This window comes from Abramis brama (genome assembly GCF_963993115.1).
Source record: "Abramis brama genome assembly, chromosome: 17".
Classification (NCBI taxonomy): domain Eukaryota; kingdom Metazoa; phylum Chordata; class Actinopteri; order Cypriniformes; family Leuciscidae; genus Abramis; species Abramis brama.
In genome coordinates this window covers 10,893,440-11,037,618 of record NC_139979.1, presented here as the reverse complement: position 1 = coordinate 11,037,618, position 144,179 = coordinate 10,893,440, and the positions used below count along the sequence as shown (strand labels likewise).

At 37.4% G+C, this 144,179-nt stretch overlaps 4 protein-coding genes and 1 long non-coding RNA gene across 18 annotated transcripts; 3 read left to right on the top strand and 2 right to left on the bottom strand.

The window, feature by feature from the left end:
- Nucleotides 1-5,208: 5,208 nt before the first annotated feature.
- LOC311067662 lies at nucleotides 5,209-16,855 on the bottom strand. The gene is made up of 3 exons (XR_014603255.1): nucleotides 16,717-16,855; nucleotides 6,639-6,732; nucleotides 5,209-5,261 (listed from the first exon to the last, which is right to left on the bottom strand). It is a non-coding gene; the product is annotated as an uncharacterized lncRNA (long non-coding RNA).
- A 120-nt stretch (nucleotides 16,856-16,975) lies between these two features.
- cited4b (Cbp/p300-interacting transactivator, with Glu/Asp-rich carboxy-terminal domain, 4b) lies at nucleotides 16,976-19,352 on the top strand. Its single transcript, XM_084089674.1, has 2 exons — nucleotides 16,976-17,143; nucleotides 17,906-19,352. The coding sequence occupies exon 2, from the start codon at nucleotides 17,914-17,916 to the stop codon at nucleotides 18,682-18,684; it is 771 nt and encodes a 256-aa protein (XP_083945800.1). The 5' UTR covers nucleotides 16,976-17,143; nucleotides 17,906-17,913; the 3' UTR covers nucleotides 18,685-19,352.
- An 8,142-nt stretch (nucleotides 19,353-27,494) lies between these two features.
- LOC311067079 (polycomb protein SCMH1) lies at nucleotides 27,495-44,713 on the bottom strand. 3 transcript variants are annotated; one of them, XM_084088667.1, is made up of 16 exons: nucleotides 44,600-44,713; nucleotides 43,172-43,218; nucleotides 42,081-42,158; nucleotides 41,240-41,310; nucleotides 40,897-41,131; nucleotides 40,166-40,254; nucleotides 39,736-39,982; nucleotides 35,602-35,846; nucleotides 33,895-34,065; nucleotides 33,680-33,806; nucleotides 33,376-33,576; nucleotides 32,583-32,750; nucleotides 32,357-32,488; nucleotides 31,340-31,480; nucleotides 30,855-30,997; nucleotides 27,495-28,700 (listed from the first exon to the last, which is right to left on the bottom strand). In XM_084088667.1, exons 2-16 carry the CDS (start codon nucleotides 43,194-43,196, stop codon nucleotides 28,578-28,580), a joined length of 2,196 nt encoding a protein of 731 aa, XP_083944793.1. In that variant the 5' UTR covers nucleotides 43,197-43,218; nucleotides 44,600-44,713; the 3' UTR covers nucleotides 27,495-28,577. The 3 variants fall into 3 exon arrangements, with proteins under 3 accessions (XP_083944793.1, XP_083944794.1, XP_083944795.1); XM_084088668.1 differs by lacking the exon at nucleotides 44,600-44,713 and adding an exon at nucleotides 43,831-43,920; XM_084088669.1 differs by lacking the exon at nucleotides 42,081-42,158 and having other exon boundaries at nucleotides 44,600-44,663.
- A 1,921-nt stretch (nucleotides 44,714-46,634) lies between these two features.
- LOC311067004 (mitogen-activated protein kinase kinase kinase 5) lies at nucleotides 46,635-62,698 on the top strand. 2 transcript variants are annotated; one of them, XR_014603158.1, is made up of 28 exons: nucleotides 46,635-47,105; nucleotides 47,193-47,332; nucleotides 47,783-47,970; nucleotides 48,073-48,241; nucleotides 48,729-48,835; nucleotides 48,941-49,111; nucleotides 49,938-50,050; nucleotides 50,467-50,626; nucleotides 50,901-51,051; nucleotides 51,412-51,516; nucleotides 51,765-51,814; nucleotides 52,804-52,899; nucleotides 53,326-53,416; nucleotides 54,773-54,906; nucleotides 55,576-55,703; nucleotides 56,604-56,740; nucleotides 56,868-56,973; nucleotides 57,070-57,227; nucleotides 57,569-57,764; nucleotides 58,480-58,642; nucleotides 58,762-58,930; nucleotides 59,053-59,235; nucleotides 59,364-59,469; nucleotides 59,580-59,838; nucleotides 60,575-60,668; nucleotides 61,167-61,255; nucleotides 61,402-61,478; nucleotides 62,068-62,127. XR_014603158.1 is itself a non-coding variant. In XM_084088511.1 (28 exons), exons 1-28 carry the CDS (start codon nucleotides 46,775-46,777, stop codon nucleotides 62,162-62,164), a joined length of 3,993 nt encoding a protein of 1,330 aa, XP_083944637.1. In that variant the 5' UTR covers nucleotides 46,635-46,774; the 3' UTR covers nucleotides 62,165-62,698. The 2 variants fall into 2 exon arrangements, 1 of the variants encoding a protein (XP_083944637.1); XM_084088511.1 differs by having other exon boundaries at nucleotides 60,575-60,693; nucleotides 62,068-62,698.
- Nucleotides 62,699-71,224: 8,526 nt separating this feature from the next.
- Nucleotides 71,225-113,521, top strand: map7d1a (MAP7 domain containing 1a). Of its 11 annotated transcripts, none has more exons than XM_084089927.1 (19): nucleotides 71,457-71,652; nucleotides 88,607-88,819; nucleotides 93,876-93,944; nucleotides 94,778-94,798; nucleotides 97,299-97,462; nucleotides 97,772-97,883; nucleotides 99,634-99,738; nucleotides 101,838-101,960; nucleotides 102,164-102,300; nucleotides 102,751-102,872; nucleotides 103,442-103,680; nucleotides 103,855-104,137; nucleotides 105,240-105,420; nucleotides 106,687-106,791; nucleotides 108,684-108,734; nucleotides 108,861-108,921; nucleotides 110,722-110,773; nucleotides 110,872-111,095; nucleotides 112,991-113,521. In XM_084089927.1, the coding sequence occupies exons 1-19, from the start codon at nucleotides 71,592-71,594 to the stop codon at nucleotides 112,999-113,001; spliced, it is 2,334 nt and encodes a 777-aa protein (XP_083946053.1). In that variant the 5' UTR covers nucleotides 71,457-71,591; the 3' UTR covers nucleotides 113,002-113,521. The 11 variants fall into 11 exon arrangements, with proteins under 11 accessions (XP_083946054.1, XP_083946051.1, XP_083946048.1 ...); XM_084089926.1 differs by having other exon boundaries at nucleotides 110,719-110,773; XM_084089924.1 differs by having other exon boundaries at nucleotides 103,813-104,137.
- Nucleotides 113,522-144,179: the final 30,658 nt, after the last annotated feature.

Below are 144,179 nucleotides of genomic sequence, written 5' to 3'. Positions count from 1 at the left end.
TTGTGGAATTAACGGACACGCGCAGACGGCGGCCATTGTTAGTCCGCAAGAACGCAAGTGCACACAAAGTGTGCCATTTGGGACAGGGCCATCGTATGAATGTGTGCAGTATGAATGTAATTTGGATACTTCATTCATCATGTTGTCACTGCTATTCACCCTCTCCCGTGGCCTCATGGGATAGTAAAGTGTCCATTTGATGTAAACTTCAGAATTTCGCTGCAAGTATAGGTCATATATACTTCACATGCTGTTCACTATAACATGGTCTTCATATTCATATTAATAAAAACAATAACAACTTCATATTCATATTAATAATAACAAACATTTACCACTCAATTCGGGAGTTTTGAGTATGACAAATTAAACTTAATATTATATTTATTTACTGTCACCATACCTGAAAATCGCGCGACTCGCTTTGCGTCCATGTTTGATGACATTGCAGGTTGTTCAGGATGAACGCATTTGTGACCCTGGATCACAAAACCAGTCAACCAGACCAAGTCGCACGGGTATATTTGTGACAATAGCCAACAATACATTGTATGGGTCAAAATTATACATTTTTCTTTTATGCCGAAAATCATTAGGATATTAAGTAAAGATCATGTTCCATGAAGATATTTTATAAATTTCCTACTGTAAATATATAAACATTTATTTTTGTGAGTGAATGCAGCACAATCACGAACATAAATGTAGAACTTTAAAGGAGATTTTCTCAATGTTTCGATTTTTTTGCACCCTCAGATTCCAGATTTTCAAATAGTTGTATCTCGGCCAAATATTGTCCTATCATAACAAACCATACATTAATGGAAAGCTTATTTATTCAGTTTTCAGATACATCTCAATTGCAAAATTGACCCATGTGACTGTTTTTGTAGTCCAGGGTCACATTTGGTGAAGTGAACAGACGATGTGAAAAACCGCAAAACTGTGAATGGAAATAGTCACATATTGGAAATAAGTGGGTGAAAGTGTGAAAATGGTGGTGCATTCATACCACGTCAAAACAAATGAAAAAATATACATAAATTATGGTGATTTTGCACAAGTGTATCACAGATTACAGTAGCCTACCATTGCTTTTACCACTCCTCACACTCCGCATGCAAAAAAAATCAAAATAATAAAAACACACAGCACAACTTGTGTGGTGTACCGTTTCACAAACAAATTAATCTTATGACTGATTGGTTCTTGTATTGGACTATTCAGAATGACTCACGACGAACCAGTCCGATGAATCCTTCAGTGATTGAACTTCCTTACGTCTCGTGGACTCATATGTGCGTCATTACGTTGCACAAGTGCCCACTCGTGCATAAGTGCACTGGAAAGCACTAAGCCCTGATCACTTGGAATTCGCTGTGGAACTGATTTATTTAAACCCGTTTTTACTTATGAATTTGTTTTATTTACCAGTATAAGTTGTTGGAGAAAATATCTAAAGTCCTATGTTTATGAGCTGTTGGAGAAAAATAAAATTACACAAATGGAAAAAAATATCAGTAGTATAAACTTTGACTTTGAACATAAGGTAGCTACAAGTATTATGCGATTTAATTTCAACATAATTAATATATTATGCAATGTTATGCAATTAATCCTCAAAATAATTGATATATCATACACTAGCCTACAGTTAAGTGCGATCTGCTGTGACATCACAATCAAGTTGAATTGTGGAATATAGAGCTGCTTGAAGTGTACATCAGAGTAGATTCGCTCCCTCTGTCAAAATCGAAGATTAAATGGCCTATCCACATAAATTTCCCTTGCCCACTTAACAAAGTAAACTCATTTCAAAATGGTGGCAGGGATTCCACCAAGGAGAAGTGTTTAGGGAAGTTCGCAAGTGTATGTCTAAAAGTGAAGTGGAACACACCCCCGGGGTACGTTTCCCAAAAGCATCGTTGGCCAACTATGGTCGCAAGGTCCGTTGAATTGTGTGGGTAATGACGGAACCATATTTGGCTTTGGGAAACTCACCCCAGCATGACTCTCTGAACTACATTCCATGCCCCTGTGCCAAATGGCACCCTAAACACTTGCGGTCTTCCTACAAGTCCTACAAGATATTTGCTGCGGAGCTCGCTTCAGCGGTGCATCGAGGGTGCATATCGACCCCAGAGGGGGCGCTCACAAGCACCCTTCTGAAACCTAAAATGACATATCGGACACCCTACAGCCTCATGGACTTAATGGACACAGGCACGCGGCAGCCATTGTAAGTCCACAAGCCTGAAAGTGCATATGAAGTGTGCCATTTGGGACAGAGCCCATCATGTCAGTGAATCATTACTCTTTCAATAAGCTAAAATTGATAAGTAGGTTGACTTTGGTAAAGTGACGTGTTGTTTACTGTATGGTAGTTTAGGATGAAAAGTTGACTGTGGTAATGTGTAGTGTAGTTTATTGAGTATTCAAAGACATGCACATATTGATTGAGGGAGACCTTTACAGCAGAGAGACACAGACAAACAAATAGTGGAGTGTTTGTGAGGATTGACAAACATGTGTTTGTGCTGCAATCGGGAGGTATCACATGGGCCACGGCCTATGCATTACTGATTCTCCACACCATTCATCCAAACCGTGTGAAGGTCAACTGAGGAAATCATGTGACACTCAATTTATTGATTTCACCATCCAGTATTCTTCAGAAGGAGACTGGCTTGAGCACTCTAACAATGTACGGCTTAAGATCATTGACGCCATAAACCTCTGTGGTCTAACTTTTGGCGATGCCTTGCAATCAATTTGAGCAAATATTTTTGCATGCTTCCCTAATTGATTTTCTCGCCTGAATTATTGGTGATGGTATCGCTTGCGTAACAAATATGTGTGGAATGTAGCGTCAGATTAGTTTATTAGTAATCAGAGATGAACAACCCTTTAAGGAAGTCTCTCTCTCTCTTACGTCTCGCCTTGTTCAGCGAGAGGAAGTAACCGCCTCCTGTTTGTTTCCAAATCCTGTTGTGTGTGTGTGTGTTTATGAAAATCGAAACCTTGATATTTCAGCCCACCCCTTTTGACTCTATGTCAGAATTTAAACATTCTGCGTTTCTTCCCTGTGCTGTGCTAGAATGAATAATTGTGCAATATCACAGGAAATAATAACCATCAGGACAATGTAGGCCCTACACACGCTATAACAATACCAAAAAACAAACCGATGGCTTTGTCATGTAGCTGTGTCAATTTTTATGGCCAGACCAGAGGTTAAGTGAGCTACCAGCTACATCCTGTTCCCAAAAGCTCCAGGAAAGCCCAGCAGTACCAGCATGTCAACAAAGCTGCAGCTCATTTTGATGATAATGTCATCATTGTGCACATGGGGCTGAATGCTAATGAAGCATTATGCACTTTGATAGTGCTGAGGTAGATGTCTTTATCGGTTTCCATTGTCATATTCCACTGTCCATGCTGTCTTTGTCTTTTACTTTAGGCTCATGAACATAAAGACAATGTCTAGCACGTAAAAACCATTAGAGGTTTAATTGCAAAAAGTGCAATTAAAGAGGTGTTTTTCTTTTAACTTAATTGCTAGACAAATTTCTTTTCTTTGAATCAAGAACCGGTCAAGTTAGGCAAACAGTTTCTGTTGAATGTACTTAACAAGACGTACAAGAAACGCATGATGATAGTCATGCTTTGCAGTTGGTCACAGTGTTCGTATTCACTTCCTGTGATGCAAGAGCACAAACTCCAATGACGAAGCATGTGAGAACATGTGGGCATTTACATTAATGACTAAAGAGTCAGTCACACCATGGACGATAGCTAAAATTATAACTCAAACTATAACCTTTTAATAATCATTCTCATTCTGATAGGAAATCCACACTACAGCCATAACGATAATGACACAAAGGAACAATATTGTTGGAATTGTTGGATAAAAAGCACCCGACCTCAAAGAGCTCGAGCTTTTAAAGCAGGAGACGACATAACTGCAAACATAAACAGAACATTATTGTCTGTTGGTGTATCGATGCACTTTTGTTGTACAGTATTGCCATTATAGTTATCTTTACTTTTATTGTTGCTGGTGTAAACATGCATTAAGACCTGTCGTAAATGTGAACTCAAACATTTCTAGCAAAATCTAAATATATTTAAGGTTAATTTTGTACGTTGTTGCATTCCAAAATGTGTCGACGGCTATTCATAATGTAACGTAAGAGTGTGCTGCGCACGTTAGTTAAACTGTCAACATGTTTATAGTAAGCTGCCTGAATGATAACATATTTTTAAAGTTGGCATGAAATGAAAATTCTATTTTCTAAATGCATCTTATTGATCTTATAATGAACGAATCATCCCTTGATGTGTTTCCTTGACCTTGATGTGTTTTTTTTTTCCTTGTAATTCTTAATCAAAATGTCATAACTTGATCCTCTGGTGAAACGACAGTAGACTTCTCCAATTATTTAGTCTGCTTGAAGCCCAACCACAATCGACTACAACCCTGCATTCAGACCCGCCTTCATTGTTGAGTGCAACTCCCACTTCTCAAAATGCAATTAACAACTGATGGATGGAAGAATCTGCCCTACATTTTTTACCTTTTTCAATAAGCTGTTACAGATCTGTCGCTATTTCCGTTTCATCGTGAAGTTATGAAGTTAAGAACAGTTATGAGCTCAGTGAGATAAATCCATCAGATATGTTGACAAAATTCTTTAACAATACTGAACTGAATTTAACACTTGTTTTAAGAGAATAGCTTCTCCAAAAAGTATTCAAACATCTATGCCTTTAAAACTGTCTGCATGTCGTTGCTCTAGGTTCAAAATATCAAACCAATTTGCACCTGGAAAACAAAATCATTTCTCAGAACTAAATTGAGCTTTTTTCCATTAAACCAGTTGTTTCAGTTAACCGCCTGGTCCCAAGGTCATGCTTAGTGGATATATGAAGTCATTTTCCCTTCAAGTTCCCCACAGAGATGTCCTAGAAGAGTAACCACAGGTTAGTTGTGACCACAATGTTTGACATCTAGAAGTTGTCCAAATGCCATTAGTCTTAATTTGGAACAATATCTTTTATTTATTTTGAAACCTATTTTTGCAAAGAAAGTAAGTATATGTCATACACATGCTTGGTTTGATAATGACATTCATACACAACAAGACTAAAATTACTGCAGTATGCCCTTCAGAGCTGTTAGATTCTCCAGCCTCCTCACTCCACAGTACTGGAAGTGAAACCCTGCTGGTGGCACCGGCTATCTCCCCCATAGTTTCCTAGCAAAGGATGACAACAGTGGTGTGGGCGAGTAGAATAACAGGATACAAACTTTGCACTTGTGGGCAGCGGACAGGGTTGACTCGACATCCAACGTGAGCTTTGGCTCGCATTCAGCTAAGATTTGGGTAACTTGTGGCACAAACACTTGCATGTTTTTGCAATCACACATACAGTCACACTGAGGGATTTCTTAATACGTGTATGAGAGTGTGTAGGAGTGTATGTGCTTGTTTTTCATGAGGCTCAAGATCTTTGATTATTTTGTAGTTTTCTGATAACAACTGCTGTGACATCATCGGAACAGATTGAACTGGCCACTATGTCGTCATATCACGTTATATGACAGATATTTATCAAGAAACTATATTTTTTATACTTTTATGGTTATAATAATATAATCTTATGTCAGGCACAAAAAAAATCCCTTTAAAATAGACATAGCCAGGTTTTTTTACTCAATAAAACAACAATGGGTGCTCACATTTTCAGTGGCCTTGGATCCAGAAGTATTTTTTTCCATTTAAAAAAAAAATTGTATAATGTTAAAAAATGCCATTTCAGGTTGTTTGTTGGTCTGGTTGTTTGGTGTGTCTGTTTGGGTGTGTTTTGGTCTGCATGCATGTGCATGTATGAGGACTGATTGGCTCGTGGTCATGTGCTCATGCTCTGCAAACTCTGTTTGTGCGTTGGATTTATTTATAGCAGAAGAACTATGCCCTTGACATGGCCATAACAAATTTGTTTGCAGACCATTTTGACTGTACATTGACAGTTCACTAAAAGTTAATTTATGGCAGTTCAGATGACGTCACCCAATCTAACAATATGGCAGTATCATAAGTGTAGAATTACAAGAGAGAAAGACAGATACATCACATTTTAACAAAGTTAAGGGTCAGGGAAGGAGGAGGCGGGAATTGGTGAAGATTCAAGAAATTTTAATCATAAAATAAACAAACAACAAAACGAAAGTAAAGCAGCAGCCCCTCACAGGCGACTGCTACATATGAACATAACAAAACACAACATAAATAGTCCAGGTCTGGTCCTCCAGCCTGATCTCACGGCAATTCGTACGAATTCTACAAGGTGGCTAATTCGTATGAATTCATACGACCTCATTCGTACGAATTAGTAAGATTTTTGCTAAATCTGACATATTTTACGAATTGCCCAATTCGTATGAATTCATACGAATGACCTACCCCTGACCCCACCCCTAAACCTACCCATCACGTGGGTTTAGACAAATCGTACAAATTCGTACGAGTAAGGTCGTACGAATTCATACGAATTAGCCACCTTTTTATCACTCATACGAATTCGTACGAATTGGTCGTGAGATCATGTTGCGTCCTCTCTCGTCACCTCACCTTTATCCTCCCGGAGCTCCTCCATGAGACTCGAGGCCGCTGTGTCGCGCAGGTGACGCTTATTAGCATCCAAGTCAGATCTTAGATGATGATTCTACATAAAAGAAACAAATGACTCAAATAAAGTGAAATGAAGATCTTATAAACTGGTCAAGTGAAGTCCATGTTACACAAAATAATTATTTAAAAATCTGTAAAATTCACACAGTGAATTTGAATGGCTTAAAAATCATAAAAACAATCTGGGACAGTTCACATAAAACTGAAAATTCCGTAATTATTTACTCACCCAAATTAACCTTTTGTAAAACACACACACACAAAAAGCCCTGCTCACACTTGTCATTTAATGGCAAAGAATGATGACTTTCTTTAAAAGGGGATGCAAACGTGTCATAAAATAATCCCATGCAGCTCGTGCTGTATATTGTTGTGAAGGCAAATGGTAGGGTTTGGTGAGAAACAAACAGGAAATGTAATTTATTATTCTGTATTCCTTTATTTTATGTATTAATCAAAAATCTTGACCTCCTGTGTACATCCATGCGAGTGTGCAGCAGTTCGTGCTGGCGCAACCAGGAAGAGCACACAAGCTCTTCAAAACTCATTTTGAGATATCAATTATAATCGCTGCTAATAAAACATGAGACGAAACATGCGGCCTACAGTATAAACCTCAAAAGACTCTCTGGTGAGAGTTTCTTCTCTCTGGTGAATATGTTCTTCTCCTGTTGTCAGACAGTCAGAATGACAGTTTTTGTTTGAACGAGTTAGGCCAAATAATGTTGGTCTATATACTGTATACTTAACTTAACTGTTCTTTTCTTTTTGTTGCTATTTAATAAGATTTTTTTAATAACTAATTTAATCATTTGAATCTTGATGTCATTTTGTAATTCTTTAGCATTTACCGGGCAACCAAGGTATGGCAGGCGCGATACCCTGCCATGTGCAATTGAGGCCCCTGGTTGCACTGGCACCCCTCTGTCGGCTCATCCTGACATCTGTGAGTCAATTAGCTGTCTAAAGAGAAAACATCCCCCCTCTCCACCTTATACACACACACACACACACACACAGACATCGAGGGCAAGCATCGCTGTGAAGCCCGCCCCTGAGAGTCTGTGTGTGTGAACGAAGGCCGGTGTGCTCTCATGGGGGAGGGGTGTATATTGGTGGGGGAGGGTAATGGGGTTGGGTGTCAAGAATGTGGCTCTTGGCTTGTTCTTTTGTATGTTGTGTGTTTTTGTGTGTTTTAGTGAAACAGTACAGAGATCTTACATTCTTACAACTTGTGCATGAATAAGTACAAGTAATAAGGTGGCAGGTGCCATTTGAGCCTATATTTTAAATGCATTTTTTATTTTTCCACAAATCCTATGTACATTAGTTTCAGCTTTGAAAAGTGCACTAATGCAACATCATAGGGCCTATTTGATTACTGTGTGTGTCTTGATTGATCAAATTGATGTCTAGTTATGCATATTCCATATACTTACATAAATGTGATTGGATATAAATTCGTTCTACTTTTCCAACACTATGTGTATAACTGCATTCACTTCCGTGATGATGCTGCCGGATATTACATTTTCTGTTGATCACTCTCTTGGCTTCAATTAGTGTTTTAGTTTTGTGGTTTCTCCACCCATGTGTCTCATCCACATTTGGATTGTGTGGCTCCTAAACTTCCGAATGACATATTTCCATTTGGGGGGAGTAAAGTTTATATATGTGGCCTGAACCGAGACGTAATTGAAAATGCATCTGGTTTTGTCTCAAACTACCTCCTGAGGCATCTAGGATGGGTTTTATCCTGACCGAGTGTAAATACTCCCTAAGATCCTCTGGTTTTTCAAAATGAAGTGATCATTGCTCAAGCACACATACAACCTTCTGCACACGTACATCTGAAAACAAATGTATCTTTCTCTCGCAACTCTGTGTGTGGTTTCCAGCTAGTCTCTGATGCGTCCCACATTCTTCGCAGCGTCCCTGATGCCCTCTGCATCCTTAGGCTCTGCTATGGAAATACGCCTCAGTCTCCCCGCTAATTATTAAAGAAGCACCACCTCATTAACTGGGCTAGGGGATAATAAAAGATTCATGCAGCATTCTTAACGTCGCTGCACGCTCAACTCATCTCCCTCTCTCTCTCTCTCTCTATCTCACTCTCCCACCTCGTCTCGTCTCCAGTGGTTTCTCATGCAAGATACTTATCTGTTATCCATACAGGTTCCTCTCACTCTCTCAGTTTATTCAGGCTGCCAGCCATCTTTAATCGTGGCTTTATGCCAAATGCCTTCAGATCAGAGATTGAAGGAACGGTTGAGAAATAAAAGCGAAAAGTGAAAGTCAAAACGGCATAAAAATATCTTAAACGTCAGTCAATTCATTCATTTTCAATTCAGTTTAAGTTAATTCATAATAGCAACTATTTAATCGTTACTAACCAGTGTCAAAATAACTATTAAAAGGGTTTCCCAGTCGTGTGGTGGTTTTCAATGCGATTACACAAGGGGTAGATATGGCCGTTTTCAAATGTCAACAAACAATGGCTAAAGTAAAATGTCACCATTGTACTCCATTACATCTCATATGCAAATACCCTCCTTTACAGCTCAAAATTCCAGTAATGAAATTCCTGTGAAAAATACCCACAGTTTAATAATCCCTGAATGACACAAAAAATTGGATATCATCAAACATTTAAAGATCACATCCAGCTCCTGCAGATACGACCATTTCTTGTCATTTTTGGGGAAAAAAACATGACACTCACGAGATCGTGGCATTACTGAATGCGAATTGGAGTTTCCGAGGCAAGGAATCACTGCCTTGTTCCTCATAATGCACCATCTAAAGTCGCTCATATACTTTCTATTTCTTGTAATCATGGTTCTCTTTTATGACACATTGAGCCTAGTTTCAGTTTGTAATTAATATGACACGTTAAATCTGTTCCAAAAATTGTATTTTATTTTGTAATTGTTAGTATGACACAAACCCATTCCCTAACAATATTTAATACTTATTTATGAAACAAGTGTTATTTGTAAAGTCTATTAAAGGGGTTTGTTGATGAATAAATCAAAGTAATAACGGTTTCTGAAAGTTTATTTTATTTTATACCAAGTCAGTATTTGTGTACCCTGTGCCAAGAAAAAAAAGAAAAAAACAGTTTGCCTTTGCATACAATAATTTGTATGAATAATAATAAAGGATGTTTAATATGCAGTTACTTTAATGCTTGGATATTGTTTATGGCTTGCTGCTGAGCTTTTGAATATTTTGGAATAAAAACAAACCTATATGACAGCACAATGGCATGTCATTGATCTCCCGTACTGGCTTTTGCCCTGTATCCACAGAATGAGAACTGATGGATAGCCCTGTCTCCATAACCCATAAATAATCAAGACTGTCAGTACCTAGTAAACAGTGATTTACTAACCGTGGAAAGGGAATCTCAACACCATTTAACAGTTCACTGTATTTCTGAACAGATACAGTATAGACCACCATTCTAGATAATTAACAATATTTTATTAATTTGTGTTTTTATCCTGCACTAGTTTGTGATGATCATTCTAGTTTCATTTTCAGGGCTTCTTTCAACAGGATGTGGCACTCTCTAAAAGGGGTTTAGAGAAGTCAAAAGCTGCTCTTGCTCCCTGAAACAAGACCCTCCCGTGCAAAAGAGAAAGACTCTTCCTCCGAGGCTGTGTATCCACCCACTGTCCTCTCCCATGGCCCTGACTCACCATGTCCAGCAGCCTCCACTTCCCAGTGATGGGGCGTTTTGTTCACCAAGAGGAAGCACTGCGTGTATTTATAGACATTTCTCGTATGAGAAGTCTGAACAATAACAAACCCCCACCCCCACAGCCACTTCACCACCTCAACACAAAATAAGGCTCGCAAGTGAGATAGAATCAAAGTTTAGTTTCGCTGTTCGATGATGACAGGAAAATAAAACTGAGAGCACTGCACTCTAGTTTACAAGGTGGTTTTGACATCTAACATAGAATTGGGAGATTTCAGTGTGACAGTAATCAGGGAAAAAACTGGGTTACAATGCAATGGCTCAGTTACATATATCAACAACTAGTTTATATGTCTCTGAAGAACATTAATAATTAAGTCGTTCAAACCGATTATTATCTAACATAAAATTAACCTAGCATGAAAAAAAGCTAGTTTGAAACATTAAATATCTGTATCCTCCCTCATTTTGTCCTGTTACATCTCAATTTTTATTTACTCAACCAAAATATATTTATCTGTCTCACTCACACACAATAAATATACATATTAGAGGAACTTATTTTCACCACAATTACTTACTTGCTCTTTATTTATTCATTGATTCATTTATTTACTATTGAATTTTGTTGTCTCTGTTAATAGCTTTGTTATATATATATATATATATATATATATAAAACATATATATATACACAAACAACGTTAGGCAAACACAAGATTAGGCAACAAAAAAAACAACATGTTGTTTAATAGTTTCAAGGACCATCTGGTTGTTGTACATTCAAGGCCGTGGGCACCCACAATGCCTTCTGTCTAATCCCGCTCCACTGTATACAGTGAGAGTCATAAACACTGAGTCACACACCTTTAGAACAACAACAAAATGGGACGTGTATTTGCACAGGTTTAACAGCTGCTCCAGTCAGCTGTGCAGTTGAGAGGGTAAGATCATGCAAAAATGGTGCACACATCACAACTGAAACTTTGAAGATTGTTTTGCGTGAACAAAACTGGGTCTGCAGGTGCTGAAACCACCAGAACTGTGGTTCACGAATGCACTGATGTCTGCATGTAGCAAAATGTCAAGTAGGCTACAACTTCACTGCTGAAGCAGTCAACAAAATAAAACATATTTTCTTTAATTATCTGTAAATGCTCCAACAGGCAGCTTGGTGATTATGGGCCAACCACTAAGCTTTAGAAGGTTACGCCTTTGATAGAGCACTGAGATGAACTCCTTCAATGGCCCGTGTCTGGAGTGGGTGGTAACACTCTTTATTTTGTTAAGTGTGTGTGTTAAATCTTGGTGCTTCAGGAGAAGTTGATCTGTAGAATTAGACAAAGCATTATGGATATGCAGGGTCTTGGGGGAAGGGTGAGTGGGGGTGGGGAGAAGATTCTCTGAAGCCCAGCAGGTGTGTTTCTGTTTTGGTGAAACAGTAGAAGGTCCTGCTCCTGCTGTCATACAGTACAGTCTTGGGAAAATCTGAACTATGCCCTATAATTGTGGCGTTGCAAGTTATGGGGACAAGTCACAATCACAAGATAAAGGTTTTGTTAGATTACCTTATGATGAGTCTTGTGTAAGACCCATGTAAAAAAACACACAAAAAACATGTCATTGCGTATTTAATACTCTGACTCTGATTTAGCTGTTTTTAAAGACATTACCAAACATTCCATGGAAGTCAACAACAAATCGCACAGCTAAATTATATTCTATCTGTTGCAACTCATAATTGCGTCATGTATTTACTGGGAGTGCACTTGTAAGGCAGCCAGCACCCAAACCCTGACCTGATGTGACCTTGTTGACACATATTTCTTACAATTTGTAAAAACTTTATGCCGGGATACTGATGAAATTGAGTTCCCAGCCCTTACTAAGAAACCTATTGAAAACAAGGTTGAAAACAACAGCTTTGCACCAATATCCAGCTGCTCAACTCTTGTGAGAGAGAGAGCAAGGGGTCATTTTGGAGCTAAATAAACAAGGTAGGCTAGATAGTGAAGTGTTTCTGTAACTGGGTTGGAGGGGGTTGGGGTGGCTGTAACAGAGTCTGATCTTGCAACCCATTCTCATTCCCAGAATGGGTTGGATCTTCTCATATAGCAAAGAGGGGCAAAGTGTCTGAGTGACAAACAAAAAACTCTTCCATATGCTGTAGCATGCTGTAACATCTATGATTTATTCTTTTTACATCAACAATGTGATGTACACTATACTGTTCAAACATTGGGGTTGGTAAGATGTTTTGGGAAGACAAAAAAATAATAATTATGCTCACCAAGCCTGCATTTATTTGACAAAAATATAGTAAAAACTGTGAAATATTATTACAATTTAAAACTGTTTTCCATTTTATTATGTTTTAAAATTTTATTTATTACTGCGATGGACATGAATGTACACATAAATCTTTAGAAATCATTCTTATATCCTGATTTGGAACTCAAGAAACAGGTCTTATTATTATAAATGCTGAAAAACTGCTTAATATATTTTTATGGAAAACGTGAAACATTTTTTTCAGGATTCTTTGTCTGTGCTGAACATTTTCATTCATTCATTAAAAAAAGAAAAAAAAAATCTTACTGACTCCAAACTTTTGGATGGGTGTGTATTTCCAAATTAAACAAGCAATTCAATCCTGTAGGACAGGATTTCAGGAATTACCGTGAAAAGTTGTGGTGCATATCAGAATATTAGAGTGAGCTACAACAGATATTTGTCTATTGGTTAGCAATATTGGTTATCCAATGGGCCAAAAGTCCTAAAGTGACATCAGCATAAGGCAAAATCATTTCAGATGAAGAGTATGAAGTTATTATATACTGATTAAAAATTATGATGTTTGACAACAAACAATGATTATTTGGTGAACATGTAAATGGAACTAGTCTGATAAAGCTGTCAATTTTACATATACAATCTACAGTCTCATTATCAACTGTATTTAGCCTCTCTTGAGTCCTCTAGCAGTGGCTCTTGGTGGCAGTTGGCTGGCCCCTCCTCCAGCTTCTTGCCTTTGCTAATCAGGTGTGGGGGAGGACGAGCCCGCGGCTGGCTGGCCAGACACACACGCACTGTACGAACAACAAGCCAGCAAACTAGGTGTATAAGCTGGGAGATAAACCACTAACTGTAGGGCAAGTCTTTAGGGCTGTGGTGCTGATATCCACGGGCATGTCTAGGCTTAATCATATGTTTTGAATGGTTTGTGTGTCAATAGACATTAATCCATGTCTACATCTACACCCTTGCAGAGCTGTGGCATTGTAGGTAAATACGCCGCCACAGCTGAGTTCTCAATGGACTGTGCGTCTGCCCCGAGGAGCAGATGAGGTCTAATGCACAGGTAATTGTGAATATGTGGTGTGATTATTCTCACTAAAATATTGATTCTAACACAGCTGCTTTACTCTGTTGCAGAATCAGAACACCTGACTCCAGATAAATGATTATTAAAAACAGGATCTTACACTGTACAAACAAACAAGCTTGGTGAAAGTCTTTGTGTATTCTTTATTTGGATCCCATTAGCAAAGTTGCTGCTAATTTGACTGAGCTGCAACTCAGTTGCAAAAAAGATACAACAAAAATTTCAAAAAGGAGTAATTAACATTAAAAAGTTTAGAGAAGATAACATGCCATGCGGGTTGGGTGTGACATGCTGTTTTCGTGATTTTTATTACTTAAGGGTACGTTTGCCCAACAGTGATATATTAAAAAAAAGTGTTTTTCGTGTATAGATGACAACATTGTCAAAATGATCCCTGTTCACACAGATCTGCAAAAACAACTAAAATGCTGTGTTATGCTGCCAGACAAGTAGTTGGTGATGTCACTTTGTGAAGAAACACTACACGCCTAAAACACGACTGAACACGTAATATGCATGTGCATGACGTCACTTTTTCACAAATCTTGGTTTTATAGTTTACACGGAGAAGATAACAGTATCGTTTTCAAAAACTAGCACTTTGAAACCCGTTTTCAAAAGTTCGCATTTTCAGGCCTCCAAAACACGTTTCCCGTTTTTAGTTAAAAACGGTGTTGATTAACGACTTAAAGACCTGTATCAATTAATTAAATATTTATAATATATTGTCTTTTAAATTTCATTTTTCCAGTTTTGAGGAAAGTAATTTGTTCCTCCCTAAAAAAAAGTAACTAATTACATTAGTTAGCCTACTTAGTTACTTATTATGGAAAGCAATGCACTATACGTTATTTCATATTTTGCGTTACTTTTTCTTGCCTGGGCTGGACTTGGTTGTTTGTTTGTTTGTTTATAATAACAAAAGTTCTATTTTTGCAAATGTAAAGGCCCTTTCACATCAAAACTGAAATGACTCGGCAGAAGACTCTTACTTCAGGTCAACAGCACAGACATTAATAAAGTGAGATTAAATACATAAATTATGTATTAACATTTTAATTATTGCAGGATTGGGTTTCATTGTTTTTATTCATTTTGAGGAACACTGAATCTGTTTTTGTGGAAATGAGATGAGTAAATGCATGCTCACATTTAGTCTATAAACCATCATGTTCACACAGCGCACACAACGTCTGAACTTTCTCTCAACATGGGGACAAGAGAGCTGGCAGACAATAAATGGGAAAACTAAGTAACTTCAAAAAGTAACTCAGATATTTTGTAATTAATTTAAAAGTAATGTGTTACTTTATTAGTTAACTGGAAAAAGTAATCTGATTACGTAACTTGTAACACGTTTCCCCCAGCACTGCATTTATCGCACTACAGGACTATATAAAATGAATGAAGGAAAAGCATGGCGGGAAATTTCCAGATGAAATAAGTGATTAAAATACCAAGGACCATAACAATCGATATAAAACTACAAGAAAAATGAAAGAAATAATATATTTCTTTGAGCATGCCTCCTTAGTAACTGTTTGAAAAGGTATGTTCTTTATGCTTCAGGTTGCAGAAGCTCGATACAGAGCGGTTTTCTTCAAGGAGTTTGAATATGGTGATGTCAGATGATAATCACATGACTAGTATTATAATCATGAGCAAGCCCAATATACTATAAACACAGTTTTCAACTCTGCTTCAAGATGACCTTTCATTTCCAGATAAACATGGAAGGAACAATGAAGAACTAGCTGGTCTTGCTGAAGATAATCTTGCTCAGTTCTGTACAAGCTGAATATTTTAGTTGGGCTATAGGTGAAAAAAAAACAGTTGATTCTTATCATGATTACTTGTCTTGAGCTATGATGTAAAGCTGATGTGACTTCTGTCACATACCTCCTAACACCACAAAATGTGTCTTTAACACTTTAGAAGTGAAGCAAGCTATTGAAGGTGCTAACAGATTATCATACAAATTACACCCATGATCTTGGCAATAACACGAAACAAAGACACTGGAATTGAGATGTTAATTTGTCAAGAGATAATGCTCTTTAGAGGTGTGAGGTTCTGCTCTGACCAGTGTTGACCTCTGGGTAAACAGAGAGCTATTGTGACCAAACAGAGGATGTTGATTCCCTGTTCTCCCAAACAGACAAGCCCAGTGTTGTTGTGTTTGGAGCAAGTGACAGGGCCTAGTTTGGGTCTTGCTACATTACAGTATCTTCATTAAGATCCTCAGAACCGAACAGGTAGGAAGCGATCCCACCATTAACCTTGTGATCTGCAACTTCCAATAAATTACACATGCAGCCCAGGCCTGCATGCTCACCACCACCACCACTTCAGCCGGTGGCCCAGAATAGCACCAGCATTCCTTTCCCCTCCCCTCTCTCTCACCCAGCACACGGCACAGCAGAGCGCTGGGTCACATGGACTGCCACAGAGCCGCCAGATCACACACACTCACACTAATGTATAAGCACTCACACCGACCATAACAAAAACAGCTCTGGAGAACAACATGTAAGGACTTTTACAGATAAACAATAAGATTATTAGTTCAAAACTCATGTTTGCATGCCAGATATGTTTATCTAGATTCAGATGCAAGAAGCTTTAATTGCATTGCAACATTATGTATATAATATACATAAAATACACACACACACACACACACACACACACACACACACACACACACACACACTCATATATGTGTGAGTGTGTATATATTCAGCTTCAAGATTGACCACATATATATATATAAAACATTCTATCTATCTATCTATCTGTCTATCTGTCTATCTGTCTGTCTGTCTGTCTGTCTGTCTGTCTATCTATCTATCTATCTATCTATCTATCTATCTATCTATCTATCTATCTATCTATCTATCTATCTATCTATCTATCTATCTACATACCTCAAGTCCCCTCTCTCTAGCTTTACTTAACATCACAGATCAACTTCTTCTGAAGGGATTTCCTCTTCACTTTAAATCAGAAACAGAAAAACAACCCAAATCTGTGGACAGAAATTGGCCAGTGTTTGACAGAAACCGCTAGGGGTTTCTTTGCACACTGATATTAAGCAGCAGGGCCAATGGCAACAAAGGATAGAGAGTGAACGATAGCTCCACCTCTTCGCTTTTCTCATGTATATAAGCCCGTGGAGTTGACCCAGAAAACACACACTCGTTTGAAGATAGTGAGCAGCGTTCTTTTGTATGTAGGTCCGTTGGAGTATGAAGCTTCACCTTGTGGAATATAAAGTATAAATCTTCAGAGGCTTTTTAACAGATAAAGCTCAATTGTCCTGTCGCGGCGGAGTCACTGATCATAGAACACGGGGTAAGAGATTCAAAACGCTTGAGAAACTCACGGACTGTGTCTCAAAACACATGCTGCCTATCTAGAAAGCATTTTGGTCGTCAAAAGCGCGTGCAGCGTTTGCACGCGACCGTGGTGCCCAAAATGCTATCTAGGTAGGCAGCTCGCTAGATTTTGAGACGCCGCCAATGCTTTAGAGCTCAGGGTGGCAGATCCATTGTTTGCTTGACTGCACGGTGACTTTCTTTGGATTTATGCTTTGCTTCTTTGATTTTTCTTTGTGTAAAGTACAGGGTTGTAATATAGAATGGGGCGTTTATTTTTTTTCTTCTTCAAACAAAACTAATGGTTTTATTAAAATGCATTTTCAGTTATCCTCATTGTTTAGATCCAGTGTTTAAAAAAATACTTAGCATTTATTTAGATGGCAAATAGATAAGGCTATGTGTGTGGACGGTTTAGAACGGTCAATTTCACCTGTATTAGTATTCATTGACTAATACCCCAGTCAATTTCAAAAGTGTTGTTTGGACGTGCACCATTGGATCTTAAGAGGTTGTAGTGTGTTGAGTGGGTAGTCAGGTGGGCTGGAGGGTTAAAAAAAAGTCAAACACCTCTCCTACCTGTCCAATAAGAGGCTGAATAAGATTGCTAAATGTTAACAATTATGTGGCTAGTTAAACTGCATATATTCATTTGTATCGATTTGGCTGAGCGTAAAATTACTTCTTTCTGTTGTCACCAGTTCAATTCTAAGTCTTATCTCATCTGTTTTAATAAAAGGAAACTCTATGGCAGAGCACATGATGATGCCCATGAACCACGGCCAGGGAAATGGGGGTCTGCATGGCTACCGGATGGGCATGAATGGAGGCCTGCAGGCAGGCCCTCAGCAGCACGCGCCCCAGCCCGGCTTGAGAGCCATGCCCAACGGACAGATGATGCACTATGGAGCGGGGCCTCAGGGAAACATGGAGGCCGCCATGCGCCAAAGGGCCAACATGGTGGGGCCTATGAATGGACAGATGGGTCACCACCAAATGCAGTCGAACATGATGTACAACAACCAGGGGCAGCAGCAGCAACATCATGTTCAGCAGCAGCATCAACAACAGCAGCATCAGCAGCATCAACAGCAGCACCACCACATGCACCAGGCGCAGCAGCAACCGCCTCCACCACAGCAACAACAACAACAACAACAGTACATGACCGGGGGTCTCACTTCCCAACAGCTCATGGCCAGCATGCACCTTCAGAAACTCAACACGCAGTATCATGGACACCCGCTGGGACACATGAACGGCAACCACATGGGGAACGTGGCACAGTTCCGCATGGGTCAGGCCCAGCTGAGCAACATGCAGCATGTGGCCGGCCCAGCTCTTAGTCTCAACGGCATGGACGCAGATTTGATCGATGAAGAGGTTTTGACATCGCTGGTTATGGAGCTAGGATTGGACAGGGTGCAGGAACTCCCCGAACTCTTCCTGGGACAGAATGAGTTTGACTTTATCTCAGACTTTGTGAGTAAACAACAGCCAAGCACCGTTAGTTGCTGAGACCGGACCGTATGGACGCTTGGAGGCGAGAGAAAGTTGCTCTTTTGATTGATTTTCTTTTTTTTTGTGACTGCCATCACCAAGACAAGAGGTGATCAGATGCCGCTTTGTCCACAGAAACGGGTGGTAAAGTTCCTGTCAGGACTACAGTTCTGTTTCTGGCTGGAATGCTGGGCAGCGTTCCGTGGATGAATGTAACAACGCTTCAGAACTGTGAACTTGGTGCAATGTAAAGACACTCAAACCTTATTTGTCTTCAATGCAGTTTTACATTTAAAAATGTATTTATTTATTGCTTATCAGATGTATTAACATAGAACAAAAGAACAGCCATGACATTAAGAGCCTGTGGTTTATGGAAACTTCCAGAATGGGATTGCTGAATTGTTTATGATAATTTAGACCCAGAACTTTGTCCATCTGACTCAAACTGTAAGTCTAATGTTTTGTTGGACGGTAAAGTTTCAGTAAACCCAAACCACAGCTTGTTTACAATAGTGGTTAATGCCTGTCTTGATACAATGGTCTGTCTAAGCTTTAGAATTGCCTTAAATCAAGTTGCTTTTATTTATTTGTCTCCCACCCACCCCTAACAGTCCAGGAGGGCTCAAACCTATGTGTGACTTGTAATAAAGATGGCCATGTTTTAACTCTGGCCTAATTTTTCATCAATCTCTTATCTTATTTGTTGAAATGAAACGGGGCGAGTGAAAGATTCTAAGGAAGGTATATGTACAGCAAATGGTTACAGAATATAAAACTTGGATTAGCTTCATCTGGTTTAACATGTCATTTTTATGTTTTAATCTAAGATCTTTTCTAATTTTAAAGCCGTTCCTCTGCTAGTTATGTACCAATATCATTAAAGGGATCATTGTTCCAAAACTTTGGGGGTTTCCATCTCAAGTCAATAGGGTCCAAAGTTGTTTTGGACCCCATTGATTTTTTTTTTTTTTTGGTAAGGACAAAACATCCTTCAAACTGTCTTTTGTGTTCTGAAAGTTAAGGTTTGTAAAAGAATGAAGGTGAATTAACCATCCCTTTAACTGTTAAAACTGAAATCTGCAAAAATGAGAGAAACAGTGACTATGACTCGTCTAAGAGCTGTTGTCTAGGTTAGCGACAGTTCTAAGAATCGTTGGTGCACCACAGGTTCCACTTACCAACCTTTTTTGGTTTAAAACAACATAGTTTCATGCTTCAAGTGGTTGAACTGCACTCAAATAGGTACTTTGTCCATTTGTGCATATGCTCTTGTGCATGAAGATCTTTTCTTATCAGTCGTACTTTTAAAGCAAGAACTTTTTACCTACTTTCAGATGTAAAGGTGTGTATGGGGGAAGTAGTGGAAACTGTCCAGGTTAATCTGTGCTTACCTTGACATTACAAGGCTTTGTGTGAACCCTGGGTCTGTGCATTTTGTCCTGGGAACGGAGGGCAAAATGTTGTCCATTTACGGACATGCTGTGGTGAGGGGGTTCGGGCGGGGGGGAAGGGTGAAGATTGCAGTGACAAGCCGTTAACGCTCCACTGTCATTTCCTGTTCCTCCTCGGCGGAGGAAGGGCTTGAAGAAAGTCAATTGAGGTTATTTGGTAGTAGCACTTGTATTGGGTTCCTCTTTGATTACTGTCATATCAAAATAAGCCTTAATAATACAATCTACGAATGCCTGTGGAAGGTAAATTGCCAAGAATGAACTAACAGACACCATTGGAGTGCTTCAGTGTTGGCTCCACCCTGTTTATTTTCAAAAACTACACTGTTTTTTAGTCCCTGACTGTTCTTGAGTTGCCCTTTTCCCTTAGATGGTCTTTCCTTTTAGATGATCTTGATGTGAATCTATTGTGCTTACAGTCCTGGACCAGTAAGCAGCAAAATTAGATGCCTAATGTTGTGCTTGTGAATTAACCTGTAGTGTGTTCAGACTGAAAAAGTACAGATTCTCATTCAAGATGTCATTCTTGTCTGATTTCTCACCGATTGAGCCTTTAGTTCTGCATAACAGACTTCTTTCAAAAACAAAGAAAGCCGACCCTAAACTTTTGAATGGTACTGCACATGTATTAATATTTATGTTTCTCTCTTATTTTATTAAGACTTAAAAACATTTTCTATGTCGGAATGTTTAAGGCCTTTTTGAAACACTTAAAACGGGCACCTGTTTTGTAGAATGGCCTGTTTTGATGCTTGTACATGTACATGTACATGAGTACAATGTAAACAAGTTGTAAGGGTGACATGTGCCAAGTGACATTTAATCCAACATTTATAGACAGATACAGTTCAAAAGAAACTCTACTGCATGCTTTTGAACGGTGGGGGTTTTCAGTTCAAAGATGTTTCTGTAATCTCACCTCTTCTCTGGGGAATTCAGCTGTCTTCATGAACTTTACAGTTTAAAAAGATAAATATAGGTGTATGAGCACAAGAGGGAGAGGGAAGGGGTGTGTGGCTACTTTTTTAGGGAATGGAACATGCAACTATTGTGTGAAAGAGAACCGTATAGCAAAATCTCTGGGCGTCCTCGGCCAGGCCCAAGATGGCACCACTGATCCGTCTGTTAGGAACTGGGTGTGACCGATTATTACTTTCAGTTCTTAGCGGATTATTTTGCACAGAGAAAAACGCGACAGAACAGCAATTTATCATAATTAACTTATAATTTTTTGAAAAATACTTGGAATGCTAAAGCCTTTTAGTATTACGCCATCATATTTTGTCAAACACTTGGTGTAAATCCACCTCTGAGAAACCAGACTAGACATACGCTAAGCAGGGTGTGACAGGAGACATTTACTGTTGACTGTTTTTTGCTGTCTCTCTCTTTCTCTCTCTGAGGCCACCCACAATAATCTCTAAACACACACATGAACACACACCTACTGTTCTTTCTGAGTGAGCTCTCTGAACAACCTCAGATTCACTAGAATGAGCAAATGACAAGGTCGTAAAACAAGAAATGTCTTGTTTAAAATGAAATAAAAAAAACACTTACTGAAATTGAGATTGGTAGTGTGGGAAATTCTTTAGGGTTTTACCCAGTAGCCATGAGGGATCCTGAAGACCACCCCCTCTTACAGCATGTCACAGAGTCAGCAATCTCTCTTTCTTACACAGGGCTTTCCTGACAACAGTTTGTGGCTAAGGGGTTTACTAATTCAATTCTTTTTCTATGATATGTTGTTCCAAGAACAAAATATAGTGGGACATTTTATTAAAATATCTGCAAACAACATCTGACAGCACAGCAAGAGCAGCCTAATGGTTACATCAAACAGTAATTGAAGAAATGACGCTATACAACGCATTGCAGGTCAGTTAATGAGTAGTCAGCAGCCGAATGTGGGTATAGCAGCCGATCTGACGGATTCAGTTGATTCATCAGAACGATTCGAACTGGTAATTCTGTGTTCGTATTTGCGTTCGAAGCCTTGGAGACATCTAAATACAAGTTATGCCCACCAACGAACTAGTTAGTTGAAGTTTAGAACTTTTATTTTGAATATCTTCTTTGACGTGGCATGGGATTCATATGCACAAATTTATCCTTTGCGGTTCCACTTGGCGTTATCGCTTATAGCACACTTCCTTAAAGGCCCACTGAAGTGCCTTGGTACGCACAGCTTTGTATGATGCGTTGACGTAATTTCCTCTGAAACAGGAAGCTAAGGCGGGACATATTGAATGGCTCCACCCCCTTTTCAAATAGCCAATAGCATTTAGGCCGTGTGTCCACTAAAGCATTTTAAGCCAGCTGAAAATGATAGGCGCTCTTCTGAAAACGCTTGAGAGCGTTTTGGCAGCGCAGCATTTTTTTCAGTCGTTTTTCTTGTTATGGTACGGAATATCCGCGAAAGTGTTACTAGTATCTTATTTCACACATATTTTGTTTCTGTGTTGATTCTAAATTAAAATGTCGATACAATTATCTGGCTCTTGTTTTCAATTATTTTGTTGTTGTCATCTGTTGACACTGTACAAGCAGAATGTGGCGGTTGGTCGGTGTGGTATTAGTCCCACCTCTCCTCCACTGTGATTGGATGGTTGGGTAAAAAGTGACAGTGATGAGCGCTGCGTTTTACCCAAAGTTGAACATTCTTCAACTCTCGGTGACCGGTAAAAAACGCCAGGCGCTCAGCGCTTCAGCATGAAAAAAACGCTCAGCGCCTCGTTACGTTTAAAAAACGCGGCGCTCCCATTGAAAACAATTGGTAAAATACGCCAGCCGCCTGAAAAAATGCTTTGGTGGACACACGGCCTTAGTTTACCTCACAGACTGCAAGTCGTACTTGACAGCACCATGGAAGCGAATCCGAATGCTAATGATCCATTGGATTCAGTAATTGTAGAGGTGTGAATAAATTCTAGCCATTTCATTCTTAACCAATATACAGTTGGAAAATTGAATAAAACTCGAGCGTTTGAGCAACCGAACACACATCTCCAACCCATATTGCTCCGTGACATGTCAACGCTCACTTTGGCCAGGTGGTATTGCATAGGGAGAGGGACGCTTTAGATTCTAGAGCATTTGATTGGACAGAAGATGATGAGAAGCTGAAGTGATGTCATAAAAATCTGTGATCCATTTTAGCGGAAGTGAGAATCTGTAAGATTTAAATGCTTATATCTCCTAAATGTGAATTTTGTCATTGTTTTGGAACACACCAGCTTATTCATAACCTTAAGGCTAACATATTCATACTAAAAGCTACACTCTACAGAACACTACAGAAAAATGGTTCTAAACAGTAGCCTACCAAATTAGGGTTCTTCGGCTTGTAACAATAGCCAAAACCTTTTTGGTGCTAAATAGAACACTTTTTATAAGGTTCCATAAAGAACCATGCTTTGAAATGAGGTTTTATTTAACAAAGTTCGGGAGGAGCAGGTTCAGATAATTAACCAAATTATACAGGGCTGTTGATTAATCAGTAATCAACTCAATGACAGAGTATAAATTCACAGCAGACCTATCTCTGTTCATTGAAAGTTTGTCAGCATCCCTCCTCCACCCCATCTCCTCACTTCCAGTTCCATCTACACTTCCAGTTCCATCTACACTTACCAACTAGGGGGAGTACTTTGGGTTCGGGCCTAACTCCGAGCTCGGAGCCCTCCCCCCGGACAGCACGCCAAATACGCATAAACTTATTGTATTAATTATATGTAGATGTGAACTCGTGAAAGTGCTATATAGGACCTTAAATGGATAGTTCAAGTTGCGTTAGATAAAAGCGGCTGCTAAATGATTAAATGTAAATATAGTTCACCCAAAATTCTGTCATCATTTAGTACTCACCCTCCTGTACAACTGAAGGCCTATTCTTCCTTCCAGAAGATATGAAGAATGTAAACAATTTGGTTTTTAATTATCAAAATATCTTCCTTTGTGTCCCACAGAAGAAAGAAAAAAATACAGATTTGAAATGACATGAGTAAATGATGACAGACGTTTAATTTTTCTGTGAACTTTGTTTTTCTAGAGTTCCTAATTTTGCTATATGGTTCTTTGGATTTACAAAAAGTTCTCAAGGTTACGTTCAGCATATTAGTGCAAGTTATCATCTGTTAGAGATCTGTAAAGAACCACAGAACTTTAAAAGGTTATTTTATAGCACCAGGCTGCAAAAACCATTCAGATTATTTATATGCATGTGATCTAATGAGCCTAATAGCTTCAGGTCACCATATTACAAAGAGAAATACAGGAAAAGAGAGATGGGTGGGACACGCATCAACATGTTTTCTCTTCTGTCAACTGACTGTCTTTCAAATAATAACATGTTTTTCGTAGTTCAATTGGTTTTACCCCCCCACCCCCCACGTGCCATTCATGTGTGAACGTATGCAAGAAATTGATTGTGATGGACCACACTTCCTGCTCTTGTATCGCCTGACTGCCAGCTAGCAGTCCTAATTTGATAAAGCTGGATAAGCTTCAGCTAGACCTAGTTACTTAGAGAGCTACCATAACCACCTTTATGATCTGATCCATCACAGGTCTTTACACATATTAATATCTTAATTATGCATGTGCAAATGATGATGCCACACATGTTTAGGCAGGCCGTGGCACCGAGAATGTTTGACAGCTAAAATCGCTGGAGATTTCTCTCCTCTCTGCACCCATCGTTCCCCTCCCCTTCCACTGTTTATTGCCTTGGGCTTTTGAAGTTAAGGGCACTGTGTAAATTATTCATTTTCCTGTGTGAAGCGTACCTCTCAGCCAGGCCAGCTTCAACAAGCTGATGTAGGAGTGGTACTGTTTGTTGTTTGTTCAGTGTTGTGCGTGCATGTGTGTGTATGTAGGTGTGGCTTTAAGCTCTTGTGTGTTAATCTTATCGGCGAGTTCTCGACTACCGATATCCCCCAGCTCTGAGACCATCAGGCTTTAACATAAACGACCAATGGGCAGATGGACACCACTGAACACGAGCTATCCAGGTGAGGTCATCAAAGTGTGTGCTCCGAATGTTTCCAGAGCACTGTGGCAGAATCACAAGCACACTGTTTTGGCAGGTCGAGAAGGAGCAGACTGAGAAGGCCATGTGGGTTTTGATATTGCCCGCTAGAGATAACTATCACGCTGACAAATGACGTACAACCAAACAACATTTCCGAAACATCAGTGAGCAACATGGTTTCTAAGATGCGCAACAGCACTAGGCAAGCTATAAAGCTGTAAAAACAGAGTGGGGGCTGGAAGTGGTCAAACCCATATCACAGATGGTAGAAACTAACCCAGCACCCTCTGGCACACAACAGTGTGTCGGCGCTCTAAGCATTCAGAATATTCTAGGAGTCTGACAGACACATTTTTATATTTGTAGCATGTCTGGCTGAGAGAGCACCTGTCTGCTCTTCCGATTGAATACCACTGAGTTTGCTGGATGCTCTTGAATTCTAAATATACTTGCTGTGACCGCAAACACTGAAAATCAGTTTGAATTTACATGTTTCTTGACACACCTTTGTGGAGTTGATATGTGATGTTCAAGGAATGTGCTGGATTTAATACAAATTAAGATACCACAGAAAAGATTTTCAACTTGTCTGTAGGCTTGATTAAAAAAACAAAAAACATATTTGCAGTCAAGCACTTTCAATGGAAGTCTATGAGATAAACATTACAATTCATACCATTTCCAAAGTATAGCTACAAGAATTTATTGCACAAAGTGCAATTTTTTGGTTATGGAAGTTGAAATCAAATGGAAATTCTCTGACCAGCCCAACATAGCAACAGTGGCTCAACCAATGGTGTGAGTTTGGGTTAGGGCTACCTGTTTTGTCCGACCAATGAAGAATGGGGAGTGTTCAGGAAACCTGTTTGGGAAAAGTACAGGGTGTGAATGGCATAGAAATCACACCCTTTTCACATTTAAACATTGATCTGTTCAAAAACCTAGTAAGGTGGATTTTAAAGCATCTTAGACGCAAAGGCTAATTATGCTGCTTCCCAGATATCTCACATGGATCCTTCACAAAGAAAGCAATCCCAGAATGCAGTGAAATGGTGGATGAGGTGAGAGAAATGTAGATTACAATTAAATTAGTAGCCTACTGATAACAAATTAAATTTAAATTAATATTTCAGTCAATTTTGTATTGCTTAATAGAATGGCGCAGTTAGCAACATGCTAGTATCAGAGAGTCATGAACATGGAATATTATTTTTTTAAGATATTGATGATATATGAAATCAGTTTTGAAAGTAGACCATGTAAAACACTTAATGATTAATGACAAGGTGGGTGTTTGCTTACAGTTTTTTTTTTTGTGTGTGTGTGTGTTTTTGAGGGAACAGAACACTCCAGCACATTTAATCAAAGTACAGAGTTTTGAAGATATGATGCAAACACATAAGGTATGACTAAAATCTGGACCGGTTGTAATCACGCAGACAGCACACTGAAACTCAAAAATGTTTCTATATCATGTTGGTACAGCCAGTATGATAGAGAGGGGGTTTCCACACTACAAACTACAGAGGGATTTGTAAGTCACGACTCTGTTATTCGCGTATTGTACTGCACACACATACCGATTTTGACTGAGGGATTTGGTCAACGTATTGCACCCTGAAAGGCGCCTTCCTGTTTTTTTGATATTGTGGTAAGATTTACAGTATGTGACATCCCCTCCACTCGGCACGTATAGTGCACCCATGTCTGTCAGTGAAAACCGCCACAAGCACTTTCATTATGTGCTGTGGTATTCAGAAATGGAGTAATTCTTGACAACTATTGCTTTAATTTTGGTTTGTTATATTATAACTTTACCGACCAAACATGACGTTCACATGGTTAAAACAAAACATTGTATATTTTATATTAAATCTCTTTAAGACTGTTTAAGAACAGAAATAGTATCTTTCTAAAATTGTTCCAATTGGAGACTTTGGTCTATATGCTCTTCAGCCAGAATGCTTAAAAATAGAACAAAAGAAACAGAAAAGAGCTGTTCTGCCCCCCTGTGGCTGATAAAGGTGTTGATCATACATGACACTTTCCACATATACAGTTCAACAAACTCTTAAACAATTAAGTTTTTGATCTTTTTGAGCAAACAAACAAAAAAATCTAAGTGTAAGGTTCTAATAAAGCCACTTTTCTTTTGGGTTAAGATATGCAATGTGTGAACTAGCTACTTTTCATGCAAAGTTCCTTTTAGGTTATGTATACAAGTGTCACAGAATTAATTTGTACAGTGTCCTACAAAATATAATATAAACATAGCATGCACTCCATAGAAACTAACCACACATCATTACTCTGAGATCTGAGGCAAAAAAGACAAAAGAAACTGAGGAAAAGCTCCGTATTTTTATTTCAACTTACGGAGAATAACGCTGTCAACATATGCACTCTACCATATTGTATAAAAAGTACAAGAAAGACAATGTAAACATCAACACAATATAAAATACAGGCAGAGTGTATAATAGCAGTAAAGGTGCAGTCACACTAGACTTCCTTTCATACGCATCTGAACGCATGAATGCAAGTACATACTAAGAACTCTTGCGCTTTGTTTTGAACCGACAATTGGTATAGCAAAAACACATTTAACTAACGTATCTAAATGTCACAGATTGACCTTTTGGCTCAATGCAATGGAAAGAATAGAGACTTCAAAGCTGTACTGCTTGCAGGGTTCCCGCAAAGTGGACTAGATAATATAACAATTTTAATGTTTTGTTATCTGTCATTTACAATTGATTCAAACAGATGACATAGAGAGTGACATCATTTAATGTTGCCCATATTTGTTCTGAAGTAATTTGACATGCTCAAAAGTCTAGTGTGACCGCATCTTAATTCCTAAATGTGCTGTGTATAAAGTATGGAGGTTCAGTAATGGTCTCTGAGGTGTCAGTCCGGACGGATCCCTGGCATGATTGGGGATCTAGTGTTTATCTGGAGTTAATTTGAAGAAAATCTTGTCTTGTATAAAAAAAAGCCATACAAAACACCCTAATTGATGTAGGGTGAAAAAATATACAATTAAACGCATGTCATAAAAAATCAAGGCCTAAAAATGGCCTGTATACTGTCCACTTCACTGCTTCAGTCAAGTCTAAAAATGTGAAATGTTCCGGAACGGTACAAAATCAACCGCGAATGTAACGTGAGAACAACCGTGAGGATATCCGTCATAAAAACGGTCATGACAGTGCTATAATTCATAACAGAATGCATTTAAACCAGGAGAAAGGGAGTATCGAACAAAGGGGAGGGAAAAGAGATGGGCGGAGCTCGAAAGCTTGCCGACACCTGCGACAGTACTGGGGGACGTAAGGATCCCAGCATGCAGTGCATCTTGAAATGTGCTTGGAAGGGGTAAAGGGTTGAGGAACAGAAAGAAAACCGTTCAAGTGCCATTAAGGTCAGCGACCCTGTTTCAGTCTGTCAATGTGGAAGGTGAGTTTAAGAGCGGGACCCAACTTCAGCCCCATGTATTTCATCATGACGTCACTGCGGAGAAGGAGGAGAGCTTTGCCATCAATTTCCTGTAACAGAAGAGTATCACCCAGACAAGACAATGTTTAGAATTTTATTGCACAAACAATAAGACAGAATATCGTTCATGTGTAAAAGGATATCGGACACAAAGGCCACTGTTGCCTTGGCTTTTGGCTTGCTTAGTTGGGGACATTAATATTCAACAATATTATTGATCTGCCTTACTTAAGGTGGACGATGACGCAATTTTCTTCTAGAAACAAACTTTGTTGTATTATTTTCATGTTATCACTGTGAAGCTGCTTTGATACAATCTGTATTGTAAAAAGCGCTACATAAATAAAGGTGACTTCTATCTACAATAAAAATGTTACGTATTGTCAAAATGTTTTCTTGTGACACTGTCAGAACTTGAAATGATCAAATCGATCAGCATGCTACATATCAAACCAACACAAGACTGCATCCCTTCAACGGATTAAATCTTTTACGATCCCTGAAATGTGTTTTGGATGGTGAAATTACTGAAACTGGAAAAAATGTCAGTGTGCGCAGATTTTAAGACTCAAGCTTGAGACTGCGAGTCTTCAACTGTCTAAAAATGGCATCACAGGAGGTAAAAACTAAAACTAAAGACAAGAGACAGCACTTCAAGTAATCTCTTTATTCCAGGGTATCTGCAGAGTTTTTAAAATCATACTTAGATATTTTAAGACCTTTTTTGAGAACTGAACAAAAAATAATAATAATTACAAACCCATAAAATCTAAAAATAAATAATTTAAATCAAATTATTTTACTTAATTAAAAAGGCTGGGGCACACATTTAATGAGGACTTAATACTGCTTACCAGTAAAACAAGTTTAAAATACTTAAGACATGTTTTATTCAATCTAAATCCAAATTTTTATATAATCTTTGAGAGCCTGTTTATAAAAAAGTCTCACCATTAAAACAAGCCAAGCACTTCTACATAAATCAAACATATACAGTACAGTAGCCTTGTTTGAACCAGTTTTAAAATTAATTTTACACTCCTATGGCCAACTTTCTTTATCAAAAAAATAATAATCTATTGCCTTACAAATAAATAATACAATGCCTAAATAATGCAAATAAGTCACTGGACAAACATTTCTTGCATATAAAGAATGCTATGGTTAAATAAAATGGAATAGCCTCTGCACGGACAATAATGAAATTATTTGAATTAAACCATATTGTTTATGAAAATAATACGAGAAAAATAAAAGTGCTAGTTATTATAATTAATAATGCATTCATGTTTTTGAAAAGGAAACATGTTACAATTAATATTACTTTTTCAAATAAAATCATTGCTGTTTGAGCTGTGCGCTGAAGCTGAAGAGCTGAATGAACAACGGTAAACTGAAGCGCTTTGTTAGAGGGTTAATTAACTCAACGAAATGCATCATATATGAGAATAATCATATTTGTACAACATAAACATAATAATAAGTTAACTTAAACTAAGTTACGTGCTAGTCAGAATGTGTAACAGAATTCACAGCGTTTTATACAATACTGTTCTCTTTATAATGTTATGTAATATGAAAGTCCCAATCATAGTTATAAATGTCAATGTGCCAATAAACTGTGCCAATAAACAACGCGCTAAAACACGGACACGCAAAGAATTCAAAACCTACTTTTACACTAGTGTTCTCATTATAATTTTATGTAACCTATATGACAGACTTGTGCCACTTAACTGTATTTTCCTTTTCAAAGTGACTCCAATCATATTTCAAGCTATTCAAAACCATCATGGCGAACAGTGCTCATCTGAAGTGTCTCAGCTGAAGGAAATAATACATTATTTATCGTCTTTTATATATTGGCCAAATTTTCTTAACGGAAGATATATCGGCAGAGTGTCTGATATATCGTGCATCCCTAATCATAAGCAATCGCTTGGCTTAAATATGTGGTATTCATTGATTGCAAACTGCTCCGAACACGCAAAAGCACAGCATTTTGACTTTGAATGTGCAGCGGTCAAATTACTTGCCTTTTGAAGTTTAAGAAATCACATTAGGCTGTACAGTGATTTTTGTTTTTCTGTCCAAAAATGTAAAACCTCTTAAAATGATAAAAATGTGATATACCACTTAAGAAATTTAGGACTTTTGATGACCTTGAATTTGATCAAACTGAATTCAAGACTTGCTTCACTTACATGTTTGCGGAAGAGGTCTGCGTGTGGTCCGAGCTGAGGGTCGATGTCTCTGATGAACTGCATGACGTCCTCCACCGTCCACAGGTTGGGGTCCTGTCCACTGGGTCGCGGGCTTTCTCTCGAGCTCAGAAAGCGTTCGGAACCTGGGCAGCAGTCAGAAGACAAATCAGTGAAAAATCGAGATCTCCTGAGATTTTGAAGTCCATAATTTGTTCACATAATTGCATTCCCGAATAAGGTTTACAGTGGGGTCCAAAAGTCTGAAACCACGACTGGACTGAAATATTAATACTTGTCCTACTAACAGCAGCACTCAAGCTGCATGAACTACGTAAACCATCCAGAAAGTCTGACTTTTTGCACAGAGGAGTCAGTGTCACAAATCTGCTTACATTTGATTAGTAACCTAGAAATAGTGCAGAAATAAAACTTTCCGTGTTTAAATTAGATTTAAGTGGGCTTCAACGGTGGGCTAGTTTGTGTACCTGTTGAGCCCAGACGATGTAGTTTCCCCGGTGAGCTGCTATTCTGAGAGAGGGGACGAACTGACAAGCCATGTCCGGGAGACAAATGTGTTTTCTCCAAGACCTCCGAGCCGCCAACCCCATTCTCTATCAGGAAGGGTTCTGATCAAGCGCAAAAATGCACAAACACACACCATTTAACACTTAGAAAAGGCCATAACACAGTTTTTCTTGATCGCTTTGGATCAATTCTCAAATCAGAATTTTTTCTCTGAAAAAATAAGTTCAGATTTCTGAATAATTGGTTTCTTGTTCACATCAGATTTGAACTTCGGGCAAAGGGCATGTTTTGGCACGTGTTCGCAAAAGAGTAAGTATGATTGTCTACAATTTGCAACTGATGAGTTGATTCTCAGTAAAATTGTCGAACTCTTCAACTTCTAAACATTCTTTCATCGTGTGAGACATCACATGTTAGGACAAGACATAATAGTGTGTAAAAATGAACAAGCAACTGCAAGTTTACATGTTTACATTTAACACATTTTAACAAAAATAAATGCACTAATAAAGTATAAAGTATAAATGCTTAACTAAAAATGTTCCTTTTCTTTTTGTGTACTACAGTATTGACTTTTCCCTGTAAAGTTTTGCCTACTGTTGAAATCTGTAACTTAAAAATCTCAGTGTGATACACAAGAGCTAGACAAAACAGACATGCTTGTGTAGTATATAGAAAGCAGTCAGTGTCATGATGAAAAACTAAACACCAGTGTGGCTCACGTGATGAGAAAAACACTTTTTATTTTGGTGGCATATGCTAATTTATTGACAATAACTAGGTTTTGATAAACGAATAAAATGTTTTGGGTGAGTTACTACATTTTGTAGACATGCAATAGAGTTCTGATGTTCCAGCAAACAGTTTTGACAATTGCACTTAGAGTTTAGAGAATGTTAAGACCGTTTTGGAAAATGTTCCAAAGCGATGGAGAAAAACTGCAAACGCTGTTTTAGCAGTGGAACAGTGTGAAATACCTTCTGAGGAGATACGGTGGTTTTTAGCTATTTTGTGCGGTACAGGATTGCTATGGTAGGCGTCATGCTGAAGGAATCTCTTAGTGCCTCGACCAGGTCCAGAATTCAGACTTTCTGCAAAGTTTCTCCTCTCTACAACATATACAAGGCCCTCTTTTTATGTCTACACAACTGTAAGATCAAAAAGGCACAAAAGAGAGTAATGCTTGCACGCATGAGCGCTGACCTGTGTATGTCCGGCTGTCATAGTGAACTCCTCCCAGAGGGATGGGCTGATTGCCGAACAATGGGTCGCAGTGCAGGTTGTGACAGAGTTTCTCCAGGAAGCGCAGCAGATACGTCACACTGTTCACTGCCGGCAGTGTTAGAGTGTGGTGCTGCTGTTCAAAGTAGGCTGTAGAAGTCAAATGGGCAAAATTCTGTGGTTATTATTAGTCTATGATCTCTAAACTAAAAACAAGAAGTAGGGCTGCAAGATGGATTTAAATAAAACTGAAATCGCAATATGGCTTAGTGTGCTTATCGAATGCAAATGCTGCGATTTTATTAGATAAATATGTACTGCATGTTTCAGAGTTAAGTGCAGCACTATGGTTTTTTTCAGTGCGGCTCGGTTCGCAGTAAATGCTGTTCCACATCTCTGCATGTGCTCTGATTTTGGGTTGTTTATGTGCTTTTGGAAAAGCACATAATGCTTGATGATTTAACATTTGAAAATGAAGAAATTAGGAACCCAAAAATATTAGTACTGTAAAATAAAACATATTATTTTGTTTACCATTTTATTTAGTAACAATATAAATAATAAAATATTGCTATTATTGTCATATTCATATATAATCACAAATTGTGCAGCAAACCAGGAGCTTTATTTTATTGCATTTTAAATTGCAATCACAATTTTTATCAGAAAATTCACAATTAGAAATTGTCCCCAAAACATTCCGCCCTAACAAGAAGTAAAAATAGGACTTTAGAGGCTTTTAGTTAATTTCTTAGGTTTGTGGGTGTGTGCTTACCTGATATGAGCTCTCCGCCATGACCTGGTTTGAGGCAAGAGAAGACTATGCTCTGGTTATGTGCACAGTCAACACAGGCCTGAACACACTGCTGCAGCACAGAGGAAGCTCGGCCAGGCCCAAAGTGATCTGGCAGGGACTGCATACGCCGTGCATCCAGATGGGGACCTACTTTTCCATACTTATTCAAGTACACACATACTGAGACACAAGGAAGTTGTTAGTTAGACAGCATGCAACAAGGACTGAAAATTTCATTACCATGGCAAACTTTAAATTCAAATATTTAAGAAACTTGCGGTACCTGTAGGGGCCTGTAGGGCGGCGCTGGGAATGGTGGCGTTGTCCAGTGGAACTGAGCTGGTGTCTGGCTCTGGAGTGCTACTGCTTGGGGAGGTGGGCATTAAATTGGGTACCAATCGGGGCTTTCTCTGTATACAAAGAAATAAGCACAGTCAGGAGAAATTTGCATAAATAACACTGCCTTAGTTTTCGATTCTTCAGCAGACTAAGTCGCACCTTGCTGCCAGGTTTGGGGCCTCTCTTTTTTGGAATCTTGATGGGTTCTGTTGGGTTCTGCTGCACTTTCTGGGCCCAGCTGGCTGGCAGTTTGCCTCTGGGTTTGCTGATAGGTCTACCAGGACCTCCAATTGCTCCTTCAAGCCATGCTGTCCTTTTGGCCCAGCTTAGCTAGAAGACAACGTAAAAATACAACACATTCAAACTTTCATTTAAAATATTTTGGTAGCAATTCCATACATTGAAAACTGTAATAATACCAACTCAATCCTTTAATCCAAACAAGATACTCGACAAAGAGGGCATTTTGGCATAATTTTGTGTGTTTTTGTCCATTAAATTGCGAAAGAGAACTCAGTGTGGCCGGCGCGCTGTCTGAAGCGGCTTTCTGTGCGCATGAGTCGTGTGCGTCTGTCACAGACAGGAGATTCACAGACAGTGTGCCAGTACAGATTTTGAGTCTTATCACGCTTGAATGGTTTAATAGCACTTTAATGCATTAAACAGTGTAAATACATCTAAATGCCACTTCTATGACACTTCTGCATTGCAAAGGCGGATTTTGTTGATACTGATTTCATTTGATTGCTAACAACTCTATAGTGTCTTATTATTCTAACTAAATTTATGATTAAATGTAAGAATTTGACATAAAAGATGACATTTAATTAGGTTAGAAAAGCCCTTATAAAGGTAAAAATGCCTATAAAAGGTAAACATCTATTTAAACTTATAGCTTTTTTGCAGGACGAGAATGGACGAGATGGAGGAGATTCCATACTGTGCTGGTTTAGTCACTATTACAAGATAAATGTATATATATGTATATTATATCGTGCTGCCTTTCTGCTAGTGAGTTTAGGGCAGTATTTTGATTTTCTGTCGTGATTGTGAAAAATGTCACCATTGTAGGTCATTCATATTGTGTCGAGAATTGCCATAGGAACAGAAATGGATTGACTTCTGTCAGCTTGTTGAACACATTTTTATTTGGACATTTCTACCGAATGACGGCTGAAGCAGCAGCGAGTGCCCAGGGTGTGACACTGTTTTCACGGTAACCACATCAACATTGTGAAAGGAATTTTACAAAACTTCAGTGAAAACATAATCATGTCATGATCAAATGATCATGCAATGTGATAAAATAGCTTCTCTTCCCTGCAAACAATACCATGAAAAATGTGAATATTTAACTTTAAGTCAAAAACAAAAAAGGTAATCCATATTAATTTCAGTATAAGCAGACGCAAAACGCCACTAAAGACGACAACTTTTGGTAAACGGTAAAAGCTCCTTGTAGTTTCCCGGTTTGATCGATTTGAGCAACCATAAACGACGCAAAACATAGGCATTTTGAGTTTGTGATAGTGCTTCCCATGTAGAAAATTGCTTCCTGCCCTCCATCTACATTTTGCGCCGTCATGTGCAAACAAGATATTGGAAAATTTAATTCCTGTCACTGCTGCGAACTGTCCACTGGACAGAATATGAGAGAATATCAAAAGCTTTGGGAGTCAGCTGTTCATGGCAGTCCTATTAACCTGCCAAGGTATTAGAACAATAACACACTCAGCAAAACATCGTCTAATTGTCATTATCGACAAAATCCCAAAAGATATCTATATATATTTATTTTTTTTGTCAATACCACAGACCTCTACTTTTGACTACTTTTCATATCATGATGACTAAATACTTTTATACCTTGCTTCCTGGTTTGGGGCCTCGTTTTTTGGGGATTTTAATAGATTCCAGTTCCTTTCCAGGCTGACTTGTCTGGGAACCAAGTGTTCCTTTCTGACCCCAGGGCCCGGATAATTTGGTTTTCTTGCGGCCAGGCTTACGTTTCTTCTGGGGTGGAGGTCGGCCTGGCGTAGGAGGCATGCCTGTCCCCTCTATGCCACTATCTGGTAGGGCACCAAGTGCACCTAGCGTCTTCGGTAACCCAACTGCAAAAAATAAAAAATAGAGAAAAGAAAAGAAAAGAGAAAAAGAAAATACTGATCATACTGGACAATGCAACACATCATGCAGCAACAAACAGAGGCAGAAGATGAAGAGAGACCGGCTTTGTGTGCAGAGCTGACCCATTTTTCTTTGAGCCATTTTAACAAAGAAACGAGTTGTGTTACACATTTTTGGTGCTGGTGGCCTCTGAGTGCTACATAGATGAAAAAAAAAAAATGCGAGAGTGCGCACAACATGAAAAGAGGAAGGGAGAGAGATTTTAAGAAATATGATGAGAGAAAGATTCAAACATCTGAATTAAGATTCTTGAAAACAAAAAAAGCAAAACAGATTGAAAAGTCTATAAACTACCCGCATTAAAAATTGATCAGACTTAAATTGAGGGGAAAAAAACAAACAAAAAAACACCAGAAAAATCAAATTATCAAATTCAACTAAAAGAGAGCAAACACACACAAAACACTTCAGAGCTTTACAGACCTGTTACTGAGGCCATGATTGCAGTTTGCACTCATCCAACTCAGGGAAATGAAGACTACACGACCTCACAGAACTAGGGTCTGCTCTTGATCTTGCAGTGTGTGTCAATTTGTGGCATCACGTTCTCTCAGTCAATTCACTTCCTTCCTGCCCCTTAGTTTCGATCTTCACTCTAAAGCTTTAAAGTCTGCTCATAGTGACACGAGGACCATCTTTCTAGTACTGTTAACCCTGAAAGTCATTTATACACAAAAACGGTGGAGTTTGTTTTGGCTCTATCCCAGACTGATAAGTTTACACATTTTCCAAGTTTCCTTCAAGCATCAAGACATTCACAAATGAAAAACCGTAACAACTTGCTTACCACGAATAGCTGTGAAGTTTAGTTTGTATTTAGAGGCCTGACAAGGTTTTTCCTCCTCTGCTAAACTCACTGGCCTTGCGTTGTCTCTTTAACCCTCTTCGCTCATCCCACTCAAACAGTCACACCAGCTCTTCAATGCGAGGCCAGCTATTGGGCACAGGGTTTGCAGCCGTTCCAGCTGGGTGGATGCCAACCCCTTGTAAACCAAAACTCTCAAGTTCTCTCTGATTTTCTCTCTATCAAATGCCTTTATTACTTAAAGGAACACGTCACCCAAAAATTTTAATCCAGACATAATTTCCTCACATTCATGTAGTTCCAAAGGAGGAGTGACGACAGTGGAGAATGACAGAGGACCAGACCTGGACTTTATGTTGTTGTTTTGTTTTAGTTTATGCGGTAGTCGTAAGTGAGGGGCTGCCACTTTACTTGCGGTTTATGTTTATTTTGTGATTTAAGTTTTAATTTGAACGTTTGCCGGTTACCACATTTGCTACAAACATAAATGTACATAATGTAAATTGCATAAAGTTCTTTTCCAATATGTCACTGATTCAACTCACTAAAACCACTCTCATTTACAAGACAATAATAGGTAAGAGTCCCAAACTCATAGGTAAGACTGTAAAAGTTTTTTAAACTTTTGTAAAAAATTTTTTTTTAACATTGTAAAAGAAGTCTAAACCATAATATTGTGAAATATTTGTACAATTAATATTTTAATATATTTTAAAATATAATTTATTTCTGTGATGGCAGAAATACAGATTACTCCACTCTTCGGTGTCACATGATCCTCCAGAAATCATGCTCCAGAAACATTTCTTATTATTATCAATGTTGAAACAGTTGTGCTACTTAATTTTTTGGGGGAAACTTTTGTGATACATTTTATTTCAGTGTTCTTTGATTAATAGAAAGTAAAAAAAAAAAAAAAAAAAAAATTTTGTTTGAAATAGAATATGTACAATGTAAAAGGTTTTACAGTGACTTTTGATCATTTTAATGCATCCTTGCTGAATAAAAGTATTACATTTCTTTTTTAAATAAAAAAACTGACCCCAAAAAGTTTAGAATGGTAAACTTTAGTGTAAATTGCATAAATGTGCTGTTACATTACATCACTAATTCAATCTCTAAAACAATAGGTAATACTCTCACAAATGTGAGAGTGTATTTAGCACTGGCCTCTTTAAATTAGGTCTTTTGTTCCTCAACATCTTAATTCCATCCTTCTCTGTGCATGGGGCATGCAGACTAACTTTTTTTTTTGCTACATGCCATGGGATTAATCAATGCATGCTGATGAATAGTGGTCTTAATCTGCATACCCTAGTTTTGCACTGATGTAAAAAGACTGACAGTGACACAATAAGACCTCATGTTAGCAAAATGTTTTAATCTTTTAACTCTAAAAAAAAAAAACTATTAAAAAACATTTATGTTCTTTAATGTTTGATTATAATTTTACTGTCTTCACATAGGGATGGGAATTTATAAGATTTTATCAATAATAATGCCACTGACGATTCTGATTATCGATCCGATTCTTTAACGATTCTCTTATCGATTCTTGATAACACTGTGTGGAAAAATGTAGTCATATGCTTTTCAAAAAAAACAAGTGGTTTTATTTATTTTAAAGTTTAAGCTTGAGTTAGCAAACTGTACTTTTTATATAATTTATGTAATAAATAGAACCTTATTGTAAAGTGTTACTGATTAGTTATACACCGATTCAGACGTCTCCTGAGTTCACTGCTGGAAAGATCAGTTGTTTTAACCATTCATTAAAATGAATCGGTTCAAATGAGTCATTAGTTCGCGAATTGGACGTGTCGTGCGCGTTGTAATTATCCCAGCAGTTAGGACATGGACATCCAAGATTTGTGTCAACATAGAAAACATTTTTCGTTTAATTAAAGTGTTGTTTTATATCAGCTGAATGTCCGGAACGCTTTTCAGAGAAGATAAGGCAAATTATTTAGCACAATTCACACCCAGCAGTAATTCAGGGGAAAAAAAAAAATCTCCGAATGCTCCACATGAAACTTTGGTCTTCCGACCTTTTACCACCGTGTCGATTTATTTTGATTAATATGTGCGAGGGAGAGAGAGCAACACAGCGCCTAGTTTGGACACGGTGAAGTCGTTTACACAGAGAGTGCGCGCGCGCGACCGGCTCTCTCTCTCTCTCTCTCTGCTCGTTCTTTCAGTTAAACATGCGCCCTGTCACAAACGCAGCCGTTCATCTACATTACTCACCGATCAAATAAGACTTTGGCAGGACAAAAATTCACTTTGGCGGGCGCTAAAACAAGTTCAATGCAGGAAAATTCATGCGTGAGTTTCCATTAGACTCGCACGGTAGCCAGGCGTCTCATCCAACGGCGAGCCGAGCTCAGTTGACACTGTGTGCTTCAAGATTCTGACGCAAGTGCCAAGATTCCAATTGGCCAAGAGAAAAAGTGCTAAGATTCCGATTGGCCCAGAGAAATGTCAATTATCCAATAATGTTTCGCAATTCTAGCATGGCAGTTACTGTGAGTAACAATACCCCCCCCCCCCCCACCCCAAAAAAAACTCTCCGGTTCTACACGATTCACGTAAATGACCCAATTGACCAAGAAAACGGCGATTGTCGCCGAAAAGCGACAAGTTTGCAGGTCTGTAAAATGTGACATGAAACACGGCAGACTGCTGATTGGTCAGAGAGAATCGTCACTATTCACTGCGTCATCATTGCATGCGCCAGACGGAGTATCCTGAATAAAAAACAGCAAAAACAAAAACGTCCAAAAAACAGCACACACTCGATTTCCTCCATTGTCCTGTGTGTGTGGGTAGCGGGTGTGTGTCGCGTAGAAGATTAAGTCACGGCAGTTTCCTGCGGCGTCGCTATGACGACCAGGTACTATTGTGGAGGTACTATCTGCAATGGAAAACGGAGCGAAAAGCGAGCCGAGCCGAGCCGAGTCGAGTCGAGCTGGTACTGGTAATGGAAAAGCGCCATAAGTGATCCATACCTTTAGTGCCTGGCGGCTGCAGGTTGTCTCCAGTGAGCGTGCACCAGTTGACGGGGAAGATGTCTCTGGAATCGTAGCGGCAGTAGTAATCAAAAGCGCCCCGCCAGCCGTCAAAGGTGACCAGCACCTCCACACCCCGCAGCGCGCCCACTGTGGCAGGACAGATGAAGTGAGGATTCTTCCTGTCCACCGCCTCCAGCTTCATCCCCACCTCAAAACAGTTCTGCTCTGGGGCAGGTGGCTCTTGCTGGAGGGCCAAAGAGATGCAGGGAAATATGAGTGAAAGAGAAACATTTCAGACAAAAAATATCAAAGGCAAACGTATTCGTTTAGCATCAAATAACCAGAACATTTTAAAATAATATCTGAACAAGAACAATGAACTTGACTTTGAACCAATTGTGTGTGTTTGTATATTTGCAACAGATACCTTGTGAAAGATTCGGGCTGGGGCCATTTCTGCTCCATTGAGTGTTTTTAATAAGAACATGGGCCATGATGATGCGTTCAGACGAAACCCTAGAGAACACAGAACATTTAGAGTCAAATATCACTCCAAATTGATCAAAACACATTTTTATGAAGGCAAGGAAGTTGCTGATTACTTGTGTTGCAAGACGAGACAGCACTTTGACAATCTTATTGTGCTCTGTTTAATTTTCTCTTTGGCATTATTAAAATCATGTAAAGTATTATGCTTTAGCTAAACTCAAAAGATGGTGCTAATGGGGTAAAATTACTTATCTTCACTTGAATGATTTTTTTTTAAAAATCTATCCGCTTGTTACTTCTGACGTCACACGTCACCGTTTCCGGGTCCAAGCGCTCTATCAGAAACCAAAAGTAAACGGTGTGCTGTAATACTACAGAAACGTCATGATCCTAACCTTTTTCTCCATACCAAAATCTCCATTGCATCTTGTGATGCATCTTTTCAGAATTGTTAAAATTTTGTCCAGAGACTGTAGTGTACATTGTGAGTTTTAAAGAGCTATACATAAATATTGCTCATAAATGGCCGTTGGGATAGTATTCTCACTTGAGATGGAGTGGAGGTTTGGACCCGGACACAGTATTTGTTACGTCTTAATATCGTAGTCTTAACAAGCAGATTTCACTGTGAATAGAATCAAGGTTTTAAATTTTTGAGATTCTAGAGACCTAGTGGCGGCTGCAGCATGCCTCCGTTTTTCTCGCAATTGCCAATGGGCTGGATTTCTGCAGAGTCCACCAAGCGCCAGAAATCATTCTTGTTGTCGCTACCGTCCAGTCGCAGGCGGAGGCGAGAACCCGTCAGGCCCACCACTGTAGCAATGCAGGTCGATGTAGTGTTTCTAGGATCCTGAGCTTCCAGCTTCATGCCAGCCTTAAACTCATTCACTGGAGGGGTAGTGCTCTGAGAATAAGGGTCATATTTTTATCTTTAATGTGGTAGTATGACATCTAAAATAGGTCCAAAATAATGAAGTGTTCCACAGTTGCATGTGTGCATGAAAACACTCACTTGTCTGAAGCAGTGAGGAGGAGCAGCGACTGCTCCTGTCTCTTTCAGGTACTTCTCCCAACTGAAATGCCCTTAAAAACAGAGGTAAACATGTCAGCATCAAACAGCTCTTATAGGCTTTTGTCTTTAGTGTCTACCATTCCATTCCATGACTAACAACATAATGGTTTACAGTGAGATATAATCTAAACCTGAATGATTAATGATTGTGATATGATTACGGCATTTTTCATTAAGAATAATAGGCTAATGAACTCACCATTCTTTGAAACGACAGTGCGGACGCGCACATTTTACTTTCGCCTTTAAATTAGCGATTTAAAAGCCCCCGTGTCACTGATACCGGTATTACCGGTGTTGTCCTACATCGATTAACCGGTGGGAAAATATCCTCACCGTCACATCCCTAATCCGCGCATTATGTCTTAAAGTGACAGCAGCCTAATATTCCTGCTGATGTCTGTATTTTTAATGTTCATTTTAATGTTTTAAAAAAAAGAAAAGAAAAACAATTCACTCAATGCTCTTGACTGAATAACTTATTTTTATATTTATGTTTGATATGTTTATGTTATGTTTGATTTATGTTTTTGTTTGATATTTATACTAAATGTATGTAAATTTGTTTTAATTTGCATTGTTCTTGCATTCCATGTAAAAAGTCTGGCGAGTAAATGAAAAAATGTACTAGCCAATGGCGAATCGAGTTTCAGTGTGTCCGTAGAGGATTGTAAAGTCTTCCCAGACTACTTTCAGATGTGAATCACTATAATGCTAAATGTGTCCCAATTTAGATATCTGACTCAAAGCAGGTATTTATTAAGTGTAGTGAGTTTGCTACCTTGGTACTGTGATGGCACACGAGAGGGACGGCCACTGCGAGCATGCTTGATCCGTCTGCCATCTTTCCACTCAATAGCTACAGGGAGAGGAAATCACTTCAAAATCAAAAATCACCACATTTTTTATTTAGCCTGATAAGTCAGAATATCTCCCCCGATAACAGTTATAACTTTCATTATCGAAATTATGACAAAATGCAAATCTTGGCGAGTATCTTACTATCTTCATAAGCAGTCTGTTATGTCTTAAATGAACGTAAATAATTGATTGAAAATCATACGTGTCAATACATTAGATCAGCGGATTAGGTCAAAAGGAAAGAAAAAGGGGGAAAAAAGGAAAAAAACTTGAACGAGTACATTTTCACTGCTCTTGACTGAGCAAATTGTATTACTTTAATAAGGATGAATCTATATTTAATTTATACAGCGAAGACTTTGCAGTGTTATTTTACATTTGATTACTTTATTCAATTTCTGCAGTATTTCTTGCCTACTTGAAAAAACACTGAAGAAGCACTGTTTATTTCATTTGTATCTTATATTTATATATTGTATATATTATTTTATTATATTGTATTTATTTGTGATCAAATTTGTTATTTGATCACTGACTTTATACAAGTTTACATGGGTCAAGAACAACGAAAACAACTATTTTTATTTAGATAAATTATACAAATGATGGTTTTATAAATAATATAAAAAAAACCCTGCATCTTATGTGCCCCACATCTTACATTAATCATGTGTTTATATGTCTTGTAAACTAAACATTGTTGTATGAATTGTAAAAGTAAAATTTTCAAACTGGCTGACATAATAAGGTTTTGTGAAGTATCATTTATATTAAATTTATATTAATGTGTCAGTAAATAATCTGACATAAAGTATAATGTGATATTATTTATAAACAAATATTTATTTGTTTATATATTTATTAAACATGTATGCATTTATTTACATTTGTTTTAAAAACAACTTAACATTTAATTAAAATGGCAATATTTTCTATTCAAAAATAATGCTGCAAAATATTAATTTATTAATCAACAAAAATATTAACGTACTGAACAAATAAGAGTCTCACCTTTCTGTGGTACAGGTTTCTTCATGATCCAGCTTTTCCCAACCTCTCTGCGAAACATAAACACAAAACTGAGATTTTAAACCTGTTTTCTTACATTAATGTCTGTTGTGTGTGGTTCGATGTGGCATGTCTGTCTGTCTCTCAGGCAGAGAACTGTTGTCCTGGTCAGCTGTCACTGGTCTCTCATTCTCAAAATGCTGAACACTGCCAACCAGCTATATTCCCAAAAGGACAATAACATGGACATGGATAAGACAACTAGCTAAAAGGACATTTTTCTCACACAGATTGACCCCTTTAACATTTTTCTTTCTGGACTGGCACAAAGGGTCGTTGAGTCAGACGCTTAACAACCAGCAATGACCTAAAAGGTCAATGTGAAGTAGTAAACAACAAGCGACATGTTTGGGCAGTGCTGTTAAGAGATACGTAGCCCTTCATATTCAAATGAATAATAAGATATTAACAACAACAAGATAATAATACTATAAACAATGAGATCCCGTTAAACCATCTTTTTTTTTTAGCAGTCAAAAAATTTTCAGTCAATACTAGTTATTCTGCTCGCGCGCATCTGATATTTTCTGTGTTCGTACATCGCTCCTTCATGTCTAAATGCAGATTGAATCAATAAAAACTAACTGTATGCGTACAGATACCTCAAAAGATGGCTCCTTGTCTCCCAGTTTTCCAGTTCTCTGTTCAAATGCAGAGCGCCTTTGAGCGCCAAACACACAGTCCCTCCCTCTCCATAAATGACAGCGCGCAGTGGCAGGGATTTGATTCATCCCAGTGACTCGAGTCTTTTGAATCAGTTCATTAAAAAAAGATTCATTTGCGCTACGAAAGGCATGAGAGGAGAAAAATATGAGTCGATCCATGCAAATGAATGATGAATCGTTCACTTAAAAGATTCGTTCACGAACCAAGCATCACTACAGCCTCATTTCACTGGGACGCTACACTCCTCCAGCTCGACAACTCGAACAAAAGCTTATTCTGTATTTTTTTTTGTACATTTAAAATCATGCCAAACTCTCTAGGGATGATTTATGTGCATTTAACGCTATAAAACAATAGACTTTTAAGAACACAGCATACAAAACACCACACTCAACAAATATGCTGCTATGCTACGTAGCATCATCATGCCATGTTTCGTATCGCATTTCTCAATTGCATATTTCTTTACGCTATTCTGACCTCGATCCTAGGAAACGAACAGTAAAATATACTTATTTGGGTCTTTGTTTTTGTAAGGCAACACCTCCAATGCATATACAACAAGCATTAGCTAAATGCTAACCTCAAGCAACTCTCTTGAGTCACTTTTTGTGTTTTCCCTTTACATTTTCCGAAACTAAAGTTACAAAGTGATGTAATAACTGCTACGCAATTATTACGGACGGTAGGAAGGGGACTGTTTACCTTGCGCGGAAAGGTTTTTGTGTGATTTCTCAAGTGTGAGGGTTAGTGTTTATCCGCCATGTTTTTAGTGCGCGTGTAGTCTTGTGTGTGTCAGTAGCAGCGCGTGGAGAGGGGAGGGGCTGCACTGCACGCGACTGTACGGGACGATTAGACTCCTATCAAAATGGGTCAAGAAGGCAATGCTAGTTATCTATAATGTGTATGTTTGTTCACCAAAATGTTTGGAATAAAAACTCGTTTCTTGTGTCCGTCTGAACAGGTCACTTATCATTTTACATAAAAAAAAAAACCTTAGCCTACTCTTTATTTATTTCACATTTTTCATTTCACATTTAGCTTATTTATTTATTTGCTTACATTTCATTCATTGTAATTTTATTTATTGCAACGTTCTATAGACCCTTTTCACATTTCCGGGTTTCTCAGAAGCGTATGTCATCATAGTTGGGTAAACTTCTAGCGGTTATTGCAAGGGCGTAGATTTGGTTTGAACATTGGGGGGGTTGAAGTTTGGGTTATGCCTCCTGATGCCTCATTTTCATGTGATCATGGTATAAATATGGGGGGGGGGGGGGGGGGGGGGGGTTGTAATGCATAGATTTAAATATTGGGGGGTTATCTCCCCCCAACCCCCCCACAAACTACGCCCCTGGGTTGTTGAGAGAATACATTAAATATCATTTTGTGTTCCCATTTGATCAAATAGCAAAAGAAAAACTCCACTGTCACAACTTTCAAAAAAGAAAAAAAGAGAAATATTGATAATGGCAGTCAGAAGAGAGAAAGATGTTAATTTTATTGTCACTCCCACAGCCGCTGTATTAGAAACACCCTCACAGCAGCGTTAACTATTTTTTTGTAATTTGATGCAAAGGTAAGTATAGTGTTATATGTAGTATATATATATATATATATATATATATATATATATATATATATATATATATAGTGTAAATGTACATACATAAAAACATTTTTAAAAACTTTCCAGGATTTGTGATGCTGATGACCGTTAAAACGTCACAGTCTGTGAAAAAGATCCATTATGTATTTAATTAAATATTAAGTCCCTCCACAATATGTGTGCAACAGAGTGCTTGAAAAAAAAATCTTCCTGAAGGCCTTCTTGGCCTTCACATCACGTCACTTTCACTGTTATGAGATGAAGACAACAGATTTTTTTATTTGTATCACTTTTTTTGGTTTATGTATGAAGAAGAATGCAGGATTGTGAAAATTTTCCTTTGTCTCGGAAGTCACATTTTATTTTATGGTTCATTTTATTGTTAATGGTTTCCAGACCAAGGTGTTTAATTTTAAACTGAAAATTTTTTTGTCGACATTAATTATTATATGATTACAAATACAACTATGATGATCTAACTAAAGAGTGTAATAAGCAATCATTTACATGATATTGTGTAAAAAATAATATATATCCATGTTTCAAAAATGATGACTGCCTTACAGTTGTTGAGTCATTTACAACATTTATGCCTCTATACCAGAGTTTTTTCAAAGGGTATTTAGATACCAAGGAGATGTGATGTTTACTATGAGATATGTGAAGAAACAGAATAATCAAAATCATTTTATTGTGAGACATTTACATTTAAGCATTTAGTTATATATAGTAGACACTTGTGAAAAATATGTGCAAGTTTGAATTTGATGTATGTTACTTAATGTAGTAAAACACTGCAAACATCACTTAAAACATGCCAACTTTTGGCATATAAAATTACTATATGATATTAATAATAAAATATATTAATAAATAATTTAATATATTAAACATTGATTGAACATATAATCAATTATTTATATACATTATACATTTTTATATGTAATCAATATAAATAATAAATGTATTCTATTAGTGAAAACGTTTTTGTAATAGAACAATTTTGCATAAAACAAAACATACTTTCTAAACAAAGACAGGCAAATCGTTATTGAGCAAGCAGCGGTTGTACTTGTAGGCGAGGTCGCACAGCTGTGGACTGATCGTGACACGAGGAGGGCGGGGCGCAGAAGGAGGGCGCGTCTAAAAGATCCTCCTCAAAGTCTTACCTGAAAAACTACAGGAATACTTGTACGCCATAGTGAAGGCATGTCGAGAACGCGAACACGGGATGGTTTTCATTATTAGCTAGGCACTGCTTTCGAGACACCATGTATACGACTGAACGCAGGCGCATGAGCCTGCGCGAGACCAAGAGAAAGGATCCCGTGCGAGTTTCAGCTGGAAGTTTATGGCAGGATCCTTTGGCTCTCGAAATAGGCGGCGGGTGTAAAGGCATAATATCCCCGCGGAGTCGAACCAGGGCTTTAAACGTGGTGTATATCGCCGTTGGGGACGGGTCTTTGCCTCAAACTGAGGAGAATCTTTCACATACATGTCTAGCAGAAGCCTGCGAGGACGCGCACGCTGTGCTGAAGAGCGTTTCTTTTGAGCGCATTGCGTTGGGAACGACTGAAATCCTGGACACTTTTTACAACGCAGGCAAGTTGTGGCACGTACATAACTGGGATTTTAAGGAATATTTCCAAAGTGCACGTGTAAGCGGTTGTTTTTAACTCTGTGTTTTAGATGTTGTCGTGGTGGAGATGAATAACTCTATCTGCCAGCCGTCTCTCTTTTATCACCTGGGTGTCAGAGAGAGTTTCAGTATGACCAATAATGTCATCCTGTACTGTAACAAACAAGAGGAGCATCTTCAAGTTGTGAAGGTGAGACCCACAATAACACGTCCATTATATTTGTAAAGTGCAAGGTTGTTTTCGAAAGTCAGCATGAATACTTTTTTTTTTATTCCATTGAATATTTCTGTATTTTTGAAAGTCAGTTTCTCTATAGACTCTGAAAATACAGTTCGACCGTTTAGTTAGGCTAAATCTTCATTAAATAGTTGACTGAATGTATTGTGCGCACTTGTTTACCAACAGATATTCCAAAATATGACGATATTGATATTCTAGATACTGTATGTGGATAGTAGAATTCACTAAAGTAATGTAATTTTAAGTTTTTTATTTCCCAAAAACCCATCTAAAACAAGCATTTGTATAATTTGACTTTTTCTCTGAACCTTATAGAAACTTACTGACCGTCCTTTTGACAACTAGTCCCGGTCCTATATAATGATGCATTTGTTTGGTCTTCCTTATTCTTCATTCTAGGAACAATGTGGGAGCTACACTTTTATCCCCTACATGGTGTCACCCCAGGGTAAAGTATTTGCCTGTGATGCCACACTGATGAGAGGGATCAAAGATTTTCTTCATTCCAGCTTTAAATTTGAATCCCTGCTGACCCCTTTGGTGGATCGGCTGGTCAAGTTGCTGGAAGGTGTTCACATTCATTCAAGGTAGGAAAGTAATTTTGTGCATTTTCTTTTCCCTTGATGTCAATTGCTAAATGTTATTTTTATATTGTCTGAATAAAATCTTAAAACATTCTCGCCTTGTAGCGAATACCTCCACGAGGCAATCCGCAGGGAGATCCGTTTGGCTCGAGAGCACTTCTCCGGAGCGGCGCTGAGTCAGGAGCTGGGCCGGATCCAGAAGCGTCTGGACTCGGTGGAGCTTCTGAGTCCAGATGTTGTTATGAGCCTCCTGCTGTCTTACAGAGACATCCCGGTGAGTTACTAGAGTTACATGTGTACAACATTAAGCTTTCAGTTACAAACACGAATATGAATGATACTCATGCATAGAAATGGGTTTTCAACAAATAAGTACTTGTATCATACTTTTTCCCTATAATGTGTATTCCTTCAATATTTGCTGTTGAATGCATGATTGTGTCAGCAATTCTTTGTGTGAATGTTTTGATTGTTGCTGTGATACTCACCCGAATCTGTTTAATTATTAATGAGATATAGAAAAGAGATCTCACCGGCTTTGATGTAATAAATCATGTAGTACATTTATTGCCTCCTGTTCTTTAAGATTTTCATGCTACATGCGCTTTTAATTTTATTGTACGAAAAAAAATATATAATTTTTTTTCTACCCAGAGGAACAAGCTTTCAAATTTAAATATTTGACAATGGTTGTGAAATATAAGAAGTGCCATGTGAATAATTTATTGAAACTAAACTCCTCTTTCTCCATGTGATTCAAGGACTACGACTCCATCATAAATCTGTTGGAGACCTTAAATAATTTGCCCATGTGCATGGTGATATCACATCAGAACATTAAGTTTCAGTATATTTTTGCATTGAACAGGTGAGCTTTGTTTTTGTTTTTAATAATACATTACACAAAAACATCAATTTATTGGAGTAAACATTCATTTTATTCCCTACAAAACATTTTGAAATGTGTTTAAAGGAGGAACCACCCCGGTGATCGTGACAAGGCTTTAAAGCTAATTTTGCCCATTGTGGAGTCGGGGAACACCGTGGCCTCAGACGTGTACTGCCTGTGCGGGCGCGTCTACAAGGACATGTTCCTGAGTTCAGGCTTCAAAGACACATACAGCAGAGATCGAGCATGTTACTGGTGAGTCCCGGCCTTTATCTTCTCGATCGACAGACCATCACAAGACCGTTAAATCTATTTCACACATTTATATCTATAATGTGCTGTGGTAAGAGAACATCTGATCTTAAATAATACAAATATAAGTTAATATTAGTCCAGTGGTCTGCACATCCTTTCATTGTATTGTTCAGTAATTTTGTCCTACTTTACATACAAAATATGTAAACAACTTTAAAACAAGAAAAGATGCATTTATTGAGAAACTAATTTGCATGAGATAATAAGACTTGTTGTCTGAGAATATCTATATATCTATATATATATCTATATATATATCTATATATATATATATATATATATATATATATATATATATATATATATATATATATATATATATATATATATATATATGTGTATATATGTGATATATATGTCCTGTTTTCAAATAAAAAAAATTTCCTATACATTGGCAAATGAATTTAATAATAAAAAAAAAAATGTTTAAGCATAACATAAATGTTTGTAGATTTATGCTTCAAACTAGAAAAAAAATTGCAATGGGGTATGAAAAATTAATTAATTCAAGATATATTTCCTGGGGAAAAAAACAATATCTAATTAAATTTGGCTTCTCAGCTAAATGTGTCTGGGTTAAATAATGATTAATTAATTAATTTAATTAATTAATTAATTAATTAATTTACTAAAAATGGGATAAAATACTACTATATTTTTATTTATTTATGTGGCTCAAACAGGTATTTGTGTTAATGCTAATTTCTCTAATATTCATTGTACAGTAATGGTGTCTTGTGTTTCTACCTCTATGCTTGTCCTGCAGGTACGGCAAGGCCTTTGAGACTGAACCCTCTTTGCACTCTGGAATCAATAATGTTGTGCTCCTGATGGCTGCTGGGCATGAATTCGACACCTCTATTGAACTGCGGAAAATCGGTGTGTTTGTGTGTCCTTTATTTAGCTTCACTGCTCTGGTTGTGTGCACTTTAAACAGAGAGATGGGTCATGATTCGGTCTACATATCATGTAGTGCTTTGTTGGCTATTGCATGGTATTTTCTCTTTAGCAGGGTGATGTATAGAAACTGATACTTAGTGGCCTACTTTTATGATCCAAATGCTTCAGGCTTTAAACATGAATGCATGATAACACAAAGTATGAGTATATAGAATGTGAGACAGTTTGAGTTGTTAAACAGGTGTTGCCTTATTTTCACACTTTTGACGTGCTGCCTTGCCTCATGCTTTTCATACATACACTGAAGTTGAGATTGATCATGCTATAGCCCAGAGTTTTTATTTATTATAAGGTATTTATTGAGTTTTGTGGTGTTCTTTGTGCCTGTTGTGCAGGTGTCACACTCAGTAGCCTGCTGGGTAGGAAGGGCTGTCTTGAGAAGATGCAGGACTACTGGGATGTTGGTTTTTATTTGGGGGCTGGAATTTTGGCCAACGAGCACAAGAAAGTCATAGAAGCTTCCGAGAAACTCTACAGGATCAAAGCGCCAATGTGGTGAGCCAAGGAAATGATTAATTTTCTATGTTTAGTTTGGTTTGGTAGTAGTATGAAGTGAAAACCACACTTTTTTTTTTTTTTTAACAAATTAAGTTTTATTTTCAGAACTGTAGTGACCCTCATTTTTAAAAATTGAAGTACTTCAAGTTTGAATTGGACAGGGTCATGAATAATTCCATTATCGTGTTGAAGTAATCACACTAAATTAACATTTACAACCCTGAATAAGACATGTTTTATTTACTGCAAGGTGATTTCTCCTTCAAATCAGGTATGTTGCATCCATTATGGAGACGTATATACTATACAAGCAATTTGCCAAACCCAAAGACGTGAATCATCCTAAACAGGAAACTGTGGACTTTTGGATGGAGTTGATGGTGCAGGCGTGCAAGCCTACAGTTTCCACAGCACGCTGCCCGGTAAGACCACTTCTTTTCTCCTCAACAGTAGGACAGGACAACCTTAAGGCTCCAATACACTCACAGCGACGTAGTTCGTAATACAGAGAATTCGAAATACGTGACCAGTGGTATACTGTTAGCAAGCATCCCAACGCCACCCACGCTGCTGAGAGCAGCAGTTGGATGAATGTGTAAATATGTGCTGTGCAAACGAACTTCGTTTTGGCCTGATTTTGTTCGAAATGACGTCACACCAGTTCGTTCTTCGATTTCGCTTGAAGTGTATTGGGACCTTTCCCCATTCAGCCTGCTTTACTTAAAGGAAAAGCCAAAAAGGTGGAGCATATAAGCAGACCCAAAATATCTTATCTTTTTTAGGTTCTGATTCTGGAGCCCACTAAAGTGTTCCAACCTAGTATAATAAGCATAAGTGAGGAAGATGACAGCCGTACGGTGCAGCTGAGACACGTCACTCCACTCGAGGTAAACACCCTTGACTCTTGGTGGTTTTCACACATGGCATTTAGGAGTAGCCTAATTGTGCAGGGTGCAGTTACATTGCATTGTGTTGTCACGTAGTTGAGTTTCCATCTTATTAAATCATTTATGTGAAAGATAGGCATCATTTAACATGACAGAAGATGGTGTGAACTTGAGCTGCTTTATGCAGTAAAATTCAACCTTTTCTACATGTCTGTGGGAGTGTAATGTGCTTTATTTGGCTTTCCTAGAAAGGTCTTCATGAGTGGACTTTCCCAGCATCTGCTATTCGTGGAGTAAGGTACTGTGCGCTTATGAGAATACTGTAAATTTTTCTGTTTTCCATTTCCAAGCTTGCAGCAGTTTATGGTCCCACTAGGGCTGCTCTGTTTTGGCCACAGCGCAGCGATTTTTCTCTGAATAGGTCTTTTTTTTTCTTCTTTTTTTTTTAAACTTCCTTGTTGTATGGCCTAGTTGATGCCTGTTATCCTCTTTCCAGCTTTTTAAGCTACAGGTCAATGTCTCTTTCAGTTCTTTTTCTTACTGGTTTTGTTCCTATTTCCAGCCCTTAGGGCAGCGGACATCTTGTTTTGAGCTCAGGTTGTAAAACAAATGAAAATGGATGTTGATAATTAAGGTCAGATCGACCCATATTTAAAAAAAAAATCATTTTAGTTATGGATACATAGTCTCTTAGTGGGATCTCTATTCCTGTTAGAATTAGTATTTCCAAACAGATTCTAACAGGAATGTGTTATATTTGTCATTAAATTGTTTATGAGTTGCAAAGAGCTGTTTTATTGCCTGTGAAATTTTCCTGTGGATTTTTATTCGTCTAAAATATGTACTAAAAAAGTATTAAGTAAAATAAGTGGTTTACATTATTTGAAGAGACTTTTTAACGTTTCATTTTATAACACAAATTACACACTTTAAACTAATACTTTGAATTTTGAAGCTGTTGTGTGCTACAAGACTACAGTAGTTGTCAGATTCACGTTGTTGTAATATTAACATTTTAGGCATTAAATGTGTCTCATTCATGTAATAGAACAAAATAACTGCACCACAAAAACACTTTATTTTACTTTAATTTTAAAAGCAGCCATTCTAAAAACATTCTAAGTATTAGGCTATAAATTCCCAAGGGAGCGCATTTTAGGAGTACAAACCAGTGTAAAAGAGCTTATCCCATTTTCTTTGATGTTTTATTTTTCTGGCATGTTGGATTGGATTGAGAATGCTCATGTTCATTTGTATTGAAAATCTCTTGTTATTCCACTCGTGCAGCGTCTCCAAGTTCGACGAACGGAGCTGCTTCCTGTATGTCCTGTACAATTCAGATGACTTCCAGTTGTACTTTCCCAGTGATCTTCATTGTAAAGGGTGAGATCTGCTGGCTGACGCATCGCTCAAACATCCTGCCAAGGACATCATGAGGGAAGAGCTCCAATGTCATGAGTGTTTTTGGCAGAGAATAAAACTCTAGGTTATGAATAGGTTATGTAAATTAGTTTTAAGAATAATTTGATATTTACTGTTAAATTCATACTTGCTCCAGGCACTATTCACTGAGCCTTTGAAATGCATGTCATATTTACTTACCCTTCTTTTGTATCATGTTCAGGAAGTCACATTTGACCTTATCTTAAGTTATTCTCATTCTTCCAGTGAAAACATTACGTGATTACGTAATGGCCAAATCATCAAGTGTGTGTGCATGTTTGAAAATCATGAGGAAATGTGTCACAATTAAAGATTTTTTCCATTGAACATATTCTCAAACCCTATAATCTGTGTGTTGCTTTTCAGGTTCTGTGATTTGGTGAACTCTCTATTGCATCAAACAGAAAGTCCCGTGGAAGATTCCAGTTCAATCAGGGGAGGAGAAGGAGTTCTAGAGGTGAGAGAAATCACCATTAATTGCATATAACCTCTCATTGTTTGTTCAGGCCCAGTAATCAGAATCAATAAACCAGTGAAAATGTGCACTTGGTTCATTAAGCAGCTATTTCTACCCTATTCTTGATACACAAGCCATAAAAATTACTTTTGTTGGTACAGACTAATGTTTTCAGGTAGAATAGGTTTATTTTTTTTGTGTAGAATAACCTCAGGTTTTTCAGGTTGGTTTAGTTTTGATGAACCGATAAGGTTATACATTTCTTTTGGCTTGGACTCTGCCTGTCAGGATATGTAGTGTTACTACCTTGAACAGATGTCTTGACTTGGCTGTAATGTTTTTGTTTTTTTCATGAAAAGTTTAATCATCATTAAAGAGTTGAGTTGACATTCATGGCCAAATAGTTCTCTTCATTGTGTATCATTCCAAATGCAGTTTCCCGTTGCATACTGGGAATATGGTACCACTATTACCAGTACCATAATGCAATTGTGTTGTCAGCCTGTTGGCTTCCTCTTTAACTATCTTTACTATTGACAAGACTGCACATTTAAACATACTTCCTGCTGTCATGTGTCCTTACTGCCAGTTTAGTGCTTGTTGAATTTAGCAGTTAGGTGTGAAATGTAATGCTGCTTCTTACCAAACTCAGTTTTGCGTTTAAAAAAAAAAAAGCATTGGGAATACAGTGTTCTTTTAAATGTCAAATACTTCACAGAACAGCTCATCTCATAATGCTTCAAAAGCTCAATTTTGCCATCACTGTTCAAAAGCTTGGGTAGGTTTGAATAAAAAAAAAAAACATTTTTTGAAAGAAGTCTCTTCTGTTCAACAAGGCTGCTTTTGTTTGATCAAAATTACAGTAAAACAGTAATATTGTGAAATATTATTATAATTATATATTATAATATTATATATATTTTCAGCACCTATTACGTCAGTCTTCAGTGTCACATGATCCTTCAGAAATCATTCTAATATGCTGATTTGGTGCTCAATAAACATTTGTTATTATCAATGTTGAAAACATTTGTGCTATTTAATATTTTTGTGGAAACTGATACATTTCTAAGGCTTCTTAGATGAATATAAACTTCAAAAGAACAGCATTTTTTAAAAATAGAAATCTTTTATAACATTATAAAAGTCTTTATCACTTTTGATCATTTTAATGCATCCGTGCCACATAAAAGTATTAATTTCCTTAAAAAAATAATTGGAGTAACTTTTAACGAGAAATCCATATTAGTGATAAATCTGTATTTGTATAGATAAATGTATATATGCGTCACTGGTCTACACCCATTGGGTGAAGTTGGTCCATATGACTCCATTATGGTACTGTTTCTCTTTCAGTACATTTATGAGATAAATGAGAATAAAGACAAGGTGGTGCTGGGGAAAGGAACCTATGGAGTGGTGTACGCTGGACGGGACCTCAGCAATCATGTGCGCATCGCAATCAAAGAGATCCCAGAGAAAGACAGCACGTATGAACATGTTTTTCAATTGTTGATATTTTTTGGTTAAATGCCTACATTTGATCTTGATGTATGTCACTTAACAACATATTAAAACATATTTTCATAACACCTAAAACCTGCCCACTTTTGGCACATATATATGTATGTATGTATGTGTGTGTGTATGTATGTATGTATGTGTGTGTGTGTGTGTGTGTATGTATGCATGTGTGTATATATATATATATATATATATATATATATATATATATATATATATATATATATATATATATATATATATATATATATATATATATATATATATATATATATATATTAGTATGTTGTTTATAGTTTCAGGCCACTTAACTGTGTATTAGGTACATTGTTGATCTGCTTCTGCAAAAATCCAGCACTTGTTTGTTGACCCCTGACCATGTTCAGAGGTCCCCACGGCCCAGTGATGTTTGTCCTCAGGACTAATGCTTGTTTAAACTGTCCTCACATGGACCGTTTGCAGATGTCGGCCTTTCCGTGTGATCCAAGATTTGTGTTTAGCTGTTTTACCAAATATGCCTATAAAACCCTTATGATTGTGGTCAGAACTGTATACTGTAGCTTACATCATCATAATAATATTTACTTTTTCTCTTCCATCTTGGTCTTTCTTGTCTTTCTCGTTCTGGCTCTTAGCTATTCTCAGCCGCTCCACGAGGAGATTGCTTTACACAAGAGGCTGAAGCACAGGAATATTGTTCAGTATTTGGGATCAGTCAGTGAGGATGGCTTCATCAAGATCTTCATGGAGGAGGTTCCGGGAGGTGTGGCGTACTTTGCTCATTGTTCTCTGATTAAGTTTTCCTCTTTGATGACATGGAGGAATGTTGTTGTTTTTCTGTTGAGAAATCATTGGTTCTTAGGATGGGTGTGTTGTGCGTGTAAAGATCTAAAGCTGGTAGTGTAATGGTAATGTGCTTTTCTAAACAGCACAGACCAGTTTAGAGAATTCATCTCAAGAGTTATTTATGGGCTAGTGACGTAACATTTATTAGTATGTGTGGTCTTACATTTCCTTTATGATGAGCATTTTGAATAAATATATAAAATATATTTATAATTAACTTATATATACTTATATAATACAACTTTTTGGGGGGGCTGCATATATACAGTATATACTTTTAACTGTTCAATTAGTCTGTGATAACAAAGCTGAATTTGATCCTTCAGAAATCATTCTAATATGCTTACTTTTAGGAAACATTCTAATATACTGCTCAGGAAACCTTTCCTATTATTGGCAGTGTTGAAAATGGTTGGGCTGCTTAATCTTTTGTATTATTTTTTAATGGATTGAAAGTTCAATAGAACAGCATTTAATAATGTATGTATTTACTGGCCCTTTTTGATCAATTTAATGCATCTGTGCTGAATAAAAGTATTACTTTATTTCAAAGTAAAACACTTGCTTAACAGTAGTGTATGTTAAACCACTAAAAAGCTAAAAGTTTTGTGAATGGAGCATTGAATGAAATCAATATAAAATGCAAAGATTACAATATGTTTTGCAAAAGATTCTTTTCATTTTGTGGTCTATTTTATTGACTTTTCATATGTGTATATGTGCATATGGATATACAGTCTGTTATCTTAAAATGTATGATTACACAGTTCCTGAATACTAACCATCATGTATTGACTTGTTTTTTCTTCTATTACAGGAAGTTTATCCTCTCTCTTAAGATCAAAGTGGGGGCCTCTTAAAGATAATGAGGCGACCATTGTTTTCTACACCAAGCAGATTCTGGAAGGGCTGAAATATCTCCATGATAATCAGATTGTCCATAGAGACATTAAGGTATGAATACATCTCAGTGCTGCCATTGCTTTAAAGCTATCTGTTCATCAACATGAAATGCAACATTTCAGCTGCATTTTTTTCATCACTTGTCATACTTTACATTACACACTTTTTATCTCACCAGGGTGATAATGTTTTGATAAATACGTACAGCGGTGTGCTAAAGATATCAGATTTTGGCACCTCTAAGAGACTAGCAGGAATCAACCCATGTACAGAGACGTTCACAGGTGAGTCTCCTAGTGCATACTTGCATGCTTCTCAGGTTACATTATGTACTCTTGTGTGTTTGCTTTTCAAACTCCTCCTGATTTATTTGGCCACAGGCACTCTGCAGTACATGGCTCCAGAGATCATCGACCAAGGTCCTCGTGGATACGGCAAACCGGCTGATATCTGGTCTCTGGGTTGCACCATCATAGAAATGGCCACTGGGAAACCACCTTTTTATGAGCTGGGAAGTCCTCAGGCGGCCATGTTTAAGGTGCTACAGGTTTTTGAAGCAGGAATCCAAGTGTTATTTTAAACTGATGTTATATAACCATGTTAAATCAACTGTGAAGTTTACATTCCATTCTCACATTCCCAATTGACTTCATGCCTCATTGCATATTTATTAGATTCACTGTAAGGCCAGAAAAAAAGCCTCTATGCATGTGCAAATGCATGAAGAACAGAAGATGGTTTATTCTAATTTATTGTATAGCGCCCCTTGTGGCAAAGACTGATGGTGTAAGACTGGTGGTGTTATGAAAAGAGTGTGTTTCGGGCCTAAATGTGAATTTCTCCTTCAAAACAGTTTACTGAGTAATTGTCCTCCTGCAGGTGGGCATGTTTAAGATTCACCCCACAGTGCCAGAGTGCATGTCAGAGCAAGCTAAAGGCTTCATCGTGTGCTGCTTTGAACCCAACCCAGACAAGAGAGCCACAGCTTCAGAGCTCCTGAAGAACAGCTTTCTGAAGGGCAGTCCCAGGAAGAGGACAAAGCCTCAGTCCGACAACTCTCTGAAAGATCCTGCCGGTGAGCATGTAGAATCACTTTCATAAATTCTTGTGATCTTTAACACTTTAAAACCAACAGCTTTAAATGGGTGTTTCTTCAAATTTGGGCACTTTTGTCTGTGTACACTTTTAGAAAATAAACAGACTCACTCTTTTTTTATTTGTCCACTAATGTTTATACAGGCATCACATGAGAAATTCTTATTTGTTTGTTTGTTTGTTTGTTTGCTTGTTTGCTTGTTTATTGTTATTTATTTTATCATTAATATCGATTTATTTTATATATTTATACTATCTATCTATCTATCTATGCACGTGTATACTTTATTTACATATTTATTCATTTATTTTATAATTAAATTATTTTAATTTATTTTTATATCTTTTTTTTTTCTTTTTCTACTAAAGTGTCATTTACACTATTGACCACTAATATGAAAAACATTAGAAAAATGGAGGCATGATAAAAGTTCCCAAGACAGTTGAATTATGATCTTTATATAATAAAAAGATAAAGGTTGAAATATTTTATTTTTAATCTAAATTAACCCCTGGGACATAAAAGTGCCCAAAGTTGCAGAAACACCCATTTATGAATAGTGACTTGTACTTCAAAGTAATTTGATAGCAAGACAGAGGAATGTGCATACGATGGGACATGACTGATGTGTTTCCACCCTGTAGGGATAACTTAATAATTGGATATTTGAGTTTATTTTGACATTATATTGTAGGAGACTTTCACAGGAGCATGTCTGTACCCATTGCATTGCGTGTGGAGAACACAGATGCTGAACACAATGAATTGTCCTGCTCTTTTGATCTGAGAAGGACCACTCCTGCCTTCAAAGGAAATGACATGGCTGAAAGTCCTCCCAGCTCCAGTGGTTTTTTGACGTGAGTCAATGCATCAGATCCCAGATTCTGGGAATTATATGTTGAAATCATGTGAAACATACTTCCAGTTTCTGAAATGACTTATTTGCCTTTATTTTGCATGCATTTGCTGTCGGTAGAGTGCCAGATGAGCCTCAAGGAGACATGACCACAAGTCCAGCTTGTTCTGGAGAGAATCTAGGTTTGTTCATGCTGAGAAAAGACAGCGAACGGAGGGACACGCTACATAGGATCCTTACTGAGTACATCAGCCTTGTAGTTCAAAACATTCAGGAGACACTGCCGCAGGTACATTCCCACACTACTGTGTCACCTGAGATGCTTGATGTGGAATTCTGTCACACCACCAGCGCCCTTTCTCGAATGCCTGAATGATTCTGACACTTGCTGTTTTTTTTCCCATCTCGCAGGTGGAGCAGCCGTGCATTACCTCAGATCACATCAGCGAACTGATTTGCTGCCTCCGAGAAAACATACGCTCTCCAGACAAAAGGCACCTGAGTAGCAGCCTCCTGACTTTGCGCTCCAGTCTGCTGAACTCCTCTGTGCCTCTCAGCAGCCTGCAGGCGGCGCTCTTTAGCTTCCAGGATGCAGTATGTTCTTTGCTTTCAAATTGCTTTAATCTCAATTAAACTATATATATGTATATATAGAAAAACAAAACTTTTTTTTTTTGTTTGAAAATCTTTTTCTTAATCAGATGTGACTCTTATGTTTGTAGGTCAAGAAGGTTCTGAAGAAACAGCAGATTAAACCTCATTGGATGTTTGCTTTGGACAACTTGTTGAGGCAGGCTGTACAAGATACTATCACAGTTATGCTACCAGGTATGTAAAGGACACCATTGCAAATGCAACAGTGGCGTGCTTCTATTGCATCTCTAAATCTTCTTTTATGGGCATACCTTCATTGCAATCCATCAAAATCCCTTTTCTAGAGCTCAAGCTTCAGCTACAGTCATCGTTTGAAAATGAGGAGAGTTCTCATGAGGAGAGTTCTCAAGAAACCGAGCAACCCACAGAGGCTGATTCTAAACCAACTGACACTCCCCTCGCAAAGGACAAAGAGGAATCGCATATCATCACTCAGAATTCTGAAGAGGGTCATACCAAATGCAGCAATCTCCACAGTGACGACATCTCCAGTCACTCTTCACTCGCAAAGGAGCTATCAGAACTTCGCTTTGAGTCTATGAGGTATCCAAAACTTTATCTCTCTCTGTTGCCCTCCAAACTTTTAAAAAGTGTTTAATGGATAAAATGATGTACATGTACCAGGGTTATTATAGTTAACTAAAACTAAAACCATAACAAAAAATGTTGTTACTTGAAGTAAAATAAACTTTAACTGAAATAAAATATTTTTAAAAAGATTTAATTTCAGCTAGTTGCCAAGGCAACATTTATCCTTTTTAATTTAACTTAATTTAACCAAAATAACTAAAACTCAAACTGAAAAAACTATATAGACATATATTTAAAAAAAAAAGTTTAATCTTTAAAAGTTAACTAATAAAAATTACAAAAACTTCTTAAACTAATTTCAAATATTAGATTTCTATTTCAAATAAATGCCATTTTTTTTTACCTTTTATTTAGCAAAGAATCTTGAAAAAAAAACTGCATCACGGTTTCCACAATAGTATTAAGCAGACAATTTCCAACATTGATAATAAGAAATGTTTCTTGAGCACCAAATCAGCATATTACAATGTTTGTTTGTGTGTGTATGTATGTATATATATATAAAATAAAAAAATTACAGACAATATCACAATTACAGACAAGCGTACAGCAATAATCAGAGCTGTAAATGGTGGTGATTTATTGATTTTTCAAATTAGCCACAAGAGGGCAGTGAATGAGAACAGTTTTGCTATGACTGATCCACACTCATTTGTTGCTGTTGGGATTTGTTCACACTATGTTCCAGGTTGTTGATTCAGCTGAATGAAAAGGAGAAAGAATTCCAGGAACTTCTGAAGAACTCCATTCATACCAAACAAAGGCACATCAACGCCCTGGAGGTCAGAGCTGCGCCTGCGGCTACAGGTTGCTCACATTTTTCCTCTTATTAATTCTGAAGTTGAACACAGTATTTACCACTGAACAATTGTTTGTGAACTGCTTCTTCCATATGAGAGAAAGTTGTCGCCTGAGGCAGTCAAAAGGTGTGGCCATGGAGCAATGTCACATTTATTCACATCTACTCAACATGCCACTACTTGTCTTTAGTTTTAGGAGGAGTTCTTGATACTCATAAAGAACACGCCCTTGTAATCACTTACAACTGTTACCCAATTTCAACCAACCCAAGTTTATGGCTTAACCTCGGGGTACATGTACCTCTATAGAAAAAATCCCTGGAATTTTCTGGAAGTGTTTTCGAAACAGTGACTTTATTGTAATGACCAGTTTTGCAGTAATAGTATAGGACTGTAACATCACTGTACAAAAGTGCAAATTAATGCATATAAGTATCAGTTTATACAGCCAACGTGTATTATGTTTATTCTTTCCAACAGATAATAAACCTTCATCCCATAATTCTCACAATTCTGCTATGGTGCGCTGGTTAAGAGGTGTTCCAGTGGATGAGAAAACCATAGAAATAGTGAGTGGAAATATAGAAAAATATATTCCTTTGACCACAAGCTTTGATTGCTAATTCATATTTATAGATTTTAATAGTGAAATTTAGCTTAAAAACTGAAATAAGTTGAAGTTAATAGTGATTGCTTGTTGTTTGTTTTCTTTAAGCTTGCTTTTCATGAGTTCACATTGGACAGTCTCCTCTACCTCGCCTGCAGAGATGATCTGCAGTACTGTGGCATCAAGTAAGTCCATTAGACATCAATAGCAAACAGGAAAAATGTGGCAAGGTGTTGGAGAGACATATAGTTAAAATGTTATATTTAATGAAAAAAGTCATATGTTGTAAAGGAGTACAATTTTACTCTTTTATGCTCACCAAGGCTGCGTTTATATAATCAAAAATACCAAAAAATCGTAATATTGTGAAATATTAGTACATTTTATAATAACTGTTTTCTATTTTAAAATGGGCAAAGCTGAATCTTCAGCATCATTACTGCAATCTTCAGTGTCACATGATCCTTCGGAAATCATTCTAATTATTATCAATGTCAATATCAATTTCTTATTATTATCATTGTTGAACAGTTGTGCTGCTTAATATTTTTGTGAAAGCGGTGATGCACTTTTTTCTAAATTCTTTGATGAATTGAAAGTTCAAAATAACAACATTTATTTGAAATAGAAATATTTTGTAATAACAAATGTCTTGATTGTCACTTTTGATCAATTTAATGCATCCTTCCTGAATAAAAGTATTAATTTCTTTCAAAACAATTACTGATCCAAACAGTGTTGAAGTAAATCTGTTTTTGTGCATTTGTTTCTCAGAGGTGGGATGCTGTGTCGCTTGTGGGCCGCCATCTCCAAGCAGAGGAAGTCTCATCTCAGTCCAGTCAAAGAGGACAGTGAAGATACCATTCTCTGACAGACATGAGTGACTCTCTCGTCCAGCTTTTAGATACTATGAGCTCAGTGAGTTTGCGGTGTATAGACTCTGTGCCTTTTGTGCACTATTACTTTGTCTGTGCCTGACACCAAGAGTAAAGAAAATAATTTTAAAGAAATTATACACTACTGTTCAAGAGAGATCTTTTAATGCTTCAAAAGAAGGCCCCTGTGCTTATCCAGGCTGCATTTTTATGACAAAATACAGGCAAAACAGAAATATTGTGAAATATTATTACAATTTAAAATATTTTTCTAATTTAATATATTTTAAATTGCAATTTATTTATTCCTGTGATGCCAAATCTGAATTTTCAGCATCATTACTCCAGTCTTCATTGTCACATGATCCTCAGAAACCATTCTAATATGCTGATTTGGTGCTTAAGAAACAGTTGTGCTGCTTATTTTTGTGGAAATTGTGATATATTTTTTTTTTCTCCAGGATTTTTTGATGAAAAGAAACTTCAAAAGAGCAGCATTTTCATCAGTTTAATATGTGCTAAAAAATCTTAAAATATAATATCTTATAAATCTAAAATATATATATATATATATATATATATATATATATATATATATATATATATGTGTTTATATGAATATGGGTACCAAAATGCTTTATTTGTATTTATGAATTGTGTGTTCTTATACTAAATACTATATATTAACTACACTTACAAAAGAAAAAGATACTGACAGCAAAACTCAATTTTCTTTTTAACTACAATTAAAACTAAAACTACAATTTTGTCATTTATCTTAGAAGTAAAGTTTTTTTTTTATTTGTACTTTTATTTCATGATGCTCAAGTGAAGGGAAACTAACTGATCCAAATTTCTTTCTTATTCAACAAATACATTTTTAAAAGTACAAGTATTCCAAATAATAAAAGATATAATATAAGAGATAATAAAAGCTACATGGAAAAAATTAGTGAATGTTGTTTAAAATAGTTTGACGAATTATAGCATGTCCCATCGCAATACATTTGATTTCCAAATGTATTAGTCAGCTGTTGTTGCAAACCTAAGTACACAGTGAATGACTGACACTTGCTAAACGTCTGAGTCAGCGCATTAGCAATTCACTTTGTTCTTGGTGCATTTTTAATGAAGCCAGTTTTTTTTTTTATAGACAGTCTAGATTCTTTCAAAACACTACAGTTTTGCTTGCATCCACATAATGCATCTTGACAGTCAGTTTCATTTCTCAAAATATGTTGTATTAATTGTACATGTAACATTTTAGATACATTAGAGGCTGCTGCAGAGGTCTATTTGAATACTTTTTGAACATCTAAATATGTCATTTTATGAGCGTACAGTCCTAAACATCCTCGTACACAAGCAACAGTAACATCATTTTCCAGTGAGAAATTTCACTGTCATTATTCACATTCCTCAGATATGTGGCTCAGCCCTTCCTGGCAATACAAAGTGTGAGTGTCTAGCCTATGTGTGTTAGGAAGGTGGGTGGTTCTCAGTCCTGTTTGGAAGAAGTGATGCCATGCACTGAAGCTGATCTAACAATTCCAGCTGTGCTTCCTTGTGTTTCTGTTGATGTTGCCTTGGTAACAGCAATTGCATCATCCTCTGACCCTTACCTCCAGGTTGAAGATCACATTGTTTACCACAGGGAAGATCAAGCAAGAACATGAAGTGCCTAAACACCCAGTTCATAATAAAGGATATGAGCTAATCAGTGGGCTCAGCTTCAGTAGTCATTCAGCAGCTTGTAGCTTTAATGAGCCATACCTTGCATTTTTTCTGTAAAAGGCTGGAATAACTAGACAACTTTTAAGTCTGAACAGATTTTAAAACTCTAGGCATCATATGCTTGTCGACTTTGTAAAAGGTTTTAGATTAAAACTGATCACAAAAGAACAATGTTCTCACCAAAATATGCAATAAATAAAATGTCTATTTATGGAGCTTTTTTCCTGCTGGATGTGTGCACTTTTTGTCTTTTCTTCCAGATTAAAACTGGGCACTAGTAATGACTGAGGATCACACACTGCCAGAACTTCGTTCCGAACATCATAAACTCATGCAGAAACATTGCTAGCAGATGCAAGAAAAATTAAAACAATATGTGATCTAAAAACGGAAAAGTTTTTCCTTCGCTTTTTTCGCATAAAGACGACAACGTCGTCAAAACAATCCCCATTCACAAGGATCCGCGAAAATGACTAAAAACACTTCTTCATGCCAGGCATGTAGTTGCCAATGTCACTTTGTAAAGAAACATTACGTGCCTATAGACTGAACATGTAATACGCAACAGCACAATTTTCACAAATTTGTGTTTTTGTTGTTTGCATGGGGACGATAGAGGTATCGTTTTCAAAAACTTGCACTTTGAAACCCAGATTTCAAAAGCTTGCGTTTTCAGGTCGTCAAACCGTTGTGTAAATGAACGGCCAAAACGCGCCCGTTTTAGTTGAAAACTGTCGCGTAAAAGGCCCAATATTCTGAAGCTAAACAAATCTGTGTCCATCATGCACTACCCGATTTTCTGTGGAATCTGTCAACTTCGTCTGCCCAAAATCTGCAGTCTGGCTCTGACTTTCAGCAACTAGCAATTGACTCATCCAGTGTAACGGTCATGTTCTGTTCTATTTAGCTATCCTGTGTTCCCTGTCCATTGTTTGTTGCTATGGTTTCTCGTTGAGTTTCACACCTGTTCCTTGTTTAGTTTCTTCACTGTGTATATAAGCCCTCGGTATCTCTCAGTTTTTCGTTTGCCATTGTCTGAGTTATTGTTATATTTAATGTGTAGTTGTTTAATTTCTCAATGTTCATTAAGTTTCTTGTATCCCATTTATCTTTTGTGGATTACACACTACACAGTGCAGCATGACATCCAGAATGCAAATCGGGGGAAAAAACTACAAATGTTGTATGTATTCAGGGCATGACAAATTGGGAAGTTGTTGGCATATGCCAGAAAGAAGTCCATATTTTGAAATGATTTTGAACCCATATTTTGTTATTAGACTGTTATCTATTATTTTCTTTAAATCCCATTGCAGTAAACAACGCTAGTCCAGTTTCGCTAGTCGTTTTTTATTGAGTAGATGTCAATTGCTTTTTAACGACTTGGCAAGAGTAATGGCTAGCAGTGCATAGCTTGCCCTTGAAATCTGGTTGTAGTCCAGGACTCTAGTGGAGCTTTGCAGCAGGTGGACCAGATGTCACTGTGCTTTGGCCAGGTTGTGATACGTTTTGGCCAACTAAATATGTTTTGATCTTCCTGACCATATATTTCCTCGTCCATCCTGCCTTATTTTTTTTATGTATGTTATTGAGCTCATTCCTTTTACTGTCCAGACCTGATTATTCGCTCTCCTTGTGAAGGCTTGGTGCCTGCAATCCATTAAATATGAAATAACAGGGAACTCTGTTCAGGGATTGGGCTTTTGGACAAACTTCATTCTGTTCATCGTCTGCTGGAGGATGTTCCTTTTTGTCAATGAGATTATCTCAAAGCTGTCTTATTAATTCTCTACAGCCTCAAGTTTTCTAACACCGTCCTGTGGTCAGTGGCGGTGTAGGCCAGGGCACAAATTTGCATAGTACCGTCACAGCCCCCCAAGGATTTCCTAATGATTATTCTGTTTTTTTATTCTCAATCACTTTCATTAATTAAGCTCTTCATCAACAGCCATCATAATGTAGCGCTATGCACCCATTTCAAAGACTGTGATGACCGGTCACCAGCATCATAAATCCTGCAATACCGCTATAGAAGTTTACCCTATGACTTCCGCTTCTGAGAAACCCGAAAATGTGAAAAGGGGCAATTAAATATGAAGCAAAAGACCGTGGACTTCAGGCACATCTCAGGATAGCTCAGAAGATAACAAAAGGCGTATTGTCCTCTTGTAATCTGTAATTGGCGAGTAGCTCCTTTGGTGACTGATCGTTAAACGTCAAATAATATAGATTTTAATATTAATTCTTGCCCATTGTTCATCCTATAGCCTGGTGATGACCCCAGCTCATTATCTGCTCCGGCCAGTAGGTGGGACTGTATAGGCATTATAAATACATACATATATGATTATTTTTCTATGGGACCTTTATGGTTTGAGGTAAAATTGGAAATTAAATAAAATGCAATACATGCAGAATATTTAGAACCCATGAAAAAAAATCCTTGAGCCACTGTTAGACACTCTAATGACATGGAATTACGGGATGAATTCTGAAAAAAAAAAAAAAAACAGGACATTGTTGTGGGATGGAGTTTCATGGGTTGGACAAAATAATGTGAACAGCTTTTGTGGAAACAAAGTCTTCAAAGTGGAATTTAATGTTCACTTTTGCTGCAGTAGTTCCGTGTTGTTTGGACACAACCGATGATCATATCGTTCACTTTTGGGTTTTCGCCTACTGTTCTTCTTCACTGATGAAGTCTCGCCATGCTTTGTGTATAATAATCATAAAGACTATTGTTCTTAAAACACGAAACAATTGTTAAGGTTATAGATGCTCCTTGCCTGATTTGCCCTTTTTGGAAATCCACCCACAGCTTGTACTAACCAAAGATAAATTAATTATAATCACAACATTGTTTTTTTCCCCACTGTACCATATTAACCCCTATAATAATGGGCAGCTGTCAGAGCGTATAGGCTAGTCGCTAGGCCACACTCTTTAGAATAAAGTTTCTTTATTGGCATCTATGGTTCCATGAAGAACCTTGAACATCCATGGAAACTTTCCATTGCACAAAAATTAATATGTTTTTCAAAAAAATTAAATAAGATAGTTTAAGAACTGTTCACTGAAAGGTTTAAGGAACCCAAAACAGTTCCTATCTGACATCACTGCAAAAAACTTCTTTTTGGAACCTTTATTTTCAAGAGTGCACATCCATCAGATCCAGGAAGTTTTGAATATGCTTGCAACTCAGTAAGTAAGTATGGAACAGGTTATAGCTTGGATCCACAGCTGTAATGCATGCAGTGCATAAAAGCTCCACTTTAGGTGGCTACAACTAAATTATTTTTTATAAATGTTTTCATTCAAAATGTACCAATAGGCTATATTTCAACAGCGAAGGACATTTTAAAGAGTAATTTAAGCTTTTAAACCGACCCAATAGGGTCACAGTGGGTCATTCACCCACTCTGTCCCTTTTTCATTCTCTCTTTTTCTTCCTGGTAAGTACAATGTTTGTCATGGTAATGAAAGGGTCTAAGGGCGGATCTTTGGATGGTGGAGAACGGGGTGGGGGCTACATGAAGGTGTAGAAGAGCAAAAAAGGGGGCTGTGGTTTCTGCAGTGCAAGGCTTTGGAAAGGGGTCTGGAGGTGAGGTGTGGGGGATGAACATCTTTTGCGTGTTCATGTTTGTGTGTGCATGGCTCTTTTAGGGGAAGATGAGGGAAGATGCCCCACTTAAGAACAGTGTGCATTTACTGCTAAATGGTAAAATATGGACAGTTTAGGATGAAAATATATCCAATCAATTTAAACATTTGCTAAAGATCTGAGGGTGTAATGCATGTAAAATACTAAATCAAATAGAAAATTATGTGTTTTGATCATTTAATTAGTAATATGACAGACAAATCAAATAACAGAATGTCCGAATTACATTATAGAATTCAATGAATCATTTACAGGCATAATTGAAGGGATGTCATAATAGCAATAACCTATTATTTTGGATTGAATAATTGTATTCAACTGCTTTATATGTTATGAGTAATGAAGATGTTTGAAAGGTATGTAAAATTCATGGAATTATTGAATAATAATTCCATGAATAACAATAATTATTCAATGAAAGAAAGAAAGAAAATCAGCAACAACATGCTTCTTGGAACCTTCTGCCCCATTCTACTAATTATAGTATATTAAGTAGCCTAATTGGACAGTTTGTCAATGCAACCTAAATAAGAATGTGCCTTTGTTACATATTCAAATAGAATTGGTTTAGACTTTCTTGGTTGACTTGAATTTCTAAATGTGATTTTGTCTAAAAGCAAATAGTAGCAGTAATGTTTCACCATGCAAAATTATATTTATGTCGGCTCACCATAGTATTTCACCCAACAGGTTATAGACATTTTGTGAGGCACATTTATGAAAATGTACCTAATTATCAGTATAGTTATAAAAAAGGAACTGTTTCGTTTAAATAAGATTAATAGGAACAACTTTGTGGTTGTCTTTGCACACATTTTACAAAATAAATAAATAAAACAATTCCCAAACCTTATTTATTTTGTCAAAACACAATCACATTGTATGTTGTTTAATATTGGTTTACATTGCCTCGCTTACAATATATTATGTCATGCAACATTAAACCAGAACTGTAGTTTAGACTTGATAAAATTATTTCAGACAAATTACATTGTATGCTGACTGACTGAGTTCTCATTATGGTACGCATTATGATCTCTAATAAAAAAAAAAAAAAAAAGTAGCCTGATTTATTTGATACCACATTGTTTTATTTATGATGTGTCAACCCCATCCTCTTGCTTCCCATCTGAACTCTAGAAGGCAGGACAGTTTGGCAGAAATGTTTCAAACAATGAACAGATGAGACTGCCCAGACATCTTCTCAATACGTCATTCTCTCTCTAACATTGTTCTAAAGTTGGCTGATACCACGTTCCTCACATAAAAACAAGACTAGGAAGACTGAAGGTCTATCTGGGTGCATTCTGGGCATTCCTGTTATTGTGATTTTATTAAGGGGCCACTAATGACCCTGCACCCTGCAGAGATGCTGACCCTTGGGTTCTTTAGGACAATAGACAAGCTTCTTGAGACTGACACTGTTGAACCTGAGCCTCACCCAGAATATAAAACTGTTTTAAGCCCAGTGTTAAGAATGGTAGCAATGGAACAAACAGCTAGATGTCAAATAGCAATCGAACTGAATTGTATTGTGCAAATAAAACATGTTTAGATGTTTAAAAGTAATCTAAAAGTCCTTAGAAGGCATGAAGACAAATTTGCATTGTAGACATTTGGATTTTCTCTTGAGAAATTTCTCGTTTCCATATTCCTCTTGTTTATATATATCACTTTCTTCTCTTGACAATGAAAATAGTTAAACCAGACTTGTTTCTCACTCAGAACCCGTGGTTGGATGTCCCTCACGGTCCAGCCTCTATTCAGCTATCAAATTCAACAAAGCCATCAGAAAATATTGCCTAGAATGTGTTTAAGTTTGTGTACGCCCACAGAGACATAAATATTGTGTGTTCACATCTTTAGTTCACAATGCCTTTTTTGTGAATGGCATTGTTTTTTTTTGTTTTTTTTTCTATAATGAAATGCTGTTTAATTACATTTTCAGTGTAATCACAAAATTGTCCTCAATTAAACAAATCTGCACTATTCTGCTTTGTCAAACCGCGTTTATTCTCAAATCAGTTTCTGAGTGAGTCTTTCCATTAGTGCAAGTGAAGAACATGAGGTTATTGAATAGAGGGATTTGTGAATGCATTAGCAGATTTGCAGCTAATTTTAGTATCTTTTCATTTGAGCTCATTTTAATATTTACATAAAGCTTTGCAGGAAGAGTTTAGTTCAGAATGAGGTCTGTTCATACTGTAATTATTAGTATCACGTATGATCTAGAAATTATTATATATGGTTTCCATATAACTAGAACATGGTTGTTCGGCATTTAACAACGAATTGTGAATGCTGTTTAAATTCCAATTCAATTCCCAAAGGTGATTTGAATTTGAATGTAAGGATGTATTTAAAATGAACTGAGATTAAAAGAATGTAAGACTAACTTTAAGCAAAGTTCGTCAAAGTTGCCTTGCCAAACCCTTGCCTTGACTGTAGGGCCCTTACAGATGGACAGACGGATGGATAGTGTTTATTGGGGCTCCTCAGCCCCTGCCCCAAGTTTCTAACCCCCCCAGATCACTCTTTCCAGTTGCAGTGACAGGTGGCTCTTGGGGGGTTTGTGTTAACAGAGGCCAACAGCTGCACAAAGGAGTCCCACTGGTCTTTTCGGGGGACGGGATGTCCCCTCTCAAGCGTGCCATTTGCACCCCCCAATCTCACTCCAACACCAACCCCCTTTCCCCTCAATAGCGTCCACTCTTATCCTCTCTTGAGCAGATGCCAGCTGGGCTCTACAGGTGGCGAGCAGCTTCGTAATTCATATGGATTCAGCAAAACATCTTTTCCCCCTGTTATCATTGATTTGTCCCTCAGAATATATTAGATTATGTTGAACTGAAAAGAAGACACAATGATGGAAAAGAGAAACTTATTTCTTCTGATTCAATATAATTGTGACATACTTTGATCTTTCATTAAAACAATTACATTGAAGTTGTGCAATTTGCTATTTCGCTTTATGTTAGCTAATCTAAGCACCAAGAATAATAACTTATAACAAACACCATCAAGCAAGCCAACAAGCATGACCTGCTGGTCATTTTATCATCTGATTTGAGTCTTATTTGGGCATGAGCACCATTGTAGGCCAATGTAGATGGTGGAGTGATGTTCTCCTAGAGAGCATTTGATTGGATAAAATAAGTGAGTGCAGTATGAGTCATCAATATTTTTTGCGTTTTTCCAGTTTTGATTTCATGGGTGTTTATGGCAAAAGTGTGACATGAAATTTCTACTTTTCACACACATTTTTTGGTGGGGGCTCGGGGGTAGTCTCAGACACTGTACAACATGTGATATGGGCTCATAGAGAGAAAACACCTCTCTAAAAAGGCATTACAGCATCATTCTTCTATGATGAAATTATTGGTTCAGTCCATTGAGTCACACTAGGCAGTTTGAACATTTTGGAGACGCAGGCAGACGAAACCTTCTGATGTAAAACAGGTTGGACAGGTAACATAGGTAACAATATTTAAAAGGTGTGAGCTTGTAAACGTAAAACCCCCCCAAATCATTTATATCCTACTTCTTCTGATTAGATTAGAAATGTCCAAACCGTATTAACAAACCATCGCGGGTAATTAGGGATTACTTTAATTCTACATCCACCCCTACGTATAATGTGGTACATTCCACACTGGAGGCCGAGTTGGGACGGTCTTCAGCTCACAATGAGCCGCATGCCATCACCTTCAGAGCGGCAGAGGGAGCACACAGGCGTCCGCTGTGTGTCAGAAAGTTTATTGAATCTCACCGCTTCATGAGGCCGTGACAAATCTACGGTTTTATGACTGGACTTTAATCACGGGCTCTACATGCGTCCATCGTATCCATAATATTTTACCAAGACACTTCAGTTTATTGTTTTGGGGATTTTTTTGTGTGCGCTGAGCAGAAACAGGGATCGGTTTCGTGTGCCTGTGGAAATCCGGCGATTGAAGAAAGTTTCTCCCTGTCTCACGGAAGGAATGAATACATTTTAGAGAGAAAAATCTTTATCTTTATCGAAAAACATGGAATTCAACCATCTTGACACCCAACCGGGGATAAATCAGTTGACACCATCAGGAACACGTAAGTCGGCGTTTATGTTAAATCTGTATTTCTCCTCGTGATCATGTGAATGCAGCCTTGCTTTTACCTTCCACCGACAATATCCGTTCAAAATATTAGTAGCGGAACGAATACGAAAACTGCAGGTAAGCGTTGACCTCAGATGCAATTACACATTCCAAAGTAAGTTTATTAAAATGAAATCATAATAACAATAAAGAATACTAGGACTTCCCCCAGATAGCACACGTAACGTTACGTCTCCAATATGTCTTTTAAATAGCGGTTCATCTGGAAAGCATCTGCTTTATACAGACATCTTTAAAAAAAAAAAAAAAAATCAGTTTTACATACATTCTAAATCATAAACATCTTAAAAACGTTTTCTAAATGTTTAACACCGGACAGGAAATGTCTTAGAGACGTATTGCAGAGTTGTTCTATAGTGGTAGCCTATTTAAAAAAAAATATTTTGCATTTAACGTGCTTATTTAAGAATAGACAGATAAACATGTATTTTTATTAATTTTTTTGTCTATGTCATACTATACAGGTTACTATAGCATCTTTTTTTATCTAATGCATGACGTGTTTATGGTGGTATATGTGACGTGTTCCAGTGATTCAAGCTCAATCATGAGATATTCCCGAAGGAAATTCACAATCCATTCTGGTGAATGGAGAACGAATTGTATATCTGACATATTGACAAAGTTTTTCACACAATACTAGTTATGAGTTAGAAGTTAATGCTGCAATGGTCTGCGAACTAGCATGGTGTTTTGCGGGTGTCATGGATTATTATGACGACGATTGATTATTGCACCGGCTTCTTTCTGTGACGTCACTCATGATGTCTTTAACTATGAATATAAAATGATTAAAGACGAATTTCCAGTTGATCACAATGATTGATTCGTCATCAAACCCTTAAAAAGCTGCAGATCATATGCAAGTGATTTCTAATGAATCTGTTGACTAAGTCATCTTGGCTATGACGCCATAGTTACCAAAGTAATAGAAGTTAGAACCATATGATCTTCGTGATTTGGATGATAGCCTACTTTCCATGGTAACAGCTAGAGAGATCAGCCATTAAGATACACCCTGCAATTATGCATGTCTGGATAAGCATGAATATACTGTAACATGGCAGTTAATCTATTTCTCAATTCAAATTACAGTCATTTAATGGAGCTCCTGAGAAGATGGACGTCTTTAGGTTTTGGGGTTTGGCTGCTGCTTTTAATTAGGATAGTTTGTTATGTAACATGAAGGCCTTTTTGCAGCAACATAAGGTTTGCTTGCTTTTTTCTGGCTTCGGGGTTATAATTGAGCATTGGTTTGGGTAAAACTATGGCTACCTCAGATCTGTTTCTCTTTTCTGTCTTTGCTGAATATTCAGTTAGTATGTAACTCCTTGCAGATATACTGGATTTTAATCCATCTTTTTACCTGTTTTGCACTGGTGATCCTCTGCAGTTTTATGATTAGTGATGAATATCATGCAGAACTAATTGGACTTGGTCATCCTTTTATTGCAGATGAGTCATTACTCATTGACCATGAGGATCATGCCTCTTGAGACTAGGTTAAAACACTCAATGACATGATAGTCACTTGCAAAAATGTACATTTTGAACAGAACATTTTGTCATAAAGTGAGCTTGAATTTCTTTCTCTTTAGAACCTGAACAAAAAGGGTCTTTTGTGTTTAAGTCCTTTGCATTTAGGACATTCACTGTTGACTGTTACTCATTGACTCTATTTTATCCTTTATAAGAGAGCTCTGTTTGTGTCTTTAGACTGATCAATCACCTTTCGTTGTCCTTTCATTTTATACCAAAGACACATTGCATGCTAGTGCACACTTAGGAGCCCATTATTCTATTGTTTGAGAGAAAATACAAAGTAAATTTAAGTTGTCAATGTTAAAGGCATGGCCTGAATGGGAGCTGAGGCGTTCTCAGTCTGACGAGGTCTGCTCTGTTGAGTTTTGCCCTGTCAGGACTTTTGAAGAGCATCTTCTAATCTCTCTTTTCTTTAGGTCTGCATTCAGGCATGAGTGTCGCTTAGTTCCCCCGGCCTTCCGTTTTACATCCCCAACTGTCTGCACTGTTTGGTCCTCTTTCTTTATAGTCTCCCTTTGCTAACCTGAGAATCTGTCTTTTATGTGCTTGAAACATTAAGATTCATAGATTGCAATGTTTCCATCCAAAGCTGTGAATTTAACTTATGAGCAAAAGTGGAATATCGGATAAAACGTTTTTGTTTTCATCCCATCTGTCCTGCCAGTTGTCCAATCACATCCACTGTTGTGGCAAAGTCACGTGAGTTTTTTGTTGTGCATTGAGGCATATATTCGGTAAATGTATAGTTCATGCACATGTCTACTTATCTGATAAAAAATGTATCTGGCTTATTTGAGAGCATATGTTTTTTAGTGCACATTTTTAGAATTTATGCCCATCTTGGAATTTCCATCCAGCGTTTTTTAAATGTAATATCCCAAAATACGTTAGTTTGTTTTCTGCAGGTTCAGTGAAATCTAATAGCAAACTAATGACAATTGAGAGTAGTATATTTGTCAAAACAAGTCCTTTAGCGTTCTGTATTAGACAAGTCTTATGTTAATGATCTACAACTCTTTTGCTGTGAGGCTATATGATATTATAAGTTATTCCTCCACCCCAGTTTGATCAGGCTGTTTTTTGTTTTTTTCTCAAAAAAGGTTGCTTTTGGGGGCATGATCCATGATATGTTTTTTGCTTAATGAGTATTATTTGGAGTTCGATATTTGGTGTCACAACAAAACTGTTTTAATCAATTGTCAGCTCTGTGGAGGGAGGCTAAAGAGATTGTCAGACTGACAGGGGCCAGTTTCTGTTGTGTAACATGTAACAACCCCCAAAACACATTTGTATACACACACCCCTCTCTGTCACGCCCGAGAAACAATATTCAGTTTCACAACCTTGAACCAAGTAGCTATTATGTAATGAGCAGAAAATTACCCCTTTTTCAGAATGACACCATTAATGACTTTGTAACAGAATGAAGAAACTATGCTATGACTTTGCTAAATTTATTGTGCAATTAAGATAAAATGCTGTTCCATTTGGCACATTATTTTGTTCCTTTATTAGAAGAGTGGGAAATTTTTGACCTTGGATGTCATTAAATGAGTGCCGACAGACTACTGTGGAAATGTTTAATTGGCATGTAACAATCAAATGATCCAATTTATCCTGACCACCAACTTTAATACTGACACTCATGCACATATGCAGTTATGCACCAGTGATAAATGAAGCACATTTAGCCTGAGGATTAGTTTTGGTTCTCCACTGCATCAAATCTGACCTAGAAAGTGTGTCTCGGACGTAATTAATCGTCTCTTAAGCTTTGAATATTGTCAGACCTAGAAAATGGCAAGGAAGTGTAAAGTAAAGGGATTTTCAAAGCCATATACTCCAGATTCTGTTCCTGGTTAATATTGGTCCTATTGTTTTTCTTTCTTTTTTTCTTTGTATTCATAATAGGAAGGCTTGACTCTTGATAATCCAGTTTGCACAACCTCAAAAATATTGCATGTCAAATAAGTTTACATAAGGCCCTTTCACACAGCGCGTTTAAATTGCCGTTTTAAAGTGCCTTCTGTGTGAACGCAAACACGTCCTGGGATTGATGCCGGGATCGATGTCGGGATGGGGACCTAGTAACATTGCCGGGATCAGTCCTGGAACGCGCCCTGTGTGAACAAAAGCCAGGACCAATGCCGTAAGGGGTGTGTGATGACGCACGTGCCATCGCACGGGCCTTTCGACTACAACCTATACAGCATATGGGGAACGAGCCACTCGGCAAACCCAGTGGCGCTACTGGGGAGTATGGACTCGTCTTCGTGTAGAAATGACGAAGAGGAGTTATCAGCAGAACTGACATCTGACAGGAGTTATCACATGCTGACGTCACGTGTCTTTACGGGATCATGAACGCACTCACAGTTTCGGAAAATCACAGTGTGAATGAACCAAAATCAAACGATCCCGGGACAAATCCCGGGACACACTATCCGTGTATTTTTCGGAATCTCTGTGTGAAAGGGGCTTGAATGTATTAATCCGTTTTGCTTGCCACAGTGCATACAAGAGTTTTTATTGAATAAAGGATCTGGTAATTCCTGTGTAGTTGTGTAATCTTTTGCCTCTACATAACAAATATGCTGTAGCCTCCAGTTTACAATTGTTAGAAAAAGGGTTAGTTTATCCAAAAATGAGCATTCTGTAACAATTTACTCACTTTCATGTCATTTCAAACCTATGGAGACCCTAAGGGGACATGATCATGGAAAAAATATGAGATGGGAGGAAAAATTATATTTAAATATTTTTGCTTTCTCTCACAAAACTTTTGCTTTCCTTCTTAACACTATTGCATGCCCATGGGAAACTTAGCACCATTAGGCGGAACGTAATACTTTTTGCGAGAAAAGTTTTTGTTCCGCCTAGCAACTTTGCATCGGCTCACAAAATGTTTAGTGTTCTCTTGCAAAGCTATTGCGTTCCCATGAAAACTTTGCATTGACTTGCAAACTTTTTGTGCTCTCTCGTAAACGTTCACTAGAAACTTTGCGTTCTCTCACAAAAGCACTGAAGTATTGTTTTTCCTCCTACCTCATATGATTTCCATCACAAAAGTATTGCCAACACTGTAAAACATTTCCGTGAAATTTATGACAAAAACACTGGCAGCTGTTTAACACACGAGAACGAACCTCATTGGTTACGCAGCACGTTTGAGCTTCTGGAAGAGCTCATTCAGGTTTGGTTGAGCTTCTGCTTATGTTCGCTGATCAATTTTTATATGTGAGTAAAAGCCTAAATTAAATCTGTTCATCATAAAAAGCGATCGAATGTCTTCAGAAAATTTGGACTAAACCACTCAATTCATATGGATGAGTTTTATCTGATCACTTTATGAACTTTTTGAACTCTCAAAGTTGCAATTGTGTAGGCTGTCTATGGAAGGACAGAAAGCTCTCAGATTTCATCAAAAAGATTTTCATTTGTGTTTCGAAGATGAACTGGTTTGGAACGACATGAGGGTGAGAAATTGATGGCAGAATTTTCATTTTTTGGGTGAACTAACCCTTTAAGACTGCAGACATGTGATTTAGTTGTAATAGGGACAAACATCGAGCTACCTCAGTATGGAGACAGCATTCATATTTGTCATTTACAGCAGGCGCTGTGTTTTCTGGTGTGGCCACTGAGTGCTAGGAATGCTAAACATTCCTCACTGAATGTGTGTCTTCTGTTCAGCTGAGGAGCGAGAGAGAGAAACGAGGGAAGTGAGAGAGGACGAGGAGGGAACGGTGTGACAAGATTCCAGAGCTCATGCCTGCATACAGATGGAATCACGTCGGGTCTCCTTTCCCGTGTAGCACCCAGATGGTGTAAATCACAGTCCTCATGAAGCGCTTGCGGGACAGAGCCTTTCCATCTTCCCCTTTCCCAATCTGATTGGATAAAGGCATCCATCCGCACCAGAATATGACAGAGGACACCTTCATCAAATGCACTGCCATGATCATCATCTCCATTGCAGTAAATGCTGTGATGTATTTTTTTTTTAAGGAAAATGGTTGATCGTTTAAAACCGCTTTATTTGGAAGACCACATATAAAAAGGCATTACTTTCTAACTGAATACACTGAAATGGGTGTCTTGTGAAATCAAATTGGTTTCTGTGGCACTTGTATTATCCAATCAGAAAACTTGGAGGCGGCTCTCAGCCAGTTATGTGAGTTTAGGGAGGGACTACTTGTCAAAACGACTAACATTGCTGAAATTGCTTGAAAAGGTGGGAAAAATGTTTGTTATGCAAGGAATTTCGGAAAATGGAGAATGTGAGAAACTGGGAACCACGAATTGTAAGAAATTACTGTGATTTAAAATTCATAATCTGTCCCTGCTGAAAAATGCTATCTTTAACTATGGGGTTTGCTGGTCTTACATGTTGCTGGTTTTCACTGGCCTCCAAGCCTGACTGCCTGAAAAGTGCCCGAAACCCCTTTTAAAACCAGCCAACAGACTAGCAAAGACCAGAATACCAGCTTAAACTAATATAAGATTGTGTGTTTTTTTTGAGGCCTTTTAATACTGTGGCCTAAAAATTTTTAATGATGAATTGAACGTAAACTCCTGATTTTAATGAGCTCTTCAGAGTGCTGTAAAGCACTTGTGCATATTATTTAGTGATTCACTACACACTTCATTAGTCTCAGCTTTTAAGATGCATAAGATACAGCATATCACGTGTTGGGTCTTTAAAGTCTTCACTGTTTTTAAGTCCCTGAAAAGTTATAAATGTTTTGGTTATAAACATGAGCATATTAGTTACTTCATCAACCAAAACATTAGATTAGTGAGCTGTTTTGCTTTCTGTTGCCTACATAGGTATCCACCTTCTAAGACAGCATCCTATCTAAAATGGACCCTCATAAGTGACTGATTTGAAATGCCCTTCACACACAGGCAGCAACTCTCTGCGGCATACATTAGCAAAGTGCACTGGAAACTTAACCCTCAATTGATTGTGATAGATTTTGACCAAAGTTTAAAACATGTTAGTTCACTCTGCGGCCATTTTGGTAGCTAGGGACCTTATGTGGTAATAGGCGTACAAGTATAGATCCTATCTACTTGGGGAAAGACTGAAATCTCTTATGCCGTATCTTCCTGGTTTGATGTTAACATGTTGCTAAGCATTACATGCGTGTAATGCCTTAAAATGTTTTCTAGGTAGTCTGCTCGTTCGATTTTGAAACAGAGCTGTTATCTTTCAAAGTTGCAATGAAAAGGAGGTAGCTAGCGACAGATATTTTCTTCTGACTTATGACGTGCATCTAAGTGAAAAAGATTATTGAAAAATGAAAAAAATAGTAAAGTGAGAACTTGGTTCTGGTATCGTTTGTTTATTGGATGGAGGCAGATCTGAATATGTGCTGCAGTCTATTGTAAAAAAGGGGCAGGGTTTTATTTGCAGACTAAATGATTGGAGAAGTCCAGCAAACATCACCAGAGAGAAGTCGTTTTCACTGAAGATTGATTTTTTTATTTAAAGGGATAGTTCACCCAAAAATGTTGTCATCAAAATTTTGTCATCATTTACTCACCCTCAATTAAGTTGTTCCAAACCTGTATGAATTTCTCTCTTTTGCGTTTCATTGTTCATTGTGAAGAATTGTTCACAATAACATGCATTTAACAATAGATGGGTTTTATACGCTTTTTAGAGGGCCTTAACATGCTTGAAAACTCATGAAACTTTGCACACGCTTCAGAAGTGGTGAAAATTTACGTGTGATATGGTTTTCAAAATTGGGGGGGGGTCAAATTCGGTAAATTATTGCCCCCACATTTTGCCCCGGCTCTAGGTTTCACGTACAGATATGAAATTTGGTACATACATGTAATGACCCAATACCTACAAAAAAGTCTCTTGGAGCATAACCCTAAACACAACAGGAAGTCAGCTATTTTGAACTTCCTCCTAGATTTTGTGCATTTTTCGTAATTTCATGATGTTGTACTTTAACGAACTCCTCCTACAGTTTGGATCTGATCCTCTTCAAATTTGGTGAGTGTAATCTTAAGGCCTTTGCGACGTTAAATTGCGAAGATCTTGAGTTTTCGTCGAAGGGTGTGCCCTCGGCGGCCTGACAAATGTTCACCCAATTTCGGCCTTTTGGTGATATATGCATGATCAGATAAGTTCAATATTAATGTTGCTTGCAGTTCTGATGTTGCTAGGCAACCACAGACAGCCTGCAGTAACTTAGGCATACATTTTCCAATCTGCCCCAAACCAAAGAGTATAGAAGTACCAAGAGGCGAAACTCAATAGAACGTTCCATTGCAACAAACGCACCCATGCGCAGAGCTGCAGCTCCGCCATCTTGGACTGAACGCAACACAGCTGTCATAGAATTGAACGATAACCGGTTCAAATTCAAAAGCGGTTAAATGAACTAAATAGTAGTTTCTAGTTTTTAATATCTCTATAGCAGACATCCCATGTCTCCCGGAAGTTCCGGGAGTCTCCCGCATATTGATAGCGGCTCCCTGATGCCCGCAAATTAGGCTAAAATCTCCCGGAATCTAGAGCGAGCGAGCGAGCAAGAGCGTGCAGCTCCAAACCGTGTAACGTTAGAGCACACGGCAGGAGCGAGATATCAACATATCAACCTATGTGGAACACAACTTCTTCAGATTTTTTGCTTTCATTTTCTTGCAGTTCTAGAGTAAAATATTTTGTAATATATATATTTTATATAAAATATAAATAATTATATTTTTAAATTTGTACATTTTAATAAACTCAAACTTATATAACTTTTTTCTGTTTCACTTTCATAATTTATTTCACTTCAACAATAATCTGACAAATGTCTTCTTTAAAACAAGACCAACCATAGGTCTATATTCCAAAGCATTCTTGAATTACAACCATTTAAGTTTGGATAGTGATTTTCATGTTTATGCGAAAAAAAGGTGACAGCGTGAAAGCGGTCATTTGCCAGGTTAGGTGTTCATATATCTCTGAAAGTATGCGATTTAAAAAGCCCACTTCGAGTCTTGACAATTTCGACCAAATACATACAAAACGTTAGCAAACTGTTACTGCGGTTATGGGATAGCTTACATTAACGTTACAGCACCTGTTATCGTTGACGTTAACTCACTTTAAAGTTAATAAAAACCTTTTCTACTTTACCTCTCTGGATCTTTGGGGAATCTATGAAATGCTAGTTGATTGGTTGTAGACTGGTAGTTGTTGCAGTTGATGGCAGAACACTGTTTTCTTTGTCTCCAATTATTTACAGACATAATATTAATGCTGTATACGGTAGTTGTGCTAACGGTAAAGCCGTTGGTTCAGTCCAAAATGGCGGCCGCGCTACCGAAGCGCCACCTAGTGGCTGTTGTCAAAATTGGGGGGGGGTCAAATTCGGTAAATTATTGCCCCCACATTTTGCCCCGGCTCTACGTTTCACGTACAGGTATGAAATTTGGTACATGCATGTAATGACCCAATACCTACAAAAAAGTCTCTTGGAGCACAGCCCTAAACACAACAGGAAGTCAGCTATTTTGAACTTCCTCTCAGATTTTGTGCAGTTTTTGCCATTTCCTGATGTTGTACTTTAACGAACTCCTCCTACAGTTTTGATCTGATCCTCTTCAAATTTGGTGAGTGTAATCTTAAGACCTTTACTAAAGGCACCGGGTGGCGGCGGCAGGGGTGCGAGGGCCCTTTTCATCGCTGCTTGCAGCTTTAATTTTCATTTGGAATCTTTACAGCCACGTTGTCATACCTCATAGGTGGTGTAAAGGTCAAAAGACAGGAAGCCTTGGAATGCCGTCAGAGACTTTCCTGTCCGTCACTCTTTTGCTCGTTTTACATTCCATGTGTGGGGATTGAACGTTTTGACGTCTTGATGTGTCCTAGTTTTAACAGCTGAACAACTGGGAAAACAGCTGTACTCTGCTTTGAGCCCTGCTGTATGTTGTAAAAGGCTGGATTTACAGTCTGTTTCTTCTGGAGGTGGGAAGATCATATCAGGGAGAAGTCGGAATGCAGTGACAGTCAGCTGATCTGTGCTGTAATGTCGGTCTGATGCAACTAAATGCCAGTGGTCTGAGTTTCAATTTTGTTTCGTTTTGTTTTCTCACATGCAGGTTTTCTATTGTCATTTCTTTAGTGAATCAGATACTGATAACTGATATGCCGATAATAATTTTCATGTTATGGCCAATAGTTTTTTTTACTATTTTATCTAAATAAATTGCCACAAAATAAAACCAATCATTTTAAATGCTATAAGTGAATTTATGCATCACAACATTATAATGTTCAGTATGAAAAACAGATACTCATTTTGAACTTTACTAAAATAAATATTACATTTAACATCGTTATTAAATTAGTAGCATTTTTAAAGACTTTAACTTTATAAACCGTTAGACGGTAGCATGGGGGAAATGAGAATATCCAGAATCGACCGAGATCAATTGACCAACAGAAATAAATTAATATATTAATATGTAACAAATAAACGATGTGTTACCGGTTAGTGTTGTCAAAAATATTGATATTTCAGTATTGTATCGATACTGAAATATCTGAAACAGTTCCAATACTCCTTTTCTGCAGTATCAATACACCAATACCATTTGTACGTTCTTGCTTTCTTCTCTCCAGTGCTGAATTGACACACACCTGCCTCCTCTCACAAACTCAGCTCATTTTGTTTATTGCTCTTAAATGGTCAAAAAAAAAAAAAAAAAAACGTAAATAAGGTCAGTTTTGGAACTTAAATAGTTAAGGGAAATCGCATGTTGTGTTACAGTATATGGATCTGTGCATAAGCTCTTAAAGTGACAGCAGCCTAATAAACCTGCTTATTTCTGTCATGTTAATCAAAGAACAAAAGACCCATCTAAAAAATGTAAAGCCATGTTTATTTAATTTGTCTCTTTATTCTATTGTATTTATTTGTGCTATCATTTGCAATTTGTTTATTCATTTTGTTGTTCTTTTATTACTGACTGTTTAGGCTAAATGTAGTTCAGTGATTCAAATAAAGCCTCCCTGTGCTGTGTGTAAGCTATTAAAACAAAATGACCCAAATTAAAAAAACATTATGAGAAGATGACAAATTATCTGTATGGTGGTATGTATATATGGCAGTTTTCCCCGTGGTATTGAATATCAATAATTTTCAAGTTATCAAAGTGTCATGGCAACACTATTAATGTTACTAATATATTGTGCCTCTCTAACATTTGTGAAGGAAAATAGATCAGGACATGATCCCTTTGTGGTTTGAAAAAAACTCGAAGCACAATGCAACAACGTCAATATGTTTTAAAGTTGATGTGATTCAGATCTATAGAAAAAAGCATTCACCCTCAAATTTCAATGTGTTGGAATTATTAGAAACCACTGATGGAGTTTGTAGTATGACCTCAGTTTGATATTTGATAGTTGTTTTATTTTGCTTTGACCGCCAAACCAGTAGCTCACTGCACTACTTTTATTCGCTATACAGATGCTAACAGTTTAGAAAATTAGCAATTGATTCAAATCATATGACTGACCATTTTCTCTGGCCAAACCAAAATAGTCTCCATGTTGAGGTTGAACACTGATTTAATGAAATGTGTAAATGTTTATATATAAGGCCTTGTGTTTTTATTTTCCCATGTGATAGTTTAGCTCTCCGTTTGCAGATCTTGTTCTTGGCTCTGGTTTCCTCCTGCTTTAGTGTGAGTGAGTTCTCAGTACATGAAAGTGCTTTAGGGCTGAGGACGAGATTGGTTCCCATAATAGGCTTCTGCTGCAGGAATGGCTGTCAGATTGTTGGGTGGAGTTGGAAACCCAAAATCTCCAGACTGTTTTGAATTGATGTTTAGGACTTCGCTGGTTTAAAATGAACTGGTTGAAGGTTTCTGATAGATGTTTTTCCGCCACAGCTCAACCGAAGGATCTGAGAACTGCTTTCAGGTTGTAGGGGCCGGTTTGGGTAAAGTTGGGTAAAGCAATTAATATTTGTATTCAGCAAAGATGCATTTAATTGATTAAAAGTAAGAATTATTTCATGTCAGTGCTGTTCTTTTTAACTGCCTAAATACAGGATCATGTGACACTGAAGATTGGAGTAATAATGCTGAAAATGTAGCCTAGCTTTTCCAATTTTCCAGTTTATTCAGTTTTGAATGTTAACACACTGCACTAGTCACTAAACATGACTGCTTTCATGATGACAGAGCAGGAAGTTATGAATGGCATGGCATCCATCATTGCATTCAGCTGTGGCCTGCCACATACTGTATGTCCTTGTCACTTCCTCTGAGAATCGTCCTTTAGACGAAAACATGCTGGGGCATTCTGGGTACAGACCCGAGGGAACGCCTGCTGAGTTCAAACCACATGCTGCAATCTTACCTCACTGTCTGTGGTTTTGTAGAGGGATACTGGTATTTAGCAATGGATGTGGTTTTGAATGTGATATCATTGCCATCGCACAACAGAGATCAATTTTTTTTATTGTTGCCGTCTTGCCGAACAACATTGCAACTTGTTGCATTAATATAGAATAAAGCGTTTTGCTTTTTACTCAAATGTTACGTCAGTTTTTCACTGACGGCAGATTCTTCTTTCATTTTATGAACATTTGTTGTCTCTTTTAAGTCTTTTTTTGGTTTACATCCCATCATATTCCACTTTTATAAGAAATCTATAATCAAATAAGATGAGAAATGGGCTACTTTTCATATCATTGTTTATTACATCCACTTACAGTATAGTGTGTGTGCAATTAAAATATGTAATATTGTATTTTTTTTAAGTGTATATTTTATTTCCCTTTAATTAACATAACAAATGCATGAAGCTGAAAAACTTAATGCAATCCTGTCCTTTCCTCTCTCAAGACACTCCCTCACACACAAACGCACACACAAACTAGTTTGAGCTCCGATGTGAGCCATTCAAATCCTAAGTGCATTCGTCAGGCATGCAGTGAGCCAGTCGTTCACTTGTGCGGTGCTCTGGGTCGCCCGCCTCAAGCTTGAGTCTGAGACGCTTAAATCAATTTATTTTGACGCATCACGTTTTAACAACTCCAGACAGTCAGAACTTTGGAGCACCATTGCAGATCATAGTGTCTCTCTCTCTCTTTGGCTCTGTCCCAGCAGCTGGTGTTTACTCTGGGCTTCCAGTGAGTCTGCTCCTTTCCGTCACACTCCCCCCAGAAGAGGCGCCCTGCCTGCTTACATCATCCATCCGGGGTGAGGGGCGAGGGGCCGGGGGGGTTGAGGATGAGGTAATTCATTAGGCCTCAAATGAGATGCAGATCCATTCTCAGTCGGCCTCTCGGTTCTTCTGTTCTCCCCCCAACCCCCCACTCACCTCTTCCGATCTTTGATTCAACGGTCGCTGCTGGCTTCCACTTCCGGCTCCCTGTTTGTCTCATTTCCATATTTGAAAAAGAGCATTGCTCAAGCTCTCTTCCCTTCAGGATCAATGCACCCTTTTGGCAAGAGTGATCTGCTCTCTTCATGTAACGGGTTTTCTGTGGTTTTAGGGCAACGTAATGACACATTGTCCTTGAAAAAGAGCAACAGATATGCTTGCTTGAAGTAAAATGTATTTATTTTTCATTCGTTCATTTATTTTTACAGATAAACACAATTTTATACTGTTTTATAGTCCTCATCCTTTAGAAATAGGATAGCTCATTATAGCTTTTTTATTTATTTAAAAGATTTAGCTCATTCATAGATATTTGTTTTTATGCACTTTTTTTGGTTTAAGCATTTTCATGTCAGTTATGCTGTTGAAAAAGGGCAGATGTTGTCTTAAGAATATGTTTGCCTGTAGTTTTTTTATGACTATGATACTATAACCAGGGATGCACCGATAGAAAAATTCTGGCACAAGATGTGTCCCCTTTTGGCCCCTCCAAATCAGTCCCTCATTCCACACTTTTGTCAGACAGTATTTGAGAAATCTTCCTCTCTATTTGTCAGTTGCTTGTTTGATTGACAGCATGGTGCATTTCTATAGTATCAGTCTATTTTTCCAGACATGATAATGAGTACCAAGCAAATGCATAATGCAACAGAAATCAGCAGCCACATTACAGATTTAGATTTAACCTGGGATGATTTCATGACAAAGTACAGCTACTCTCCGACCCCTAGTTTAAATCTCAACCTTTTATGCATGCAACAACCCAGATCTTTTCTTGTGTCTAATGTCTTTTTTTATCATTTCATGTCTGGTGGTAATGGTATTTTTAGCTCAGCATGAATAATGCAGTGCATGGCAGCGTTTGCTCAGTTTGTCCATGGACAGCGTGCAGTGCCAGTGCCAGTGGCAAGAGGAAAAGGGATGCAAGGGTGGATCAAAAAGAGTAATATCTCGGCTCAAGCACACCTGAGGGGTAAAGAAGAACTTTAGCTGAAGTTGCCTCCTCAAATCTCCAAATATTAGTCCCTGTAAAACTCTCAAACCCCCATTCATTCATTGCCATACCGTCCAATCTCCCAGGAATAAAACAGGCCACCACTGATGTGTGTTTTTTGTTGTTGCTAGAATAACTCTTCCGCCTCACGGCAGCTGAATAGAGAATAGAGACAACACAGGCGTCCCTCTGAGTAAAAGCGGGATGTTTTCATATTTGCTCGACCAAGCTGATTTTTAGGATGTAGTATAGGGCTAGATGATATGTTGAATATCCATAATATATTTGTGTTGTATTTGTTTTGCTGGCAGTGTAATTTTACACAACATAAACATTAGGTGACCCTCTAATGAAGTACTAAAAAACCCAATTGTTTAAAAAATGTCTCTGATTAAAATCTTCATAGAAAAACAAAGTTAGAGTTGGTAAATGAATTAAACGGTTTCAGTAAATTGATTCTGAGCTTTGATTGATTTGTTTTGTTTTCATCCTGAAAGCTGATATGGGATATTCTTCATTTATGATGTGAAGAAATTTTTTATAAAAATGTGAAGAAAATATAAATGTTTTGGTAATAAACAACCATATTTAACTCTAACAATCAAAAGTTTGGAAAAATTTACTATTTTTAATGTTTTTTTTTAATTATATATATAAATATATAAATATTTTATTTATAGTTTTAATTTTTTACAAAACACAAAAACAAAAAAGAAAACAACGAAATAAAACAGCAAAAAAAAAAAAAAACCCTCTCTCCACAAGGCAAGATATTAAATAATCATAAAAATAGAAATAAACAGTAATAAACATAGATTTGCATCTAGTCTGTGGTCATGTCAAGTTGGGTCAGGATGTTCAAAAAAGGAGTCCAAATCAGTTCAAAGTCATCTAGTTTTCCTCAGATAGAATGTAGAATTTTGTCTGGTGTGCAGTACGACAGGAGTTCATTAGCCCAGTGTTTTTGGCTGGGGGGGGTGACACTCTTCCAATCCTTCAGGATACACTTCTTGGCAGCCGTTGCTGCTAGTAACACAAAATGCTTCATATTTGAGTTCAGCTTCAGTAAGGTTACATCCCCCAGTAACCAAATCCTAGGGTCGGCATCCAGAGCCTGTCCACAAACCCGAGAGGTTACTGCAATAATGTGAGTCCAGTATGGCTTCAAACGGGTACAACTCCATAGCATGTGCACAAGAGTTCCGACAGAGATGGTGCATCTTTGACATTGATCAGATATGTCATTTCCTAATTTACTTAACCTATATGGCGTAAAATATGTTCTATCTATGATAAATATTGAATTGAATTTGTCTGTGTTTAGAGGACACCAATTTTGTTTGTGCCAATTCCAATAATCTGTTCCAATTCTCCTCTGTGTAAGTACACCCAAGATCAGACTCCCACCTTGTTTTGTTTGTATATCTGGCATAAGCCGGTAAGTTGTCATTTATGGTTTTACACACTGTAGATATTAAACCTTTAATTCTATTACATTTGGAGTTGAAAATGCATTTTTCAAGTTAAGATTCCTCAGGTCTGTGTGGAAAAATATCTTTAGTTTGACTCTTGATCCAGCTTCTAATTTGTAAATATTTGAAAAAGTTACGAGCATAAGAATCTGATAGGTTGCATGTTTCGTCAGTACACCTACTGTATATATTTGCTATGTTATATGCATAACCAAAATTATTAATGAACTATTAAAAATTCATTCTTAATTTTGCTTTTTTGGTGAAAAGCAGTGTGGACAATTAGGCTTAATAATTTTTAGTGTGTTTTACATCTAATTGGCACCAACAGTAATTAAAACATGTACTGAATATCATCAAAAAAGCTGAAAAATAATGAGTTTTTTTCTTAAGGTATATTGCAACCTCACACTGACGTGCGTGTGTGTGTGTGTGTGTGTGTGTGTGTGTGTGTGTGTGTGTGTGTGTGTGTGTGCGCATGCACGTGTGTGTTTATACATAGATGCTTTACAGTCTGTAATGTTGGCCAACTTCACATTGGACTCTAACCCAGGTCACACTCTTATCAGTGAAAAACATGTGATCTGTTGAACCTCCTCCCTTTGTGTTTACTGTCTCGACATGACATCATGGGTTTAAGTCCTCAGAAGCCCAGCACTTGCTTTCTTGCTCGTTTTCTTGGACGAAAATGTTCAATTTAGACTTTTAGACTGTTCAAGTAGCCAGGTAGCCTAAGCAACAAGCTTATCAATAATGGTTGGAATCTTTAGCTCCTTACAGTTCGCTTCAATTGAATTTTGATTTAGGTTTTTAGATTTTTGATCTGTTGTGGTTTAAGGCAGCTCATAAGATTCTGCAGAAGAAACTGCATAAATTAACCACCATTAGAAATAAAATAACCTAGAATCTGATATATATATATATATATATATATATATATATATATATATATATATACTGACATTAACTGCAGGGAATGTTAATGAAACTCAGATTGTGGCATTTTGGATGGTCATCTAGTATCCATGATTTGGCAGTTGTTGGAATGTTTTCCATTTGCAGGAAGTATTTCATATGGTTTAGCCTTGAGTGTCTTGAAGATGCTGATCATCAGTAATAGAGATTGTGTTTGCCCTATTCACTAAATTGATGTTCTTGAGGGAAGAGACAGTACAATCCTTCAAACTACCAATAATCAATTCACTGGAGTGCAGTTAAGGTTCATATCGAGCCGTCTGGATGTGACTCTTACTCATTTAGTCTTTGAAATATTCTTTTATGGATTGAGTGCAAATCAAACAAATCGATCTGGATTTAATCTCTACAGAATGTAACTTTGAATGACTCTTCTGTGTAATCACACATCAAGTAGACAAATACACTTGAGTGTTTGCTGTTGTTTTGGAATGAAGTTCAACTGGTCTTCTCGGTTGAAGTTTCTCACTCTTTTTGTCTTCTGTCTCAGATCCCCCAGCTGTTCCCGAGGCCAATCCCAGTGATCCCAGCTCCGAGGAAGTCAACACCCCTTCAAAAACAGAAACAGGCCTTGAAGCCAGTAGGCCTACAAAGATGGACACCGCAAGGAAGTCAGTTACCTCTACGCGACCAGACGTCATTCCAAAGTCGCCTAAGTCGACACCTACTCCGAGGTCAAGTTGTAGCCCTCAACCCAAGAAAGGTGGGTATCCTGAAGACTATCTGCCATTTATCTTAAGACAAGTTCAGTATTTGGTTTTGATACTCTTCATTATATACAGTCCTCTTTATTACCTTTTTACCCCAAAAGATCAGAATGTAAGTAGAAGCATTATCAGTGCCAAGTCATTGGGTTTACATGGTTTCTAGTTAGTTGAAGCTGGTCTTTAGTTGATTTATAAGGTTGATCAGCTGCACTACCAGCTAATAGTGCCCAGATCAGCCATTTGGTCAAGCCGGGTTGGGTTGGATACCATCTTGAGGTGCTTAAGGTGTTCTAACACAATACTTGTTGACTTGTTTGACCTCCATAATCTGGTACAGTATATCCATTTAACATCCAACATAACATTGATCAGATTCAGAATCAGAATGAGCTTTATTCCTTCTGTTTTCACAGACACTTGGCAAATAAAGAATCATTTTGATTCTTATTAGGTAATAAACCTTTTAAGTACTTTATATTCGCTTAACACAATTCAAAACAATTTCCCTTCCATGAGAAGCATTCAGGAAATCTCTTGAGAAAGGAGCCAGTCATTGAGGGTTTACCTTTGCCAAAGTCTTGAAAGCTTACAGAGGCATTTGTTTAATGTCCAACAAAGAATTTCCATAGTCAGGCTTCTGTAAATGCTCCCAGACTTATCACATTAATGTAGAATCAGATCCGTTTAGTGAGGTAAATGTTGATGCTAATACTGATTTGTGGAGGCTGGCGACAGGCAGTTCCTAATCGCCTGTGGTCCATCAGCTGAGGTGAAGCAATGAAACCTGACTGGGCATCACATTTCACAGAGCTGTGCCAACTGGAGGAATTTAACCCTCCTACTTGGTTCAGTCACGTTCATAGTATAATGACTTTACTTGTACAAGAACATGTAGACACATGTTAATGGGAGAGTTGTTTGGGTTGAGAAAGTAAGCAGCTTTTCTTTGCCTACTTCATTGTTGCCTCTTTATATAACTGAGGATGTGGTTGTAGAGTGAATGGTGGGTAATTATGTGGGAAAAGCTGGGTCAGCTGTGTTTGATATTCTTACTGTATTTGATACTGTAAATGCAATTGTAATTTTGCGCTTGTTGTTCGATTCACAAAAGAATCTTTTTTATATGGTTCCTTATACTGATTTGAACAGCATTTGTAAGTCATTCAACTGGAAATGCTTGGGAGGAAAACTGTGTGGTGAGTTGACATTAGAATCACTTTAACCATGCTAAAGTAATCAAACCATAAACTAATAAATTGCAGTATTTAACCAAAACATTTATTTTAATGCAAAAGTGAATATGTTGTATAAATACATCTGCGATGCTACCATACACCCATTTCTAATGGATGAAGCCTTGGCCTGTTTTTTTAAAATCTGGTTTTAGTTTTTGAATCATTTAAATTGTTTATTTTATTTATTTATTTATTTTTGTTTTATTTATTATTGTTTTATTTATTTATTTTTATGTTTATTTATTTATTTATTTTTGTTTTATTTATTATTGTTTTATTTATTTATTGTTTATTTATTTATTTATTTATTTATTTATTTATTTATTTATTTTATTATTGTTTTTTTTTTTTTTTCTATAAACTTTAATACATTTATATTAAATTCAATTCATAGTAATATAAATGCATTAAAATACAGTATTAAAAGGACTATTAAAATGAAAATACCAGTTGAATTTATTCAGTTTGTTTACTTAATTTGTCATTAATAGTGTTTAGCTTTTCATTTTAACTCAGATTTTTACCTTTAATTGACTGATAATTTCTTGACAAGTCAAGTTTTGTCATCATTTCGCCTCAGACGGTTTTATGTTATTAGACTTCTTCATACCACCGGTTGTGCACAGTTCAGCTTATCCCATCATAAAATATATTACTGCTGTCAAGCAGTAGTCGAGCTGAACTTCTTATAAAACCGAACACTCTGTTCAACAGAATATGGACATATATTGATCCTGGGCTGCTGCTGCCTCACTCATAATTTGTTATGTGAAAGAACATAAAGAGACCTGAAGGAAGGGAAGAGCTGAAGATCAGACATTGACTCATACTGTATGCTCTATGCTGAGTCATATATCTTTTTTTTTTTTCTCACCTAGCCATTTGCAGTTCACCTTTATTCTGATTGTCTGGAAAATGCAACTTAAATTAACATAGTAAAAGTTTGGGGAAGATTGCAAAGTATAGCTGGCACTGACAGCATTCAAAAAATAACACATAATTTTCAAGTACCATAGGAAGTATTATGCTTTGCTCCCTCCCATTTATGATTACTATTAGATTTATAGTTTTGAAGGCTTACACACCCCTAGTAAATTAGAATCATAACTGCACCTTTGTCATTAAGGTGATGAATCAACAGTTTGCAAGTAATTTTTCTCATGCTTATTTAAAAAAAAAATATATAATTTTTTTACCATGTTTTCATTTTACTTTACAATTTTATGAGCAAAATCACACAAGTACTGTAGCCGTGTGATATCGCTCTACATCAGCACGGCTGTGATTCGGCCGTAGGCAATCACAGCCTTGATGATATACAGCCATATCACACAGCTAAGAGTGTGATATTGTGTTTATACAACAGTTTGATGACACACAAAGTGTGTAAATAAATAAGAAACAACAACAGAGTGTCTTTTAAAAACCCTCTTTTGTGCAGAACTACGTCCTTCCGCCACAAATTCAAATCTCAAGTTGACATTTGAGTCTCTGTTACTAATTCTAAAACATCACTTTAGAACTAGTAACTAAGGAACGTTGAGTCGCACTTCATTGAAGCTTATTGTATTATGTAGAGTATTATGAGAGAGAGATTGACTAAGCGAGTGCATTACCTGCATCTAGCTTATATTCTTTAGGTGAATCTCATAATTAAAAAATCAGTTTGAATGTCCACTGAGGAAAGCGATATCTTTGTCCTTTTAACAGTTAAGGGGATTTCCCATGACAGCGCTAGTCAATGCATTTGTAAGTTGCGTCTTATAATGTGTTGTAAAAACAACGTCCTTGTTTGCAACCTTGTTTCAGTCCCTTTCAATATAAAAGTCTTTGCTACTCACTCGTAAAGACTGTCTTTGCTGCCATCTAATGGTGCAATCAATAATCAAAAATCACTGAAGTCGAAATCACAATCTCTAACAGACTCTTTCTCAATACCAAATACAGCATGTTATTTATATAAAATATGATATATTGAAAAATAATATTTAAATAAACAATATTAACCATTATAAAACAATAAGAAGTTTGTACAATAGGAAATAAACATAAGCAAATAGTTCATTCAAAAGTACATAAGCAGCACTAGTTATAGTACAGGATTTCATTTAAATAAAAATATAAAGTTATGAAACTTAACTTTGCCCTTAGACAAATCGATTTGCTCTGGAACAAGTAATAGATTAACTAGGCCAAAGAATTAATTATATTAAGAGCCACTTGTAATGAGCGCTGCTGGCCTTTCATTGTTTGCATATTTATATCCATATCTGTTACTGTAGGGTATGATGCTGTTAGTGCCAGGATCCATTACCATTAGACTTCACCACCGTTCGAAGGGAGCAGAGAGAATGTTGTCAGTTGCGTCCAGCGGTTTTATTGAGAGAATGAAAAGCCTTTGTAATTGCTGTTTGTACTTTGATATAGATTATATGCCATTTAAAATGGATAGTAAGGGTCTTGAATTGGTCAATTGGTCAATACAGCATTCCAGCCATGGTAAAATCATTTTGGTTCATCCAGATTGTGTTTTTTTAGCGCTTCAGGAGATGGTAAGGTCAGTGATTATGCACCACTCCGCTGCCTCAGACCCTCTGGAGTCCCTATCTGGGTCAGTCTTCTGCTTTTTCTGTCTCTGCCCGGTGACTCATCAATGGGAACATGGGCTGCTCGTAAGGGCCCACAAGACTCTGCGCATCAGCTTCCCGTGCTCTATAAATACTCAAAGTGGAGCACAAGTCATGAAGAGGAACACTGCTGGTGTCTTATGATTATTATTAATGAGTTTTTGGTTCATCAGATAAAAGTTTTACTAGACTTTGTGGGTCATAAGACGCCAACACAAAGATTACATGGGGTCAGTTCTGAGGTTTTATATTGGAGTGCTGATGAATGATGAACTCTGAGTGAACTAGTTTGAATGTGTAATTGGAACAAAGCTGTTTTCTTTGCTTTGTTCTACACTACAGGTCCTGTGGAAGGCGTAACAATAGGAAACTGTGACTGTGTAGTAGTCTAAAGTCTTAATGTGCATAATAAATCAGGTGCACAGGGATCGGAACGTGTAGACAAAAATCTATGAAGCAGGTGCTGATATATATATATATATATATATATATATATATATATATATATATATATATATATATATGAGATATGTATGTATATATATATATATATATATATATATATATATATATATATATATATATATATATATATATATATATGAGATATGTATATGTATATATATATATATATATATATATATATATATATATATATATATATATATATATATATATATATATATATATATATATATGAGATATGTATATATATATATATACATGAGATATGTATATATATATACATGAGATATGTATATATATATACATGATATATACATGATATATATGTATACAGTATGTATGCGTGTGTTTTTGCCATCATGGCATGCTGTCTTTTTAGCCCAGGTAAAGTTTCCCTTCAGATGAATGTTAATTTGTGGCGTTGGGTTGATTTGTATCTGTACTGCGAGTCCTCAGCCAGAGCGTGTGAATGCTGCCAGTCTCTGTGTCTGCCAGCTTCCAGTGCTTTATAGCGCCGCAGATGTGAACACGGCCTCTACCACACAATAACCTCTCTCATTCACGGGACACCCTGCTGTCTGACTGTCTCTGTCTCTCTCTATCTCTGTCCAGGAGAGCTTTAGCGGGTAGAATGACAACCTCACTTTTTTTTTTTCAAGCAACAATGTGGCAATTTCAGAACGTTTCACCAAAACTAAACATTTGATTCTGCCTCTTTTTCTCAGATGGAATGAAGTTGGATGAGAGACTGAAACAGGCGAAGGAGAGGAGGGAGGAGAGGGCCAAATATCTCGGTAAGATAACACAAGGCAGACAGTGAGACAGCACCCCCTGCTGTCTGGGGTCTAGATGTGTTCACACAAAAAACACTTCATATCATTCATGGGTCAACTCCTGAGGCTTGTGCAACAGTAAAGAATGACTGTAAATAAATACATGTTAGCAGAGGTTCTATGGCTTTTATAGATTTTAATTAGTTATAGGTTTGACATTTGTCACTGACATTTTACATGTCACATGCTTTTGAGACTAACATGCATGTGCATGCAGTTTACATTTTTGCATATTTATATTTTCCCCTACATTTGTTCTTGTTTTCCATTCTATATGCCTTTGTTTTAATTTTTTTCTTAATAGAAATTCATATTAATTTATTATTTTTACTATATAGTAAAAACTAAATGTGTAATAGCTAATTTAATTTAAAATGTATATATGTTTTATATATACAGTATGTTTGTATATATAACAACATATGTAATGGCTAATTTAAATATAAAATTACTTATATTTACATAATTACTCAAATACATGTCAGGAACACTTTAAATCACCTCTGGCTTGGTTACTTATACCAAGTTCTTCTGACTATAATTTTTTCTAGGCTCCTATCTAGTATTTTTATAAACCTTTTTCCTAGTTTTAGCAATTATGACTATGATAATAATAACTTCTAAATGTGTTGCTGCTTCTGTGTGTTTACTAAACCAGCACTGTGAGAGTTTCTCCTCTTCAGAGAATTATAAAATTCTCACATGCTCTGTTTTGGCTGCTGAGATTGCTGTGCTGCTCTGCTTTGCATGATTGACAGAACGTTTTTGTCTTCTTTTTCACTTTCCCTCCCCAGAACAGCATAGCCAGACTCAAGGTAAGCCACTCCCCCGTCTCTGGTGGTGTTGGTGACTGATGCGCTCTTGGGTCTTCATCCCTTTCTCTTTCAGTTACTTCTTCTCTTGTAGAGCTGCTTTCCATTTCCGTCGTCTCTCACTCATAATCATAATTAGTGACAGGTTGTCGGGTGTCTTAAATCTGAGTGAAAGCTGCCAGGCTAGGTTTGTTACACTCCCCTGCTGGAAAATGATGCTTAAACCAGCTTCTAAGTACCTCTTTCTACACAGATGGTCAAACCTGGAAATTGATGGTCATTAGGTGGTTCGAATTGGACCACACAGTGGCTTCATTATATGTTTAGTTTGGAGTATTGGAGTATACATTTTGTTTTGTTTTTTCCAGCAGGGTCAGCTATCTTTCTGATTTTACCCTAATACTTTGCTTTTACAATTGACCAAATGTGAATTTCATACAATGATGAACGTGACGGGGCTTGTCTGTATATTAGTAAAAGGAAAAGAAATGTGACGATGAACAAATCAACACTTCGATTTTTAGGTTATCTCAAATGCATGAATCTTTTGTTTATTTTGGGTTCATATCCTTTACATGTATGCTAAATAAACATGACACAATTTTTCAGTGCATCTTTCAAGACATATAGGTCATTTTATTGTTTACGTATGACAATAAGCTGACCCTATTTTGGTTAATGTAGACAGCATTCTTGCCGTTTAGCTCTGGGGTCAGTTATAGTTCAATGGTGCACCAAATTTGAGCTTTTTGACCGCTAAACCTCACCTCTCAGTTTATATGTTTTTCTGGAATCTTGTTTTCATAACATGTTTTACAAGTTTCGCATAATTACAAACTGCAGGATCCATTCAGACCCAGAAATAACATCTGCTGCTGTTTTCACATCTACTGTGACTGAACTGTGAATAGATCATGATCGATGTGAATGTAATCATGATAAACACACGGCCTGCTACATTCCAGCCACACGAGTGCGATGTGTGTCATTTAAACCTAACTTCTCAGGCTGTAGTCAATCGAACTCATCAATCTATCTCTTCTGCTATCACCATGGACTTTCACATTAGTGTGTAATATTTGTGTGGGCTGCATTGAGTGAGTCAAATGTTCATTGTTGGACATAGTGTCTGTGTTCTCTCAGACTGTGGGTCGTCTTCCACCTCATCAATCTGCCAGCAGGATTATGAAAGTTTGATGAAGTGTGTCAACCTGGCGCCCTCAGGCCATCACTATTTTATAACTGTGGAGCTCAGAGAAAAAGGCTCAAAACCTCCAGCCTCAGTAGAGATGAAGGCTCTCAGCGGAGAGTCTTTTCATGTCAAGCCTTGCGTTCACTTTTTTTTCTTTTTTTGCACTGACAGTAGATATTCCCCATTCTGTAAATTATTTTATCAGCATTAGTCTAAAAGCCTTGTGCAGTTAGTATTTACTCTGATTTGACAGTTTACCTGACCGTTAATAGACAACTTGATTTTGCTAGCATTTCTCATGTCTTTACATAATGAAGGCGAAGAGTGGAGCTTGTAACATGACCGTGTCATCATCACTCACCACTTATAAAGGCGTTTATTGTAATGATTTACTAGTTAGAATTGATGTTGTAAACATCATGTGGGACGTGATCAGTGGGAATAGTTTCACAAAATATGAAGATGTAAGATATTTAAATACACTACCATTCAAAAGTTTGGTGACAGTAAGATTTTTTTTTTTTTAAAGAAAATTATAGTTTTATTAAGCAATGATACATTAAATTGATCAAAAGTGACAGTAAAGACAGTTACAAAAAAATCTATTTAAAAAAAAATGCTTTCTATTCATAAAAAAAAAGAATCCTGAAAATAAAAACTATCACAGTTTCTTCAAAAATATTAAGCAGCACAACTGTTTTCAACATTGATAATGAAATGTTTCTTGAGCACCAAATCAGCATATTAGAATGATTTCTGAAGGATCATGTGACACTGAATTATGGCTGCTGAAAATTCAGCTTTGCCACAGGAATGAAATGCATTTTAAAATTGTTAAAATGGATAGCAGTTGTTTTAAATTGTATCTGCTTTTACTGTATTTTTGTTTAAATAAATGCAACCTTGCTGAGCATAAGATATATAATCATAATAAAGAGCATAACAATAATCTATATTTTCAAAAACATTACTAAAATCTTACCGACTCCAAACTTTTGAATGATATTAAAGGGATAGTTTGCCCAAAAATAAAGATTCTTTCATTTTTCTCACTTCTGTCATTCCAAACTCAGACAATTAGTGTAATTTAATATGGTAAAATAGACCTAAGAGTTCTGCACTCTTTTTGATAGCCAAATACTTCACATTTGATCAAATGTCTAATAAATGAACATGCATTGGGATTTGGGAATGTGTTGAAATTTGTGAATGATGTGTGTTTGAATCCTGTTCGTGGAGGAAGAGGTGAATGAAGGTCAAGATGCTGGCCTGGTTTTGGTAGCTCACAGGCTCTTCCTCTCTCTCATGTAGCTGCTAAAAAGTCTCAGTGGCTGGAGAAGGAGGACCGGGCACGGAAGGTGCGGGAACAGCAGCTGGAGGAGCGGAGGAGGAAGCTGGAAGAGCAGCGGCTGAAGGCAGAGAGACGCCGCTCAGAGCTGGAGGAGAGACAGAGACAGAAACTTGAGAAGAACAAGGTGAGAGAGCAGTGGTGGTCAGTGCAAACCCACATAACACAATCTGTTACAGTACATCCTCTAATTGTACACACTCAGAGAGTTTGTGAGGTTTCTGCCAACTCGGCAGGCATTGTTTTCTTGGAGTAATGCTAGATGAGTTATTTATTAGTGAAAGTGGAGGACATTATACCAGGGCTCTAAGATTTCAAATTTGAAAGATCAATATATAATTATAATTGTATAAATGTACAATATAAAGTGTTTGCTGCACTTCTGTTACCCTTTAAAGTGATATTCATATTGGAATTGATTTGGGGGGGTTTTCAGGAGCGGTATGAGGCCGCCATTCAGAGGTCTGGTAAGAAGACATGGGCTGAGATTCGGCAGCAGAGATGGTCCTGGGCCGGAGGCTTGAGCGGCAACTCCAGCCAAAGCCAGAGTGAGTTACACAAACGGCACATAAATAAACACACAAACTGTGCATGTAGGTATAGCTATCTGGTTCCTTTTTCATATTAACTACATTCGTCATCTGTGTTAAGAAAGGAATAACCTGGAATGCCATCGGCTTAGATGTGATATAGGAAAACATGCAGATTTTACTGAGACTGATGCTTCTAATGTTGTTCTATCTCTCTTTTTGTCATCATTAAGTGCTTAAGAATTCCCACAAAATTACAAATGCATATTTTCCATTTCTAAAGGAAAAGTAGCGGTTTCTCTAGCTTCTTTGATTTTTCACATGTGAGATGGTTTCTTATGTGAAGCGTAAAAGAGCCTCACTCACAACCTTCTGCTTAAGCCCAATTAAACACTCTTTCCTAATGCGATAACAATCGCTTCACTTCTGGAGATCATCTGGGGATTTTATGTGCTACTTGGAAACACTGACTGCAAATACTGACTGAGATCTGCAAACGCTTTTCCATTTTTACCGCAGTATATTTCCATAGCTTAAGTTTCGGTGAGCTTCGCATCTCTCAAGATTCTACACACACTGAAGGTGAACGTTCCAACTATATTCATCACGACCTTGTTACCATCAATATATCATCCCTTATCAGTGACTATATATATATGTATATACACACTACCGGTCAAAAGTTTTAGATCGGTAAGATTTCTAATGTTTTTAAAAGAAGTCTTTTCTGCTCACCAAGGCTGCATTTATTTGATTAAAAATACAAACAAAAACAGTAATATTGTGAAATATTATTAGAATGTAAAACAGGTGTTTTCTATGTGATTATATGTAAAGTGTAATTTATTCCTGTGATCAAAGCTGTATTTTCAGCATCATTACTCCAGTCTTCAATGTCACATGATCCTTCAGAAATCATTCTAATATGATGATTTGATGATCAAGAAACATTTATGATTATTATAAATTCCGTTGCTTTAAAATTTGATAACAGCAACATTGAAATGGAGAAAATGCAGCATTCATGTGAAATTATCTTGGTTTAACATGTATAATGTTACAAACGATTTCCATTCCATCACTAATTCCACAAAAAAAAAAGCTTAATAACAGCTGGAAACCAAAAATGGCCTTTTATCTGGCTGAAAATGTACAAAAACTCAAAAGGTGATGGAAAAACATCTTCATAATCTTCAGTTACTTGCCTTTGTGTATTTGATGGGTCTACAGGAGGTGAGAATGACTTGCTAAGAATGCTGGGAAATATGGTAATGAACTTCAGCTCAGCTTTGTACCACCTCCCCCAGGATACAAGACCTCAATTTATAGGCTAACCAATGCTGTTTCTCCAAGGATCTTATTTTCTAACCGACTTAATTTAGTTTTTCCTCTCCCAAAAGTTGTGCACAGTCATTTTATTCCCGGATGGTGTCTCAAGAGGAGAAGTGGAGGCAGTGACCCCATTACAAAGCCTGTAGACTCCATAATAATGAACTTTGAGCAGCACAACTCATAAAAATAGCAGTTGAGTTAATATTCAGACACAGCAAACATTATCCAGGTTATCCAGGGCAAAAATAACCATCTTTGGCTGTTCAAAAAATAGCTTTAAGATATATTTTGACCAATATATATTTACTTTTCCTTAATATCAGTGCCTGTTTTGTCTGTTTGAGGGATTCATATTTAATTATTTCACTGCCACCTGTCGTGTCGTCTTGGTCCCCTCAGCATTGTGTATATATTTGGTGTTCTGTGAATTTTGCAGGCAGATGCTCAATATCAGCGGTCAACCTGCCTAAACATGTGGACTCAGTCATAAACAAGAGGCTCTCCAAATCCTCTGCCACTCTTTGGAAGTCCCCTAGCAGAAGTAAGGACATGCCCCCAGATCTAGCCCCTCCCCCTCGTCTTCACAGGCTCCTCCCTTCGCATATTTACGAGTTTCCATTTTATCCCCCCACCTTTGATTTCTCCCTTGAGACCAATCACCTGCTCGTCCACCGTGATCACTCAATCACTCCCTCCTTTCAATCCGCCTGCTCGTCAGTGTCTTCAGTAAATGTGTTCAAATATGAATTTTGAAATCTTCGTCTTTCACCGTCGTCGACCATCCTCAGTGGTGCTCTTTTTTTTGTTTGTTTATTTTTGGTGGTGGCTTTTTCTGTTCCTTATTCTTTGTTCTTGACGTAACAGTCTTCAGAAGTGTACTCAAGAATTCTTGCATACTTTTCCATACCTTCATCTGCATATGATGCATGATAATACAGTGGCCCCAGAAAGTATATGGACACTTTGGCCACTCTTAAAATGTTTATTAGAAAATGAAAAATCAAACAAATGATGCTAGAGCTTTTCTCAGAACAACAAAGTGTCCAAATACTTATCTATTTGAACAATAGATGTATTGTTTTATCGATGACACCATACAATATGGTTCAATTCATTAATGTTCGTTAATGCATTAGGTATCATGAACTAATTTTTTACATCCATTTGTTAATCTAGATTTAATTTAATATTTAATTAAAATTTAATTACTAGCTGTTTCAAGGATATTAATAAATACAATTTTATTTTTAAAGTCATTATTCGTTCATGTTACCTAATGCATTAACTATGTTAATGAATTGACGCTTATGTGTTACTGTTTTATCATTTAAAAACATCTTTTTGTGCAATGTTTAAAGTGTGCTTGTGCCATATTTCTTTGAAATAAATGTCACTTGATTTGATGTTTTGTTGATATGCATACATTATAAGTGTTCAAACACTTTTTCATTTAATCTTTAACACTTAATCTGCTGCCATATTTAAAATGAGAAATGTGTTGATGGATGTACGTTCCACAAAGAAGGGTCATTTATCAGTGAATTGAGGTGAAGTTATGCTAGTTGATTGTGGTGCTTCTTTTATTGGGTGTACTGAGGTCGTGAAAACTCAATCGTAAGTAGGGCACACTCTATTTTTGAGTGCTCCCTACAACAATAGATAGAGTAGAGCAGAAAGTATACGTCATGCTCAGTGCTTAGACAGCTAATCGATTCTGGGAAGTTTTCCATGAGCAGAGACATTACTGCAGAGTGCTGATGAATGTTCAGCCATAGGCGATAACTCTCTATCTGTCTCCATTTCTGTTTCTAAAATGCTCCCCCTCATTTTTCTTGTGATCTTGCTTTTCACATCTTACCATGCATTTGCCTGTGGTTCTTCCTTTTCCCTTCTTCTTTTCTCATCTCTTCTTGAAGATCACATACGTTTAGATTGTGAATTCTCAGAATTAGCAATGATGATTATTTTTGTTGAGTTTGAAGAAGATTTTTATTGTAACATTTTATTATTGTTATTTTTTTTAAAATTTTTTTATTCCGTTGTTAGTCCTTTTGTGTTTATAATTCACCCCCAAAAAATCTGTCATTATTTACTTGTAGCAAACCTGTATTGACTTTCTTTTTTCTGTGGAAGACAATTAGATACATTGATGAATCTTCACACAGTTCATAGTGACCACTGCAAAAAAAAAAAAAAAATGGTGAAAAAAGGAACATAAATGTAGTTCATGTGTCTCAGATTTGGAGCAACACGAGGGTGACCAAATGAGGGCAGTTGAATTCAGCATTTTTGGATTAATTATTTTTAAAATGTGTTTCAAACTTGTTAATTCTCACAAAAGTAATTTTTTTGACTTGTACTGGTTGCTTTTCTAGCATGTAGCAGGGTTGTGAAATCCATTATCCATGTTGACAGCAAGGGAGACACACAATTGTTTGTAATTGCCATGATTTTATCATTATAAAAACAAATATTACAACGATTGTATATATTGTATTTATGTAAAAGATAGCGTCTGCTTTTCAGCCTTGAATACTAGCAAACATAATTTCAACAATCAAATGAAGTTCAGAATGAGAGAAGGTAAGTGATTGTTGCTCATATATTATGTGGAAACTAACGGATATCGTTTTCTTGCAGCTCGTAGCATGCAGCTGAGTCCATTGGAGAGCAGCATTGTGGACAGGCTGATGACGCCCACTCTCTCTTTCCTGGCTCGCAGTCGCAGTGCTGCCAGTGTGCTGAACAATACCAGAGATGCCCGTGAGTGACTGAATATCATCATAGGATCTTTTATCTCGGTGTTTAGCGTCAGATAAAGTAGCTTAGGAAAAAGTTTAACATTTTTGGAAAGTCTAATTTGCTGTATTCTTCCGTTTTTAGGGCCTGTGCAGGTTAGAAATAACAGCAGGACATTTTTTTTTTCTGCTCTATGTTGCAAAATGAAATGTGTTTTGTTCATGCAGAGTCTCCATTGTGCCCGCGCTCCGCGTCTGCCAGCCCTCTCACAGTGTGTTCACATCGGCCACATCGCTGCTCTGAGCGCTGGAGGGTCACCACCAGCACACCCAATATCGCCCAGCGCAGGCGAGACTCCACACCTGTGAGTTATTTAAGGCTCCCTTTCACTCCTTCCGTCTTTCTTATATTCTATCTCTCCCTCCCTGTTATATCATATTTTGCTTTTATATAGGAGGAGGTGAGAAATTCATGCATCACTCCATCCACACGTTCGCGATTCCACATGTCCAAGCCTTTAAAGAGGGTGTGGAAATTTCTTGTTTTGTTGTTTTACCCCCAGCAGCCCCTTCTATATGACCTAATAACCATTCATCATGAAACATGCTAATGTTATCATTAATGGTATTCAAGTGGCCATTATTACAATAATTCATGTTTAAACTACAGAAACTGCATATACTCTACTGTAAAATATCATTCATGTGTAATTCACAAATTGTAGTGAGAAATTGTAAATTAGAGGTAGCAAAGACCCCTGGCTTTAAGTCTCTTTGAGGATGTGTTTATTTTTTGTTACATTATTTCTCAAAAGATGAGGAAGGATAAGAAGGACAAGGAGAGAGAAAATGAAAAGGAGAAGAGTACCATCACCAAAGAGAAGGTGCTGAAAAAGAGACAGTCCATGCCATCAATGAAAACCAGAATAGAGTCCAGGTAAGATTTTAACAATCAAATTGGATTAGTTTTAGCCTTATAGGTGAATATATGGATTTTTAATTTTTTTTATTTTCATTAAAATAGAAATTCTCATTAATCATAAATAATCCTAAATTCTCAGTCTCATCGGAGTAAACATTCTTTGAAACACGTAAACTTGTTTAAAATGCTTATATTCTGGAAGCACTGCCATGCATGTGCAAGAGGAAAATACAATAGAAGCTTTTTAATGGACCTTTTTGCTCCGAGCATCATCTAATTCTGTAAGACTAATGCTTTATGTAATGCTGTCTCTGACCAAATGTTTCTCCTTCTTGTTGTAGTCAGATGTCATAGTTTAGGTTCATGGTACGTTAAATAGATACGTAGTTTAGCTGTAGTTTTAAAGGTACTTTTATCTGCTGAATTGGTTTAATCATTATTTTGTCTTTTTCTAGGACATTATGAAATATCAGATTCAGGCTGCATTTTAGGTCTAGTTTATGTCCATCCCATGAACATTTGTAGTTCTTGCCCCTACTATGAACAGCTCAGCCATTAAGTTAAGTTTCTCTTCATGTTTCCAGTCCGAGTCCATTGTCCAAACTAAGATCTGCGTCTCCTGTGACGCCCAAAGGCCGCGCGTCCTCCCCCAGTCCTGCTGTATCTCCCAAACCTCCATCAGCACGAGCGAGCCCCAGTACTCCTAAAGCCCGACCCAAGAGGGCCAGGACCCCTGCCTGTGTGGAGACCCGCACCGCCTCGCCTGTCGCCATAGAGAGGGTTCGAGAGACCCACAGGCCCGCTACGCCTGAAGAACCAAAGAGTGAGTGTGGTGATGATGAGTGTTGCCATATAGGCTTTTCTTTATTGAAAGGAGTTATACATATTTTGTCCTAAAACACTCAATATGTATCCCAAAGTTTCTGTCATTTTAAGCTTTTTGTCCTCCCTCCAGTCCTCATTTTCCCCCCGCTCCGTTTCTCTGTGTTTTCTCTAGCCTCGTCTCCCGTCCCCTCCATTTTCGTGTCATCAGTTCCGGACACGTCCCCTGTTGAAAGTTCACCAGTCATGTCGGTTTCCACACCCTCTGTCCCCGAGGAGTCCCCTGTTGTCCCCGCCCTCCCACAGGTGGCTTCTCCAGCTCCTTCTCCAGGCAAGCCCATGGCTGGCACCAACAACCCAGAGGAAGCCACCCGCATCCTGGCTGAGAAAAGACGACAGGCCCGTGAACAGAGAGAGAAGGAAGAGCAAGAACGGAGAGAACAGCTTGAGAGAGAGAGGTTACCTATTTTACTGTTATTTATTTTTAGTTTATTTCGGCATGAAACAGAAGTTGCGATAGTCTTTTCTTCCCTGTTGTGACGTATATCCAAGGACACGTGAAATTTAAACAAAAAAAAATTATAACACTTTATTTTAAAGTCCCTTGGTTACATGTTACTACATGTACTTATATAGTATTAACAGTAAATTAAGCATGATCACAAGTAACTAACCCTAAACCAACACCTAATTCTAACCGTAACTCTATTGTAAGTACATGTAATTAATTAGTATTACTCAGCACTTATTTGAGTAAGTACAATGTAACTATGTCACCTTAATAAAGTGTAACCAAAAAATTATGTGCATGAATAATTTATAATAAATATTACAATATTCAATAAAAAAAAACAAGAATTGTTAATTTTAATTTCATGGTGAATTTAATTCTATTTTTTATTTAGTTTTTATTTTATTTTATTATAGTTATATATTTATAATACATAATATATATTTTTGTCTTATTGAGAGAATTTCAACTTGTTAAACTTTTCACCCTTTGTATCCCTGCCATCAAAGCCGAACTCCACCTCAGCTAACGCACGTTTTTGCTATGCTTTTAAACATGTCGTGCTCCACCAGGCCGTGTGCGGTGTGAGCTCCAGGAATAGCCTTGGCGGTGTGGAGCTGTTGACGTCTGGAGTTCTCTGTGACAGTTTATGAGTTTAACACGTTTATGAGCCAAAAGGGACTTTGGCAACAAAGTAATGAGAGTTCCACACTGTTTATGCTCCAGTGCCGCTGGTAACTATGGGCGCAGATATTTTAGTCACCACTAAAAAGATTCACTTTCCGTCCACTTTGCAATTGTCACTTTATAATGCATGGACCATGTCTGCAATTTAAAATTTCATGTTATGTTACCAGCCGCAGCAAATTTAAATTTTGCAAGAGTCACCGAAGTCCACTTGCATTCACACGTCCTTTTTTTTTTTTTTTTTTTTTTTTTTTTTTTTTTATAATTCAAAAAACTTCAGTGGTTAATGGTACCTATCTGGGGGAGTTTTTTTTAAATCTTATGTGTATACTGTGTACAATGACTGACTGTCTTTCACACAGGCTTCAGCATGAGGAGAGGTTAGCACAGGAGGCCGAGGAGAGCAGGCGCAGGGAGGAGGAGGCGCGCCTCATGGCGGAGCAGGAGAGGTTAAGAGAGGAGGCCCAGCGCCTGCAGGACGAGAAGGAGGCGCAGGAAAGGGCCAAAATCGAACAAGAAGAGAACGAACGGCTTCAGAAACAGGTCAGAAATGCAACTTCATTTATCAGAATCCTTAGTGAAACACTTCACTGTATAAATACATGTACTGACTGTACATTTATAGACTTTCCAGCACTGAATTTTCAGGATTTGCTCAGTTGTGTCAGAGCCGTGGCCTGAAAGTAACCGCACACGCTCCAGACATGTTGAGCCTACTGGAAACATGGGTTCAAATCTGGCATCGGTTGTGTCCTGAATAGTGTAATTTTAGTATTATTTGCTAGTGTATTATTTATTAATATTTGTAAGTTGCTTTTATTTTTATATTTTCATTTTTCTCAATTTAAATTTTAGTATTTTGTTATGTGCTTTTGTAATTTTTATTAGGTTTTTATGTAATATTTCTATATAGCATTCATTTTTATTAGTAATTTTACTACTTCAACCTTCTTCTTTTTTCAGTTAGTTGCCAAAACAAAATTTCGATTTTTTTAAGTTTTAATTTTTTCTTGTAATATTTATATTTTATTGCAGCTTTATTTAGATTGCCAACATTTATTTTTAATAGTTTGTTTTAGTTAACAATAACAACCCTGGTCCATAGGGTCCATCTTCCTCTTTCCAAATTCCCAATCTTTCTACTTAACTTTGTTTTTAACAGAGGCATGCCAACGCAATTCAGTCCTTATTATTTTACCCTAAATTTTCTGTTTAATGCTGTAAAATACAAGCATGCAATTCTATCTTCAATTTTAAAGCAATTGAAGAGGTACAATGAGTCAAATTTTAGGCAAGTAAGTTAAGTTCTTACAAATCCATTCTTTCCTCTTCTGTGAATGGATGTATATCAAGAGTGCTAATTGGCGCAGTAGCATTTTTGAGGTTTTACCACCACCTGGTTGTATTTAAGTAGATATTAAGTAGGTGTCAGGGTTTCCACAGTCATGGAATACATAGACATATAAGGGAATTTTAAAATTGTGAATCCAACACCTGGAAAAGACATCCTAAAAAAAAAGGAAATTTCTGTGGTGATCATAGATTTTTCTAGTTATACTTAGTTACTGTTTCATGCTAGAATTTGCTATTTAATAAAATCATTTTTGGAAAAAAAAAAAAATCATGGAAATTCATTGGATAAAATTCAAAAGTGTAGGTATTATATGCTGTTGTTTTGTACATGGGATGTGATCTGTCCTGTCACTGGAACTGAACGCCCATCATCTTCAGATGAATGAATGACTGCAGAGGAAGCTGTTATTTTTATTGCCCTTCATTGTCAATCTGATCGTTTGATTGTGTCTGTAGAAAGAGGAGGCTGAAGCAAAGGCCCGAGAGGAGGCCGAGAAACAGCGGCAGGAGAGAGAGAAACACTTCCAGAAGGAGGAGCAGGAGAGGCTGGAGAGAAAGAAGGTAATGCAAGAAGGGTTTCCAACTCACATTTATATTTTTCTTCATAAGGTCACTTTGAAATCATCCTGCTTCTTTAAAACCTGTATTACAGGCAATTGTATGCATACCTGTGTCTATGCAAACTTTAGTTGAAGTCTAGTGAAATCCTTTCATTTCCTCTCCTAACTAATCATATATGTATAGCTTTCAGGCACAAAATGTGTTAGTAGAGCGAAATAAAATAATTTTTTTAAGGTAAAAAGCAAGCTCTCAAGATTAATGCACGTGCCATAAATCATACAGCACCTTGACAGTCACCCCCTGATCCCTTTCTGTGAATGCTTGTGTAACGGAGGATGGCCACTCTGTTCAAGTGGTATTACCCCAGCAGGACACTATGCTGTACCTCTACAAGTCACTTTAGCAGGGTCGTGTATCAGATCCCCGACCCAACTGTCCTCAGCTCTTGGTGTGTTTTTTGGAAGACACGGTGTCCGTGGAGCTTGACACACTGCAGTGTTTTTTTAAATTCAGAACATAGCGTTGGCATTAAACACCTACCACTGACTTTTAGTATGCTTAAAGGGATAGCTCACCCAAAAATGAAAATTACCCCATGATTTACTCACCCTCAAGCCCATCCTAGGTGTATATGACATACTTCTTTCAGCCAAATACAAGTTATATTAAAAAAATGTCCTGGCTAATCCAAGCTTTATAATGGGAGTGAATGGCTGGTGAAAATTTGAAGCCCAAAAAAGCTTCCATTATTTTTATTTTTCATTATTTTTATCCATTATAAAAATACTCCACACGGCTCCAGGGGTTAATAAAGGCCTTCTGAAGAGAAGCCATGGGTTTTTGTATGAAAAATATTCATATTTATAACTTTATAATCTAAAAAAACTAGCTTCCACCAGATAAAGCTTGGAAGAGCGAGGACATTTTTTAATATAACTCAGATTGTATTCGTCTGAAAGAAGAATGTCATATACACCTAGGATGGCTTCATTGTGAGTAAATCATGGGCTAATTTTAATTTTTGGGTGAAATATCCCTTTAAAGCTGCAAGACGCAGTTTATGCTTCTGAAACTTTGATAAATAGAGGAACGGAAAGATAAACAATACAAATCATCTTTTGTAATTGAGAAGAATAAAGAATCATCATAAAATAAAATGAAATGACATAAAATAATAAGATAAATCTGAGACCACTTGTGAAAATGCTTGTTTTGCATTTTTATTATTTAATACATAATTTTTCACGACTTATGTTTTTAACTAAACTATGGAGGCTTGTTTCCGCCACAGAATAAAAAATAAATAAAAAGATAATTGTGATGAAATTCTGACTTTTTTCTCAGAATTGCATGTTTATATCTCTCAATTCTAACTTTATAACACAAAATTGCGAGTTTATATCACGCAATTCTGAGAACAATTTAATTGCGAGATGTAAACAGTTGTGAGGAAAAAAAAGATAAGATGAGATAAAATTGTGAGATAAGTTGCAATTACCTTTTTTATTTTTTATTCAGCGTTTTATTCAGTGAAACAAGCTTCTATACTAAACATATGAGTGAAAAGTTAAATTGAAAAATTAATATGAAACGGTTCCCTTTTTATTTAAATGAACCCCTCAAGTTTGTGTGAAACTTGATGATCATGTTTTCCAGTATGATTTGAGAATGAAATGAAAAAGCATCGTTTGCTTCATGATCAATGAGATTTATGATCAATGTCACAATGTTGGCTTATTTGATTAGTAGAAATAGCACAGAATCTTAAATATTTCTTTGTTTTACATTTTTCAAATTCCTAAAACTGTTTATTTCCAGGTTTTATTTTGATTTGTGAACCTCTTGAAACATTTTCCATGTTTTCTTTTGTCTCTTCTGTGCATTGTTTTTAGCGTCTGGATGAGATTATGAAAAGAACACGCAAAACAGATGCAGGAGACAAGGTACGGCGCCATTCTCATTTAAAACGGCCTTGCTGTGCAGTAGCACGGCTCCAATTTCCTCTTGCGGATCAAGAGCTCAGAATCTAATTGTTTCCTTTCCTTTTCTTTTTTTATCTTTTCATGCAGAAAGACACAAAATCTCCATCTCAAGTCAATGGAAAAGACTCAGATTCTGACATGAATAAAGGTATTAAACTGTTTAAGAATGTTAGTATAAACATATCATAGATAGATATATTCATATCACTACTTTACTACACTACTGGATCATTTTTAATTAAATATGGCATTCAGTACACATTTAGTTCTATTTGAACTTTCTATGTAGATCTGTTTGAATCAGCAACAGCCCATTTACGTCAGACTCGCACAACACGTAAATGTCATTGTACATGTACCATTTTATTACCCTGGAAATCCAGAGTTCTCGCGAGAGCACAAGTTGAATTTGCTCAGCGAGTTACTCTGGCGTCGAGTAATGATGCTCATTAAATATGCCCTTGTATCCGAGCTGCACCAATCACATCGGGTTATCTGATTTAGGCGGGCCAGAGGCGAGATGACGACAGCGCTGTGACGTCGAAGTCATTAGTAAACATTGCAAGATGGCTATAGATGAACACCAGTTGTCTGAAACGGCTTTGGCCGCTACAATGAATGAGTTAGACTTAGCTTTTTATCTAAAAGAGGAACAGAAGACGGCGCTTGAATCGTTCCTTTGCAAGAAGGGCGTTTTTGCTGTTTTGCCGACCGGATACGGCAAGAGTCAAATCTACCAGTTAGCTCCGCTGGTAGCTAAGCGATAACTTGTTGTGATTGGTCGTAGTGTTATCCAATTGCGTGCAGTGAGATTTTCAAATGCATGCCTGGTGCCGCCCCTCGAGCTGGCCGATTATTATTAGTCGATGCCAGACCATTAATCTTTCAGATTTAGGTCTGGATTTCCAGGCTACCATTTTATCCATTTTTGAGTCAATTTTTCTTTATTAAGAACTGCGTAAATAAAAGTACCCACATCTCCACCCCCTCCAAAACTCCAATAAGATCAAGCTTGTATTAATCTGGGAGATGGATTTGTTTCTCCATGTAGTCAATCAGAGAACACTGCACTCTACTGCTTGTTACTTGCATCACTGTTGAAGATCTGTTGCTGTTCCCTTTGTTTTCTGTAATGGAGTATGAAAATGGGCACAGCAGCATGGTAAATCATCACACTCCATTTACATAGTGCTAGATGCTTAGCAGCTGTTTTTTCTAATTAGATAACTGGATGAAGGCCTTTAACGAGTCTACTTTTATTCAGCAGCCAGTATTGTTCCCATTAGCCCCTTGAAATACATTCAGTATTGTTCATTGTTTGTAAGAGTCTGTAAGAGATTTCTTAATGTTTTTGAAAGAAATCTCTCCTGCTCACAAAGGCTGCATTTATTTGATCAAAAATACAGTAAAACAGTGATATTATTGCAATTTAAAATGGCTGTTTCTGTTTTAATATATGGTTAAGCTGAATTTTCAGCATCATTACTCCAGTCTTCAGTGTCACATGATAAAAAAGGTTCTGAACCATAAAAAAAGGTTTAGAAGAGCAGCATTTATTTGAAATAGAATGTTTTTGTAACATGATTAATGTCTTTACTGTCACTTTTGTTCAGTATAATGCATCCTTGCTGAACGAAAGCATTCACTTTTAAAAAAGAAAATCTTACTGACCCCAAACATTTGAATGGTAGTGTAAATGCATTTACAAAAGAACACACATTTTCAAAGCAAACTCCTATTATGTATTAAAATATAACAAATAGCTTATGTAAACACAATGAGCACTGGGAATCAGGGAAACAATTCCAGATTAACTGCTGAAATGTTTATTCTGTCAGTTGTACAACCATCTGGGAATGGAACATTGATTTGGCAAAGGAACGCTAAGACAAACAAGATTGCCATTTTAAGAAACTATTAGCATGACATTCTGTCTTTTTCCTAGCAGCTGCTGACTACCAGCCAAGCACTGCATTGAAACAAGATGGTGTGAACGAAAGGTAAGTCCTGTGTTCAGGACTACTTCCATTTTTGTTTTCTGTCAATTTCCCCAGAAGTGACTGTTTTTTTTCTCTTGAACGTCTGTTTTCTGTTGCAGTCTGTCTGTTGTTGTGGTGAACGGCGTTCAGCCTACCAAACACGAGAATGGCCTGTCAGCAAAAGGGGAAGCGTCTCACTTCGAAGAGATCCTTCAGCTGTCCAATCACAACAATGGACGGGAGAAGTCAGAGACTGAAAGACCCGACGAGCCAATCATGTCGTTTGAGAGAGATGAATCATTCCTTAAGAAAACAGGCCCCATTAAGCCTCAGCATGTGGCAGGTGAGCGTCTAAAGAATCTCTCATGTTTCAGTGTCAATCTCTCATCAGATAGCAGTGAGAACGACAATAAATCTGAGCTTTATTACCTTTTCACAGTCCTGCCTTAAAGGAGTAGTTCACTTTCAAATGAAAATTAGCCCATGATTTACTCACCCTCAAGCCATCTTAGGTGATTATGACATTCTTCTTTCAAGTTATATTAAAAACTATCCTGGCTCTTCAAGTTCTTCCAAGTTTTTTTCCAAGTCTTCCAAGTTATATCAATTATTCACATTTCTTTTGTCGGGGAAGAGTCGTTGTTCTTGTCTTTCTGGCTTTTTTTTGCACCTGGAGGGTTACTGTTGTCTCAGTTGCGGGTGTCATAGTGGCCGTACATCGCCCTGCGGGTGCGACAGGCAGGGGTAACGGGGTGAAGAGCCTGGTAGGTCTTGGCACAAAGCCGAATTCCTGAAATGGTGTCAGGAAGACCTGATCCGGCCTTGCTGGCACCCAAGACTGGAAACAGGACCCCTTGGCTTAGCTCTTCAACCCCTGATCCCTGAGCCTGGGCAGCATTACTTGGTCCCGCTCCCCTCAGCACGTACCTCCACCTGTCCTCCTGCAGACAGCCCTCCAGCCATAAATCATCTGCAAAGAAAACACAAGGGGGTTCACCTCATGCCGTGCCAGCTCTCATAAACTGAGATGAACGTTTTTAATCCAGGATCTTTTATCCGGGATCTTTGCTTTGCCATATCTGGAGTGCTACTCTTGTAGCGTTAAGTATAGAATTATCAATGACGTATCATGTGACTACACAGATAGATATGTCAATGTTCTCAACACAGATACAGTGGGTTTTTTGTGCACTTTGCTGGGAAAAGCATGGTGTACCATTCTAAGTTGGTTCAAATATGCTAATCCAGTTAAAACTGGCCAGTACCAGCAAACCAAGTTGACTGGCTGGTAGTCTAAATCAGTAATTCCTTGAGCAGGTTCCAGGGGGTAGGCGAAAATATTTAGATTTTGCTTGGTTTGTTCCGCTTAGGTTGTATAGTGGTAATTTCCTGTCTTTTTTATTTTTAAATAAGTGTTTGTTTTCCATCAAATGTTGGATTTTAAAATATTAAAATATGTGCATTTTGTCAAGTCTTTTTTACCCACTACATTGATTTTTTGGATTAATGTCGATTAAGGTGCCTTAAAAAGCTTGGTAATCATTGGTCTAACTGATCATTTGAACTAACTTGGACCAGCTATGATGAAATCATAAAAGTACCAGCTAAAAGCAGGGATGGGCACGAGTTTCCGATTATTGATCATGAAGAATCATTCATGATCATCAAGAAAAATTCTCATGATTTTTAAATGTTTTTTTATATGCTCACTAAGTTTTATTTGATTAAAAATACAGTAAAAACAATAATATTAAAATAAAATAAAAATGTTGAAGTTGAATTTCAGCAGTCATTACTCTAGTCTTCAGTGTCACGTGATCCAAGAAATATCGAGCTCAAGAATTTTTTCTTATTATTATCAATGTTGAAAATGGTTGTGCTGCTTAATATTTTTGTTCAAAAGAACAGCATTTTTTTTTGTAACATTATAAATGTCTTTAATGTAACTTTTGAGCAATTTAGTGCATCCTTGATGAATAAAAGTAATAAAATCGTTTTAATAAAAAGTAATAAAAACTTTTGAACCCCAAACTTTTGAACGGTAGTGTAACTTCAAAATATTTCACACCAAATTAAATGATTCATCATGATTTCGTTCAAATTCAAATGATCTTTAAGATTTTTTTTTTTTAATCTTTACTATTTAAAAAGCCCTACAAAAATTATGCTATTTATTTTATTTTGTCATGTATTAAACACTTACATGTCTAATCTCCATGTTCTTCCTGTGTCCTCCAGAGGTCCTCTGAGGGCATAAACTGTTGGATGAAGCCTTAAATCTGCGAGTCCCTCAACACCGTCTGCCTGAGGGACCGGTGGAAAGAAGCACAGCATGAAAGAGACCTGTGCCAAACCCAAAAAACTGTCTTCTGTTTAGACTGTACAGAGCAACCCCACTACCAGAGCCTCTCTTATGGTTCATGATGGAGATTACAAGGAAGCTACAAAACAATCAAGTTGAGCTAAACGCTAACATTCACAAGAATCACCATTCATCAAGACCCTGATGCCCATTCTTTCTGATCACCACAGAAAGAGGTTTTTTTTTTTTTTAAAGGTTGTGACAAACATTAATTAATCCTTGTTGTTATTCATGCTGTTATGGGTTGACCGCAGAAGTGTTTTGGGTGTTTTATTTTTTAATGTTTAGTTATTTAACTTGAAAAGAATTGTAACTACTGGGTACAATTGTATGTGAATAATGTAAATTGGATCATGGGAGGAGACGATCTGTGAATAAACAGAATGAAAGGGACTGCCATGCCTGAACTCCACTGTTTCAGAGTTTTTAATGTTAGAGATGTTTTAATTTTATAGTAAAATATTTTTAATACCAGATTAGTGCTTACTGAGTTACCTACTTGCATAAGAAATGTGTAATATCCAAAACATTCACCATGCATGCACATGCAACTGCAATGACAAAGTTTGCAACTCTAAAGATGACTGCAAAGAATTGTTATCATTAGAGTCTTACCATAATATTCCTGGTTTTCTTGTTGATAAAATGCCTGTGTCTCAAGTTAATGCCTATTTATAAACCAGAACAGATCGCCAATACCCAAAGGCGTCCTCTTTAACTCCAAATGATGGCAATTTATAGCCACTCTGGAACTTTGTTACACCGTGAGAGCGCAAACTCTTGGCGTAATCATTTTTTGTAGTGTTTTCAATCATGGCCCACTCTTGAGGAGCTGAAGCTGTGTGTATATCACATATGCCCTTATTAATACAGGGTGGTTCTGAGGTAATTTGTCCTGAAAAAAAAGAGAAATATTGATGCCTTTATGTGTTATAAATGTTTGGTTTACTCTATTAAAGAGGGAATTTATGTTGTGAAAATTTCCCTTTAATTTAATTTAATTATTCTTATCTGTGCTGCAAATATTAAATATGCAAATATTTTCATAATTAGTATTTTAGCTTTTACTAAACATCCAAGTAGGGATGCACGATATATCGGCCACCATATCGGTATCTGCCGATATATGTTCATTTTTAATGTTATCGTTATCTGCACAGTAAGAAAATTTGGCTGATAAATTAAAGCAGATAAATAGTGGGTTATTTTCAAAATTATGTACGGATCTTAAATTAAATGTATTTTTTATATGCCATTGCCATTTTTCCTTATTGCAAAGAAAAAACTTTTTTTTATGCTTAAAACAAACAAAAATAATTTAAGATATATTCTCTGAAAACAAGTCCTAATGTCCGATGCAATTTTAAAGTGATCATATTTACAGTTTTTTGTTGTTGTTTGATTATTATTTTTTTTTTATAAGGAAAAAAAAACCCTACTACGTTAGATTGCTTTATTTGCAGCTTAAATCTGAGTGATATTGCGAAGATGATCTGTGATATAGAGGTGATGCATATCCTTTTGGGAAATCTAAACAGGTCCCGGATGGCTCAGCTGTCCCTACTTATGCTTTTCCAGAAGGCCATCAAGCAATGAGTTAAATGTCTGTTCCAGACTCCTGGCCAAGATCACATCCCTGTGACCTTTGTGCACATGCTTTGGCACTCTTACCATCTGTATAGCATGACATCTAAAACCATCACGATTCATGTCTCTCTCTTTCTCCCTCCCCCTAGAGCTTGCTCTCAGAACTAACTTAACCGAAGATTTTGCATTGTGAAGCAAAGGTTCTTGTTGGCACTTTTTGATTTGTAAGGTCAAACTCTCAGTCCTGTTCGTTACTTTACTCTCATTTGGTTTCATAGGTGGGTGTTTGTAAGCTGAGAAACAGACTTCAGTAAACAGTGTGTAACCCTGATCTTTGTAGGAGTTTGGTTTGGTTTAGTATTGTTTATTATGAGACATCCGCCATATTCATACACAGCAGAGGGCAGCAAATCAACATGTATGTATGGACCCATCGATCAGGTTTCTCTCACCCGAAGACATTCACACTGGTTGCCAACATTTACTTTTCTTTGCTGCCTCTGTTTCAAAGAAGAATGTGAAGAATGGGACTGGCTATATTTTCCAGCCCATCGTTCCTTGTAACTTTAGATGGACCCATAAATGACGGGTTTGTTTCAACGTTGTGTTGTTGCTGTGGGGATTGCTCCAATTGCGGGAACCGCTTGTGTTGTCCTGCAGGGGAAAATAAAAGGCTATTTTTAGGCCGATGTCAGTGGCTAGAGAGTTATTATAGCATAAAGGCAAAGCCAAGGTGATGAATTAATTCACAAAGGATGAGGAACAGTGGAAGGATACAACTGGCATAAATGCAATGGAAATGAGAAGACAGAGGTTCTTTCATAGTAAGGTCATGTCACTGCTGGAATGGCTTGGGTGTGAGATGAGTAAATGCATCATGAAGATTTTGACATGTTGATTTATAGTCTGTTATCTCTTCAGGGCCATTCTGGAGTTCCTCTGCTAATGATAGGTCAATCTAACCCATGAGATTTACTTCACAGATGAAAGCTGTTTTAAAGAGGTTAGTTAAGCTTTCTCTTCTGTTATCTTTAAGGAAGGCCATTAACTTGTTATTTGTTAACCATCCAACTTTATTAAGTTTAGCTGAGATGTGTCCATCTATAGCTAAGAGTTAAATGGATAGTTCACCCAAAAATTAAAATTCTGTCATCATTACTCACCCTCAAGTTGTTCCAAACCTGTATGAGTTTCTTTCTTCTTCCGAACACAAAGATAAATATTTTGAAGAATGTCGGTAACCAGACAGTTGATGTGTGTCATTCCATATATGGAAGTCAATGAGGAAAGACTGTAAGAGCAGCATGCTTTTCTGCATCCAGTCAGTCATTTGTTTTGTTTCTGAATTTTAGAATGATTCGCTTGAGTGATTAAGTCAAATCACTCACTCACTCACTCACTAATACAGTATGCGTGCTCAGTGCTGATTCATTTTCCACTAACATAAGAATTTTTGTGAATCGGAATGTGTGCAAAGGATTGTGGGTGATTGGATAGGAAGGATACACCTGATGCATCCTTCAAAATAAGGTGAATGAAGGGCCGAATGGAAGGCATCAAATTGGGAAGAACTCAGTCACGTTTTTCATTTCTGAAAGAATGATTGTTTTAGAACGAAGTGGATGAAGGATGATTCAATGACTCAATCATACTGACTTTCACTGGTTGCGCTCAGGAGTGAATCATTGTTTTTGAACGAATCTCTTGAGAGAATAATTCAAAATCACTCACTCATAAAGATAGTCACTGGTCACCATACTGATGTAACAATGTAACCTGCATAAAGGTTCACTGAAAAATCCACACCACATCAATCAGATTGACACAAACAGTGACGCTGAAAACACAACCAACATTGGAATTTGGTATTTGAAGCCGTTTATTGTGAAAATTAGTTGAACTAGTCTTAAAGGAACACTCTACTGTTTTCTGATATAGGGCTTATTCACCGTCTGTCCTACATTTAGATAGGTGGGCAAATGCATTTTTGTCTCAGTGCATGCATTGTTTTAGTTTGGCAGCGCCGCCGATAGCTTAGCTTAGCATAATGAATGGAATCCTTTGTTGCCAGCTAGCATGTCATGAGTAAAAGTGATTAAAAAAAACAAAAAACGAATTACTTCTTGTGGCCTGCGTATTCACAACGAGTACAAATAGCAATGCAGATTAAGACTAGGTGATTTCCTAGGCAGATATTGACTTGGGACTATATTGGGGGGAAGCACAAGCGAAGCACAAGCGAAGCACTGCTACTTGGGCGCAGAGATATCACACAACACCTGAAATCCCCCAACTTCCGTCAACATACCAGTGTGAATAGTAGCCGGCTATTTTTCCTACAGTAGACATAGTGAATGGCGATGAACATGGCGGATTTTGTGAGAGACGAGGAGGGTGACTTCTCAGACAGTCAAGAACCAGAACCATACCTCTATGAACCAGAGTTTTCAGAAGAGGAGCTGCGTGCTTTGGAAATAGAACGACAGGAGGAGGAGGTTGCGATCGCTCAACAGCCTGAGGACGTGAGGATGAGAGTGAACATGAACTGGTGGTGAGTGTGATATCTCTGCGCCCAAGTAGCAGTGCTTCGCCTGTGCTTCACCCCAATATAGTCCCAAGTCAATATCTGCCTAGGAAATCGCCTAGTCTTAATCTGCATTGCTATTTGTACTCGTTGTGAATACACAGGCCACAAGAAGTAATTTGTTTGTTTTTATTTTGTTTTTTTAATCACTTTTACTCATGACATGCTAGCTGGCAACAAAGGATTCCATTCATTATGCTAAGCTAAGCTAGCGGTGGCGCTTCCAAACTAAAACAATGCATGCACTGAGACAAAAATGCATTTGCCCACCTATCTAAATGTAGGAAAGACGGTGAATAAGCCCTATTTTAAAAAAACGGTGGAGTGTTCCTTTAAACATCTAATAAATGTTGCTGAAAGGCAAACATGTCATATGTACTGCCACTTTTCATGAAGTATAAGGGTTATCGAGCAGTCAAGCTCTGTTGTGAGTGAACATCCACTGCTCCACACTGTGAGTTTCTACACCATCAAAGGACTTCAAACAAACTGCTGTCCCCAGCCCTATTGCTCTCACTCACACTCACTCTCAGCTGTCTTATCTCCCAGGCAACATGTCCCCTTCCCACAGCTGTTATCGTACAATGGCATATTGACGCGAAGGAGCACAATGACTGGTGCTCAAAATAAGCCCATTGGAAATTGTTTTTGGCATTCAATGGTACTTTCCAAACAGGCCTGTTTTGCAGTTCTTCTGAGAGATGAGTCTTTCACTACAACTTTGGACTTTCTGGTGTTCTCACTCTAATTCACATGATCTTTGAGGTGTTTGGCGAAAGGGCCACAATAGTAGGAGGTCAAAATCTTGGGGGTGGCGAAATTTGTGGTAATGAGCAGCTGGAGGTAAATGGGCAGCAGCTGGATAATCTGTAGGCCTACTCTTGTTTTCTTCATGCATTCAGGCGTTGGTTGGTTTTGTAATCAAGAGCCTTTGATCGACACCAGTGTGGCTTGCCCTTGGGAACAACAGTAGATCTATTCTGCCTTTGGGAATCCACATTCTTATTTTCATGAGTCATTGAGCCTTTTCATGAGTGTAATATGAAATATGAAGAAATATGACTCATACATTTTATTTATTGACTTTTTCCTTTTTACTAAGAGTATAATAAAGAGCAGACATGAAAGTGGAGAAACTGTTTTTTGAAAGAAGTCTCTTATCCTCATCAAGTCTATTTGATCAAAAATACAGTAAAAATACTGTGAAACATTATTACAATTTAAAAGAACGGATTTTATTTGAATATATTCTAAAATGTAATTTATTCCTATGATGGTACAGCTGAATTTTCAGCAGCTCTTACTCCAGTCTTCAGTGTCACATGATCCTTCAGAGATTATTCTTTTGGTTGGATTTGGTGTGTATATATATACACACCAAGGTGTGTATAATATATATATATATATAATGATTGTTCATAACTTATTAATCAAAGTAAGAAAGAGTTATGAGGTAGAAACAGTATGACTGTACCATGTGTTTTCCCCGCTCTCACATCCTGAATGATTTGCATGCAGTGATGTGATTTGAATGCAAAGGATCCGTGTCTTGAACATACACCATACCTCAAATACATCAGTGTCCTCAACTCTGGATTCAGTGTTAAGTAGCGTTAAGGAGCAATCAGGATGGAGGATCCAGTTTTGGTAGCTGGCTAGAGAGTCTTTTTATCACAGCAGGAGAACAACAGCTGTGTCACTTATTGTATTTTTTTAGAGTTGAGAACATTTGCCACGTCACCTCAAGTGTATTAAAGGCTATGGCGAGAGAAAGATTCATGGTCAGCTGTAAACCATCTTGACTGGCACTGGATTGTTGTTGCTGGCTGGCCTGGAGGAGCTTTGACTCATGACTCAATGAAGATCAAACCCACCGATCTGCTTCATTTGAGGCCAAACAATTCTATGACCACTCGGCCTCTTCTGAACAATAGAGCTGTCTCTCATTGTGCCATGCAAACCAACTATTTATATTAAACAGCAATATTAAACAAACATTAGTGTATTTTTGGACAATAGGTATATCACTAGGATTCTGTAGACATTTTATTAGAAGCATTTATATAAGGGTCAAATAAATTTTTTTTTTTTTATGTAAGTGGCAAGATATATGAAATGTGACAAATGTATTTATATATATCTTTTGAAAATAAATAACCTTGCATTTTAATAAAAGATTAAATAATATTTAAAAAAAACTTTTTACCCCTACACTTTTTTTCTCCAAAAATGTAAGCCTATAACTGTGATTAAAAAAAAGAAAAGAAAAAAATCTCCAAACTGTTACAGCACCAAACTTTTAATCTTTAATTAGATTTTAATTTTTTTAATAGCTTAATATATCCAGAATAAAATGAGTGCCACATCATTGTTTCCGCTATATAAATAAAAATCTCAAAAGAAAAGGGCTCTGCAGCTGTGGACGTTGGACTTGTATATAGGTCTCTGTTGACCTTCATAAACCTAAGTCTTTCTTATGACACTGAAAGCCATCACCAGTGAAAACACTAGAACGAAGTTTGCATGACAAAAAGGAACAAAACCATATGTCCAATCAAATGGTTTCCCCCCAGATGTAGGCTACTCATGTAAACACTCCCTTGCTTTCCATTCTGAACTGCTCTCAATTTATGAGTGATAATGGCTAAAAAAATTTAAATGATCCCCTATAGTACAAATGTTGAATAATCTACATACTGTACATCCACTCAGATGTTATAGGCTACAATTTGACAGAAATTGCAGTAAATTATATGCTTGTGTTGGGGAAGCCATACTCTGAAACTTTACTACACAAAATGTAGCTCACTACACTGAAGCTATTTAAGGGGCAAAGTATTTTTAAATATAAAACTATATGTTTACTGATGATTTATTCATTTAATCAGAGATTTGGTTATAGAATGAATGAGCTCACATGAAGTCTCAAGGTTGGCATGGCAGCATCAAACTTGAAAAGATAAACCTACAATTCATACAACTAACTAAAAAACTAGATTTAGTGCTAATTTAGGCCTATATAATAAAATATAATTTATATAGCTAAATTGAAATATAGTGAAAAGCAGCATTTAAATATTCTGCTATAAAGGGCCTAAAATCCCTCACAGTAGCCTATTGGAATCTAATCTGTAAATATATATACATACATATGTGTGTGTGTGTGTGTGTGTGTGTGCCACATCATTGTTTCCGCTATACAAATAAAAAGCTCAAAAGAAAAGCTGTCATCAAAGGAATGAGGCAGAGTAAATGTATACGTTGTCTGACTCATTTATACGAATTGGTTCAATCGGAACAACTCGTTTCAATGAACCGGTTCAGTTTTTTTATTTATTTTTTACCGGTTCAAATTCTTCAAAACCGTCATCATCATGTGAACGGCGCGGCGTGGCGTATTACATGCTCTAAAAACATTCCAATAAAACCTAAAGTAGGTATATAAGTCTACTGAGTTTTATTAATAGTAAAGGTGTTTGTTGTACTTTCACATGTCCCAGTTCAGTTTGTTGCAGCCATGATATAATCTCATAAAATCCGCCAAACTTTTGACCTATCACCAGTCATCATCTCTTCATACTCCAAGAAGAGGTCATTCATGTCATCATGTGGAATCAGAATTATGTTCAACTGCTACAAGCAGCCACCAATTTGGAAGGTAAACATGAACGCTCTCTCAAATAATAGGCTAGCCTATATAATTATTTTATGAATTTAATTTTATAGTCCTACCGTATAACCTGCGCTCAACCCATTAAACACGGGAGAGAAGAGGACACTAACAACAGTAGTGAATGGCAGGTAATTATTTAAAATTCTTATGATATGACAGAAGCGAATTACTGTTCAATGAGTCGTTGAGTTAGTGAAACGATTTTTAGTCACACAGGTCAGGTGTGTACCACACATATTTTTGCAGGCTGCCACGCACATTTTAAGCTTCTGTGCATATATGTTCTTTTTTCTTCTTGTTTTTCTGATGGTTGAATGACATACTCAGGTCCAAAACATTATGTAATTTTCGGAACAAATGTGTAATATAAATGCATCCTTTTTCAAAATGATCTTACCTAAAATTCAGAGGTTTTACAGAGTGACGTTTATCAAAGCTGTAGGCATGATGGGTCTGGATCAGCATTAACAGAAAGCTTATTGTAAGCTCTTTTGTCATGGAAATATTTATCTGCCAGAAAAGTCTAACTTTATTAAACATTATAAGATGAAAAGGGTGACATTTTATTTACAACAAACAAATACAAAAAAAGGGAACTTTGCAACATTATTGTGTGCTTGATATAGAGAAATAGCAGATGGCTTTGTCTGTATATTTCTGGATATTATATCTCTATCATCTCCATAGCCCAGAGCACTTTTCTGTTCTTCCCTTCTCATTGCACTGGCATGGCACATCTTATTAAAATAAACTTGCATCTGGACACCCACCATGGCAACAAGGTCTTTTGCAACGAGTCAGATTTCTTTCAAGGACTGCTATGATGACCTAACCGCATTAGCCTTCGGCACGATGAGAGAAACCTTCGTTTATAACTGAGATGCCAACTATTCCAGATCTACTACTTAACATCCGCAGTGTCCTTGGTTCTCATATCCCTTCCCAACATTGTGTTGCCTGTATTCATGGCGGCTTCATGTTAGAATTAGTTCGAATTATTACAGCTTTATTTCAGGCTCCTTTATGAAACATATAAATATATAATAGTGTTCAAATCCTTGCAATCGCTATGAAATATTTATGTTTTTGAATTAAATTGAAAATATAGGATATATTATCCTAACATAAGACCAGATCCACATCAATGCAATACAAGATTGTGATTCAGACAAATGTATAACAATTTAATGCATCCTTTTTCATATGAAACTACTCAAGTCCTCAAAAATACTCCAATACAGTATATAGCTAGCACAGAAACAGTAAAAGTAGGCTAATAGTTGATGTGTGTATAATGTTGTGCAATGGTGTTTTTCTGCAGTTTAAGCTTTATTCAATCCAGGAGTGAGCCTGTCACATATCCAGAATGATTCTGCCATCTCTGAGGAAGTCTGAAATTGGATCAGTCTGTTCAAATGAAGTGATGCAACCATCAATTCTGGACGTCAGAGGGTCAATGCTGCAAATATTTACACAAATTTTTGTTCATAGGACTCTACATCCACAAACAAAACTAAAGTTGCTTACCATACCAAACCATCTAAAATATATAGATGTACCAAATCCACATGAATGCGAGGCAAGATTGTGGCTAATACAAACCATTGTATGCATTGCCTGCGCATGATTGATACGATCAGCTTCAAATATAATTTATGGCCGAGAGTTCAGTTGGGACTTTTCTGCTGCCTATGAGGTTCCTTTCACGAGCAAGTAATATGGTTTATTGATTCTCATCCAACGTGACTTTGGCAACCATGCCATGTTTCCAAAAGGGGATTTTTCTTTGCTTTATACTTCCTTTGTAGGTTCTTTTGCAGTTTACCAGAGGACAATGATATTTATAGTTTACATCATGGTTTGAGAAAATATATGAATGCTTGTCATATGAAGCTGCTCAATTCAAAGGTTAGGATTAAGAAAGGAAAGTGAGAAAATGGGTGTAATGTACGCAATGGGGAAATTACTTTTAACCGAACCCAGTGTCAAACCTTCATACAGGGTTTAACAACGTTTTATGGGAAAGAGCCTTATGATGTGACAATGGTGTCACTTGTCTGCCCAGCTGCTTTGGAAAGCTGGAAGCTTTGCGCTCTATATTTTTGGGACAGCCACCATCCTCTCTCCGCTTACCCACTGTAAGCGGGTGCCAAGAGTAAAATGGAAATTAGGTGAATGCATTTGAAATCAGAGCCGGCAAATATGTTGCATGTTTGTGTATGCCGTGTGCATGTGATTGCAGGGGGTTGTCCAGTGTGAATGGTTGTGATACGTGTATGTAAGACGAGATGTGCTGGAAACAGAATGGTAGCACTCCATTTGTTTAACTTTGGAAGGCAACAAATAGCCAGAAGAGCAAATAATGGTGAAACAGAGACTAAAGCAGAACAGTGCACCCATTCAAACCAATAATTTGTCCTGGCACCATTTGTAAAGGGCAGAAAATGAGATCATTGAGTTTTGGTGTTTGAGCAAAGATGAACAAAATATTTAACAAACAGGAAAGATTTTATTCTATTATTCTATTTGAAAGTTTCCTAATGTTGTTTTGGAGTCTTATACAACAGGTTTACATGCATCAAAGGTCAATAAACAGTTTCATTTTCTCATAATATACATTGCACATCGCCACATTTTTCAATGATTCTCAAGTGACTCGATGGAGGAATCAGTCTCTCTAAATCCCTCCTTTCCGCTAGTTACTCTGCTCTGATTGGCCAGATGGCCAAGTCTGTTTCGGAAGCTACACACCATTACCATAACTGAATTTAAGCTCCATCCGGAGGCTTCCTACAGCTCAGCAATTGTAACGTTACACACTGTAAATTAAAGACAGTAACAATTACGTCGATTTTACCATATCAATATGAGCGCAAGTCCAAAGATGAAACATTGGAAGAACTAGTTATTCAACCCGAACCTCCATCGCAAGGAGGACTTGAGCAGGACATTTCTCAGTAGCCTGAGTGGCTAAACGTAGCCACTGCCACTGATACACTACTCATTTTGAAGTACATTATGAGATGTTCCAGCTGTCATTCCTCACCATCAGCATTAACAAGTGTATATGAACAAACAGATGTGCATATTTCAAATTTATTGCGGTGCACATGCGGGAACTGTATCAACAACAGCGCATACGTTATCCGAGCATTAAAGGTGCTCTAAGTGATGTCGCGTATTTTAAGCCAAAACATTTTTGTCACATACAGCAAACATCTCCTCACTATCCGCTAGCTGCCTGTCTCCTGAACACACTGTAAAAAAACGCAGTCTCTGTAGACAGCCCAGGCTCCTCAAACGGCAAGAAAATAAACTGGCCCAGTCTTGGTCACGAAACATAACAAACAGTGTTCCAGCCAATAACAGACAAGAATGATTTGGAGGTGGGGGTTGGGGGTCGTGCACATGAAGGGGGGTGTGGGGAGTGGAGGAGAGAGAAGCATGAAGTGGGAAGTTAGCTAGAGGAGAGATATCCTAACAACGACTAACGTTAAAATTATTAAATTCTTGAGAATTTTGATATGGCCGACACACACGACCAAATAGACGACGTTCCGATGTCTCTATTATGAGACAAATGAACAAATAACAAAGAATTTTTGGAAAGTTTTGTTTGAAAATACTTTGAACGTCAACAAGAAGTGACGTCACCAAACATCGGTTAGAGCACCTTTAACGTGAATGACTGATGTAACATAAACATTGGTAAAACAAATCTTGCTCCATCCTTTGTATTTACTCAAAGTAGTAAGAACGACAGACAATCTGCATTAATAGACACAGTTTTAGATAATAGTGGCCCACAGCTGCTTAGCTGAAGTTTTTCAGTAAGACAGTAATAATGTGAGTTAGCCGGTTATCCGGAAACATTTGAGGGCTGGTCAAGTTGAGGGCGGACAATGTACAACATAGGCGGACATTATGCAAATGTATCTTCTAGTGATGTAGAACCGTAAAGCAGTACTATTCGAGTGAAAAACGACTCGTAAAGGCGGTTCAGAGTCGATTCTTTTGGGAGACAACTTTATTTATCGTGCACTTTACAACTTTGCAGAACGTTTACATTCACAAACAGCTATATTACACACTGCATGAAAGGGAATATTCGAAAAAAACATAATAGGGGCACTTTAATTAAATTTTAGCTGAAATGTTTTTACTCATAATAGAGATTTAGCCAATATAATCTATGGGAAGCCTTTCTGTCTTGCAGTTGTTGCTGTAGGGAAATTAAAGAGCCGTGCCATGTTTTTTTTTTTTAACCTGAGGAATGGGGAATTTGAAGAAACACCTTGTGTTCTGAATCCTGCCTTGTTCCATGCACCTTTGGCCTGGTGAAGCCAAAAGCAACGGTGTGGAAAATGCTGGGTTATAGCCTTTAAACTTTAGCTTTTGGTCCAGGACAAAAAAAAATGTACCAGAGAGTACTACAGTATTAGGCTATGCATATTGGAGAAAGGTGCCTGTATATTGCCAGACCAGCCTTTGAGCCTATAAGGTTAGGTCTAGTTTAGAAGACCTATGATTTCCCTTATGAAAAAAAAAGTTTACTTCTTTTAAACTAAAAATAAGAATGTAAACTTTCAGTCTACTTTTGATAAATATACTTAAAATTACACTTCTAAGCCTGAGTCTTAAGTATATTTGGCCTATACTGTCAGGGTTCTGTCACTTCAGTCTGTTTATTCTTGGTTTGGTGACAGATCTGACACTTCTTCTGTCTTGTTGTTGTGAGTGTGAGGTTCTGATTTTGCTCGGGCCATACGCTCTTCTGTCTACGTGAGTTATTTTGTGTGCGAAGCGTGGTGTTTGGATCCCAGCACTTTGGTCTAGTTTGGTTTCGGTTCTGTGTAGGGATTCTGACAATGCTCTGTGTTTGTGTTAAATACTGAGTGCACGGGATGAGCATTCACTCATTCTCTGTGCGCTCTGTCTTGTTGTGTAAGCGTGTGGTTTCGAGTTTGCTTGGGCCACATGCTCTTCTGTCCGGGTGTGGTGTTTCATTGGCCGTGTGTTTTAATATAAAGCTAATGAGTGTTCTTCATTAGCTGTGTGTTCATGTCTTGTTTAGTTTGAGCACATGGCTTGTTTGATACTGTTAGCTGGCCATGTGCTCTTGATTTTGTTTAGTTTAGTGGGAGCACATGGCTTTTCATATCTATTTCTTTGTGTCATGTGCTCACATGTCTATTGTTTAACCCGGCCCTTCTTGTTATATTGGTTCAGTTCTCCCACCTGCTCTCCCTCGTTACCTGCCTTGTTTGCTCCCTATTTATTCTTGTGTTTGCAGTCCTGTGCCAGTTCGTTGTCTTACATTCCTTGTGTCCTAATAGCAAGTCTTGTCAAGCTGACCTGTCCTGTTTATTTTTTGTTTTATTTTTTATAACAAATAAAAGCCCATTGTTCTTGAAGGGGGTGGATTGGAATCCACTGCTGCTTCAATGTATATGTGTGTAATGAGTAATTATAATCAAGGTATTAATCAATATTTTTCCTTCTAAATATCAAATGAGTTGAATGACTTCTGGAGATTTTACTTTGTAATGGAAGTTACCAGTGTGATTACTGAAATGTTCTTTTCGTGTATTCTTTAATGTCTGTATTTAGTATCTTGCTTATTTATCCCGGCTTCTAGAAATGAAATAGGGACTTGTTTTGTGTTTGAGAAAGGTCTTCAATGTGTTAAAACATATAGGGGTCATTGAAGCCAATAGTTTAAGGGACCATTTCTCAGTTAAAGCCTATATTTTCCATTTGGACTAAAGTGTCCTATATCCTTGAGAAAAAGAACTTGTTATCTTGATGTTTTGAGACAAGACTCCTGTTTATAGTTAGAGCCATAATCAGATGGAGATATGCTTCTGTCTATCTGTATATGTGTGGAAAATTATGTTTTATGTGGAAAAATGTTGTATCTATTTATTAGCCAATGAGAATCATTCAACCTGTAAGCAATGATGTAGCTTAGATGCTTAGAATGGTATAACTGCTGTGATCATTGTAACTGTAAGGGGGCGGCCTACGAACTCCTGTGTGAGTCTTGAAGCTGACTTCTGCTGATGAAACTGCAAACTATCTTCAGTAAAACTTTTCTTCAATTTTTCAAACATCTGGTCCTGGGTCCTAAACTGTTAACCCCTAACATTCTGCACCTTTAGTACTTGCCTCATCCCTTAACCCAACCCTAACATATAGCCTACTTGAACTCAATCTTTTGATTAATATATACTTAAAAGTATAATTACGTGTTCTTCTAAGTATACTTGGCATGTAGTTGTCTTTACTCTTTTGATTGAGTAGCCTATTAAATACTTTTTTTCCACATAGTTTTACTTACTGTCTTAAACTTACATTGTTTGAAGATATTGATTTATAAAGAAAACAGATCCTAAGTATGTAAATTTGTGTGTAGTCCACTGGTTGGAATTTACTTCAAATCTACTTAAAGTACAGTTAAAGGTATATGTCAAGTATAACAATTAGTCTTGGTAGTCCATCTATGTCGATGATGATGATACTTTGCACAGCTCATCTATCGTGGACTCGTAGGTGGCTGTGGAGTACAATCTTGTCTAATCTCCTTGTCTATTGTTCCATCGCAGGAGATAACACTACCCAGGTACTCCTTAGGCAGTTGAGAATTACCCTAGCCAAGATCTTCCCGGTAATTGCCACAATCAGCTCTGCTACCCTTTTTCTTGAAAAGGGAGACGACTGTGGCATCTTTGAAGTCTTTTGCTTTGGCATGTCCTCTTATCCATATGCTGGTAAGGAGGGCATGGAAGGCCTCAAGGGCCACTGGACCGGCAGACTTAAATATCTCTGCTGGGATTCCATCCATTCCAGAGGCTTTACCTGGGCTGGTTTGCTTGATGGCCTTTGTGACCTCGTCCATTGTTGGTGGGAGATTAAGAGCTTGGACTATAGTTCTTTGGGGGATCTGGTTCAAGGCATCAGGATCAACAGTGGAGGGTCTATTTAGCAGGTTGCTAAAGTGTTCTCTCCATCTCGTGTTGATGCTGTTCTTGTCTCTCAGCAAAGACCATCTGCTGACAGGAGAGGCGTGGTACAAGGTTTGGCTGGTCCATATACTTGTTTGATGGCACTGAAGGACATCTTAGAGTTCTTAGTATCAGCATATCCCTGGACCTCTTCAGCCTTTCTCTCCCACCATTCATTTTGCATCTTGCGCAGCATAGTCTGTGCTTGTCTCTGGAGATGCCGGAAACGATCACCCTTAGAGGTGGATGAGATGTCATTTTGCCACTCAAGGCTTTTCTCTTCTCTTCCAGGAGGTTGCCAATGATCTCATCACTCTCATCAAACCAGTCCTGGTGGTTACATTTCAGTTTTCCAAGGGTTGAATCTGCTGATTCTGACACTAATGTTTTGAACTAGTTCCACTTTTCAGTTGTGCTTCCAGTCAGAGGGCCAAGGGATCTAAATTGCTCATCTAGGTGGTCAGCAAACTCTTCTCATCGTCTTGTTTGCCTTAACTTTGCAACATCAAAGGTTTGTCTAATGCAGGGGTGCCCAACCCTGCTCCTGCTGATCGACTGTCCTGCACAGTTCATCTCCAACCCTAATCAAACACACCTGCCTTTAATTTTCAAGTGATTCTAAAGACGTTAATTGGTTGCTTCAGGTGTGTTTGATTAGGGTTGGAGATAAACTGTGCAGGACAGTCGATCGGCAGGAGCAGGGTTGGGCACCCCAGCATTCTGCCCCACGCATAGCCTTTGTGATTTTTACATCACGGATGTCTCTCTTACGACAGATGGCATAGTCTATCATGTGCTTTGCTTGGCTCTTGGGTGCAACCATGTTGTTTTGTATTTGTCTGCTTGCCTGAAGAGAGTGTTGGTGACTGTGAGGTTGTTCTCTGCACACATACTCAATAGCCTTGACCCTTTCACACGTACGATCACACCGGTGAGATCAGTCTAGGCTGGTCCCTGGAGCGTACAATCACACCGGTATGATTAGAACGGTCAGTGCATCACGTGATCTACTGCTAAATTCAAATGTGCATTCGCGCGTTGGCTGGCGTTAGGTTTCAGACATAAAAATTCACATAAGTACTAAAAAACTTGTGTGTAAAATACACACTGATGTCTATGGAAGAGGCAATAATAATCCTTTTCATTATAATTAGACACGTTTTATTCATATCAGATACACATTGTGTAAGAAACTTTAAAGTTTACTCTATTCTTCTCCCAGTTCACCAGCCACTTACTTTCATGTATTTCGGGAGAAGTGGATGAATTCATGTGTTGTAAATCCAACAGATCTGATTCTCTGAACTGTGGCACAAACTAACATGCACATATACAGCTCAACTAACGCATCGTTATAAAGGTGTTTAAACAACAAAACACATCCACTTGCATATATTTGACAATCGGATAATCAGATATTTCATGCCATAGCTAACAAATTTGTGAATATTTTGAATAAAAAAGGAAAAATGACATAAAAGCAGATCATCATTCATTCACCGCTGTTGTTGCTGCAATGTGTCACGTGACAAGCAATGATGCGTCACCGTAGAAACCATAAAGTTGCACTCTCTAAATAATGGTCACCTTGAAAAACTCACGCTGGGGGTCAGCCAAAATATTTTAAACTTATGTGTGAAAGGGTTAATCCATTGGAGTTCATTTTACCGATGCCATGCTGACCAAGTACTCCCTTCCAGTTCATGTGATCATTGCTAATTCTGGCATTGAAGTCTCCCAGCAGGAGTAACTTGTCATTTATGGGAGTGGCTTTCACATGACTGTCCAAAAGGCTGTAAAAGTTGTCCTTGGTGTCATCACAACTTGTCAGTGTAGGTGCATAGTTACAGATGATAGTGATGTTATGGTTTTGGTTGCGAGAAAAGCGAAATTTGATAATTCGCTCACTAATGCAAACCGGAAGGAAGCCAACTCCGTGTATTCAGTCTTCGTCTGCTTCTTTGCCTCTCCAGAAGAAAGTATAGCCACCTTTGAGTTCTGCAACTGATCCTTCTCCTGCAAGTCGAGTTTCAGTTAAGGCAGCGATGTCAATGTGGTAGCGTGCCAGTTCTCTTGCAACAAGGGCCGTTCTCCTCTCTGGTCTCATGGTGCTCTCTCTATCAATGAGGGTTCGGACATTCCATGCTCCGAGAATTAATTTTCTTTTTTTTGTATTTCGACCACTAAAGGGGGTAAAACTACCAGCTGCGGTATGCTGGCCAGTTCAGTTAGGACAAGCAATGTTTGGGACACCTTATCTAGTCCCCTCCTTCATGCGAAGGTGAGCAGTGCAGATCCTAAGGAGGACTGCTCAGTCGCCCGGGAGGCTGCCTAACATCTTTGTTGTCCTGGGTCAAAGATGAGCGACCACATGTCCACAGGACGCCTGCGTGCAGATTTGAAGCTCTGACTCCCACTGGTTACCTCCACCTGTCACTTCCGCCCCTCCCCTATCGCCGCAGGACTTTTTTGAGTTGTGCAAATGACCTGTGCGAGAGTTTTTTTTTGTTTTTTTTGTAGTTGAGCCGTTGCACAGGGGCAGAGCCACTCTCTCGGCCTTGGAAATTCTAGTCCAGTGGTACGAGGAGTCGTCACGACTGGAGACTTCCTTGGATGCAGTGGATGACCGTGACCCTAAGGTCTCCACAAGACCCCTGCAGCATACTTCAAAGTGTACTTTTATCAAATAAAAAATGTGCTACTTACTGTATATTGTACTATTTATATAGTAAACTCAGTTTATAAGTTCACTTGTAGTTGCAGTACAAATGAAAAACGTAGTTGTAAACTAGGTGTGTACTTAAACTTTACTTATGTTGCATTCAAAGTATACTTAAAAGTATACCTTTATACACTAAAAAGTGGGCCAGTTTAGTCCCAAGTAGTACTGAAATAGTACAATTACAAGTATACTACTAGAATATTGATATTAGTATACTTACATAAAGTATACTTTACTTAAAGGAGAACTCCGGTCAGTTTTAACATTGAGCTCATTTTTTTGTAAATTTGGAGAGCTGTCAGTACAGAGAACAACGACAAAAATCGGTGTTGCCTACACCGTGTTATCCTCTTTTTAAAATTTGCACCCTGTTGACTTAAATGGGGCAAGTTTTAAACCTGCTTTTAGCCTCTTAACATCCTTGATGTGTCATTACAAGTGCCCAGCCATGTGAGTGATTCCTTCAGAGTGAACACGGTGAATCTGACTGCAGTAGATGTGAAAGATATGAATAAAAGTGATGGTAATTCAGCCAGGACACATACATGTATTTACTTCCTGTTTTCGGTCGAAGTCCATAGTAGTCGATTGTCGAGTGAACTCACATGGCTGGGCACTTGTAATGAGTTGCAACTGATATTCGTTCTGATATTTCCTAATATTCGCTGTCGCCAATTGCATCACTGTGGGACTGCTGGTGTAATTGAAACTGTCTCTCGTAACCAATCACAATGCATACTAACAGTCATATCCAGAAACATATTTTGAGCCAACTGCCATTTGACTGGTCAATTTGAACTTGAAAAAGATGAAAAATATAAGACAGTTTCACACTTTTAAGAGCACTTTGTCAGTGGTAAAACATAATGAAACTACTGTACAGCAGCTTTATGTAAGAGTGTATTTACTGAATGTAAACCTAATAGCAGGATGGAGTCTACATAGCCTGAATAACAGCCAAACGATGTGTTAATTAATGTAATCTATCTTTTGTCAGCAGCATGACGATAATGGCACATAATCTGATAAATACCGTATGAAGTCTTTGAGTTTTTGCCTGTTCTAGTGAGAGGAAAACCATTATTTTTGGTTAAGTAACCAAATGTGAACAGGAATAAAATCCAGATGTGCTTCTTGGACTTTTTTCCATAGTTGGGTTTTGGCTATCGCTGACAGCAGAGGGAGTGTGCGAGAAAGGAGAAAATTTGTAGTTTAATCTCTGCTCTTACATAACTGATCTGTCTGAAGATGTGCCCGTGAATGTTAACCCTAATCTAAGTGTGAGCATAGTTTATGAGCATATCATTCTGATTATTATAAGTGTGATTTACCTCTTCATTCAAGTTACTGCTTCCCTTAATATGTGGTTTATTGGCTTATTACTTATCTTGCATAAAGTCTGTGTAACACACTCAAGGAATAACACTAACTCCAGAGTGTGTTGGAATCAAGGTTCTTTACTGTCTCATACTGAAACTGAAATTACAAAACATGAACAGCACAAGATGGCGTTGCTCACGCAAGCACATGATAACGCATTACAACAAATGCGCATGCGCCTATCATCCACGACCCTTAGCTGTTAACGCGAACCTATCAGAACTGTCTATGAGTTATATGCCTAAATTAATAATTTTTTAACATCTATAAAACATTCTATACCATATATAAACAAACATCTGGGATGAGATTACAATTAAAGATAACAAAATAAAGATTATTCTAGGTGATAGAGAATTACACGGGGGCTCATATTATACACTACATTCTTCACCATCCTACATCTGCATGCAACACATGCAATACTATTCTAGATGGACTCTCCACATAAAACATTAAGTTCTAGAAGCTCATGTAAAACTGCTTTTACATTTCAATCTTTTATGGTAGTAAACCAATGGGGTGTTGTATTACCCTCATAGTGATGTACTCTCATCCAAAAGGAATTTTTTTTTTTTACAATAAGTTTCATTGTCTTTTATGTTTTCAGTGTGTGGATAGCTGCACTTATAACTGATTACTTGCAGAGTGTATAGTAGATTGTTGCAATCTTAGATTATTACTATGCTCTTCTACAATACATGATACTGATTGGTCAGTTGTGACTTTCTGCAGGCAAAATATTTTGTATAATGAAATCTAAACTGTATAATTTACAGTCTTTGACAACCAGTCTCCTACAGTGTACTAGTTTCATTTTATGTCTGTTTGTTTAGATTGTTTTGGTAACTTGAATTAAGTGGAATACTGTTCAGTCAGCTGATCTGTATTGCAAACTGTGATACAAGACGCCTCCTGTTCACCCAATTAATTTTGCAATAGTGAACAGCTGACTGTACCTTAATATCTATTACAGAGAGGGTAATGTAATGTTTATGGTATGGTAAAATACTGAGTCATCATGTGACATTATATGTATTGATATTATAATACTAACCGATACCGATAAGCCAAAAATTATTTTCATGTTATGGCTGCTAATTGATAAATAGCCAATATTAAAATTCTCTACTGTTTTATCTAAATAAATTAGAATATATTAAATTATTAATTCATTATTAAAATGTATGTCACAACATTATAATGTACAGTATGAAAAATGGGTATTCATTTTGAGATTTAGTAAAGATGACATTTAACAGTATTATTAAATTAATAGTGTTTTAACTTTAACTTTAAGTGAACATCAGATGATGGGACAAGTAGCTGAATCATAATATATTGTGCGTCCCTGGATTGAAGTGTTCTAAACTAGACTTTGTGTTTCTCAGCCGAAGCTTATTTTACCAAATTCTAATTTTAATTTTATGTCAGCTGTAAACCGCAGCAATCCGAATAATATGTCTGCAGCTTCACAGCATGTGCTCATATATTCCTGAACAATTATTGAGTGTGAACTTTAAATATATCGCCAAGCAGTCAGTCACACAACAAGCACAAACCCAGTCCATACAGAGCAGCTGTACAACCTCAGAACAAATATTGTGCACATGTGGTCACAGTTGATGAGATTCTGAGAACATGTTTCTCTAGAGACCAAGTTATTCATTTAAACAGGTATCTTCGCCTGTTGACACACAAATTGTGCAGCGTAGCTTGCAAGTTAGTAATACAAGATTATTCTAGCGTATGCTGAACAAAACACTCTGTACCCACTTATTAATTATTACTACTAACTAGATAATTAATAATACAAGCTAATTAATAATCTACTATGTAATCATTTTATGATAATTAATTATGCTTTATATCATTACTTAGGCCTATATCCTTGAACCGCGTCTTGTCTTTCTTCTAATTATTTTTTAATGGCTGAGAGACATTGTGATGAGTTGAGCAGCCACTTGTTATTAATGCTAAGCATCTGGGTTTACTTATCCCAATGGTACAGCCTACCAATTAAAATGTGTTCAAGAAACATCAATATTTGACTGGAAAAGGTGACCCTTTGAATGTTTACATCCACATGGAGAACTTGTCCAGAGTTCAAAACAGTGGTATAACAACTTCTATGTGTTTTAGCCAACTCTGAACACTAAGTTGTTCCGAATTCTGCAAAATTCTGTGTGAAATGTCTAGCTGAACAGGAGTAGCGCTGTGGTTGTTTTCAGTTGTATTTATGTTGGAGAAGTACAGTTGTTTATATTTGCAAGCGGGCAGTGAAAATGAAAGTTTTGTTTTACATAGCACTAGTGCTCTGGATTTTGTGTGTAATAACTTGAAATATTTTGCACGTATGAAGTCTTGTAGTTTGCTTGTAATGTGAGCATGTTATGATATTCTGCAGTATACAGTAGTTATTAACATGCTTTATACTATGGGGCTGTTAAATGCTTGAATCTGATTGGTTGATGGACGTTCTAAGGTGTGCAATTATTTTGCGGGAAACGCATGGCTAAAGTAGTTCCAAGCAGGTCTTGACTGCATTACATATCACTTTGCCAAATGATTTCAGTCTTTTCAAAGGTTCTTACAGACTAAAACAGCAAAAGAACCAAAACCCACAATGACACTGACCAAGCAAATAAATATAGTAAACAACAGGATAAAATTATTTCCATTTTTTTTGCCACAAAATTACATTTTGTTATGTACGGAAAGCTCTCTCTCTTCCACTCTAACACACATAAACGTGCTGTCAGCGCTGCTCTAACGATTTTATCAGTAAAATAGTTAATAGCAACTTAAAAGGTACTTGACACACTAGCGAGGTAATAACGGCACTGTTTTTGAAGCAGATAAACTTACAGTTTCGCTATTAGCTCTGGCTCAAGCCTCCTTTACTAGCTCTAAAATGACTTTTGGAATTAGCAACGGAGGCGTGGGATGAGATGCGTAATAAATTAGTCCTCACAAGAGTGGTTTAAAGGGACATTTTGTAGGAATTTCTCCCATCTAGTGGTGAAATTGTATTTTGCATTCAAACGAATTTAGCTCTCCAGCGCCTCGCTTTTTCAAATGCGTGTTGCATCTACGGTAGCCGTTACGTACCATAAAGCTATGACAGGATATCTTTTAATATCACTTCATCGAGTTCTTCTGTCTGTCTATATAATAAAGTACACAACCAAGCAATGAAAAAAAGCTTGTAATTAAGACCGTAACATTGACTTACCTGTCGAGAAGAAAGCAGGCAACTTCAGCGTCTCTTTTGAAAGCTTTCTCCTGCATTAGCTCTTTCCACCTGGAAAAAGCTATCCCGACATTAACCCTTGTTTTTTGTAATCTCTGGTCATGTTTCGTTTTTACGGTCTACTTTGGACTTTTTCGATGACGAGGACTCCTTATCCTGTGACTAATAACCGTAGTGCAGCCTTTTAAACTTGCCGGGGCAGTGACAAGCGCCTCTCTCTGCTCTGCTCCTCCGTTTCTGCTGGTTTCAGTCACGTGACGCTGGCTCTGAGCGAAAACGCGTTGGCCTAGTACTTTTTGTCCCTCTCTGCTATTATTGTTTTTCAAGATGGTGGAACTACATGGAAGCCTCCGTGGACCTACCCGTCCCATGTATATAAAGATAATAAATTCTTCGTTTACGAGGATAAGTCAGATCATTGGCAGAGGTATTTGTACACCATTGAGGACATATTTGAGAATAAAAATATTGATTTTAGATAATAAAATACCTAAAAAACTATGCATTGTCCCTTTAAGGACAAAAACCTGACGAATGTCTTGAAATCAGGCTTGTGCACAATTCAGAATTGAATTGAGAATGACTCCTTAATTCCAATTCATTTCTTGAATTTGAATTGAATTTGAATTGATGTCAAAAACAGGATCTAGAATTACAATTCGAATTTGAATTAAAGGAAGCAGAATCGCAATTCAATAAAAATTCAAAGAAATTCATATAGCCTACATATTTTAAGTGATTTTCTCAGTAATTTTTTGCATTGGAATAAATGATAACTGCATTTACAACAACTTTGTGTTTGTGTGATTACTTTGAAATGAAAATTACATTGGAACAAAACTAATTAAACAACATTGAGGGGGTAATTTATTTCAAGAATTTGATCAATATCTATTTTAGAACAAAATGTATGCAGGGTTGAGGAGTAAATAGTTACGTGAAATGAAATTTCTGTTATTAAATTACAAAATTAATGTAATTGTAGTTGTATTACTGAGGTAAAATGTTTAATTCAATTAGTTACTAATCAACTTAAAACGAAATTGCTTTGCATTGATAAAGTTATCCAAATAAAGTAATCCAAACCACATTTATAATGGGTAACTAATAACAGTAAGCAATAACATTTCCAAAGTAACCTTCCTAACACTGAATGCATGCAAGACTCAACACATTCTTTCTGTTGTGTGACTGTGTGGAATTTCTTTGAATTGCCATGAATTTAATTCCACTTCCTGTCATTCCAATTCAAATTCAATTCAACTTCCTGTGGGGCGGAGTAAATTCAATTCAAATTCCAATTCATGAATTGAATGGAGGCCAATTCTGAAATTCTGAATTTTGCACAAGCCTGCTTGAAATACAAAATCTGAACAATGTCTTGACTGGGTGTGATAAACGTAGCATAAGCAGAATAATTGAATCCGGTCTGTTGAGTTAGCTATTAGAAATTAATGAATTAATTCATTATTTTTGAATAAACCAACTGCGCGTCGTCAAATTATTTCTTACGTAATACATTGCACATATTGGAGTGACTTATAATTTATTATATGTATATATCAGTCCAGTCATTGGAGTCATTCCAATATCTCCAATGTATTAAACCATGTATAATTATATATGTATTCTCTTGATATTCTTTATGGGAGATATATTCTATTTATTGTCAGACACCTTGCACTTGATCTCCATTAAAAAGTGATGAGCAATCATAAAAAGGTTCAACATCTGCAAATGAGTTCACAGAAACTCTGCTTAAGCTGTCAATGCTTAATTTTCTTGAATTTCTAAACAAAGACATGATTGGTCTAAACAAAGGCATGATTGGGATAGACAAGTCTCTCTTTCCCAGCCCCAAATACTGTATGACTATTAAGAGATGGCTGGAAAACACAAGACACACATGTGTCAGCAGGCATTGAATGCCTCTGCCCCTTCTTGGAGCTTTCAGTCTAACCATCTCGGCTTTGCCAAATTTAGTGCTGGTTCACAGTTTCCAGACTTGCATTATGGCGGCAGACTCATTGGGTCTCTCTGGCTCTAAAGGCCCATCACAGCAGAGTCTGTCTACACAGGAAGTAGACTGGGCCAGGTTCCTCCCCCGAAACTCCATCCCAACGGACGAGTGTCAAGAACAGTTTGTTCCTTTAACCTACACATGCTGCACCACAACTATGTCAGTTGCCTAAAGCATCAGCTGAAATTCAGAGTTGGACATCAGTGTCACAACCCAAAAGTGCAAAAGTGATGACGGCCACCAACCACAACCTCATTTCTTTGCAGAGTAATTTAAATGATCATCTTTCTCTCATCCGGCCTTTTAAAGGCATTATTGTTGTGCTACACAACCGAACTGTTGTTTTATTTTCCTGTTGTTCCCGCAATTTTCTCCCATCTCTCCAGCTCCAGATGTATTTTTGCACCAAAAGCAGGAGGTTGGGTTAGAGAACCAATCATGAGTGAGTCATTGTGGTTGGGTTGCAAACTGCATTCCATCCTTCTCCTGAACTTCTCCTGAACATAAGCTCTTCAAGATCTCTTACTCATAAAGAAGAATTGGATAGTGATTCCAGTTGATGTCACGACTCTCCTTTACGGCTCTGTATCTGCCAGCAGTTGTTCGGGGCATCTGCTCTCTCTTATTGTTTTTGATGTTGTTGTTGTTTAAATGTTTGAAGCATTTGTTGATTTAATTAATGGTGACCTGCTGGGAGAGCTTGACATTTGGACATTATCCAGTTATTTTCATCTGAATCTTGTTAATGATCACTAAACAAAAGATATGTGTTTAATTTCAGAATTTTTAAACACAAGTATTAAGTTAATCATTCTTAAACATGCCTTTAAAGTTATTAGTTCTGAGGTTTTTTTTCCTTGTACTTTGTACCACTTTTTGAACAACATATAAAAAATATTTTTTTATTTTGTTTAAGCATCAAATAAGTGTTCATTATTTTTGTTGAATTATGATTTACACTTTTATAATAAAAACGTAATAGACAAATTTAACTCAATGTTACATTTTTGTCAGTATGTCAATAATTTTTTGTCATTTTGTGTAAAGTTTCTGCATGTCAAAAATAAATTTTAATTAAGAGTTCGTTTAAAATAAATAAATAACCTCATACTGCTTTGTTGGAGCAATATTAAAGGGATGGCTCATATCATTTACTAGCCTCATGTCATTCCTAACCTGTATTTTTCCCCCCATCTGATGAGAGGATAGTGATTGTGAAAAGCACACAAAATCTGGGCTTTTATGGCAACAACTTTCATGGTGACACTCCACCCATTCAAATCTGGCACGCACACTAGACCATCATTAGCCTAAAACATGCTCTGTCAGTGCATTGATCAACCACTAATGTCTGAATATTTGCGTAAAGTATGTTTCTGGCCTTACCTTTTGAGTAACAGTGGGTTGATGAGCATTTAAGAGAGCATTTAAGAGAGTCTTACTGTCAAATAAAAATGAAATACTCCACAAATATAACCAGCTGTAGTATGGTATCTGAGGGGTCAAGAGAAGTGTTACAAGGCTTGTTTTGTAAATCTGACGGTTGATAATACTGTGGTTTGTGTTTTGTACAGAATTGTTTTTATAATAGACTCTAAGCGTCATAGTTTATAAGAGTCACAGCTAATCTTTGCAGTGCAGGGTTTGACACTTCTTTAACACCCTCAGTAACATGAGCTGTAAATGGTCCCTGCAGAGAGACTGAAAGTGAATTTATGAAGCTAAGGTCTAGAGTTCATGACACACATATAAATAGCATTCTTTGATTGCTGATATCAAGTTATGGGCTATGGAGATTACCTTTGGAACAGTGGGGTTTTTAAATGCAAAAAAAATACCAATAATATTTGATAGTTAAAAGTACACTATGTAACTTTTGGCCCTCTAGCTGTAAAACAAACAAAACTGCATGCATTTTGCGGAAGAACATTGTTTTGGTTGTGCTTCGGCCCTGCGTGACTGTGGATAAATATGACCCTTCACAATAGATAATGCTTTACAATGAACTCTGTTAGAGAGAGACATATGACAATTTATTTTTAAAAATAAAATACCTTACTCACCTATACAACATTTCAAATCTCTCAGTTCACGCCATCTCTGAAAAGCCAAGCCAATGTTGATTCTCGTTTTATTACGAGCTCTGTCATGTTCTCCTTTTGATAGCAGACTCTCTTCTGTTCTGTTCTTTAAAAAAACAGGTGATTCTCCGAGACTTAGCGTGCTCCATGTCGACCTTTCTTGCTCGTTGTGACAGCTTACCCATGCCACTCCAACACCATACATGCGTCCAGAGCAGCTATTCCCCTATTTACAGGTATGAGAAGACATGTACAAGCGAGTGACGTATGTACGAATTTCCAGTGAAATCCATCCCATCAGGTCACTTATAATAGACTTAATACCACAGTGAATCACGTTTTGGAAGAAGGATTGATGATGTGCTGACTTATTTAAATTAAGTTAATTTTGAACAAACATGTTACATTATGTATCTTTAAAAATTGTAGATTAAAAAGTTACTTTTTATAGCATAATCATTTATTTGCATCAGTAATGCAAACTTTCTTAAATGTGTTGAGTCAAAACTAAAACCTTTCTCAGAGTCACCCAATATACAGTAAGTCTTATATCACCCTGAAGGGGTTTATTTTGCGATTATGTGAGAAACAACATGAATCTATGCAGGAAACTATAGCACAGCTGTGAAGGAAGTAATTTTATAGGCCATTACACAAAATATTTGACTGCAGAATGCCACGATTGACCAATCATGTGAACCTAATCAGCACCAATCACCCTCTTGAATCATCACTGCTATGCTGGAAATTCAACTGTAAGTGAGACTGTTAACAAGCTGAAAATATTGACTGACAGTGCTAGGAAAATGGCATATGGTAGGGACAGATTAGCACAGGTGCTAAATTTACCCCTACGTGTTGAGGGGGTTGGGGTTGAGAAGGATGTTTGTGAAGATCTGAAATTTGCCTGCTTGCTTTCAACGAGTTGTTTTGCCTCACTTGTGAAGAGCCCTGTTTACTGCAGTGGCTTCGAGAGGTCTTCCTTGTAACTTTCTTTATTGAAATAACAGATCACACACTCCCAGCGTGCATTATGGCCGTAGGCTACATCGGCAGCCAGGTGGATTAACCTGCGTCTGGGGATTTGGAGGCAGTTTTCTGCCTCAGCTGCCGTCTCCTCTAAAAAGCACTCACCATCTCGCTCTGGGAGCGCTCTTCAGAGAGGGTGGCAGCTGGCTTGGCCATGTTTTTCAACACACTGTGCCTGTGGGCACACATTTATCAGTCAAATACTCTCTACGTCAAAAGGAATAACAAAAGCATGGTGGAGTTAGTGTGGTGAACAGCTTCACAAACACAAGATAAATGTGGATTCCTGGTGCTCTTCCCAGATAACGTTGAGGTATTTGCTGTGTCATTTTGTACTACTCATTGTGGGAAGCGCCAGATCATCCTTAGATGTGGTATTTTAGGGAAAAAAGCACACGTGGAGACTTTTGTCAATTGAAGTCATACGCCACATCTTCAATCAATCAGCAGTACCTGATTTTAACCAGGATCAGCTGTTTTTATTGGATTATTTGCCAAGGATAGTCATAATTTTTGAGAAAAAAAAAAGAACATCAGTACAAAATATGATGCATCAGCTGCTATATTTGCAAAATGCACACATGTGCATTATTATCTAAACGTAGTTTGGCAGTGAACTCTTAAATACTTAAAAAGAATTGACAACTTTCAAGACTGTTCCAGTTTACTTTTTCCATTTGACTGTTGACTTTTTTTTCTCCGTTTGTCGTGCAAATTCACTTCATTTATGCATAGTTTGCCATGCATGATTTGTATTTGTTTTCAGCAACAGCTTCACCAGCTGCCTGTTTCAATGAATTACAACTCTAAAGTGTCATAAATCCAATCATGTTACTGAAGGACTTTTATCTGACTGCAGTCGTCCCTCTAGACTGAATCTTAATGACTGTTGGTCAGTGGGGTCAAATATTCACAGACCCTGTTTTAGCTCAAGGCTTCCCCTGTAATCCCTTAGATACTGATTCATCAAAAATCCACTTGCAAAGCCCCCTCCCCCGTATAGTCTATTCTTGACGCAAATTTTGCTCTTTATCAGTAACTCCAACTGACCCACCTGTTATGTGTGTCTCTGCGAGGGCTCTTCTTTTTATGAGTGGGCCGCATTGCATTATATTAGGAGTCTAAATTAGGTCTGCATGTTTGGCAGGGAGCTGCAACTGGAGGCTTAAGACCCATACAGGGATAGAAGTCTGTCTAGGGAGCTCACTCTCTTTTATTCAGCTTCGTTTAGGTTGAAAAAACAAGGCTGTTTGCTTCAGTTAAAAGGTGCTGGCTGACGCAAAGCCATTTTTCTTTTCAAATGCTGCTGTCCTGTGATGTTAACAGAAAGCAGTAAAAATTCTTGTTTTGTAAAATGCTAAAGACTGCTGTGTTTGTCAAATTCTGGCGTTTTCTTTTTGGTTTTCAGGACATTACATTACATTTCCATCTGTAATGTCTGTGGCTTTTTGATGTCATTGTCTTTGGAAAACTTTTTTCAAACAGTTGCCTTACTAACAATGTGAATATGTCTTTTAACTTCCTGACAATTTGACCATTTAGTTTCTGGCATCTGAAACAGCTGAATACTCTGCTTCAGGCGGATATCCACTCCCTTCTCACCTTGACTTACTGACGCGCAATCATTCCTGTTCGCTTCAGTATTTGCACACAAAGAGCTTTGGAAAGTAAAGCTGACATGCACTTAAATGACAGGAAAAACTGTTAATGGTTGAAGAATGTCAACTGTCTAGTAGATTCATAGTCCAGTTCCTGGACAAGCAGTGTTCAAATACAGGCCGCTTGGCAGTCAATCTCTCTAACAGAACTAACAGGTGAAGCTTCCAAGCTAAGGCAAGGTAAAGCAAACAGTGGTCCAAATATTTGTTTTGGTTTCTCTCAAGACTCCATTATAAAGATGCTGTGCTGCAGTTACAGGTATTCAAACAGAGCTGAACAAGCAAATGGAAAGATGTACTTCAGATATGAACTACACCCAGAGACATGGAGTAACCAACATTTTTAAATACACGTTCTGCTTTGAGTTTCGAGATATGCAGATGGAACAGTTCCAGACTTTCCGCAGAAACAGCAAAAACATAGAAAAGTCCTGGGCACTGTCGTAGCTTGCCTGTTTTTAAATAGTACAACATTTGGGTTTAAATAATTCCATGTCAGACATGTTTTAAAACCATCCACACTTTGACCAGAACTTTTAATAATTTAATGTTGTTTTGAAAGCTATGACAAGTATCCAAAAAAAATTCCCCAGCCTCAATACCAAGCATTTATGTGAGGGATGTTTGTTTATTTGCTTATTGGTTTGATTAGTAAATAATGCAGCAAAATACAGTATTAGCAATTATATGCAATGATACAGACCTGTTTGATGAAGGTTTGTTGGTAACAGTATATTTCCAGGTGAACCAAAAATTGTGTTTTGCTTGTCTTGGCACACTTTGCAGTCTTACACGACATGCCGAATTTCAGCAATGAGCTGTGAACTTTCACAAATCTTGATTTCAAAAACATATGGTGTCTAGCACAGACTGATGAGAAATGTATCTAACACTCAGAATCTAAAACTTGCACTCATATTTCTATCAAAAAACAAATTAAAACAAATTAAGGACTAATGTGTTTTAGTTTGATCTGTCCCATCATCACTCTAGCCTGATGACTCCAATTACACAATGATAAAAACCTTAAAATTGTGCCACGCTCTCAGATTTCTTCCATCAGTGCTTACACAAGACCAGTGTGGACTGACACGGTTCGTACCCTGTAGAAGAGACTAGAACGTGTTAATAGATTGAAAATAGCTGTCACCTCCTCTGATGTCTTGTGCAAATGGTTGTTCCACAGTCTTTTTTTTTCTCTTTTTTTTCATGATAATTGCCATGGATCAGAAACAAGAGTACTGAAATGAGATTGAGCAATCTTTCAGCTTTCATACTAGCAAAAACTAAAGTATAATGTGTATGCATGGAAAAATGTGGTTTGCATAAAAAGAGATGATTGTAAAAGTATTAAACAGTTTAATGGATAAGCTAATGCATGATTAAGAAATCACCTTCAGTTGTTTAATCAAATGGTTGTCCTTTTATGATCCCCTTGTGCTAATCCATATAGTTCATTTAAAATTCCAAAGCCAACACTTTGAAGTTGACCTCCTCGATCTTGGAGGTGTTGGAAGCAGGCCTGTTACCGAGGATCATTTCTTTTGCTAACAGGTGCCACAGAGGCTGAACACAATAGGTTGCATGTTACTGGGCAAGAGAGAAAACTTTTCTAAGTTCTCAGTTCTCGCGCATGCGTTGTGGCGCTCTCGTGAACTCACGTTAGAGGCCCACATGGAAGAAAATGAATAGTTGAATAAAGTCGTTATTTTGGGGGGGGGTTGCGCACAAAAAGTCGCTTGATAAACTTAAAGTTGAGCCACTGTAGTCACTTGGACTATTTTAACGATGTCTTAACTAACTTTTACTTAACCCTTTAATTGTTCCCATGTCTTGTGTTTTGATATGTCATGTGTCACTGAGGACACTCCTGTAAATTCATTGGAACTGATAAAAGTACATCAAGACAAGTAAAATATGCTTTGAGTGTTTATTATTAGTATTAAATGGATTCCTTATGGTCACCTTCAGCATTAACCATAAACACCTCCATGGGTTCATAGAACATGGTGAATATAGCGCATATATTCATGTGGACCATTGCTTGATACTTTTATAGTGCTTTTGCTTCTTT

Coding starts and splice junctions, on each gene's coding strand:
- LOC311067079 (XM_084088667.1), bottom strand. CDS start 43,196: ATGAAGAAACCTGTACCACAGAAAG. Junction 35,847..39,735: donor GCAGCCGCCAGGCACTAAAG/GTATGGATCACT, acceptor TATTTTTTGCAG/TTGGGTTACCGAAGACGCTA. Junction 30,998..31,339: donor ACATCGTCTGGGCTCAACAG/GTACACAAACTA, acceptor ACTGCTGCCCAG/GTTCCGAACGCTTTCTGAGC.
- LOC311067004 (XM_084088511.1), top strand. CDS start 46,775: ATGTATACGACTGAACGCAGGCGCATGAGCCTGCGCGAGACCAAGAGA. Junction 50,627..50,900: donor AGGATCAAAGCGCCAATGTG/GTGAGCCAAGGA, acceptor CCTTCAAATCAG/GTATGTTGCATCCATTATGG. Junction 51,052..51,411: donor TTTCCACAGCACGCTGCCCG/GTAAGACCACTT, acceptor TATCTTTTTTAG/GTTCTGATTCTGGAGCCCAC.
- cited4b (XM_084089674.1), top strand. CDS start 17,914: ATGGCAGAGCACATGATGATGCCCATGAACCACGGCCAGGGAAATGGG.
- map7d1a (XM_084089921.1), top strand. CDS start 71,592: ATGGAATTCAACCATCTTGACACCCAACCGGGGATAAATCAGTTGACA. Junction 71,653..88,606: donor GTTGACACCATCAGGAACAC/GTAAGTCGGCGT, acceptor CTTCTGTCTCAG/ATCCCCCAGCTGTTCCCGAG. Junction 105,421..106,686: donor ACGAACGGCTTCAGAAACAG/GTCAGAAATGCA, acceptor TTGTGTCTGTAG/AAAGAGGAGGCTGAAGCAAA.